We start from the raw sequence: 144,179 nt of genomic DNA, 5'->3' as shown, positions 1-144,179 counted from the left end.
GGCCATACATGTAGTGGAGTGGAGATGAGGAAGAAAAACAGAGCCAAAGCAGGGATGCTCACTAAGTGCTAAGGGATGCACCAATCTGAGGGAAGCAATACAACCCTATGCAATCCATCATAAAGAAAAAATGTTCTTGAGTATTTGAGAAAGGTGTTACAATATACAGCTACTTATACATCGCTGCATGAAGCCAAATGACCTCAGGATTGGATATTTAAATATGGATGTTTTTTCTTAAAAACATGAAGTGAGCTCTGGCCATTCCCAGAGAAAAGAAGTTGGAAAATGTAGAAGTGCTACATACTACACTATACCCATAACCTTTTCTTTATATCTCACTTGATGGGCAGGGAAGAAAAAATAAAAATAAAAATAAAAAACAGAATGAGATAAATACTTCTTTTACTATAACAGCAACATGACCATGCAAATTTCAGCCAACACAATACTTAAGGAGCTGCATTTTCCAACTACTCCTGCAAACTCACGAGGGTGCAATGAGAAGATGTACACTATTTTGCAGGGACAGATCCAGTCACAGGGCTTTGAGGTAACAGCTCTCTCTCAGCAGTGCCAGCAAGGGCTCACACTACACAGGACCAGGGCAGTTCCTCCACCCAGCTCCACCTGCTCACATGCAGCACTCTCCCTCCCGGCCTCCCACACCGGGTGTCAGCCCTGTTTGTGTGCAGTTCCGAGCACAATGACTCACAGCTGCAGGAGGGCTCCAGATCATTCGTCACAAAAGCATTGAGACTCTTGCTGGCATCCTCTGACAGCGTAACTGCCAGCAGTGGTTGTGTTCTCGGATTATAATATTATGACCTTAAGTGTTCATTGCACTATATCTTTCCCCTGTGCTTTGCAAGACTCAGTATAAGTTTTTATAGCTTTCCTTTCCAGTTTCAGTAAGGACTGTGATTATTAGAAAACTTTGCAGAGTCTCTGTCTCCTTTTGTTCTTGCAGTGCTTTTGCAATGGTGTAGCTGCTACAGGCTTCAAGACCTTTGAAACCATTAAATAAGTGTCTCTGATTTTAATCTCTTCTGTATGCAGATTTACAAATTTCATGTTTTTTGGTTAAGTGTTTTGTTTTGTTTTCAAATATTTATTTTGAGTGTTAACTCTTCATAGCTGCTGCCTGGGGAACATGTGTGTTGTGGTTGGACTTGATCTGGGAGGTCTTTTCCAACCTGAGCAATTCTATGATTCTATGATCTTAGTACTTAAGGTGACTTCCAGTACTTAACTGCAAATGAGGAATCCAGGAGAGATGGGAGATAAAAAGCATCTATAAAAGATACCTACTCCAACCTTAAAATCTTCCCCCTCCAAGCATATAATCATCCATGCTATGACCCTGACTTTTCTTCTTTTGTTTCTCTCTTGCACTGATTACAACCAATATCCATTGCTATCTGTTCACATAGTCACCTCATTTTTAAAAGCTTTTATACCATGCCTGTCACCAAGGACCCAATGAGAAGTATTCCTTTCTCAAGGAAACACCGACATTTCTCATGTCCAAAACCCAGCACAGCCCACTTTGTAAAAGAAACCCTCCACAGGATGATCACTATTAACATCTGTCTCATGACCTCACAACATATAACAGCAAATTCCCACAAAACTCTGACTGATTAAATTGGAAGAAGAAAAAAAAATAGCATTTTCCTCAGGTAATGAGAGGATACATTAATACACTGCATTTTGGCAAAAAGATGCAGCCCATGAGAACTTGATCCACCTGCTGTCAAGTGTTTTCAATTTGCAAGCCATTTTTAGGGACAGTGTGTAGAAGGAATGGTTTTAAACTGAGAACAGGGGAGATTTAGGTTAGATATTAGGAGGAAATTTTTCATTCAGAGGGTGGTGATGCACTGGAACAGGTTGCCCAAGGAGGTTGTGGATGCCCCATCCCTGGAGGCATTCAAGGCCAGGCTGGATGTGGCTCTGGGCCACATCTGCTGTTTGGTGACCCTGAACATAGCAGGGGGGTTGAAACTGGATGAGCATTGTGGTCCTTTTCAACCCAGGCCATTCTATGATTCTATGACATCTTTTTAAAACTTTTTGTCTGCTATGCTTTAGCAAGCTCGTGTCTGTGCTTATGATTGAGGGAGACTGGATGCTTTTGATGTGGTGTCACTAATGGGTGTTTCCACTTGGGAAGCTTCCAAGAGAACATTTTTATGCTGTTTTATCATGACCTGATGGAAACCAAGCCATTCCAACAAGATCCATCAGGTATGCCCTGAACTTTTCCCCCTGGCAGGGTGCTGCATTCCTGCATGGGCAGCCCACAGTCCCAGAGCAGCAGCAGCCAGCTGTTCCACCACGCATCAGTAACACTCCCTGGAGAACTCTGAAAATGGGAAACTTATTTGGGGATTTCTGGAATTGAAGGAAAACCTATTTCTGAAGTTTCAAAATTCTCTCTAGAAAGAAGTCATGTTGGTCTTGGGAGACATGTACAGCAAGCCCAGGGTAATTTCCAGATACTCAATCAGATAACGAAATGAAAGTTATAATTCTGGGTATCAGATCCAAACATGGGAGACACATCTCTAAATCTGCTTATTCATCTCTGCCTGCAGTGAAGCTTTAAAGACAGACAGATTTGCCTATAAAGATAGACCAAGTATCACACAGCCTTTTAAAACACTTGATTTCCCAGTTCTGCCTAATTCTGCTGCTTGTTAGAGACATTCTGTTTAATCCATTAGTGACCCTATTTTCTCCTTGCTCTGAACTTCTTTATTCTAGGTTTTTATTCAATGTAACTATTTTTTACAGTGTTTTATGCTGCAGTTTTCAGAACTCCTTAAATGTGAATCCAGCATCACTACTGTAGCTCCCAGTGGCCTCTCTGTCCCTGCTGTTCCTCCTCACATACCGTCTGTGTGAAATAGAAACTGCTCAGAGGTAGAGGCAAATAGAAGCAATGAAATACGTGCACCACTAAATGAGAAAAGGCTGGGGACACAGCTTGACACCAGCTGTCCATACTGCTGTATTTTTAGATTTTTCCACAGCACGCTCCAGCTAGCTCTCTCCCAAGCAAAGTCTGACTATGGATATGAGGCAGTGCAGGGATCCCTCCAAAAGGCAAAATGGAAACCACTATATCAGATTCTTTTCCTGTCCTGCAACTTCCTCAGGTTCTGTACCCTGAAACACAGCACACACACTCCTATGTTCCCTCTCCTCAGGATGTTCAACACATAATTTACGCTACAGATTATGAAAAAAACAATTTTGTAGCCTGCACATGGCCCCTGTGCTATCTCAGATACCATGAACTGAAGTAGACGCACGTGCTTATTGAATCTTTGGATCACCATAGAAGGCCCAGTAAACTCAGGACAAAGAGACATCCAAACACAATGTGGATGGAATGTGTTTCCCAAGTTTGAGTGCAAAATCTATAAAAGTCCAGACAAACCCAACTCTTTCAAGACATAGGTTATAGAGTATAACAGCCAAATCATCCTTCCTTACTAAGAGATAAACTCAACCTCTCTACCATCCTTTTAGTGCTCATTGCTAGTCACAGACATATCATAGAATCATAGAATCATAGAATGGTTTGGTTTAGAAGGGACCTTTAAGACCATCTAGTTCCAACCCCCTGCCATAGGCAGGGACATCTCCCTATAGACCAGGTTGCTCAAAGCCCCATCCAGCCTGGCCTTGAATGCTTCCAGGAAGGGGGCACCCACAGCCTCTCTGGGCAATCTGTTCCAACGTCTCACCACCTCACAGTAAAGAATTTCTGCCTAATATATAGTCTAAATCTACACTCTTGCAGTTTAAGACATTTCCCCATGTCCTGTTGCTATATGTCCTTATTAAAAGTTCCTCCTGTAGGGGGACATTCCTGTAGGACCCCTTCAGAGACTATAAAGTGTCACTGGAGCTTCTCTTCTGTAGTCTGAAGAGCCCCAGCTCTCTCAGCCTGTCCTCATAAGAGAGGTGCTCCAGCTCTCTGATCATTTTCATGATCCTCCTCTGGACCCGCTCCAACAGCTCCATGTCCTTCTTGTGTTGGGGCTCCAGAACTGGACACAGTACTCCAGATGGGATCTCATGGGAACAGAGTAGAGGGGCAGAATCACCTCCCTCGGCTGGCCACACTTCTCTTGATGCAACAGTGGATACGGGTGGCCTCCTGGGCTGCAAGAGCATGCTGCCAGCTTCATCAACTAACATCCCCAAATCCTTCTCCTTAGGGCTGCTTTCAAGCCATTTTCCTGACACTAAGTCCTACTTTCCAGGAGCACGTTCACACAGCAGTAAGAAAGTAGATGCCAGAGACAGATGTCCTTCATCATTTTGGTTTTTTTTTACTTCTTTCAGACTCTCCTTTCCTTAGAGATAGGGCGCTTGACTGCAGCTCATCTCAGTGTTTTGCATGTGACTGCGTTCACCCAACAACTGAACAAAGCTATTGAGCTTTTATGACTGCAGCTCCAGAGGCCTGGTCACTCCCCCAACAGCTCTTGTGCAAGCCTCCTCTCCAGCAGTGTCAGATGGTGCCAGACACGAGGTGTCTCATTATATCACACTCCCAGCACTCAGCTGCAGCTGGCACACCCTGCTGCATTTAAGCCTCCAATGTCAGATGTCACTGCACAGTGGTTCCAGACACATACTGTTAGTCTCGTTCAGTACCTCTGCTTCTTGTGAGACCTTTCCCTACCAATTTTTGTACTTTGCTTGGCAAACACCCTGCGACACTGCTTCATGTCATTTTCCAGTGAATTCTCAGTCCTGTAGTACTTAACTGCTCCAGCTTCTTAAGTGTATGTTTCCAAAGTATTTTTTAAAAGAGGGAAAAGAGAAGGAAATGAAAAGGAAAAAAGCAAAAGGAAAAGCAAAAGAAAAAAGGAAAAAGGAAGAAGGAAAAATAAAAACTAACAAAACAGAAAATATAACCCCCCCCTCCACACACACACACAGGCAAAATATTTCAAGGTACCCTTCTTAGTCTCACTGATGAAATGGGTTGTTTTTTTCCACCTGACCTGGCAATGTAAATGACTGCTTATTGATTCATATTCCCACTGGATTGTCTGCCTGCAGGCTTTTTTCACCTTTAGCTCTCTGAATTTTTCCATATGTTGAAAGTTTCACCTAAGAACCTTGGTTATAAATCTCAGTCTTTATTTAGTGGTGATGCTATTCTTTTGCCACATTGGTGACTATACTTTTACCATGAGCAACAGTTGTTTGGCCAGCTTTCTTCCTTATAGCAACTGACTATGGGCCTGAATGTTGTACCTCAGCTGATTCATAGGTCCCAACACCCACTATGTTACTCTTGCCCATAAGAGGCAAAGGTTTAAATAATAGCTTTGCACCTGGTTATCCATAACAGTACCAGTGCCTTCCAATGTTTAAAAGTAAAGAAGAGACATTACAACGTGGTAATTTTTTCCATTATTATGAGAAAAAAATTCAAATGTGAAGTATCAGCTTGTCTTGCAAGCTCTACATTCTTAAATATTGTTTATTAGTCAATGCAATTTTCTCATAAACTGACCTACAGGATTTTCTATTTGATTAAAATCATCAGTTTCCTTCATTCATTCTGGGCTGAAGTGCAGTAGCTCCACCCACTTTCAGTGCTGGATGTAAAGAAGTAGCATCATCTCATCAAAGTAACTTGAGACTGTGTGGTGCCAGGCAACAGATCACTGATCTGCATCAAAATCTTACTAAAACACAGTAACTATCCCTGTCATGTGGAGAACAGGTTGGGACCTCAAGTAGATGGTTCCACTGAGGTCTGCAATGCTTAGAGGGTATGTTCAAGCCTCCACAGCCCATTATCCACACTGGTGGAATGGAAGGGATGCCATTCAGAGGGACCTCGACAGGCTGGAGGGCTGGGCTCGGGTGAACCTAATGAGGTTCAACACGGCAAAGTGCAAGGTTTTGCATTTGGGCCGGAAGAACTCCAGGCACCCGTACAGGCTGGGAGGAGTGGTCCTTGAGAGCAGCTCGGCAGAGAAGGACCTGGGGTTCCTGATGGACGAGAGACTTAACATGAGCCAGCAGTGCGCTCTGGCAGCTCGAAAGGCAAATGGGATCCTGGGCTCCATCAGGAGAGGGGTGGTCAGCAGGGAAAGGGAGGTGATTGTCCCTCTCTACTCGGCTCTTGTGAGGCCCCATCTGGAGTACTGTGTCCAAGTGTGGAGCCCTCAGTACAAGAAAGACGTAGAGATCTTGGAAAGGGTCCAGAGGAGGGCGACTAAGATGATCAGGGGGCTGGAGCACCTCCCCTATGAGGACAGGCTGAGGGAGTTGGGCTTGTTCAGCCTGGAGAAGAGAAGGCTGCGGGGTGACCTCATTGCGGCTTATCAATACCTGAAGGGAACCTACACCCAGGAGGGGAGTAAACTCTTCAAAAGGGCTGACAATAGCAGGACTAGGGGAATGGATCCAAGTTGAAGGAGGGAAGATTTAGGTTGGATGTTAGGGGGAAGTTCTTTACAAGGAGAGTGGTTAGGCCCTGGAACGGGCTGCCCAGGGAGGTTGTGGATGCCCCGTCCTTGGACGTGTTCAAGGCCAGGTTGGACGGGGTCCTGGGCAACCTGATCTGAATGTGTATGTTTGGTGGCCCTGATAGGCAGGGGGGTTGGAACTACATGATCCTTGAGGTCCCTTCCAACCCGGGTGATTCTGTGATTCTGTGATTCTGTGGTGGAAGCATTCCTGTAGCTCATACATGGAGATGGGGTAGAAAGATGCCCAATGATGTGAGAAGCCAAGTTTGCTGATGACCTCTGCTTACAGCCCAGAGAGCTTAGCTCTCTTAGCGTTGGTTGTCTTATCAGACACGTTCATGGGGGCCTGTGACGTGCTTTACTGCCATTCTCAGCTATATCCTCAGATTTTCATGTACAATAAAAGCATTAATCTCCCTCTAGTAGGAAGGAGTTAATTATTTGAATATTTAAAGAGTTGGAGTTGAAAGGGAGCCTGCTGTGTCAGTGTCTGCAGTGTTTCCATCAGGTCCTCCTGTCCAAGACCTAATCAGGTTCAGCCTCCCAAGAAGAGAGCACTGGGAGAAGTGACTGGAAGGAAGAGCATCTCTCATATAGTGCCTGCTAAGCCAAAACCCTTGGCACAGGGATAATGCAGATGTTTTCATGATGTTTTTAGAATAGAAGAGGTCTGAGAGTTCCTCAGGATACACACACCTTGGGTATTGTAAGAAAATTTCATCAGTGGTCCTATGTGGATCATTAAAATGCATCCAAAAACAAAATAAAATCTGCCTTAACAGTTTCCCACCATATTAGTAAACATCAAGCATAGACAAGATGCACTGGAAAGAATAAACTACTGGTATGCTGCCTCTTTGAGACAGGGAGAAGTTATTTTGCTCTTTGTGTCCTCTCAGATCAAAGCTAAATAAAATGCAAAATCACTTGAAAAAAGGTTGGTAATTCCTTGAGATCTACTTAAATAATCATTTAGATAGAGTTGTATGGAACCAGGATTAAGTATATCTAAAGAACTTTAAAATTATTATTCCATTCCTTACTTCAGTTTTTTTTCCTAATCCCCTGACTCTCATTAGTTGCTTGGCTTCTATGTACTGCTTCCCACAGCAAAACAACTTAATGTGGTGATGATGAGATGGAAATATTGTTCCCTGCAATTGAACTCTGCCAACTGAGCCCATCTTTAGCAAGATGTAGCAGCAGAGCAGAACTCAGAGCTGCAGCTCAGAAACACACATTCCAGTTTTTTTCTTACTCATGCAGGTCAATTATCAGTGAACTGAATTCCAGTCATAATGTATATAGCACTAAAGAACATTTTAATATGGTATATAAATGTCACAAAAAAAAACCCCATACATATTTCACATGTAATTGATGGGCTTGTTCAGCACATGAAAACAAGTATGTTGTTCATAAAAACAAGAGTATTTGCCTTGCACAGAGCTATTCCTCCCTTTGCTCCTGAACAGACCATTTTCCAAAAAAGTGTCACTCCTTTCATCAGATTTTTCTAACACGGGGAATGCCTGAAATACCCAGAACAATAGAGTTCAAAAAGAACGTTGTAAAAGTCTAGAATGTCATTATTTCAGTAAAGCAGATGTAAACCAAAATTAACACATATCTCCCTGATGAGTTGATGCCCACTTAAACAACTGAATAGCAAACGTATTCTAAAATTTTCACTTTTTCCTTCATTCTCTCTTTATCTGAATTAGGGGGGTAGCAACTGCCATTCCAGTGTTACACAGAAATTCTCCAAAGTCCTGCAATAATCATTGCTGAATGCATCACTGTAATCTCTACCTTTACCTTCAGCCATTCAGTTTTGCCATGGAATAACAGCCAAATGAAATGCATTCTTATAGCAAAGAAGACAATTATCACTAGAGATATCAAGAGCAAAAAGGTTGTTAGATATCTCACCAGCTAATGATATATGGGATTGTTCTTCTGATATGAGACCAAAGAAATGCATCCGAACAGCTTTCGTAAGTTTTTGAGTGTTCTTATTCTGAATGTGGAGGGTGACTGGAATGTTGGACAAAAATTGAGAGCAGTGATCAGTGGTCACTGGTCTATCCTTGCCAACATGAACTAGGAACATGCATCATGAAGTAACTAAGTGTTGGATGGAAGAAGTTCAACGAGATGTTGTTTACCTGTGAAAAAGAAATGAAGTTTGGTCTCACTGCTATGTTTGATATCAGAGAACTGCATTAAGTTAACTAGAGCAGCATACGATATGATCGATACTATCAGAGTGAGCCGTCAAAATGAAGACCAGTAGCTCTAGGACTGTCAAACACTTGCTGAGTGTCACAGAGAAGCCATGATTCTGGAATCTGAATATAACTGACTAATGGTACGAATGATTAATGACATCATTGGTAATGATTTGAAGATGAGTGCTCAACTGCTCAGAAGAGCAGAGGAAAATCACCACTTCCCTTGCTGCCCAACAACTCTACTAGACAGACCTGTTGTCTCTCTAATTGTCTCAGGAATGTCTCATGCCTTTGCAGGCCTCTTCACATTACACAGGTGATGCTGAATCAACCATCAGTAATATAGATACATACATGAGACACTGATAGAACACTGTGGAGATAATACCCCACATCACAGAGCAGTACAGCATCACTGACAGTTTTGTACATAAGCTAACAAGGACTTTGATCAATGCATGTCACCTTAACTACTACATTGCACTGACCCAGCTAAGTTCTTTGCATATATATTTGTATATATATATTGTATAACTAGTCCTGACACCATGAACTTAAGCATCTACTGCTTGGTGCACAGTACTTGAAACCGTGTCTCTAGCACAAAGAGTTCTTGCCTCACCATGATGAACTCTGTTAGAAATAAATGTTGGCAAGTGAAATAATGTTAACTGACCCAAGAAAAGTTAATTCTTCTAAGTCTGTAGTGCAATCCACCACAAGTATTTAGGCTATTTCCTCTGTCACACAGTGGCTAAGAGCTAAATTCATCTTCAACTCAATTTTGTTTAGTTATCCATAAGAGCCATATTTATCAACACTTCCTAAGTTTATTATTTCTATGTACTAAGTGTGTAAACAATTCCAGAAATATAATACCCAGCATTCTTCTGAAACTTCTTTGGAGTTACACTGACAGCAGAATTGGGCTATGAAACAGAGAAAAAAAAATTTACTTTTGCTTTCTTGTAAAATGATACAAATAAAACTTAATAACAAAGAGTATCTGTTAATGAGGTGGAGCAATACTATAGTCTGGCACTGGGCAGGGAGGGAAAGAGAGAGCTCCTTTCTTCTCACTACTAAAATAAATTTTGCATGAAGTTATTACAAGATGTAATGTTAAGAAAACCTTGAGAGAACAGACCAAAAACTAAAACTTCGCTCCTAATTCACTGACCCACCAATAAACTACAGACTTTTAATGTATAAGCTCATTCACTTTCTGCACCAAGGAATATGTTTTTGCAGCACTGTTCCCATGTGTGGACAGAGGAGCAACCCATCCACAAGCCCCATGCACTGCTATTTACCTCTATTCAACACGGAAAGCCCAGAGCCTGATGCCTTAAGTACACATAGAGGAGGTAGGGAACACAGATTCAAAGCCCATGAAGATAAGACTAGGTGAAGCAGCAATTTGTGACATGAGAATGCTCAGACACTGGAATGAGCACACTGCCACAAACATGAGCCATGACCTGACATTTGTAAAACATGCCAGGCAATGAACATGGCACCGTACTCCCAACTAGGCATGCTTAGACTGTGCTTAATGGGTGAGTTTTCACATTGATTTTCAGTAAGGTGAGAGCAACGAAAACCTAAATTTTCCATAATCTGCTGTAAAAATACAAAAATTAATATATACATATTAAAGAAAATTGTGGCAGACTTTGCATTCTATAAATAAGACTGTACAGAAGTATGGTAGAATGGACACTATCTTGCATACTGTGGGTTAATGGTAATGATGGGCAACAGAGCCATGTGAGTTTCTTACAGCATAATAATGAATATGACAAAGTAGATTTATATGATAAAACCTTTGGCCCCAGTGTTCAGTTGGAAGAAGCAACATGCACTTCTTTGTTTTCCCACCCACTTCAAACTGAGCACAAGCATGTCAAGGCCTCACTGCTTGGTGTGTGCACTCTGTTCATGAAGCTATGCCATCAGCATTACTACAGGATGCTGAGAGGGAGCAAGATGTGTGACAGACACAAACTGAGGAGGCCAGTGGAGCCAGCAGGATAACAGAAGGAAATCGCACATACAGATGAGAGGCTTAGCAACCTGCCCATTTACAGCAAAACTAAGACTACCTGTGGAAAAGAAAGCTCTCACAGGAAAGAGAATAATCACACAATCAGGACAAGGAATTAACACTTGTTATTCAATCTGTTTATGAAGGCTATGCACATTGCATTTTAAAGAATTCTCATAGTTGCCACCTGCTAGTTTTTACGCAGCTACAACATCTGAGGCATCCAAGATATTTTTTAAATTTAATATTTCCAGTAACAGGCATTTTGCATTTTGTTGGGGAGATCTGACCTTCTCCGTATCGTAACCATGAATCAGTCTTTCATGAGGCATCAATTTGTAGCCAAAAGATATTGCTTATGCTTTCTCATGATTTACGGTCAGGCATTCCTGTAGGCATAAAACATTTCTAACAGTTCAAGCCAAAAGGACAAGCAAAACCATGAGAAAGAACCAACATCAATTAAAACTCTAGATTTTGTTTTATTGTTTTCTTGTTTTCTTTCTTGAGGGAGATTTAGGAAAAATGAAGGAAGGACTTGCATATTACTCACAACTATAATGTACCAATTACAAAGTGGGTCAGTACTAATCCTGTAAAGAAGTAGAAATCATTCCCAGTGGGAGAAGGAACTTGTCTGTCCTACATCGGTCCTGACATCCACTTGACAGTGGAGAGCTATCAAGCCCAGAATAAGTAAGAACTCAAGCCATTCTCAGAAATATTACCAGGAGACAGCTGTGCTGATGCGTGAGATTCCTTGCTCAACCTTTCAGTGCTTTCTCAGAGTCACAGAATTGCTGTGGCTGGGAGACTGGATGGGATCATTGGATGTCATCTGGTATTATACCCAGAGCAGGGTGCCCGGGACCACATCTGGGCGGCTTTTGAAGATTGCCAAAGAGGAGATCCCACAGCCTCCAGGCAGCCTGTGACAATGCTCCATGTGTTCAGAGGGAACCTCCTGTGCACCAGTTTATGCCCATGGCCTCAGGTCCTGGCACTGGGCACAATGACGGAGCCTGGCACTGACTTCTTGGTACTGTACATGAAGCAGCTTTTAATGCAACCTAGGGAGAGCAATCTTTGCAGAGGCAGATGAGATGAATTAAATGTGGAAGAGCTGTTTCGAAGCTGGTCAAACTCAAGGGACAGACTCCAGCAAATGAATCTCTGTATAATTACTTTTTGGGTAATTTTTCCTACAGAAAAACAGATCACATTGCAACTTCTTCCTTGAGGTATAGATTTGTGCTATTTTTACTACAAATAAAGTAATACTAGGAATTCCTCACGTGCAAATCTGTCATTTCAGTATAGTTGATACCTTAATTTACCAAGTTTTCCCCTTTAAAACCAAGCAATTTATTTACAGACCTGCCCTTCCTTATTTGTCCATTTCATATAGACCAAATCAATTAGTGACTACTCACATCAATATTATTTAAATATTATTTTATTCAGACAGCTAATCTGTAGTATTGAAAAAAAAAAAAAAAGAAAGAAAGAAAAAATTGCAACAGCTCATTTTGATTAACCACTGTCTTCCTGTTTATTCCCTGGGAGCCAAGGTCTCTCACAAGAATTCACTCATGGGTAGTCATTACTCTCAAAAATGTGACAGTGATTTCTATAAATAGAAATCTAAACAATCTCCCATCAGTGAAATCTCTTTAATTAACACGTCTCAGAGCATTTTCCCCAAAAGTGAATTCTCTCCAAGTTGGAAATATATGGATTTGACATGTGGACTGTTTGATGGATGAGGAACTAGTTGTGAAGTTGTACCCAGAGAGCAGTGATCAATGGTTCAATGTGTGGATGGAGATCAGTGATGACTGGCATCCCTCAGGGGTCAGTACTGAGTATCTTCATCAATGACATCAACAGTGGGATCGAGTGCACCCTCTGAAAGTTTGTGGATGATATAAGCTTTTTGGTGGTGTCAACTTGCCTGAGGGATAGGATGCCATTCAGAGAGAACTAGACAAGCTCAAGCAGTGGGCCCAGGAGAATTCAACAAATCCAAGTGCAAGGTCTTGCCCCCCAGGTCGTGGCAACCTCCATTATCAGTACAAACTGGGGGATGAAAGTATGGAGCACAACCCTGCTGGAAAGGATCTGGGAGTTCTGGTGGATGGGAAGCTGGACATGAGCCAGAAATGTGCCCAGAGAGCCTATCCTATCCTGGGCTGCACCTAAAGAAGCGTGGCTAGCAGGGTGAGGGAGATGATCCTGCACCTCTGCTCTGCACTGGTGACACTTCACCTGGACTACTGCATCCAGATGTGGAGTCCTCACATCCATACCAGACACCATGCTGGCACTCTGCTTGCTAACTTATCACTGCAGTAAACTGACAGCTTCTGGCAACTCTCCTATTCCTGCTCATCCCAGAACAGAACCAGAGATCATTCTGCTCAAACAGGACTTTCTTGGCTGACAGCTGGCACTGTGGATGCTTCCCACACCTCCCCATGGTTGCACAATTTGACCCTGAGAGACTGACTAGGCTTCGCCAGGGGTCAGCTCTGCATCTCCAGCTGCACATTGCTTTCCCATAATGTGCTGAGACATTACCTGCGTTCATCATCAGCAGCATTCCCAGGAATCTCTGTGATTGCTAGCTGTGAAAATGTCCCTGAGAAGACAAGTCAATGCAGAGAACTGCCAGAACTGCTCTGCTTTGCAATCCAGAAATACTACAGGGCAAATTGTGGAACAGGTGTAGGAAAGAGTGGGTTCATATCCTCAAGATAGGTAAGAGGTATCTCATAACCAATCTTCTCTACTATCTCAGTCATATTTAAGTATTAAAATCAATTTTCTCGTAACTGCTGCCTTTACTTCATCTTACATGGCAAATACAGTCCCTTTATTTGTGTTTTATCTGCACAAACACTTACCAACAACCATCAGCAGATGTCCTCTGCTGAGTGCTCTCCATTATAATACATTCCAAGCTGACAGACACAACATGTGGTTTCCACAGGGACAATTATAATAAATCAAAGGAAAACATCCTCTGAACAACTGTGTAATTTCTGAGGAAGTCTTTCTTACCCCGTTAAAGAGGAGATTACTCACAGTATGACAAATCTGGAAGAACTGTTAAAGGTTTCACTCCCACTTGTCACCAATACTTAAAACCTGACACTCAGCTTCCAAACATATTACAATTTACCTAAAATTTTCTTGTTAGATGAAAGACCTTGCCAAAAATGAAAAACTCATTCCCTTCTCTTAAAACATGAAGAATTCAGCACAGTTTCTCATTAGCAATCTTTTACCCCGGTGTCAAAGGAACAAGGGCCTTGATCCAATAAAGCACTTACGCATATGCACAACTTCAGTGAGATTAATTACCTGTGTAAGATAAACAATTCCCTAAGTACTATTTGCAGATAAGAGCACATTTGTTCAGGTCCATTTATGAAGTTTGTTTAAATACAGTATAATGCCACAGTACAAAGCAGTGATATTCCAGTTGCTGATACCGTAAATAAAAGAAAGAAATGTCTACTCCACATGATCACATTTCTAAAGAATATTCAGAAGCTGTTCACAGAGGAATAAGCCTGGCAGAGAGGAATTAGAAGAAGCAAAATTAGCAGGGTAAAACCCAGCGAGGCTTTCAAAGGAAACGCAACTTCAATGCTTTACATAAAGAAATCTTACCACTGTAGGGCAAATTCACCAAGCCACTGCCTCCATAGGTCTACAAATGGGACAAGAGGACAGCAGATTTCTGACTGCAAAGCATAAAATTAATGAGGCAACAGAAAGCAAATGAGATACAGAAACAGAGCTGGTTGGCTACAGCTTCGTTCCCTCTCTCTGAGAGGCTTTGAATAACAGCTGCGGAAACAAGCTGCTTGATTTCTTCCCCTAAACCTCCTGGCAATTTTGTAATTGCAGTAGAAATGCTCTAGAAGTCAGGATTAACTTTTGTATGCAGCATGCTGCTAATTGTCCCATGTAAGTGGAGGATGCTAGTGGAAAAGAATGGGAATCACAGGCCATGTGCCTGAGAAAGCAAGGAAAAGAGCCAGGCAAACAATCCCCAAACTGTTTTTTTCCTGAGAAGGAAATGATCCACCTTGTCTGTTCTTTATAGCAAAGGGAATCCATTGATTAAACATTTTTAATATTTCTGCCAACATTATTAATGGTAATAATCACAGATTAAGAACTCAGTGTTGTAGTGTCAAACATTTGCTACTTAGGGAAAGATGAGTTTATTGTTTAATAAGTGACAAAATAGAAAGAAATTGAAATAATTCAGTGCTCTTGGGGCAATAACAAAATGGCTCCTGGACAGTTTTCCTTGGGCCTCAGATGAGGAACAGAGCATTCACTCCCTGTTAAAAAACAAAACAAAACAAAACAAAAAAACCCACGATGTGACAGAAAGCACAGAAAGTCAAAGGGTTAACACTAGTATCAATGCAATAATATTTGGTTATTATTTGAGTGCTGCTTCAAAAATAATGCTTCGTATTTTCTTATGTTGGCCCACAGTGTCAGAGGCAGATGGTGCTGGTATGGTAGTAAAAGCTGAACCTTCCCACCAATATCCCATTACATTTTGTTGCTGTGTGGCAGATGGGGCAGAGGGGGCAGTCTGATAGAATGGCACCTGACAGGGAAGTGCATGTGAGGCAAAGGTGTGTCATTGAATTCTTCCATGCAGAAAAAATGGCACCCACTGGCATTCATCAGTGCTTTCTGAATGTTTATGGCGACCAAAAAGGTGGATGTGAGTAGGGTGAGGCAGTGGGTGGTGGCTGCATTTCAGCACTGGTGACAGCAACAGTGGGTCACCTCCGCTGGTACAGATTTTTACGAGCAAAACATGCAGACCCTTGTTCATCGCTGGTGAAAATGAATAGTTAATAATGGCGAGTGTGTTGAAAAACAGTGTTTTGTAGCTGAAAATCTGCTCTATCAAGTAGTGTTATTGTGCTCTTTTTATCTGTTGCAGGTTCCATGGAATAAATAAGAGACATTACTTTTGGAGCTACCTAGATTTATGCCAGTATATAGAATCAGAATCACAGAATATCCTGAGTTGAAAGAGACCCACAAGGGTCATTGAGTCCAGCTCCTGGCTCCACGAAGAACCACCCAAAAATCAAACACTGAGGGCACTGTCCAGACACTTCCTGAATGCCAGCAAGCTTTGTGTCATGACCACTGCAGGGAACCTCTTCCAGTTCCTGACCACCCTCTGGTCTATCCAACCTGATATCCAGCCTGAACCTTCCATGTCACAGATCCATGCCACTCCCTCAAGTTCTACCATCACCATTAGTGCCTAACCCTCTTCTCCCCTCGTGTGAGGAAGCCATGGGAGGTTTCCCCTCAGCCTCCTCTTCTCTGAGCTGAACAAACCAAGGGTGGTCCTTCATACATTTTCCCCTCTAAACTCTTCTCCATCTTTGCAGCCCTCCTTTGTGCATATGTTATATATATTAGTAGAATTCTATGTTATGGTTACTGTGCTGTACTCCGTGCTACACTTTTCTTTAGTAGAGAATAGAGTGTTTAGCTGCTGTGAAATAAGGTTTTTCTCACTTTATCCTTGACCCTAAATGATGTGCCATTTCAGCGGTTTTTAACATTGTGTATATTTCTCCATTGATAGATACACAACATAGGCACTGATCATTGCATGACTGCTTTGTTTAGTACTAAAATATATCTCTGGAGTCCCTTTTAAGCAGTGTATGTCCCACTGACTATCATTTCTTACCATCCCCAAATTAATTTGTCTCAGATTGCTTTGACTTTTTCCATGACCGTATCTTCAAAACCTCATCCCTTCAATCCTGAAGTAAGAGTTTTTTCTAAACCATCTCTCATCCATATATAAAAAGCCCGCACATGACATCAGCAGTAGTCCTACCTCTGGTTCTGTGATTCTGTGATTCTGCACTCTGTCCTACAGCACAGGATAGGGAAGGAGGATCAGGGAGAAGGTTCAGATGCTGAAGTTCAGATGCAACTAACTCATAAATTATGAATACAGAAGAGGAAAAGGAGCATAAGGGTTCTAGTACACAAGCTGACCAGGATTAAGTTATGGCATGTCAGTAAAACACTGCATCTTCCTGAACACTTCAGCATTATGCCTGAAAATAGGGCAGGTGCAGGAGGAAATAATCCCTGACTGCTCAGCCCCTGTCATTTGAAAACCTCTTATTAGCCTAAACCATAAAAATTCCATGGGCTCTCACACCATTTCATGTACTACAAGAGTTAATGTACAGCATACCAAAACTGCAGAAAGACCTCCTGGGAAAAAAAGAAGTAGGGTAATCTTTTACTTGCATAACATGCTTTCCTTTTCCCATCCTAGCAGTTCGTAAGTGCCTCCAGGGAAAGGGTCAGGAAGATGATTACAAAACCCCTAAGAGTTTCCTGTGAGTTTCCCTCCCCTCCCCCTTTTGATGGTGAACAAATGTCTTAAATAAAGAAGAGTTAAGATTTTTCTCCGTTTTGCAAGTACTTCATTTCCATCCTCTTAGCCCACAGTGTATCCAACAGCATGTAATCACAATTTCATTTCTAGTTATGTCTTCAGTATAACTCTTTTAGAGCAGAGATCCCCTGAACCCACAGGAGAATGTTTAACTGACAATTCAGGACTGAGAAGAGGTACATTTTTCTACAGTTTATCATATTCTGCTGCCTGAAGACTGGTAAGTGACCACGATTGTTTCAATATATGGCACTCTTTTATACTGTCATACGTGAACATAAATTAAAGAATGGGAAGGAGAGCAAGACAGAACTCTTAAAGGATGGTGCTCTTTTGAAGAAATTCTCTGGCAGCCACACAGGAAAACTTTGTGCCTGAATCAGTACCTGCACTGCAGCCTCTGACTCAGTCATCAGATCAGAAAATGCCAGAGGTCAAAAGGGGCCAAGATTTGATAGAGCTGGCTGAATAAGGCCATGCCAAACTCAAAGCAAATACATGAAATGGTGAAAAATGACTTAATTAAATAACAGAAAGATACTAAAAACCATACAAAAAATGGAGATTCCATGGTACTTATGGATTTGGAAATGGACTATGACTCCAACTATAAAGTTAAAAATAATAATTTTTGCAATGAAAATGAATTTCTGCAAATTGTTCCCAGCCTGGACACTTGCCATCTACACAAGTTAAAATTGGGAAAGGAAATTTTCTACCTACAAAAAAGGCAGCTGCTGACCAGACTGCAAATTAGAGGTGCATAGAATAGCTCAGGTTAGAAGGGACCATTAAGATCACCCAGTTCCAATCCCCTGCTGCTGCCACCCACTATCTCAGGATACCCAGGGCCCCATCCAACCTGGCCTTCAGTGCTTCCCGGGATGAAGTATCCACAACTCCCCTGGACAATCCATTCCAGTACCTCATCATCCTCTGAATAAAGAGTTTCCACCCAACATCTAACCTAAATAGCCAGGTGTATCACCTTGCACTTGGCCTTGTTAAAACCCATTAGATTCTCTTATGCCCACTTTTCAAGCATGTCCATGTCTCTCCAGATGGCATCCCTCCCTTCTACTGTGTCAGCTGCACCACTCAGCTTAGTGTCATCAGTAAATTTGCTGGGGGTGCAACTCAAACCTACTGTTAGGTTACTGATAAAGATGTTGAAAGATAGAGAGATAGATAGAGGAGGAGAATGTAGGAGAAGGGATAGAAGTAAAATCTAGACTTACAGTATCAGTTTTGCCTAGAGAGAGAAATATAGAAACCATAGGAGGGAGCAAATAGCAAATTGCAATAAATATGATGTGTAATAATATCCCTGAACTGCTAAAAAATGTTTTGCTTTTGTTGTTGTCTAGAGGGAATACCAGGGGTGGAACCAAGATCTTTGAGAAAAACTTGATATCTCTACAAGGTATGGAAGTTCCCAACAGAACACATACTGGAATGGAATAACCCAGTAGCCTCACATAATGACAAGTAGAAAGGCAGACACTAAAAAAGAGTGAAATAAGGTGATTTCTCCAGAAATCATGGGCAAGCAAAATAGCCCATAGTGTTTGCACTCTTACACATTCACAGTAGAAAAGAAATATATGTAAGTTACTATTTAGCATAGACTGTAAAATATTGAAAAATACCAATATTTTCCACTGACGTAGTAAATGTTTGAATATTTTCATTTTTATATTGTTATTGATAGGAAAATTTTCCATGAGTGATAAATTACAAAGATTCAAAAACAGTGATCTTGTGAAGTCAGAATATGCTTTGATATATACTCACTCCTTAGACTGTACCTGGTTAATTAAAAAGTTTCCCTGGAAAATATGACAGGTCTTCTAGAGAAGATAGTAAAGTATAAGTAAATTATGTGAAGAGCAGACAGAAACATGACTGAGTCTCTGTGCTATTTTCAGAGGACATGTGCCTCTTATTTTTTTTAAGGCTATGCGAAAGCAAAATCTATAGCGAAAAAAAAAGGCACAGTGAGTAATGCCGGGCTTGTTGCCCACATTCTATGGATAGGAAACTATTGCTTTAGAGCAATAGGATGTCAGGATCTGAAGTGGTGCATAAGACACAAGAGCAATATGACTAGCCTGTGAAACATGCAAACCAAAGCCTACACATTCTCACCATGCAAAAATGCAAAGTAGAAATGTCTAGTAAATGACCACTAAAAACACATCAGCTGATTGTAAATGAAAACCAGTACACTGTGGGAGATGACCAGCAAGACTGTTTTTAAGAAAAGTTAGGTTACTTCCCATTTAAAAAAAAATAAAATTATGAACACAGCTTTATGTTATTTGAATGCAGTGGAGCAGAGCAAAGTCTCACACTGTATGAGAAACAGCTCAAGTTTAAAATAAAACTTGTTTGAAATTCTGACCATGAAACATGGAGCACATCATTCTGCTTTCAATTTCAGTCCTTGGCCACATCAGCTTCAAAGGACCCTAGAGTTTCTGAAGTGAACAACTGTGAATGTAAAAGATGACAAAAGGATAAGCTGAGAGCCAAGACAGGCCAAGACTGGCTCTAGATGCCTCTGCTCCTCAGAGCTTCACTCTTTGCTGACTTGTTCATGGTTAACATATCTCTCTTCATATGTGTTCTATGATTATAGAATTGGAGGGTATATAAACCACTAAGCATGGTGAATCAACTGATCGTTCCCTTAATAACATAATGTTCAAAACCAATTGCTGACAGCAGTAGGAACAACAGACCTATCTGCTGGATGTCCTTTACACTCATCCGAAAACCAGTCTTCATCTGACACTTCTCCCAGATTTCTGATCTACCCTATATACACATAAATGTATTCCAATGAAGCCATTGGAGAACCTGCAGTAGCATTTTAATTTATTTAGTTGGCTTTTTACCTATATTTTAAGGATAACAAAAGCTTCAAGTAGAAGACACAAGGTTGTGCACAAGGTTTTGTGGTTGGGCCTCTAAATAGCCTACATTTTGAGTCCAGCTGGCCATTTGCACCAATATGCTGTTGTGCCAGACTCACATGAAACCTGAAGACTGAAAGAATAGAAACTGTGACTAAATGAAATTTCCTTTTATTCTGCCTTCCTGTACAAATGAGACTTTAAAAATCAGTAACTTAAGTGTATTATATCACACATCATTCACAGGACATGGCATCAGTTTCTATTTATGAAGCTAATATTATTTATCAGTTCCTAAGACTGTTCCTGAAAAATCTGTACTCTCCAAAAGACAACTAACTTATGCAACCAGCCCATATGGTTACATAAATTGCACAGGGTCCAGCACAATAAATCCAGTCAATATCATGTGCCCAAAAGCTCTTCAAAATCCTTGCTTGTTTTTTTCATAATTTACTGCTGTAACCACAAACAGTTTGGGAAAACAAAACAAAACAAAACAAAACAAAACAAAACAAAACCTGATTTGGAGAAAATAATGATAAAAAATAATAATTACAAAGAAAAAAAAGTAAAAGTACAATCCCACACATAAGCAGTCTATATATCTTTTTTTTTTATTCTGTATTTAAAACCTTGGTATCTAAGTGTCTAAATTTGAGAACAACTATGGGCTAACCATTAGAATAGTGCAGTGAGGTTCAAAAGAGCTGAATGCTGGTGTAACTCAAGCTTCACGACTGACTGCTATGTGAACTTGTCCCAGGCTGTTTGGGGTTTCTATTTCACTTTTCTCCCTTTATTTTCACTTTTTGTTTATTTGTCCATATTTGTACCACCCTTCTGGGATCCAAGAAAATTGGAAAAAATAGAAACACTGTTAAACTTGAGTTGAGTTATATTTCAACAGCCTTTTGGAAAAGACCAGTAAATAGATGCCATGATCCAGGAAAATAATGGATTTTAATTCTAAATATTATTAGGGCAATATTGAAAGTAGCAGTCAGACTACACATTAGTTGGGATAACAAGTGTCCAAATCCTCAGAGTAAAGTTAACTCTTTCCCCTCAGTAATCCCTTTCCTCCTTCAGCTGGATCTCTTGTCCCAGCCTATTCTGGAGCCAGTCTTCATATTCAAAAAAGAATGAAGCATGGTGCTTTAACTGTAATACATCTAAATGAAATGTTTGGAAGTGTCAGTAGACTCCACAGCTCTGTAGTCATGCCTAACCCCAAGGAAGGAGAGAAACAGATGCTTCTCTTCCTGATCTCCCTACAACTCTCCTTTGCACTGATAAGAAACTTGGGCACATTCCCTCAATGTAATTTAAGAGCTGCAAGGTCTTCCAACAGATGAGTGTGAGTGTGAACCTATGTACTCCTCTGCTTAAAATCTCGAGGAGTTATGTGTGCTCTTGCTGCCCTAAGTGGAAAGAAGATAGAGAAAAGTTGAATCTACGTCCAGCTTAGAGGGCAGAAGCTGTTAATAGCAGACTTCAATTGCAAGTCTGAGCTATTTGTGGTTTTTTTTTTAATAATTTCACATTTCCATAAATAAGGTGTCAGAACCGTCAGAATGAAAACAAGTTATCCAATGGCATCTACAGAAGACAGCCAGAAAATTAAATCATCAATTGTCTTTCATTTCATAGGGTGGAACAAAATGATTTTATCCTCTTACTGCTACTAGCAGTATTAGATATTTTTAAACAGTAACAACAAATAAAATAGATTTACAAATAAAGCTATGGAATAGATGCTGATTTTGAAAATACAGAGGAGTACAAGAAGAACAGGTAGCACTCCTGAGGCATGGACAAAGAATTCTGCTGGAGCATGGAAGAAAAATAGTCCACTACACATAGTGACTTGTCTGTATTTTCACAGAACTGGAGCAAGTATTGTGAATCCCATTTAGTATAATACTGACAGAAGAAATAATACATTTCATAAAAACATAATGTAAGCAGTAGAATGACTTGAAATCCACATTTGAAAAGCATTAGTTCAAAGAATTTTTCATAAAAAATAAATATTTGCTATTTTCTTGTCAGAATAATTGACAGAGTCACTTACTTCATACTTTCCATTAGTAAAGCATGAGGTAGAAATGCACCATATTTCCAATGTGCCATTCTAATCCCATTCTATAGCCCTGCCAAGGCTTTAGCTTAAAGTCGGTGAAACAATTTCACACCCACTCTGCTGCTGCAGGAATGTTCTGAATTTTGACAGCACTGATGTGCCTTTCTTTATTCCTTTTTCACAGTGCTCCAGCATCAGGCAACTGAACGGCAATCATTCAGGCAGCTAGAGCTGTACAGACAGAATGCAGTTCAAATGCTTAGGAGGGACTGTAAGAAGAAAAAAAATGCTGATCACTTTTAGGTTCAGCAGAAGGAAGGCACAAGCAGCAAACAGCCTAATCACAGTCTAAGGTTCTGCATGGATGTCAGCATGGATATGCTGGTCCATTAAAAACAGTAGCAATTATGATAAACCTTCAAAGAGCTTTTGAGTTTGTGTGGTGACATCACACATTAGGTGTGTATGGACTACAGATGGGTTGTACTCAAAAACTCCAGGAGCACTTGAAAACTTTTGCCAGATTCCTTTAAATGTATTCCTGCTTCTCTCTTTGTAATACATGGTGGATCACACCTCCAGCTGATCTAAATCAGAGTAGTTTCCCTGAAGAATATTAAGCATAAAACAAATCAATCACACAAGTTCAAAATAGGACATAAAATTTAAGAGAGACTTTCCAAGTTTTTCATGGCCTTTAAACTACTTGACAAGAAGATATTCACTTTCTGATAACACTACTGATGAGTCTTAATCTGCAGTTTTAGTAAGGTCTTGTAAAGCTTTTCCATGGATTTTCTCCCATTAAGAAAAGCCATTTGTTCTATAGAAGACACTTCCAGAATCTACAAGAGTCAAGGAAGAAATGTTTTGTTGAGTGCAAGAACCTTGAGTAGGCTTATGCATATGAACAGGATGCTTTACTAACTGTAGAGCTCCTGTGAAGATCATGGAATCACCTAATCACAGAATGGCTTGGGTTGGAAGGGACCCTGAAGTGCCAGTCCCCCTGCCATGGACAGTGCTACCACCCAGCAGCTCAGGCTGAACAGGATCCCATCCAACTGGGCCTTGAACACCTCCAGGGACATCCACAGCTTCTCTGAGCAGCCTGTGACAGTGCCTCGTTTTAAACTGAGTGTGTACTTTCGTGACAGCTCATGTGAGCTCTCCTGGTCACGTTAACACACAGTCACAAATACAGTGGGAGCCCAAGGAGACAGAGACAGGAGCCAAGTGAGCATGTCTAACCTAAGACAACCTAAGCACATGAGCCTTGGCCAATAGGTACTGTACTGGAATGCCAGCTTTCCACAATTTCCAAAGTCTCTCAGAGGTTCAAAACCTTTACCAGCTTTGCTTATATTAAAAATGAACATGCCTTCTCTGAGCCAAAATCATCAAGATGACAAAACATAAAAGCAAACAGAATGAAAACCAAACCAAAGACCTCTATTAAGTCAACACATTATGAATTAGTTAAAAGGACCATTTGGCACTGTATTTTTCTTTCTCCCTGCAGCTGTTACAAAAATCCATAATGCACATTTTTGGAGAGCTTGCAGTTAGTTCTCCGAGATTGCATGGCTGTAGAATGATAATCAAGGTGGTGGAAGGCATATGTAAGGAAACTGAAAAGCAACTTACTTCACACAGAGGCCTTTTATATGACATTTCATAATCTGTCTGGGTCACTTCTATGAGACACACTCAAATACCGGTCAGCAATAAAAGTAGAACTAGGCATTCATATAGACAACAAGGCTCTTCTTGAAAAGCTAAAATTTAAAGACATAAATTATTCTTACCTTAGGCTTGCTAGCTAATGAAAAATCTGGGAGGAGGAACTTTCTGAAATTCAGGTTTTTCCCATAACTATCAGCCTGACCGTGCATATATCTTTTTTGGATGCTGCTCTGCTGAGAACTGGATACTTAACTAACTAGCAGCCCTTCTTATCTCACAGATAAATAAAGTGTTCCTGCTATTATCTTTGGTGCTTGTAAGTATTTTCCAGAGGGCTCCTGGAAAAATAATATCCTGTGACTTACCCTGTACCATGCCATTCCCCGTGGCTCCTGAAGACATTGTGCCTCCCAGGGCTTCTCAGTCCATCAGCTGACCCTGGAGGCTCCAGTGAAGTGTCCACAACGCAGAGCTACACCAGATGTTATAAACTCAGTCTGCAAGAGCTCAGCCTGTGTCTCACCCAAGCAAGGACTTGGAGAGATGGACCCAGTAGAACTGTGTCTGCAGCCCTGCTCAGCGTAGACAGGACTGAACTTCACAGGTGCTCAGAAGAGCTTCCCAAAATCTGATGGAAACCAAAGCACACTGCAGAGCAGCAGTCTGCCAGAATCATACACACAGGGCCACATCTGTGCTAAGGAAATGGGCCCAAACCAAAGCCCATTTGCAAACTAGCAGTTATGGAAAACTAAGCGTCTGTGCTAATGACCCGTCTCCGTACCTAAGTCTCTGAATTGGGATTTGAATCAAACGCTGTGGGCAGAGTTTATGTTTAAAATTTAGTCATATGGTGCTTACTGTATCAACACTTGAAGGTCAATGTTGCCTTAGAGAGCTGCTTTTTTTCAGTTGTTCCACATCATGCTGTCGGATAGAAAACAATTTCTATAAAATTAGGATCTCTTGATTCCAACATATATGCATATGCACACATGTATTTATCTTTCTTTTTACAAAAAATCAAAGTGATCAAACAATAGGTAAAAAAAATATTTTCAATAAGCAAAAAATCAATGCTCTAAGTTTCTATTTCCTTAAGGAATAAGAGCCTGAAAGCCTGAAAGATGCAGTCATTAGTAACTTAAGCTCCTGTGATCACAGAGAATACAGACAGTCTTCCAGCAAGGGAAGCATGAGGCCTCTCTCTACATGCTTAGGCTCTATCCTCCTGAGGAGCTGAAGCTGAAAATGCCAGCACGACTTTCCCAGAAACACACTGTGCTTCAGAGCAATGTTCCAGCCTGCAGGAGGGATAACACCAGAAGGCCAAAGGAAAATGAGCACAATGGCCAAATAATTTATAACATCCATTGAAGGCAGTGTTGTTAAAAATGAGGAAAATATCTCCACTTTCTCCACTTTCTCCACTTGCTCCATTTTCTCCACTTTCAGCACTCAAGTCAATTGGTGCAATGCAGTTACACCAACACCTTGCACCTTTTTATGCTGCACTGCCTGCTGCTTTCTCTATTGAGCCTCCCCTGACAACTGAAGGATCCTTATCTATAAAAGACATTCATAGTCTGAGGTCTGTGCTGTTCTTTTTCCAGTTTTTAATCGCTTTCAGTACCAACTCAGTAGTTCTGTAATGCTGCATTACGAAGAAACTTTTAAAAATATGTCCCCTGATGAAGGCACTGCAAACATGGATGGGGAGTATGAGAGTTCACCTGTGGAAAAACTGCATTGTGCTTCCAGGTGTGTTCTTCACAGTAATCAGGTGTGAGTGTCAGAGCCCTCCCCTCCTTGTCACCACCCAGCATCCTGCAGATCCAGATTTGTCAAATCTAGACTATGTTCTTCCCCAGCAGGTGTGCCCCAAGGCCAAAGTAAGCGTTTTTTCTTGCATCTGAACAGATGCCCAAATTCTTATGTGTGAGGATCTGTCTGCCTTGACACTCATCAGCAAAAATTCCAGGGTGTCAAACACATCCTTAGTAAAATAATGGTGTATGCATTAAAAAGTGCATTAATCAATTGCAAAGTAAAGATAATTTAACTGCTTTAGTTTGATGTTTAATAAGTAAAAAGAAAGGGATTATCCTATAAAATCAGACTGCTGATCCACCTATCCAGTAAAAATTTGTGGGATAACCCATCCAGAGAAGAGTCTTGCTCACTCCAGACAGACATGTTGAACTATGTTCTGAAGTTCAGGTGCTTATCCAAAACTAACTTAATGTTCCCCCTATAGAAACACACCTCATCTCTTGATGCCTGCCAAATTTTGTTCCAACAGCTAATCCTACTATCATCTAAACTAAGAACTTCTCCATAAATTTAGGTCCTGATGGGTTGTCCAGACTCGTCTCCGGATGAAAAAGTCTACTAATAATTAGCTCCAGAACATGAGTCAGCAGGTTAACTTACATCAACATCATCAGTAAGCCTGGTAAAGAGTCAAGTGAAAATGTATTTTTTTGTAGTGAAAGTGAGTGTGATTGGAGTGCAGAAAGAACAATTCTTGAACTGCTCTTCAATGCCAACAGAAAATGTGTTACTGCAATTACAAAGGTCTTTCAGAGATTTCATGTCACTGATGGAAAATTAAATAATAGGAACTAGAGGGACTCTCAGCTTGCATTTGAAAACCTGCAATACTGAAAAGATTCGTGTAGATGCAGGTTGCTCCAAAAGTAATGCCTTCTACTTTTTTCCATGGAATCCATAACAAATAAAAAGAGCACAATAACACTACATAATAGAGCAAATTCTCAGCTGCAAAACACTATTTTTCAACACAGACACACCTATCAGCTATGCATTTTCACCAGCAATGAACAAGAGCCTGCATGTCACGTTTGTAAAAATCAGCACCAGTGAAGATGACCTACTGTCTCTGTTGACACTGCTGAAATGCACCACCCACCAACCACAGAGCTCACATCCACTCTTTTGTCTCCATAAACATTCAGCAAGTGTCAATGAATGTCAATGGCTGCCATTTTTTCTGCATAGAGGAGTTCAATTCCACCCTTTAGCTTCATGTGCACTTCCACGTCAAACTTCATTCTGTCAGACTGCCCCTCTGCTGCCATCTGTCACACAGCAACAAAATGTACTGGGATTTTGGTGGGAAGGTTCAATCTCTACAGCCATACCACCACCATCTGCCTCTGACATTGTGGGCCAACATAATAAAATGAGAGGCATTACTTTCAGATCAGCTCTCATATATTAATGTATGAATTAAATTATGTATATATAAAATAATAGCAACAAATGCTTCTCACTCCTGAGTCCAACCCCAGCCCAATTGAATTATGATGAAAATGTGGATATTCATGTTCGATATGACAAAGAGAATCAGACACATCAGGTCACCCTGCAAAAGACCCTGCACCCAACACTGTGTATCAGTACTGTGGTAAGCAGAAAGGCCTGTTAAAATGTGCATTTGGCAAATGTGGAAGGACAGCTCAAGTACCAGTGTAGAATAATTGCTTCCTCTGGGTCTCCTGGAAAGCTCCTGCTGAACCTGAGATTTACATGATGAGAAAAGGAAACAGGACCCATTTCAACCTTCCACTGTTTTGCAAAAGGAAGTAGTGCTCCAAGCTTTCCTAGAGATCTCGTATTTACATGAAATCATGTTTTTAAAGAGCAGAAAATGTCAAAGAAGTTCTGTGAGGTGCAAATACACAATCAAAGCCTTCTGTGAGAAGAGATTCCTAGAAAGACATGAAGTCAGCAAGTTCAGTTCCCTGGCTAGCTAACTCCTGCCGATCTACGTTATGTAGATTAGCAAAGGCAGGGTCTGGTTGGTTGGTTTGGATTTTTTTCATGGAGATCAATTTCAACTAACCTTGAGGAAAAAAAAACAAAACAAAAAACAAAACAAAACAAACAACAAAACATGTTTTATGGAGGTGTGGTCCATCCCTTCCTGTGGATATCTCAGGAACATTTTTGCTGGAACATTTTGATTTGATGACAAGAAAATAAAATATCCAACTAGCACTTCCGCTCCAACCCAAAGCAAAGAGGCTAATAAATTAATGATTTTTTATTATTATTTTTTATTATTATTATTTTTTTGTGTGTGTGTGATGAAGATTGTCTGCTTACTGCCTTTTCCAAAAGCACAGCATACAGGAAAACAGAGAGAGTGGTGAGGTGCTGGAACAGGTTGCCTAGAAAGGTTGTGGATACTCCATCCCTAGAATGTTCAAGACCAGATTGGATGGGGCCCTTGGCAACCTGGTGTAGTACCAGATCCAGAGGTTGTGGCAGGGGGTTGGAACTTGATCCTTGGGGTCCCTTCCAACCCAAGCCATTCCATGATTCTATGAAAATAATTAATGGTTTTCTGCTTAGCACCATCTTGTGCTGACTTGTGTATTGCCAAAGAATGCAGCACAAGGGCAAGAAGCACACTCAGTCTCATCAAACAAATGCACATTGTTCTGAATAACATGCTCTGGTGTTTGGGCTGGGTTGTTAGATTGGTTATCTCACAACACTTTCAGAGCATAATCATTCAGAGCAGAGATTACCAGAATATGTTATTCATTAACCAGAACAACAAAAAGCTGTATCAGAAACAGTGCAATTAAGTGCATTTTGATTAGGAATAAGAGGAATAGCAAAAATATTATAATCTGTGGTTACATGTTGACAAAGTAAACAGACTGTTATGTTCACTATTCTACAGTCTGCAAAGCTCTCTCCAGCCTTAGCCTTTGCAGGAAGCAACTACTGAAATTAGAAATGTTGGGAGTGTAAAGCATCTGAGTTTACTTTGATTAGTTGCTTTTGCAAAAATATGAGAGGGTAAAAATTTGTGTTTGAAACCCAGCCACCACAGTGGCTCTGGGGCTCTCTATCTCAGCCCTGTGGAGTGCTATCAGTGATGCCAACAGTCTTGCTCCATATATAGCTCAAAGCCATGTTCATCCTCAGAGCACTTCTTTGCAAGTGTTGCCCCCTCTCCTTACCCCTAAACAGGCAGTATGCTTTACTCCTTGCCCACAGTTGTTATGTAGCACAGGGGTGTGTGCTATTATTCACACCTTTGGGTGGAATGGCCACCACAAGGCATGGGGCTGCATGGCTATGCTTGGACCCACACCTGGGGCTAGATTTCATTTTGGACTGTGCTTCTAACACTGTTTATGTACTCCTAGCTCCCAAAGTAAAGACTGACAAAAACCATAGTCACTTTTTCCATTTGCTTTCCACAGTTCTTGGATTAGATGCTGTGGGAACAGACAAGGTTTCATAAAGAAAAACTCTGCATCCTGCCAAAAGCCCTCTCTCATCAGAAAAAAAAATAAAATAAAATAAAACAAAACAAAATTAAATTAAGAAACACAGAATGAAACCATTTCAATGGCTTCCAAGTGTTCTGATTTTCTAATGACTAATGACATGAATTTTAATGAACAGTTTTCAAAGCCTATGGATAGTCGTGAACTGAAGCAAAGAGCAGCATTTCCCCCTATATTCATGGCAGTCTGAAGCCCAGAGAGAAAGAGACAGATTTCTCCGATAAACCATGGCTCCATCCATAAACAAGTTCCTACAGTGGGTTACACAAAGGGCTGGTGGCCAAGACAGCTTGTGGTTTCTCCAGAGCCGTACCTCCACTGTCTGCCTGGACAAGGTGGTGAGGGATTTCACACCCATCTTTGAAAATGCATTCCTGGAACAGGCAGAGATATATACAAGGAGGGAAAGTATAATGAAATATTCCCCTGGAGAAGCTGTGTTTTCCCGCTGTAGAAGTAAAGTGAGTGCTGCTATGAGAATGCCTGCAGACGGTGTTCAACTTTTGGGGAGAAAATCATTTGCAAATTCTATGAAACAGTCACACAGCAAGAGATCTATTTGAGGATACATCCAGAGAATTTTAGTTACTATAACAACAAAAAAAGGTTTCATGATCAAAAATTATTAAAAGAAATATTTCCTCTGTTTTTTCTACCACTTAAATCCTGTCTAGTAAAATCTGCAATAATCTGAAACAGTCCGTGTCAAACGACAGCTAAATAAAACAAGAAGAAAAAGATAAAGGAAAGATAGATTAGCCTAAAATCAGTTTAAATCAATACCTCTCTATTAGTTACCAGGCAATGAGTTTGATATGCCACTGTAAGTCTGAGGAAACACCTGAAGGTAAAACGTGAGTTTACTAATTGAGGTGGAACTGGGAAGAATTGTGTAACTTCTAACACACATAAGCCTCCTTAAAGGTAGCTTTGTGAAAACATTCCTTTAAGGACCTTTATTAATCTTGAGTGTAATTCACAGCACACAAATTTGTTGTCCTTTTTACACTTTCAATTCCCTTGATGTTCAGTGGCATCTTCTGGGAAATGAGTCAGACCTCCTAAAATTAGCACCAGATTACACTGGAATGTCAGTGCAAAGAAGCAACGCCTCAAGAACTCTGGAGGGATATCCTGCTTCCCTGCTCTATTTTCACGAAATTGATACCTACGTCCACTTTGAATCCAACCTACCTTCCTTCCACATGGGAGAAAGGATTTGGTAGCCACATCTCTTACCTTCTGCAGATGAAAATGGGAGATGCTTTCTTCATCCAGAAGAGGCTCAAGCGTTTTATTAACTGGCCCAATTTTCAGGACTGAAGGTCACTGAGGAAAAATTTATTAGTAGTATCAAATGATTTTCTGCCTGGATGTTTGAATAAAGAGGCTTGTATTCTTAAAACAGCAATTCCCAGCAGATTTACCTTCCAGTAATTTTCCTACAGCCCACCCAGACTTATTTATCAGTGCTGCTCATTTAAGAGTCACCACAGATTTAAGTATAGTACTTCAGTGAAAAATCTACAATTTTCTGAAAGCTAAGAATTTACATGACAATTTTCTCTGTTACCTGGTACCAGAAATTTTCACGTTTTGGAGAAGAGTTTTTTCGACAGCAGTGTAAAACAAGCCACATTTTGGACAGCCATGCAGATTTTTCTGAGCACAGCATGCGGTTCATTACTGGCAAAACATAAGCATGTGATGACTACACCGAAAAACAGTGAGGATTTGCTCTATCAAACAGTATTACTGTTGCCTTTGTTTGTCACCCGCACAGCCGTGTAAACTCCCCTATCTGAGGACACAGCTGGATGAGAGCTATTGATTCAGCATCCTTCCTGCCACACCTAGGTAGATTTCAAGCTGTCTTTCATTAGCCAAAAACTAGTACTTCTCCTTAGATCATGTCTAGACATAGTCTAGACCAGGCCCAGTCCCCACAGACAGGTACTCACCCCAGTCCTCAAGCCCACATGTCCATATGCAATCCTCTCATCCAGATGGGTATGCGCCCACCTACACCCCTTTTCCACCCACATGCCTTCTTATTCTCATAGAAGAAACCTGAATTCCCTGGGTGGAAGACTTACCACCAACAACAGTTGAAGATATATGACTGAGGGAGAGGCCAAGACTCAAGAGAGCTGATCTGTCCAAGATCAAGGTTACCAAACCAGATTAATGAGATACAAGGGAAAAGCAAGCCAAGCTGATTTAGTTCCCTGGTATCTACTGTCATTTTTGATTAGTTAAAGACACAGGACTGACAGACAGAACAAGAAGCTATGGATGACCTAAGGTCTCTGACACCACACTACACACCTAAACTAAGGCATTTAAAGACATATCATAAATGGAGCAAGGTGAATTGTCATCATTTTTTTCCTTTTGAAAACTAGTTAAAAATTTTGCAGAACGGAATTTCCTGCATGATGGAAAAAAAGTGTAAAGTAAATTATTTCCCCTAATGTAAGGACTTCTGTTGCTTGCTCTTGATTCCTCTGACAAACATGCCCCAAACTTGTCAATAACATTTTCAACCATGATTTATGTATGTGCAACACATACATTTTTATTCTTTTTCATTCAGTACTCCAATGGAGTCAGGATCACTTGCACTTACTTCCAATCAAAACTGCAAAATATCAATGCCCAGCTAAAGTGCTGTAAGATGCGTAAAGTACAGCACCTATGATACATAAAATTCAAACTTGTTTCTCTCGTCTGGACCAAGACAGCCTTATCATTTTTCAGAGTAATGTGCAGAATTAGGGCTGAAAGCCCTAGGTGCTTTCTGCTACTCTATTAATGTAAAGAATGCACAAAGTTGTCTTAGCTGTCCATTATCTGCATGAGATCAGGTCAGATCAGACCAGTGCTATTAATCAGAGCATGGTAGATTCTGGGACAGAATACACAGTGAAGTTACAGACATTTAGCAGCAGAATTCTGCCTGAGTTAGACACTAGTCTTCAGTCTTTGCTGATGATGATGATCTATGTCTTGGGAGCATGTAACACCTTAGCATATTATATATATCACAGAAATCACAGAATCACCAAGGTTGGAAAAGACCTTCAAGGTCACCCAGTCCAACCATCCACACATCACCAATAGCTCTCACTAAACCATGTCCCTCAACACAAAATCCAAACCTTCCTTGAACACCTCCAGGGTCGGTGACTCCACCACCTCCCTGGGCATCCCGTTCCAGTGCCTGACCACTCTTTCAGAAAAGCAGTATTTCCTAATCTCCAGCCTAAATCTCCCCTGGCACAGCTTGAAGCCATTCCCTCTCATCCTATCACCAGTTACACGAGAGAAGAAGCCAACCCCCAGCTCACTACAGCCTCCCTCCAGGCGGTTGTGGAGAGCAATGGGGCCTCCCCTGAGCCTCCTCTTCTCCAGACTGAACAATCCCAGCTCCTTCAGCTGCTCCTCATAAGCCCTGTGCTCCGGACCCCTCACTGGCCTTGTTGCCCTTCTTTGAACCCACTCCAGGACCTCAATGTCTTTCTTGCAGTGAGGGGCCCAAAACTGGACACAGTATTCAAGGTGCAGCCTCACCAGAGCTGAGTACAGGAGGACAATCACTTCCCTGTTCCTGCTGGCAACACAGTTTCTGATGCCAGCCAGGATGCCATTGGTCTTCTTGGCCACACCTGGGCACACCACTGGCTCATGTTCAGCCATCAGTCAGTACCCCCAGGTCCATTTCCTCTACACAGTCTTCCAGCCACTCTGTCCCAAGCCTGTAGCATTGCCTGGGGTTGTTGTGGCCAAAGTGCAGGACCTGGCAATTGGCCATTTTGAAAAATCTCTTGTTAAGACTGGCATTTGAAATGATAATCTCAACAAGATGTTATGCTGCAGATATTTGGAGAAGGGTGCTGTTTACTTTATTCAACTGTATCTCAGTTTTTTTTTAGAATTCAAGAATTTATAAAATATAAACTATGGGCTTTATTTTATTAATGATTTTTTTTTTTTTTTTTTTTTTAAGAAATGTTTTTTATCCAAACAACATACATAGGAGCAAACAGCAGAACTCTTCAGCTAAAATAAATGCTTCAAAGTTACATCTCATCAACATTTTACAATGAAATTTTTACTAGTTGCTTATAGAAAATGAAAGCCCGAGAGATGCCAACGGAGAAGTTACAGAAATACTGCTTAATATTTCAGCATAAGTAGTTTCTGTTGCAAATGATGCAGGAGTTAGTAGGATGCAAGGTGTCAAATGAGCTCCAGCTGAGAATTTACTTTTCTAAAAATGTGACTATCCTCTATGAAAGTCTGCTGTAAAGCAGTGTCACGTGGTTCAGTGCTTACTAGATCAAACACGTTGAATGTTTACTGAATATGTACGTGTTTTAGGTTTGGGTTGTCTTTTTGTTGTTGTTGCTGTTGTTCCCTAGCACAAATGGGAAAAAAAAAAAAAACATGCAATGGTTAGCCAGGCTGGATTGATTCAAGTTCCAATGGTGAAGCTAGAAATTATGATCAAAAAGGAACATAGAAGTATAGCTTTTTCTTGAGCCTCTACAGACTACAGTTCTTCCTCCAAGAGAAATCACAGGTGCATTGCTGGAGATGTAAGATTAAGGAAAATACATCCTCAGAGGAAGTTGATATGATGCAAATTTCATACGTATATCTTCAGATTATTTTAGTTCACTATCTAACCTGATAACAGTAAGACCATTCCATCTATAAATAAAATTAGAAGAATGAAACAGATTTTGGAAGAGTAAAATAGAAACTTGAGAGATATACTCATGAACAACATTGTAAGAATGTAAAAATGGACCATGAGTAGAAGTTAAAGGACATAGAGAACTACCGCATATGCATTTTGGGTCTGCCAAATCTCTCTACTTATTCTTCCTTAGAAGGGAAGGAAGAAAAAAAATGGTTATCAATGTTTCACTGATTGAAAGTAGTGTAAAGACTTGTTTTGGCATAAACCATGGCATCTGTCCAGTTTTATTCTTGCTCTCCTATGTGATTACTGCAGTACAATCTGAGCTCCTTTCACTTGGACAGAAAGGGCAGTGCACTGTTTTATATTTTTCTCATCAGCTCTCCAGGAGCATAAAAGAGCAAAGCCAGAAACAGGTCAGTTTTGTCCTATTTGAATTTGGGTTTTACTTAGTTTGACGTTTGAATTTTCTTTGGGGATTGTTTATTTTCGTGTTGTATTAGGTTATTCTTTAAAATACATGGCAATGTGTTTATCTTAGAAAAAGCTCATAGAAAGAACAAAATATACAGAGATTGGTAATGATCCTTAGTTCCCCGTTGACTTCTTTCCAAATCCTCAGACTGCCAGGAAAAGTTCATGAGTGTTGCATTGTGCAGAGAAGCACATCATCAACCTAGAGATTTAGGACAGCTTTTAGCTATCCCAGGCCTGAGTCACTAAGTATTTCAATGAGCTCTTGAAACCAGCGACAAATGCCATTAGGAAGCCAGGGTTTGTCTGAAGGACAAGTTTGGCCTCTCTACAATTGAAGAGACAAGCAGCAGTAAACTTTATTATTTCAGACATCCTAACAGCTAAAAAGACTCATGTCCAGATAAGTAACATAGTGAATAAAAAATACAATAAAATCATGATTAACTGCCTTAACATTCAAACTGCTTGAACATTATTGCACCATGTAACAAATATGCTTGATTCAGAGACAATTTTTTTTCCCTGGCATAGCCTCCCAGCTGCTAATCAACAACGGTTTAGGATGTCACTGAGCCAAATATCATACTTTGATTATGAATTTTATTTGCTATCTGAAGATTTATCCTCCACAAGCTAGTTGAACTATTTTTTTACTATGTCTAACAGCCTTCTGTCATTTCAAACATTTCATGATTTACTTGTTCATTATATAAAAAGTGACTTCCTTCTGTTTATCTTGCAGCTACTGCCTATTAAGAAAAAATTAAAAAAGGAAGATATTGGGGCTGCCAAGCTGTACAGAGGAAAAGGATCTGGGGTGTTGGTCGACACTCAGCTAAACATGAGCCAGCAGTGTGCCCAGGTGGCCAAGAAGACCAATGGCATCTTGGCTTGTATCAGAAATAGCACAGCCAACAGGAGGTGATCGTCCTCCTGTACTCTCAGTCTGGTGAGGCCACATCTCAAATACTGTGTTCAGTTTTGGTCCCCTCACTACAACAAAGATATCAAGGCCCTGGCGTGTGTCCAAAGAAGGGCAACAAAGCTGTGAAGGTCTGGAGCACAAGATTGATGGGGAGTGGCTGAGGGAACTGGGACTGTTCCATCTAGAGGAAGCTTAGGAGAGATGTTATTGCTCTCTGTAATCACTTGAAAGGAGGTTATGGCAAGGTGGGGGTCTTCTTTTCTGTAATTTTTCCTGTTACGGTTCTTAGGATGACCTGCCTTACCATGAAAGAAGGAGACAAAGTTATTTTTAAACTACAGATTGAATTGACCAACAAAGCCTAGATATCTTCCAAGTAAAAGCAGAAAAAAAAAAAACGAACCACAAAAACAGTGTCAGAGTCACTGGATTTTTCAGCATTCTTGGTCTTCCATCCATCTCTGACTTGCTTTTGCTCAGCTTCAAGCTCCTGTATGTCCCAGTATACCCTGTACTTTTCCTCCTGCAGTGCTTTGGCTGCAGGTGCTCACAGATAGTTCTGATACAGTGTGGATGTAACCTTGGGTCCAGAGCTATGTGAGAAAGTTGAGAATACCCTTGTCAAGCACCTCTCTCCAGGCTTGGGAGCTGAATTTGGGCTTAGACACAGCACACAGTCCTTGCCCACAATGCACTGTAGGGATGCTGTGCTTGGCCCTGTGTTGTCCTGACCTCATCCCTGATCTGCTCACCTGCCTTCCCAGTTTGGCTTCAGCTTAAGTATATCACCATGAACTTGTCTGGCATTCAAAGCCATTCTATACCCAGTTACTATTCCCCGACTTGCTCTGCTCCTCTTACTTGGATACCATGGGATGGAGCTCTTTCTCTCTGCTCCAGGCTCACCTTTTGCAGAGCAGCCAAACTCCTGTTCCCTGATAGGCATGAAAATGTTGAAATAGGTAAGATGACTGGGTAAGATAAATAGATAAGTAACAGTGAACACCACAAGAGCAAGACCAAATGCCAGAGCAGCGGGCCTCTTTCACTACTCAGAATATAAGTCTTTCAAAGAATACTTCTTAAAGTAAGATACCTCATAGTTACAACTGTCAAAAACCTTCAGATAGACCTGACAGATTAGCATGAATATCAATCCTCTGCTCACTGTTAGGAAAATTTATCTCTTTCATTCCACACAGATAGAATCATTTCCATGAGACAAACCGACAAGGAGCTAAAATATAAGCAAATATTGCATGAATATGAAAGCGGTGCTCTGCCAGCTACCCTATAAAATTGTTGTAGAACAAAGTATGTTATAAAGATTGTCAGATAGCTAGAAATTACAAAACTAAGATAGGTTTCCATAGTGGTTTTAGGTGATTCATAGTCCTGTCACTTTTTAATCTTTTGGCAGGCAAACCTTACTAGTTAAAAGAGCTTTTGAAGGAGTCTTTATACACAGTTCAAGGAAAACCTCTTGCTGGAGTGGCTAAATCATTATAAATTCAAGGCCTTTCTTCCTCATGTGGAATCTTAACTAAGTGAATAGTCCCCAGATAGTATAAACATCCAGCGTAAGACTAGGAGAACCATCTTTCTTTTCTAATAACTCATCTGCAATCCAGGTGGAATATAGCAGATAGAAAACAAGGCCTAAACCTTTTCTCAAGAATCAGTTTAAAGAGATACTGTTTGTCACATAAGAAAGGACTACTTTCAAATTGAAATCTGTTGTCTCAGAGCCCTAAGCTCCACATTCCACAGTACTCCATGAAAAGTTGAGGGGAGGTTCCCTGTCTTTTTTGACAGCAAGTTTCCATTATTCTTAACAGCACAGAAGTTTAAAAGAGCATTGAGGAAGGGAAGATAAGAACAAAGGGAAAAATAACTCGAAAATATTCCATTCTCATTAGCTTAGATGTCTAGAAAGAAAAGATAATAAGTTATCAGCAGCACATTAACTTAGCACATGGCCTTTAAAGATCCATGTGCATGCAATGAAGTTATTTTGCATTCGTCCCACTCGCTGCCATTTTAAGTCAATGCCTATAGAATAGCATCAGGTTTGCAAATATCTTTGATGTTTTTATTTCACTTTTATAGTTTCTGTGCATTTTACACAGCTTCTTTCTGTAAGAATTCTTTTATGCTGAGGAAATTGAGAACTTTCTGCATGACTTCTTGCCTTAATTCTGAAGCCACTACAATTAGAGAAGCTACTGACTACACATTTCAGGTTAGATTTACTAGAGAATGTACAGCTCCTGGGAATCTGAAATAATAGAAAGCTTACCTAAATTTGGCTTTGGAGATTTTCTGTTGTAAAGCTGACCGTTGGACAGGATTTATGTTTTCATAACTTTCCTGGATCCAGAAGAGGAATAAGTGACCCAGAAGGAATTTTATGTGCGAATAAGACAGAGTATGCTGAGGTGGAAATAGTTGTCATGTTGATATGTGTTGAGTACAGCAAGGCAGACTCTTTCCATTTCACAAACGTACACAATGCATATGGCTATGTGAACAAATAGGGAGGGAGGTCCATCATAATAACGCTAGAGCTTTACACAGAAAAATACAAAGGAGACAAATCCCTGTGCCTAGAGTATGAGAAAGGACATCAAAGTTTCTGCTGACTTCAAGACTTGATACTTAAATCCATACATAGAGACTTACATATGTGCTTTCATTTTCAAATAAACTGAAATGTGTCTGTACATTTAAGGACTTACCAAAATTTCAGCACCCAAACTTGTTCTTCATTTCCCCTTATCTCAATTACTCATGCAATAAATTCTTAAAAACTTATACACCTAAACTAAATGTTTACTTTAAATTAAAGACTATTACATTTTTCTATTATTGATTCTCTCTGTATTTTTTCTAAGGCTTTACAGACAACTAACTTAACAGTGTTTTAAATGCCTTAAGTAAAGTGGTAGCCCTGATGCCTTAGTAAAAGGTTAATGTTAGCTTCACAGTAATGTTTGCTTATTGTCTGGCCAAGCCCCAAAGTAGTTTGTGTAATGCTGAAGGAGACAGGCAATAACTTTATAATTAGGAATCAAATTTCTTAGTAAGAATTTTTTGTTTTTCTGGAAAATGTGGTTTTCTGCGCATAAGAACTGGCATCTGCATTTCTTCTGACATTTAGCTTACAATGACCAATTCTTGTATGAAAAGGTTTACTCCCACCTCATTCCCCACCTCACCACTTTTTCTTTTGCCTGTCCAGACCACCACAAGTAAGCAAAGTTTTTTAGAATAACTGAAATCATGAGGGCTGTTGTGTTGGGTTGTTTTGCTTGTTTTGTCTTTTAATACCTAGGCAGATAAGCATTTTAAGAATGCAGACGTATGCTTTCACTAGCTGGAATTATTTTCAAGGTCATACAATGCAAAAGAAATCATGCAAGAAAAAATAATACATAATGATGATGAGTCACATTACTTTGGAACGGTCTAGAAAGCCATCAAACCTCATTACTTCCCACTGGTAAATGTTTTGTAGTATACTTCATATTTGTCTGCCACAGTAAATTCAGTGTATTAGGCACAATAACTTCTTAATTGTAACTTACTTAGCCTGCAATTAGTCTGAATTTGAGAACAATTACTTGCTGCAAATGCCCCTTAAGTTTATATAAAACTAATATTTTCCTCTCTTTCTAGTGAATAAACATAAATCTTTCAAACACAGGCTATTAGTCTGTCAGAAAAACAAAACAACACATCACAGCATGTACATCTTCTGCTCACGTGATAAAAGCAAACTAGAAAAGGAGGCACATCAGTTAAATCTCTTGTTATGTACAGATCAGTAACTCAATATATGGCTTCTGCTGCATGATTCATATACATGGACATATACTCTTTGCATCTGTAATTTTTCCCACAAAAAGTAAGTTAGCACCTCCCAGTGGGTCTTCTAGAAAGGACCGAAACTGGATCAAAATAAGTGTCCAAAGTCCATGCTGTTGGTTACCACAAAGAACCGGAAGACCAGCATTTGGAAGACATCCTATCCTTAGGGCATACAATCAACCCAAATTTTACTGTTGAAAGTAGTCATAAGTCAGCTCCACAGAGCAGGGACACTCCCAAGCCCCACATTTTGGCTTGTTCTGAAAATAGATTAATGGAATCTCTTCACGATAACCCTGTTACGTAGTGCCTTTCTGTAATCATGTACAGATGTTCATTAGCTTGTTATTATCTGTATTATCATAGTGATTGAAAGTCCCAGGCAACATGAAGGGCCTCTTATGGGACATAATATATTAATTATCATTATGAGAGAAAAATCCAACTCTGAAGGTCTGAATTAGAATTAAAGCACTCTGATTCCTGAAGGGATACATCACAAAACAGTATCACTGTCACAACTTCCACCCCAGAATTCTACTTTGTCTCTGGCAGAGGGAAAAAGCAGTGCTAAACTCACAAATCTCCCTCTGAGCTGCTCCAGTAAAGGCTGTAGTATTTCAGGCAGACCAAAGCTAGTGATGCTTTACTTTAAAACATGACTCTGCAAATTTTGCCACTTCAGCAGCTATTAAATAAGAAGTCCAGCTCTCCTCGCTTTGGAGAGGGTGTAAGAAACAGAGGGCAACCTCATAACCCATTTTGCTTTCTGTTCCTTTCTTTCTGAACTCAAAGTAGAACAGTAGAGGCTCAAAGTAGAACAGACTGACAAGCAGTGGGAGGGAAAAAAGCTTTCCTGCAGACACAGCTGGACAGCATCAGTTGTTGGAGGCAACATTTAGAATCCAGATTTTTAGACTGACGTCTCAATTTTGAATCAGAGCATCCTTCTAGAGCACATGGGTTCCTCGTGAATTAGTTGGTGGTAATTTAAGTTCTGCTCTGTTTAGAATTATGAATTATGAACACTGATGAATGATGATCTCATTTAACTCTATCTCCCTAGGTAAGTAAGTACATTAGTAGCGTGAGTTCCTGCTACAGGCAGTATAATTCCCTTCATGCATTGTTAAGTGTGGCTAAACAGGTGCTTTCATGCAATTGAAACCTGAACAGCCACCAAAAGCAGTTCCTGCATACCTCTATGGGGACACAAAGGATGCTGGACCCTGACCAGCATTTCAGTGTTCATTTCAATGTCTGCTAAATTGACACAAAAGGAGCAATGGAGTAAATGAAGCATGACAGGTCACCTCCTTCAGCAGTAGACAAAAGGTATATTAGCTTAAAGCAGGATTCTACCATGACCTCCACCACCTCTCTCCACTGATTGCCAAGGAAATTAAGTAACTAATTCATACTAAGTTGTCTGCGAGGCAGAAATTAATCCCTTCTGCTGTAATTAAATGCATTTCATATTAAATCTGATCAATCCAGCTGTGCTTCATCCAGTGGCAAAACCCTGCAAACTTCAGTGGTTTTAAATCATAAATAAATGACTGTTTACAAGGGTGAATAGTGATAGGACAAGGAGGAATGGTTTTAAACTGAGATAGGAGAGATTCAGATTAGATATTAGGAGGAAGTTTTTCACACAGAGGGTGGTGAGGCACTGGAACAGGTTGCCCAAGGAGGTTGTGGATGCCCCATCCCTGGAAGCATTCAAGGCCAGGCGGATGTGGCTCTGGGCAGCCTGGTCTGGTGGTTGACAGCCCTGCACGTAGAAGGGGGATTGAAACTAGATGATCATTGTGGTCCTTTTCAACCCAGGCCATTCTATGATTCTGTGATTCTGTGATCAAGTTTTGTGTACCTGCACTTAGTCCCATTGGTGAACATGTACACAAAGAAAAGGTAGAATTAAATTTTTTTACTTTGGTTAGATATTGTGGCATAGAAAAACGTCTTAACACATAGCATAAGAATAACAAAGAATGTGCAAATTATCAAGAACTATACTAAAACAGTTACACGCTGTGTTTATGACAATAATATGAGTCACAAAAACTCTCATATAAGGTATAAGAACAGATTCAATTCATTTTTAATATGGTCATTTTTCATCTGTTCATTGCTCTAATCACTTCATCTTTACAGGTACAAGTGTACCTGTAATTGCATATAAGATTTACATATTTAACTCATTGGACATCTGTCAGTTTCTTTCAGTTTAGCTTGTCTGATACACTCATCTAAATGTTTCCATATGTCAATGACTTCATTCTAGTAAACATAGAAAAGGAATGACAGTGCCAATGAATATTGCTAAGCTTCTTCCATAACAAAATTTCTGTAGCACAAAAAATCAAATACTATAAAAGAATTACTTGGAATCAGTCATCAGAAACAGCTGCACAGTTCCATAGAGCAGATTAAAGCAACATAGCTAATGCTGGAACAACTCGGGCTATGACTCAATGGAGAAGCAGACTGTTTGTGAATGTTCAGACTACTTCTCAGCCTCTGCTTTCAGTATTACACATAGTAGGGTTTATAGCAGCAGCCTGCCATCCTCCTGCTCAAAGCAGTTACCTACTGTTGTACATCCAGAAACCCTAGAGAAATTCATACACACAACCTACTGCAAGGGACACAGGAAACCAGCAAGCATCTCCACACTCCAAAGTTCATTTCTGTTCAAATGGAAGGCTTAAAACAATCCTGCCAGAATTTTTACCACTTTCTTTTTACCATGCCAGAAATATAAACATCTGCACTCACAAAAGTGAAGAGAGCTGAAGAAGTATGCAATATCTTCTCAAATACTCAAATCGCTGATTCACCTCAATATTTGGCCATGCCTCAGCCTCTGTCACTATAGACTTTGATATCAGTATGTCAATATGATGTCAACTCTAGCTTACTTTATGGAATGTTGATTTTGTGTTGAAAAAAAAGATACTTGTACAGCATGGCTTATCTATCATCTTCGATGAACAATCCAAGATGACTGGGTTTTTTAGGACTGATTTTTTCATACCATTGAGTAGAGATGCATCTCATTGTCTTCCACCTACTCAAAAATGTAATTTGAACTAATCTGAACAGCCAGGTGCCCTCAACAGTCAGAGGGGAAAGACTGTATTGGGGCCTGATCCATGTCAAGTAATCCATTGTAACAGTGTTCAGAAAGATCACTCTTATGGGTGCAATCAGATTCCTCTTCAAAAACCTCTCAGTCCCAGAAATGCCTACAGATCCAAACCACGAACACCCCATAGCTTTCACAGGTGGGCCCAGAAGGCCCAGTACTTGTTATTGCTTTTATGCAATGATCAGAGAGAGGCAAATCACAGCCAGTCTCTGAAATACCAAAGGGTAAAAAAATGGAAATTATATGCATATCTTTGTTTTTTGCTTAAATGTTACAAGCTCATCCATTATCAGTGTGTCTCACTGCCTGGAGAAAATAATGGATGAAAAGAAGCTGAATATTAACCACGAAAAAACATTTGATGGTGTGATTCAAATAATTATTTCTAATACATTGTGGTATTGAAATGCCAGTCTCAACATCAATCATGGTTCTATAATTTCTGTTAAGTAAAGCAGCAGAAAAGCCAACGCTCATATAGATCCTTTACAGCTACACAATCTGTATATCAACAAGGAATGTCTCTTGATTCTGTAGCTCATCAAAGAAACTCATCAATTTACATGCAAGAAGTCTGTGACAGTGACTTGCTTTGCAGCCTTGCTTACATGTCATGCTGCTTCAAGCCACTGAACCAACAGCTGTGTGTGGCTGCTGTGTGAACAACCCATTCAAGGAGCTAGAATCAGCTTAATTAATGACAAAGCTAAGTATTGATGCACCACATCCATGAAGTCAGCTCCACTGCTTTCCTGTCTAGTACTGTATCAAGCCATGATAGTAACTCTAATTTAAGGCACTTATAGAACTAGAACCTGATAGACTCAGACTGAAATGCAAATACACAGTCTGCACAGCAAATGGAAAAATGCCTTTGGGTAGACTGCAGAAAAGAGGATTCTTGATAGTGGATTGCATATATTAAAACAAGCCCCGGTTTTTGAACACTTCACTAAAAATACAAAGCCTGTCAATTTACTGAAACTTTCACAAGAATGTAAAAAGAAAGAAAAGTAGAACTCAAGTACTGAAGTGGAAAAACTAATCATGAAAGGAAGAGGGTATGCATTGGTGTATAAATCAGCAACACAGACATAAAGAGACTAAGTATGCTCCCACCAAGAGAAAACCAGGTCTTAGTTTTGAATCTACACAATCTTTTATTAATTATTAGTCTGCACATTCATTATTTATATATTAGTATTTGTATTAATTAGTTGTTTAGTTGGTAGATTTGTTGCAAGCAGTTCTGAACATACAGGGATTGGAAAACTGCAAGTTCAGGAATGGCAGCTCATTTTATACTTCATAAATCAACAGAAAGAGCATGGGATCTTCCCGTCCAAACTACAACCTACGGATTGTCTTCTACATGCTGGCATCTGCAACAGAAACATATGCCCTGCCAATGGTAAGAAGACTAGTTGACAGCTTTAGAATGTTAGAATCATAAAGGTTGGAAAAGATCTATAAGATCATCTAGTCCAACCGTCTGCCTACTATCAACATTGCTCACTAAACCATGTCCCTCAGTGTCTCATCTACACGTTACTTAGACATTTCCAGGGACAGTGATTCCACCACCTCCCTGGGCAGCCTGTTCCAGTGCATCACCACTCTTTCAGAGGACAAGCTTTTTCTAATATCCAATCTGAACTTCCTCCAGTGCAACTTAAAGCCATTCCCTGTTGTCCTATTGCTGTCACCTGGAAGAAGAGATTGACCCCCACTTCATCACAACCTCCCTTCAGGCACTTGTAGAGAGCAATAATGTCTCCCCTGAGCCTCCTCTTCTCCAGGCGAAACAATACCAGCTCCCTCAGCCTCTCCCTGTAAGACCTGTGCTCCAAACTCTTCACAGCTTTGTTGCCCTTCTCTCCAGGGCCTTAATATCTTTCTTGTAGTGAGTGCCCAAAACTGGACACAGTACTCAAGGTGTAGTCCCACCAGAGCTGAGTACAGGGGTATGATCACCTCCCTGTTCTTGCTGGCTATGCTATTTCTTATGCAAGCCAGGATGTTCTTGGCCTTTTTGGCCACCTGGGCACAGCACTGGCTCATGTTCAGCCAAGTGCTGACCAACATCCCCAGGACCTTTTGCCCTAGGCAGCTTTCCAGCCACTCTGCCCCAAGTCTGTATTGTTGCATGCGATTGTTGTGACTGAAGTGCAGGAATGACCTGTGTTGTTGAGAAATGATTTTCTTGTGATCATCCCTCGTCTGTTTTTCCTAGTTTTTCACATTGTGTTTCTTCATCATACACAGTACACAGAACTATGTATGATGTAGTTTGGCCTGCAGCCAAAATAACTTCCCACTCAAGCATGAAATCACTAGAGGATGAAAAGACAGTGAGAAAGCCATACAGTGATTCAGCAGGAAACACACGATACACAAATGAACATTAGTCAGACACAGAGGCTTTAGTGACAGGGTTGACTTCTCCCCATCTCTCTGGGACAGATAAGTCAAAGATTGTGCTCAGATGCATCCTATTCTCACACTGAGAACATAAAATGAAGAATGACGTTTCATTCATAAGACGATATGCATGGAATTAAAAGTGCAATCTTAGTTAAAGCTGGTGCTAACACATTAAATACCTTAAAAATGAGAACAGTGTAGGCACCAAAGATCATAAGATCTGCCATTCTATGAAAGCAACTTCATAAAGCCTTCTAACCTCTTTCCAGCTTTTCCATCAGCATTTAATCCACCTCTTGCTGGGTTTACAAGATAATTCTACTTGGAAAATGTATCTGTTCAAAGCATATCTACTGCAGTGAATTAGCAGAGAATTTAAGGAAAACAAAGCTTAAGTATAGAGGGATCTTCTTTTAATAATATTTTCTTTGTTCCCGCAATAATCAGTCCAGGGATAAGCTGGACCAAAGCTTATGTTTAGACCACCATTTCTAACAGTTACACAGGACATCTTTTATCCTTTTTACTTATGAGGACTGTTCATTTTAACTCTTTTTGTGTAATGTTAAACTGTGTGAAGTCATTCTCTACTCAACCTCTCTACCAAGTGGTATTCAGAAAGCATGGCAGTTAACAACTGGGAATGTCTTTTCCTCTTTTCAGCACTGCATACAACTGACTTAGTAAAGTTCAGAAGTTTCCCTCCGTGTACAGACATATTTTATTTCTTCTTCTCACTTCTTTTTTGCCATTTTATCATTTTTCCAATGAAAATGTTTTAAAACTTATGGAGGAGGAGAAGGAAAATAAAAAATGTATGAAAAAAATGGTTGTTCTCAAACCAAAAGGAACAAAGAAAAAAATAGTTCTGAATAAAAGAGCTCTAAAGTATTCGATCCACCTCTTGCTGAGTCTGCAAGATAATTCCAGATGGAAAATTTATCTGTCCAAAGCATATCTACTGCATCTGTTATGCAAGCCATACATTATTTGCACAGTGCTGTTTTCTGGGAGCCAGGAAAGGAAAATTTGTCAATGGCAAATCAGATATATAATGAGAGAAAAACTTAACCTGCTTTATACTGAAATCTCTTCCCTGCTTTATTAACTTTTGGGCTTTTCATTTAAGTGCTTGCCTAACTTTAATCTTTCTCCACATTTACAGTGTGATTATTGTTCTTAAAGTGGGATTGATTGGAAAGTGATTTTTTTTTTTCTAAAATATCTGCTAGAAATATGAAACAACTGTTCCTTACTGGGTACATTTTGAATTGCTTTTTCTTTTAATTAGAAACTCCAAAGCAATGATATTAACAGATAAACGTTACCACTTGATTCAAGTCAATTGTATATTGTATGTACAATCAACCAGCTGCAGTAATCATATCTCTTTTACCTTGTATTTCAGTGTAGTCATTTCAGCCTGCTTAGCTTTAAAAATAAAATGCCTTAAAAAAAAAAAAAAAAAAAAAAAAAAAACACACACAAAAAAACCTGCTAATAGATCAAGAAGTATTAATTTTAGCTAAACAACTTTTTCTCATTCAGTTATAGGGCAATTTTTCTTAACTCTAGTAATAATAGTAATAAAATTAGTAAATTACAAAGTTAGTGAAAATTTGAGAAAATACAGAAATAGCAAATCAAATATTCACCAAACAATACAGTAAGGAATATTTTTTAAAGCTTCTGCAGATAAATGCTGTGAAAAAAAATTGCATTTTACACACAACAGAAACCTGGCACAATGTGGTGCTGTCTGGCTACCACGTGGACAGTGGGCTTTTCTCAGCCATAGCTGCAGGAAAATACTTTGAGATAAATACTCCAGTTAGTATAGCAGTGAAAGTGACCTCAGCTACAACATGATTTCTGATTTAGCAGATCGTGTCACCATTCATTTTCTGTCAAATTCTTTGTTGCTCACTCTGCGCAAGACTTCTGTGTCAGTGTCCAGCTGTTCAGTGTTTGGTTTACTCCATGTTCACTCTCATACATTATTTATTGTAGGCTATTCAACACCATTCTGAAAACATCACTGAATTTTTTGGGGTACTTTTTCATGGCTATTTCAGGTAACTGAAATTGTGTCTGTCTCCTGGGTGTAGTAAGCATTAAGTGCCTTTGATTTCCATCCAGCTATGAGTCCTTAGCACTTCTACAAATTTATCCATAAGATCTCAATCTGGGCAGCAGTATATTGACCACTTATTGGTCACCAGAAAATGATTTGGCCAGTGGCATAGCACAGCCATGACAGATACACAGGACTCTCTATGACTGCAGTCATATATGCAATCAATAAAAACCTCTTCCTTCTTGGTAATATTTATTGAGAAACCTTCCAATTTCAGTAGCAAGTTATGGGTCCTTCACGCTCCTGCAGATAAACTAATTTATTTCCTACATAAGATGGTGAACCATTGCAAAAATAGTGGTATATAGCATGAATAGCCTGTCCCACTAGATCTTGACAGCTAGTTAAATAGAGACTATTGGGACAGAAGTGGGACAGCTAGTGAATAAACCTTTACTCCTTATGACATAGCCACAAGATGGCTTTCACTGTAGGAGTGTTTTCTCTTCAGACTTCTTGTTTGTCCTGTCAACAGTCTTCTTTCAACACCTTGGACTGTGAGTGATTCAGCACTGAGACACTATTTGAGTGTTACCAGATATAGGTCAATCAGCAGTGAACTAAATCTTCAGCAGAATGATATTAAAAAAAAAAATCATCTATAAAGGTGGCTTTTTTTGTCAAGAATCATAATCCTAGGTTTAGTCTCTGAAGCCCAGGAAGGCAGCCCTAATACCCAGATAAGCACCAACTGAGGCATTTCTGTTAGTTCCTTATGTGGCTTTCTCTTCATTATTGTCATAAAATGCATACTTCTTCATATATTCCACAGTAAACTCTGCATTTGAAAGAGGTAACTGATTGAAATGACATAAAGCTTATTTACTGTAAAAAGCACTGGTTTCATACAGAAATAAGAGTGCCAAAGACTTTTCCAGCTTACACCTGGACCAACTTCAACAACTGATTTTTTGTCTAGCAATTCAGAATATTCTTTGCTGAGGAGAAGAGTGAGGTAATATAATTAAGACTGTTCATAGTGTCTGCAGGAGTCTCTAGTTCCTGTCTACATCAGAATTGTTCAAGTTGCTTAAATGGTGAGAGTCAAATGAAAGGACATCCAGTATTTATAACTCCATCAGACAAATTGCATTGGTGGTAGAATCCTTCTTGAAAGCAAGTAACAATGACATTAATTACACAAGTTTAGAAAGATCCCAAAATTGCAAATAAGAATCACTTCACAAACAACTGAAATACAACACAGAGTGATACTTTGGATAAGTTATGTTATACTGTTCATAATGCATTTTGAAAAGAAGAACACAGAGTTACAGAATATACAATTCAACTTTCTAACTAGAAATTTTATGTTTAACATTATATCATCTGAATACGATCATTAACGTAAAATAGAATTGTTTGTACAACATAGAGTTTAAAAGGCTGCGCAGGACCAGTGCCCACTTTTTGGGCACGACACAAAAATCTGAAGTGGATTAACAGAGAGGTGATCAGCAGGACAGTGAAGGGTAAAGGCTGCAATCAATTTCACTACATTTTGGTGCTCCTGCACCAGGTCTAGGGTAAGATTTAGTGGCCTAAGGAGATTTGCATTGTGATGGAGTATCAGAAACATTCACACAGTCCTATCAGCTATGTCAAGAAACTAGCAAGAAAGTTGCTGAACAGCAGCTGAAGTCTGGGAACAAACCTCTCCCAACAAAATGGACACTAAAGTCATATGCTTAGACAACTAAATCCTCCTCCAGCCTGTACAATTAAGAGAGCAATGCAGCTCATTATAAAAGAAGCATCTACAAGTGATCAGCTTAAAAACCTTTTAAGACTGATGGGCTGTACTTGGGCAAATGAATCCCACTCCATTCACTATTAATTAGATATCTGTTTTTTGTATGAGCACCTGAAACACATCAAGTGTATGTGGAAATTTCTTTTGAGACACAGAAACCTAAGTGTCTATAGTCTAAACAAGATTCCAATCTTGAAGGTACAAATAGAAAAATGATACATGAAAATACGTAAGATTTTCAAACACAAATAGCACAAGTGGTCTGGAGCTGCATAGATATTACAAATGCAGTGAAAGACAGCAACTGAAGTAGTGTTCTCTTGTATCACTTCCATGCAGTCAAAGGCCAACAGGTTCTAAGCAAGAAACATCCATTCCTTACACTTATATACACTGGAAGCCATAACACACTTCTTATTTTCCATATCAAACATGATACTATTAGTACAGAAGACAAAAACCACAAAAAAAAAAACAAAAAAAAATCAAATGTGCATCATGACATATCAAGGGCTTAGACTATAATTAAACATACCAGCCAGTTGAGAAAATACAAATGTATATGGCATGCAGAGGCAAAAATATGCTACTCCTTGGGCAGCATTTTGTCCTACATATAGTAATTAGCATTTCTTGTGAAATATAACAGAGACCTCAAATTGTGGAGAAGACCGAGTCAGTGAAAGGTGCATGGTGCTTCTTTCAGGGCCACAGACCTCGGGCTGTCTGGTTTCTTCAGTTAGCCTGCCTGGTCACACAGCATTCCAAGACTTGAGCTGAACTCACTATGAAAAAGTCCTTAGAATCATGAAGAGTGTGTGTGAGTATTGATAAGACATTTATTTTAAAATGTGAAAGGAAATTACAGATCAACCACAATGGAACAAATTGGCTTTGTTCATGTAAGAAAGGGCCAAATACTCGTGATTTCAGAATCAGCTCAAGGCTTTGGTGTCTTTATCATTTGCAGCATACTGTAAACCAATAATAACAAATGAATGGGAGAAGACAAAAAGCCAAATTGAGCAGGAAGCAAATTCCCATAAGAAAGCTTTCTGGATTATCTACACAAAAAGATGCAGTGATTGTTTTTAGCTGGGACACAACAAAACGAAAATGGCTTTGAATCAATTTTCTTCTTAATAGACACACTTGAGGCTCATAAAACTGAAAAGCAGAAGCTTCCAATGGCTGGAAATAATTCTCAATCAAAATTATGACCTGGTATATAAGACTAAGTTACATCAGAAGGATACTTGGCTTTCTCAACAGGTGATTTTTTCCATGCTATGTCAGTGTAGCAATATTTAATCTGATTTCTTTTCAGAACTACTTAAAAAAAAAACAATGCTCACCAATATTAATCTTACTGAATGAAGTTTTAAATTGACTTAAAACAGAAGCATTTTGAAAAAAATAGCATTCAGAGGGACACAAAAATAAAATACTGGTTCTTTCTGAGCTTGAGAAAACAAAAGGGTCCTGCTTTCAAGTATTAATTTCATTGATCATTGATTAATTTTACTGCACTTAATATTAATTAATAATAAAAATCCGGATTTTCCTTAAGGGCCTGAGTCTTCTTATGGATGTGTCCCAACTGCTTTTCTAGATGTGTTAATTGGAAGTGAAGCCCAGCAAAATCACCATTCAGTATCTATTCAGTCTGGAGGAGAAAATGTACAGCAGGCCAACTTTTTGATACCAGAGTTCATCTAATGCCTAGAATGCTCCATCTGGGAATCCTCAGAAGAAAAGCAATCCTGACAGCTCTGAGAAGCTCAGCACCTATTTCATGTCTAAGCCAGATAGGTGTTTCTCCAATTTCTAGTCTCTCTTCTGTTTTGATACAAGGGCTCCAACTTCAAAACAATTTATAGGAAGTAATTCTGCTGCACAGAAAGTGGGAAGAGTTACAATTAACGGAATTATTGTTTTCAGTATTTTCAACAGCAGAGCAAATGTGATTTCCCAATCAGCATATCAGCATTCAGGAAACATCCTTTAGCTACTCAGTAACTCAAATACTTAGCTCTGTTCAATTTGGACTTAACAGTATGTTTATACTAGTAAAATGAATATGCCAAATCACTTGCTCTGTCTCTCCAACAAGCTGGCACAGGATGATAGACTCACCATCTTCTTAAACAGGATGGTCTCATGACAAATACAAAGGAGGTGACAGAAACCCTAGCGCACAACGTAACTCACAGAGCTCTGAAGTTGCCTACAAATCTTTCTAGCATGTCCTATAGGACACACACCTCTTCATTTGCTGCACACTGCAGACAGCTTCACTACAGCTGCTCTCCCATGGGCAGTTATTAAGCAAGCACAGTGTGTCTTAACATACTGCCTTTGGCAGCTTTCATTAAGCCTTCAGATACATGTGTTCCCAAAGCTCCGACTGCTTTGAGTTCTTGTTACTTATACTCATACTAGACAGCCTCTTATGCTTTCTCAGGCTGTTTGAAGATTGCCTTCTTGACTGAGGCCAATAGAAGTGTTACTCAGCATAGGCTCCGTAACACCAGCCTCTCATATCTGGCTCTGGGGTTGGCAGTGCCCAAAACAAAATGGATATTGAGGTCCAAGCCTCCCTGTTAAGGCCAATAGCAACAAAGATGGTCCAAGGCTGCTACATTTACCAATTATCAGGAGATCTAAGGTCTGAAAGACTAACATCTAAGGTCACATTATGTAGTGATTGGGATGACCGGCATTGGGTGAAGTACTTCCTCATAGAGAGGACCATCTCTCTGCAGCTGTCTGCAGAAAATCAGCTCTGGATGGCCTGACACCATCACAACGCATTAGCCCATCCTGGTGGAGAAAAAGATTGTCATTCTTCCCTCTTTGCAGCATTGTTAACCCAACTCTTGGCAACTATTGGATAACAACAGTACCACCCTTACTGTAAAAGTATTTTTTCTTACATCTAATCTAAATCTCCTCTCTTTCAGTTTGAAATCATTTCCCCTTGCCCCATCACAACAGCATGCTAAAGAGTCTGTTCCCCTTCTTTCTTATAGCTCCCCTTTAGATAAAGAAAGACTGCTCTCATGCAGCCTTCTCTTATCCTGGCTGAACACCCTGACTGCATAGCAGAGGTGTTCCATCTCTTGGATCATTTCTGTGACCCTCCTCTGGATGCGCTCCGACAGGTCTCTCCTGTCCTGAGGACTCCACATCTGGATGCAGTTCTCTAAGTGGGGTCTCACAGCACAAGAACAGAGGGGCAGGATCACCTCTCTCACCCTGCTGGCCACGCTTCTTTAGATGCAGTCCAGTATATAGTTGTCTTTCCAGGCTGCAAAGGCACATTGCTGGCTCGTATCCAGCTTCCCATCCACCAGTACCCTCAGGTTCTTTTTGGCAGGGCTGTGATCTGTACTTTAATCCCCTAGTTTGTACTGATAATTGGGGTTGCCATGACTCTGGTGCTGTACCTTATGAGGTTCTCCTGGGTGCACTGCTCAAGCCTGTCTAGGTCTCCCTGAAATGCATCCTATCCCTCAGGTGTGTTGACCCCACCGCACAGCTTGTTGTTATCAGCAGACTTGCTAAGGGTGCACTTGATTCCACCATTGATGTCATTGATGAAGATGTTAAAGAGCACCAGATCGAGTACTGACACCTGAGAGACACCACTTGTCAGTGATCTCCATCCAGGCACTGAACCACTGGCGCTGCTCTCTGGATACAATCTTGCAACCAATTCTTCTTCCAAATAACAGTCCACCCACCAAATCCATGTTTCCAGTTTGTGAGAAGGATGTTATGTGGACCATGTCAAAGGCCTTAGTAAAGTCAGATAGATTACATCAGTGGCTCTTCTCTCATCCACCATCATAGAAGGCCACTAGGCTGATAAAGTAGCACTTGCCCTTGGTGAAGTCATGCTGGATCTCTTGCATCATCTCTCTGTCTTCGTCCCAGTGCCTTAGCACAGCTTTCAGGGGGATCTGTTCCAGGATTCTCTGTTCCAGGAGAGTAGTTATGTGGTCATTATAATTAACCATTTGTATAAAGTTGCTCTCCTTCACACGAACAAGTATGAATTCTACCAAAAAGACAATATTAGAGAGCAGAAGAAAATAATATTAGCAAAGTGATCATGTGCTATGTTATCTTCATTTATACTAACACGAGGTAGGTTCTTATAACCAGACTGGAGGCCAAACCAAAATGTCATTTCAAAAACCCAGCCTATTCTTTGGATTACAGATCATTACTATTAGAACCCATTCCTTCAAAACATCACTAAGGTTATATTCCTGGATCTAGTCCTTGATCTAAAAAATATTCGTTATATCTGTCTCAGATCTTCTTTAAGCCTATGCTTTCATAATCAGTGTATAGAACACAAACACAGAGCTAGAAATTAAAATTCAACTACATTTAAATAAAATTTTGGGGATATATAGGTTACAAAATATATTATTAATATCATGTAATTGCAAAATCAGCCTATGTAACTTCACATTAATGATAGATCCGCTGAAGAAACCTACTTTGCCCTTATTAAATATGAGAGATTATTTAACATTAACTGAATAATATATATAACATTATAAATATCCAAAATGCAGAAACCACTGACAGCGTTTTCTTCTGGAAACATCTTGTGAGATTTCTTGCTAGCTGACTTTTTAACTATTCACCTTAGCAGTACAGCTCTGACCTCTAGTGGGTTGAGTGAAACAGTTATTGCAGGCAGGATAAATTGTTAATTGGGTTTCATATTAATTTTAATTTAAAGCTAGAATATGTAGAAGTTCCAGCAAAGCCATACAAGCTGCCAAGGGCTATTATTTTATTAAACAGATGAAAATTAAGCACAGGCCAACAGCAGTATTGTGTTTGCTTTATGGCAAAATCCATCTGATTGATGAAGTGTTTATGAGACTCAGCAGATGAATGTTGATGCCTGCTGGGAGCTCTGTGTTAAATAAAGACCGATATTAGCCTCTTAGCTATCTGCATAGTTTGGTTGACTTATCTTTTTTGACCAAGAGATATCTATCATTGTATTCAGAAAAAAAAAAAAAAAAGAAAAAAGAAAAAAAGAAACAGACAAGTTTGGGATAACTAAATTGCAATTTTTTTACAATCTAAGCATATCTTAGATTGCTAAGAAGTATCATCAACTATGACATTCGGTAAAAACTGATGGCCCTTAACACTTCCATGATACACAGCAGATTGGGGATCTTAGATCTTTGATTTCCTGCTATTTCTGTCCCGCAGTGAAAATTAAATCCAGGGCTCAAAATGACTGCTGCAATGATTTTCCAGTGGAACATGGGAGGCTTCCATGTGAAGACAGAAAATGTGCAAGATATGCTATTTTCATAAATAAAGCCAAATGAAAAGCAATGCTGTAGGAATGAGGGCAGCCTCTTTGAAATTCTTTATACATGGACTTTCTTAACAGGATAGCTACAGTTACTAAACTATGCTCCACGGTCTATATTCTTCAGTCTCCATTACAGTAATGCTAATGAAAGTATCCATACAGTTAATTCTCTTAGTCACATATCCAGATTAATGTAATGTTGCTCTGATTTATCATGAACTAAGCAGAAGTGAATCAGACTAAACTAGTCAGTGAACAAGTGCATCATGTATGAAAAATTTAAAAAAACCCTCTTCCCAAGGGTTACTTAGTGCTACACTTTCACATCTGCATGTGATCAAAATCTAAATATGCAGATATGTTTTCCAGATTCTGACTACTTCCAGAGAAGACCAACAAATGTATTGCTTATGAATTCTAGAAAACTCAGCCAAAGCACTTCATCTAAAAGTTAGTTATGTAGGAATAGTACGTTTCTTTGCTTATTTACTACAGAAGCAGTTCAATAAATAATGCATTTTTTAATCTTTGAAGGAAAACGTTAGCTTTCTATCATTGTTATCAATTAATTATCTCAATATTCGTACTAAGTTTGTTCATTACAGAAGCACATATATATATGTATTGACAAATGAGGACTAATTTGTTAAAAAATTCAAGGGATTCCTGAGTTTCCTCTACATTTTGTGACATTGACAATCTTGTATTCAGACACCATAGCCTTAATTAGAGTTTCATTTTATTCTCCCAGTGCAGTTTTATCATGGCAAACTCACCGCTTAGTAAATCCAAGCTGACCACTATGATCTGTTATGATGCACCAACTGGTACTGCCCCCTGAAATAGACAAAGTGTAAGAGGTGGCTTAAATGTATTCTTCCTTTCATGTACTAGAATGCCACAGTCTATTACATAACGTTGACATCACATACTTAACCATTTGGCTGTATCTCCATTGCCCTAAGTTCTCTTCAAAGTGCCCTCAATGCCAAACTCTGCATCTCTCCACAAGGCTCTTTCTACAGTACAAGCAGGCTCAGTCCTACAGTGCATTATTGGCACTGTAGTGCTTTGCAGCACAACTTCTAAAGCACCACACATCTCCACCCCAGTGAATGGCTTTTGGACGGAGAAAGACAGCGATCCAACAGCAAACAAAGTGCTGCCAGGTAGCACATTTTGACCTAGAATGCAGACAGAATCCTGGAACAACTATCAAAAGCACACTTTGTCAGTCGTAACTGTTTCTAGGTAAGCATAAAGAGGAAAAAAGCTAATGAAGTGGCTTTTTTATATAAAATGTAATCTGAACTGCATAACTTCCTTACTTTGGCCCCAATTAGCTGTGCCTGCCTAACTGCAAATGATCAGGGGGCTGACCTACTCTGACTGTTCTCCAAATCTCCATTTTCCACTGCTTTCACCTTCTTTTTCTTAAAAAAAAAAAAAAAAAAAAAAAAAAAAAAGGAAAAAAAAAAAAAAAGGAAAAATAAGAATAGTATTAGCTCCTAAATTCAGACTCTACTATTCACCCTCCTGTGCACAGAAATCCCAGCAGGTCCTTACATATTTCTTTAACAGAGATTGTAGTGATAGAATGAGGTGTAACAGTTTTAAATTAAAAGAAGGGAGATTTAGATTTGATATTAGGAAGAAATTCAGAGCGTGGAACTGTTTTTCCAGAGAAGCTGTGGATGCTCCATCCCTGGAGGCGTTCAAGACTAGACTGGATGAGGCTTTGAGCAGCTTTGGCTAGCAGGAGGTGTCTCTGGCCGTGGCAGAGAGGTGGAACTATTTGATCTTAGAGATTCCTTCCAACCCAACCTATTCTGTGATTCTATGATTCTATGATTTCAACTCCTATCAAAGTTTGTGCTGTGTCCTGTGAGAGCCACCAAGTTCAAGTAAAGGGAAAGCAATGAAGAAGAGACAGTAATTAGATATTCTGGAACAGGACTGATTGTCTTCTATGAGACACTGCTAGGAATGAGACAGTCTTTTGCATAGGACTGTAAAGTAAAATATTAGAGATGCAAATAACTCAAGGCAAGAATAGAGCAGAGCGATGACGTTGGAGAATTTGAAATGATTGGTGTAATAAAGGTTGCCTACAAGAGACCCAATACATCTGCAGCATGAACATCCCATTTTTACATGTCCATTGACCTGCAACGTAGACGAAGTAATCTAGCTTTAAGTAGCCTTACTGCTGCTGCCATCAAAAGAGCCAATTCAAAATAACACATGTAGCTGGAACTGATTGACATCAGCTGTTATATTTTCTTCTGATATAAATCATAAATAAATCTTCTTTAGCTATGAAGTTTGAGATCCAACAAAAATGCTTAATTAATTGAGTATAAGTTAAAACATTCTGAAAATCAGGGCTGTTTTGAATGTGTCTCTGGCTGAGCTTCCCAGAACTGAGGCACCAGAGCTTGGAGAAAGAATCAGTCTGAGACAGACCACAATTTCAGGTGTCTATATATGTTGATGCTCACATGGTCAGTGGAGCAGTCCAAGAATGTGACTCAGCTGACAGCTACAGATGAACTAGATATTTGTAATCAAGCAACTAAAGCTTACTCAAGATACCTTCTTTAGAGTGAGCTGTACTAACTTCTAGGCTTTACTGAGTATGAAAAACCCTACATTCCTGATACTTTATGTGTATTAATTTTGTACTTTGCTCCTATCAATAGTCAACTCAAAATTTATTTCAAAGCATTTCATGTTTTCTTCACCTATGTAGTTGGAACTGATTGACATCAGCTGTTATATTTTCTTCTGATATAAATCATAAATAAATCTTCTTTATCTATCAAGTTTGAGATCCAACAAAAATGCTTAATTAATTGAGTATAAGTTAAAATATTCTGAAAATCAGGGTTGTTCATATTTTTTTTCCAACTATAAAATTCTGTTTCAATGATCAAATTAGAAATGTGTGCCAACAAAAGATAATAGATTATTGTACTTGAAAAGGTGTATCTGACCTTAAAAATAAATAGAAACTGTGGGTCTTCAGCATGTCTGCAAATCATTTGAGGCCTAAATATGGATGTACATACTCAGGATAGGAAATATTAGCCATGGAGATTTACGAGAGCTCACACAGAAAGTCAGAGTGACATAACTGATTTACAATTCAGGAGTTCATGACTCTTTGCCCTAAGTGTAACTCGCATGCCACAGTCTGGCTGACTTGAATAAGAGTTTTCTACGCATGAGCATGCTGTCATTTCTCTTTTCATCTGTACTCAAATGAGACGGGCCATACTTGAATCACTGTCTCAGCTCTGTCTCAGGGCACATAAATCTGTCTCAGATTGGTATGCCTGCATGTCATTTCATTTTGAAACAGCACAGGGAAATGAAAAACAGGTTTGCAATTTTGTGCTGAGACAAAAGCATCACCATGGCTACAGAAGTCTGAGACTCCATTCCCATGAATGCATAAAACACGGCAAACAAGCAAATCTGTTTGTGGACAGATAAACATTATTAATGAAAGCTTATTTTTATTGCTATTAAAGAATAATCCAGTTAAGACAGATGAATAATGAGACTGACTTCTCAGCTACATATACATGTTTAAAGCTCTTGCTCCAGGAAGGAATCTGAAGTTGCATGTGCAGAAAAGTACCTTTCTGAGTAAATGGATTACCTTTCCTTCAGACTCAGAAGGCAGCAAAAGGTGCATTGCAAATACCTCTTTTAAAGTTCACTCTCCAATACAACCTTGCAGCAGCACGGTCATTCCCTACTCCTTCTGGGGGTTACAGGTATAGGACCAGTTGATTTCAAAGCAAAATTCAGCAAAGAAGGCAATGCTAAGAGAATTTAGAAGTGTTGAGCATCAAGTGTTAGGTGTCAAATGTCAAGTTCTGTCAGTAGAACAGAACAAAACTCATTTTGCAGACCCAAAGCAGAAAATCCATACTACACTACAGTAGAAAGGGATGTGGGAGGAATAGACCTTAAAGGGAAGTCTGTTTAAATATGGAAACTAAAAAGCAACAATAACAAACCTGTATTATCTTTCTGAATTCCAGAAGTCAATTTGGGTGATGGATCTGCACTTCAGTCTTTTATGTAACAAAGCAAATTGGCCTGTAGCAGCACAAAGCAGATGAAGCCAAATCAGTTCATCTTTTCTGTTACTCCAGACAGAATATTTGACTCAAACAAATGAAAGTCTGAGGTCTGAAAGGGAGGTGTTGCCGTAAGATGAAGGAAACTGGGAGACCAAGTTTTGGATGGATAACAACTCTCATTATGTTGGGTGATAGAATTCAAGTTGCTGCGTTGTCTAGAGGCTAGGAGTAAATGATGAGCTTGTAGAAGCTGCATTTGCTGAGGCCCATCCACAGATTCAAAGATAGACTGCTTTAACATGGACTTTTAAGAGTAAATAAGAATCAAAAGGAAGAAATGAATAGCCAGTTTCCACAGTGAACCAGTAGGGATCTACACAAATATGTGTTGTTCAATACATTGCTAGGAATGTTGGCAAAAAATTCTGTAATATCAGATTGTTCAGTGTAGTAAGGATGAACTCACTCTCAAAAGCAGCTGAGAAGTAAAACAATAGGTGAAATCCAATATAAATAAAGGTCACTTTAAATCCCAACTTGCAGAATCTGAATCTGGAGGAGAATCTTGCCATGGTTTTTCAGAAGCTGAAGATGTCACACATGAATACTCTGGGAAATCTGGCTTTTAATTTCAGCTGCTGTCTATTAACTTCCAAAATTTTAATATGGGCCTTGTTAGTGCTAAGAAGCCAGCAATATACTAAATGGTGGGATGCAAGTGTGAGAATACAGACAAATCAGTGCTAAAACAGTTTATAGGAAAGAAAATGTAGAATGTTTGTTTTCCTCAAGGCCTTCCATATAAAGTGTGAAAACAGCAAAGCGAAGCCAGAAGCAAATCTGCAAACAATATGCATTTCAAATTGCATTTGAAATGACCCATTCTGAAATACAGTATTGGATCTGTTCTCAGTTAACAGGTTCCAGAGAAAAATTACACAAAAACACATATTTAAAAAAATGGGAGTGAGAGAGCTGAATTTAAGCACAAAAGGGATGCAGAGAACTTTTAATTATACGCATTCCCTATTCTGAAGGAGAAAGAAAACTCATTATTTGGTAGCAAGAATCTTTGATGATGGCCAGGTTGGATGTGGCTCTGGGCATCCTGGTCTAGGTGACCCTGTTGGTGACCCTGCTTGTGGCAGGGGGTCTGAAACTAGATGATCATTATGGTCCTTTCCAACTCAGGCCATTCTATGATTCTATGATGAAACTCAGTAAACCATAATATAACTCATAACATAATTTCTTAGATAGCATCTGTCGTCAAATGCTCTGGATGAGTAAGAGAAATGGCAATTGAGGAGTTCTAAATGATGACTTTTAAAGTGACACATGGTTCAAAAAAGTAAATAAGATGAATAAATTTAAAGACAGATAGACCATCAACCCCCAGGACTGATTTTCCAGTTTTCTCACAGAAAAGCAGATTGATTCTATACTTCCAGCTTTCTTTGAACACCTAGGTTCAAGATCTTTAGGCTTTTCAACATAGATTGTAGAAAGCACAGAGAGAACACAAATACAAGTGGAATAAGCTGAATGAAAAGATGAAAGAAAATATGATTTGCTGTAAGGCATCTTACTCCATGATTTCCAAAAGAGTGAGTAATTGGGGAGAACAGGCTTCATCGCAAAGCTGACAAGAAAAAGATTATTCAGAAGTTTGTACTTCACATTATCTCAGTCTGATATTCAGAATGGTTCAGAATAAAAGATGATGGTGAGGGTTTTCAACAACAAATGGCTAAATGACAAGGAAAGCAAGTCTGGTGCTTCAGCGTTATCAGTGAACTCTGCAAAAGATTTCAAAATGTAAAATTTCTTATAGAAACAAGTATAACAAATGCCAGAAACATACAGCAGGATTTGTACATACATCACCAAGCCCTTTCCTCTCCCCAGACTACCTTCACAAATCCTGTAACATTTCCAAGAGGATTGTAACGTAGATAGAATCTCTCAAGGGATTCTCGCTACGTAATTACAACACTCTAACATTATTACCACTGTACAACACTTGCACATATGCTCATTTATTTTCTGGCAATGTTCTTAAGTCCAGATATAAACTAACTTGGAGGCAGTGCTGAGCTTTGTCCTTGCAAACAGTTGTTCACAACAGTACGTACTGCTGAAAAGTACTGACACGAATAAGATGTGATTGTGAAGGCAGGTATATGTTTCTCTGGCCAAGAGACACATCTTTTCTGCGAGGTGAATATCTCATTGGAACCGTACACATTCCATTTGAACATCTGCAGGACATATATTTACGTCAACTTAAAATGGAGTCGCAAATATACAGAAAAAAAAAAAAAAAAAAAGGATGGTCTTTTCTGCAATCTTGAAAGCTATGCTTAAATTGTTTTATAAAAATGTGCTTAAATTGTTTTATAAAAATGGAAAGCACGGCTGCATATTTTTCGCCGTACACAGAGGCGGGGCTCATAAGTTCCGCCCTGCCGTCTCCACGGCGACAGTCTGTTCCCGCCCACTGCCGAACCCCGTCGTCGCCATGGTGACTGCGCCCGCCCCTTCCGGCAGCGAGCGGAAGTGGCGGGGCGGAAGTGGCTGCGAGCGCCGCGGTGGGCAGAGGAGGGGGCGGATGAGCGGGCGGCGGGGTCCGCAGTGTGGGGGGCAGGGCCCTGCGGGAGGCCGGCAGGTAATGGAGCGCGGTGCTGCTGGGCTGTCTGCGCCGGGAGGGAGGTGGCTGATGTGGGAGGCGATGTCGCGGCGGACCCCTGCGCCCTGAAGGGAGGGGCGGGGCGGAATAGGGTGTGTCTTGGGAGCGAAGGGCCCGGCCTGGCAGCTGAGCTCGGCCTGGCTGCTGCGGTCTTCGGCTCCGTGCTGTTTCTGCCCACCCCTCGGATTTAGGCCCTTTTCTGCGGAGTCGGCGGTGCCGTCGAGCGATAAGCGTGGCTGGGCTGCCCACGGCCATCCTCTATGGACCGCTCCTTGCCCACTGCTTGCCAGCAGCTTTCAGTCTGGTGTGAGGCTCTGTATGTTTCCTGTGGAAGTTGGTAACACGTTGGAATTGCTGAGCAAAGCTGTGTGTGGTAGCTAACAGATGCCTGTTGAAGTCTGGGAAAGCATTCACCCAAAACAGTACGCTTACAGAATTCATACAATGGTTTGGGTTGGAAGGGACCTTTAAGATCATCTAGTTTCAATCCCCTGCTATAGGCAGGGACACCTCCCTCTACAACAGGTTGCTGAAAGCCCCATCCAGCCTGGTCTTGAATGCCTACAAGAAGGGGGCATCCACAGACTCTCTGGGCAACCTGTTCCAGTGTCTCACCACCCTGACAATAAAGAATTTCATTATCATATCTAGTCTAAATCTACCCTCTTCTGGTATAAAACTGTTTCCACTTGTCCTGTCACTGCATGCCCTTATAAGAAGTCTCTCCCCAGCTTTTTTGTAGGCCTCCTTCAGGTACCAGAGAGCTACTATAAGGTTCCCCCAAAGCCTTCTCTTCTCCAGGCTGAAAAGCCCCAAATCTCTCAGCTTATCTTCATAGGGGAGGTGCTCCAGTCCTCCGATCATCTTTGTGGCCCTTCTTTGGACTCACTCGAATAGCATAGTGTTGTTGGTTTGGGGAATCTAGAATTAGATGCAGTACTCCAAGTGGGGTCTCACAAGAGCAGAGTTGAGGGGCAGAATCACCTCCTTCACCTTCTGGTCATGCCACTCGTGATGCAACTCAGGATACAGTTGGCCTTCTGGGCTATAAGTCCACATTGCCACCTCAAATTGAGTCTTCCATCAGCCAACACTCCCAAATCCTTCCCCTCAGGGCTGCTCTCAATTCTCCACCCAACCTGTGTTTGTGCTTGGGATTTCCCCAACCCAGGTGCAGGACCTTGTACTTGTCCACGTTGAACTTCATGGGGTTGGCATGGGCCCACTTCTGAAGCCTGTCTAGGTCCCTGTGGATGGCATCCCTTCCCTCTAGTGTGTCAATGCAGCTTGGTGTTGTCTGCAAACTTGCTGAGGTTACACTCAATCCCACTGTCCATGTTGCTTACAAATATGTTAAATAGAACCTATCCCAGCATGAGTCCCTGAGGAATGCCGCTTGTCACTGATCACCCCTTGGATATTGAGCTGTTGACTGCAATTCTCTGAATGCAAACATCCAGGCAATTCCTTATCCAACGTGCAGTCCATCCATTAAATCTGTTTTTCTCCAAGCTGGTGATGAGGATGTCATGCAGGACAGCATCAAATGCTTTGCCCAAGTCCAGGTAGATGATGTTAATTGCTCTTCCTTTATCTACTGACTCTGTAACTCCACCATAAAAGCCCACCAGGTTTGTCAGGTATGACTTACCCAAGGTGAAGCCATATTGGTTACCACCAATCAGCTTATTTTTGTTTTCCATGTGCCTTAGTAGGGACTTAAGAGGATCTCCTCTGTGATCTTATCAGGCGCAGAAGTGAGGCTGACTGGCCTGTAGGTCCCTGAATGATCTTCTGTTCCCGTCCTGAAAGTGAAGGTAATGTTCCCCCTTTTCCAATCAGCGGGAACTTCACCAGACTTCCATGATCTGTCAAATATGTTGGATAGTGGTTTGGCATCTTCATCCACTGGGTCCCTCAGAAGCTGTGGATGGATCTCATTGGGTTCTGTAGCCTTGTGTACCTTCAGGTTCTTTAGATGGTCTTGAACCTGATCTTCACTTACTGTGGTCAGGTCTTCCTTCTCCCAGTTCTTACTTTTCTCACTGCAGCTTGGGCGGTGCAACTAGAGCCCTTGCAAGCGAAGGCTGAGGCAAAGAAGTCACTGAGCATTTCAGCTTCCTCTGTATCCCTCATGACCAGACCTCGTTTTTCATTTTGGAAGGGACCCGCATCTTCCCTGACTTTCTTTTTATTGCTGCTATACCTGTAGAATTTCTTCTTGTTCCCTTTTATGTGCATGGCTAGATGCAATTCTATCTGGGTTTTAGCTTTCCTAACCTGGTTGTCCTCTGAGGTAACCTGTTCATCCTTACACTTCCTGTAGACTTTCTTTTTGTGCAAAAGTAATTCCAGGACCATCTTGTTGAGCCATAGAGGCCTCCTGGCAAATTCTTACCAGCCTTCCTCTTCCTCAAGATACACTGCTTCTGAGCTTGGAGGAAATGGTCCATGGCCATTTTCATGACCTTCTTTTGGTCCTGCTCCAACAGCTCAATGTCCTTCTTGTGTTGGGCGCCCCAGAACTGGACACAGTTCTCCAAGTGGGGTCTGGAATAGAGTAGAGGAGTGGAATCACCTTTCTCAGCTTACTGGTCACACTCCTCTTGATGCAACCCAGGATAGGGTTAGCCTTCTAGGTTGCAGGCACACATTGTCCACTCACATTGGGTCTTTCATGAGCTAACACCCCTAAATCCTTCTTCTCAAGCCATTCTCTGCCCAAATTGTATTTGTGCTTGGAATTGCCCTGACTCAGGTGCATGACTTTGCACTTGGCCTTGTTACACTTCATGAGACAAAAACAAAACACATAATTGGGTATGCTAAATATTCTGGCTAGTTGTAATTAAATATAGGAACCTTTTGTGCTTCTCTCATTTTGGTGGTTGGGGTGCCTATGATAGAACACAATACTTGGCTGTTTAATTTCAATTGTATAGTTATTCTATTTTTTAGAAGTAATATGATTGTGTGAAGTCATTAGAATATGAACTTCTGCACTTAAACTAACAGAATGTGGTGCTTTTTTTTCCCCACTTTTGAAAGAAAGGATACAAAGGAAACAACTGTTTTTATTAACTGTTTTTCAGGTTGCTCAGTGATGTTGAACAGCAGTCTTGGAGGTGTTCAAGGTCTGGTTGGGTGGAGCCCAGAATCCCAGAATGGATGGGCAGCTTGAATGGGTGCCTGATTTAGAGGTTGGCAGCCCTGCCTGGGGCTGGGGGGTTGAGCTAGATGATCTTTGAGGTCCCTTCCATGCTGAGCCATTCTGTGCTTTAAAACATTGTATCTGAAAAGAATGCTTATTTAGTCATGTAGTGATTATTTTTTTTTCTCCTTGGTCTTTCAGTACCCCAGGTGTGACCATAAAATATGATTCTTTGCCTGCTGCACCAAACTTTGTAACTAATTATCTCACAACTTGGTCACCTGGCTTCAACTATAATGGTAAGTTATAATAATATATTTAGATAATTTATTTTCAGATCTTTTTATTAGAGTCTGCTAGCTCTGACTGACGAGGATAGAGTGATTAATATTTGATTTCCTTAAAAAATTTGATCTTGCTTATTGCTCCTAAGTTCTTTTTATTTTTCCCCTCTTTTTCTTTTTTTCAGTTTTCCTTTATAACTTATCCTAAATGCTTAGTCATTGCCCAGCACATCCCAGGAGAATCACATAAAGACTGCAGTATGTTTTGAGTCATGTATGACATTAGACAGCTAGTACAAAGTGCAAGTACTTTTTCCACTCTACCTTTTTGTATGATGTTGTATAGAATACAAAGAAGTTAGGCTACTAAGATTATCACGTTTGGAAAGATAATCAGAGTTAAATGGAAAGTGCTCACTGGTGTTGTAGGTTCACAGGAAACTCCATGAGAAGCAATATCTACGGAGAGATCCTTCCTCAGTGACAGTCAGCCCTTAAATGGTGTCTAGGAGAGGTGAAGCCAGGCTCCACCCCTTCTGGTCACACAGGTGAATTGCCTTGACCTGTGCTCCCATGGCTGACTCAGTGCTTGCCTCAGGTGATCAATCAGAGGTTCAGGCTGTGATTCTACAGTTCCCATACACTTTTTTAATGTTCCTCTTTTTTCATTTTGCAATGGATTTTATCTGCTGTTAAGCAGATTAGAAGGTTAGAATTGTTAAGGTTGGAAAACACCTCTAAGATTATCTAGTCCAATCATCTACCTACCAGTGATATTGCCCACTAAACCATGTCCCTTAGTACCACATCTACATGCCTCTTGAGCACCTCCAGGAACGGTGATTCAGCCACCTAACTGGTGATCCTGTGCCTGACCACTCTTTTAAAGAAGAGAATGCAATCTGAACCTCCCTGGTGTAGTTTAAGGTCATTCCTTCCTGTCCTATCACTTCCTGTCCTTCCTGTCCTATCACTTCCTATCACAACCAGGGTGTTGTTGGCTTTCTTGGCCACCTGGGTACACTGGAGGCTCATGTTCAGTCAAGCACTGACCAACACCCCCAGATTCCTCTACACTTAAAAGTGTGTCATAAGAAACTTCCATATTTTCTTATGTACAGAAATAATGTTCTGAGTGCAGGATCAACGTTCCCTTTTTATTAAAAAATTACCATTCTTTGACATTTGTGCCTGAACATTAAATGTTTTCTGTGTAGGCTGTGCTGTTCAGAAAGACTTAGGCTTAATATTGAGTTAGTAGCCAGCTTAAAGGAGTACAGATTTTCTACTCTGTCTGTAATGGTTTTTATTAATATTTGTAATTACCTTTCTGAAGTATAATTTCTGTTCCCACTTTTAACTCTAACTGCCTTTCATTGTTCTTTGTAATGTAGCCAGAACTTGGCAAATGTTGACACTTGGTAGCAGGATTAATTGTTGTTAATGTAATTACTTGAGGTTTCACTTACTAAGTTTGGGGGGGGAGCAAAGAATATTTGAGACCAAATTCCATTAATTCATATCAGCAGTAATTGAAGGTTTTTTATGGTGGCTTTTATGTACAAGGTTTTCAAACAATTAACATGTTTTCTAAAAAAAGTGTCTTTATAATCTTGCAGCAGCAAGCTTTAGAACAGGCACTGGATCGAGCAGAGGTAAGCAATAATTACTTGCTGGAGCATGGTATATTTTAAGTACAATCCCAGTATAAGAAATGCAATTGTGGAAAGTAGTGGGAGGCAGAGAGTGTGTTCATGTAAGTGTGTGTGTGTATAAATAATGATCCATACATTTAGCAGTGGATTTGTAAAATTCTAAAGTTGCTAGGCCAGCCATCTGTCTCTTATCTATTGTACTGAGAATATCATCTGATGCAATGATTATAGACTTTGCAACATTTAAGTTTTTCCCCTTTTAAAAGCAACTAATCTGTGAGCAGTGAAATAAAGTTTTAAAATCATGATTGTGGATAGAAGAAACATATGGCAAAATTGTGTTTAACAATAGCCCAGTTGGAATGAAAAGGCAAGTGCCCTTATATTCATGCTATTTCATGATGGTATAATGGTTTCCAACATTGCTCATGGCAATAGGTTTTCCCACAGAGACACGTTTTTGCTGAAATACTGTTAATCTAAACTCTTTGGAGAAGTACTTCGGAGAAACATACAGACATTTGGGTAAAGTTTGTTAGAATACTGGTGACATTTGGTGCGATGGTAGTTCTATTCATACTCTTTTCTAATTTAAACCTAATGTAAATGCAAGAGACAAGGGTATAATTACATTTCTGTAAATTGGCTATGTTGGAGAATGCATGATTTATAAAACACTGTTGAGCCAATACACATCAAATTGATTATCTGAGAAAGTTATCTTAGTATGCGAGTATGTTAACTTAAGCAAATATTTATTACTGTAATTATAAAGCATGGATGTAAAATTAAGTCTTTGCATGCAACTCATGCCATAGCTGTGTAATGCTGTATTTCACTGCTAAAATGAGATGGCTCCTTGTTGATGAATATAGCATACAGTAGACAACTTTTAGTACATTTTTAACCATTTATTCTGTTAGTAACTTACTGTATACGTAGAAAAAAGTCCATTAATGACTAAAATCACATGTAAACTAGAATTCTATTTCCTTGTAGGATATGTACTATTTGATTTATTTTTCTCTTCCAGTACATCATTGAAAGTGCTCGTCAGAGACCTCCCAAAAGAAAATATTTATCCAGCGGAAGGTAGTGAGAGTTTCAGTCTTAGTATCTTTTAAATAGCATTTCTTTGATTTAATTTTGGTTACATTTTAAGGTGTTGTTGTTTTTTTTTTTAATTTCAGAAAATCTGTATTTCAAAAACTCTATGATTTATATATAGAAGAATGTGAAAAAGAGCCTGAGATAAAGGTAAGTGAAAACTTCTCAGCAGATTTCCAGTGCTGTCTGAACTGGCAAGTTCAGAATAGATTATTTTGTGTTTCATTCTTTTATCGAAAAAAGAGTAAGGACTGGTGGCTGTAGTAGTTACTAAAGGTTAAGACTTCAGTAGAAACAATGACTTGCATGGATTAAACCGACTGTGTAACCTTACAGAATTTTCTTAATTCAATTTGAAAAGCAAGATGAGTGCCACTGACTATGTGATAACCCCAAATCTGTTTTTAAAGGTAAAGAACTTGAATGCTACCAGAGGGTTGTGAAGATTTTTACTTCTGAGATGCTTTTCTGTATATGGAAACAAGATGAATCTGCAGTAGTTAGTTTTATGTAGTGTATGATGCTGATTTATATCACAAATGCAAGTAAAAATGTTAAGCAAAATACAGAGATGAAAAGATTAAGCCAGCAGTAGCAAATGGATAAGAAGATATTTGAGCAGCAAGGAGAAGGCTGGGATTGCTGAACTAGAAGATTTGATAAAATTAGGGTTTACATGCAGTAGTTGTAGCTAAATCTGGACTAAGATGTGGAGAGTTAACTGATATCTTGGTCTTGTGCTGTGGATTCTAATTGCTGAAAATGAGAAGCTTGAAGATTAAGGTGTGATGTTCAGAGCACAATGTTTTTTTTTGAGACTTCATCCATCAACACAGGACTGCTATTGGTCTCAGTTGACTACAACAAGAAGGAAACAGTATTCTGACTAGAGATTGACCAATGACTTCAGAGATTTTGATGTGTAGAACTGTCAAAATTTCTGTTGCTGTACTGCATCCTTTTAGTGATGTAAGCTGTAAACACGTTGGCCATTCAGAAGCAAATGGTCTGAAAGTGAGGAACCAGTTGCCTGTGATAGCTGTGGTAGTCTACTTTAAGTTAAAAGCATTTCATTAAGTGATTAGAAAACATTAGATCAAAAGCTTTTTCCCATGCAACTACTTATATTTGATCTTCCTTTGTGTGTAACAGTGGCTATATAATTTCCCTTGATAATTCTTACTTTGAGACTGTTGACATGTGGTTAGCTACACTGTTGTCATACCTTAGGAAGTCTTAAAACTAATGCAACCAGGTGGGACATCATATGAGATGTTTTCTTTTTTTTTTTTCCCTTGAGGAATAATTACTCATTTTGGTGTATGAATTATTCTAATTGTTTTGGGCGTGTTGAGTAATTAAAACTGGTTGACTGTGGAATGAGTATTTCAGAACATACTCACCTCTGCCCTTTTTGTAGTTTAAAAAAGGAATAAGTATGAAGAATTGTATCTGAAAATTAATTCTTAACTGTTTACCCTACAGGAAGTATTCTGGAAAAAAATTTACCGTAAGATCTATGATTTCACTTTGAATAGATCTTGGCCTTTCAAAATTCCTTCCTAAGTTATCTAACAGAAGAAGACACTGAAAAAGGCAGTGGCTTACTGAAAATAGGAGATGCTGACTGTTCACTTTTTTTTTTTTAAAGCAATCAAAAATCCAGGTCTTTTGTCTCTTTTTCCATGCTGCAGTTGAAAGGAGTGGAATAAGACAGGATTCGTACAGTGAGATCAGTTAACCTTCAAGATTTCAAGAAAGTGATGTCACTGAAATTATGATGGCTGTTAAGAAAAATTTCCTGAAACCAGTGAGATTATGCAGTAGAAATAAAATGATACCAAAAAAAACTTAAACTTTGTTTCTTCTAATAACTTAAAATTAGAAAATACTATTAACTATGTGCAGATTGTGACGGTGAGCACAGACAAACTGTTCTTTATTTACAACTTATTTCGTTGTCAGGACCTGCAAAGAATTAGTGATGTTGTCCAATCTGTGATTGTGCACCTTCTCTGCATTTGTACAGTGATGTTGGAATTAATGAAATATGTGTAAAGGCAAGGGAAGAACTCTGTTAAGGACTCACCTGCATCTAGGCATAGGGCCCCCAGCACAGTAAAGATGCAGAGCTGTTGGAATGCGTCCAGAGGCAATCATGAAGGTGCTCAGAGGTTGGAGTACCTCTCCTGTGAAGAAAGGAGAGGGAAGGAGGGAGCTGGGCTTGTTCAGCCTGGAGAAGAGAAGGCTCCAGGGAGACCTCATTGTGGCCTTCTAGTGCTTGAAGGGAGCTGATAAACAGAAAGGATATTAACTCTTTACGTGGTTTAGTGGTGACAGGGCAAGGGAATACGCTTTTAAACTAAGAGAGGAGAGAATTATAGTAGATGTTATGAGAAAATTCTATACTCAGAAGGTAGTGAGGCTTTGGCACAGGGTGCCCAAAAATATGGGTGCCTCATCTCTGAAGGCATTTGAGGTCAGGGTGGATGGGACCCTGGGCACCCTGAACTGCTGGGTGGAAACCTTGCCCATGGCAGGGGAGTTGGTGCTGGGTCATCTTTTAAAGTCCCTTCCAATGCAAGCCATTTTGTCATTCTTTTCTTAGATTTTCATTTCACAGATAGTAAATAGCTACAAGACCTTTTTTTTTAATTTACTTTTATGTAGATATTCTCTTTATTTTATTTTATTTTATTTTTCAGTTGTAAAATTGGGAAAATTGATTTAAGGTGTTATAGGAGGGGCAAGAAAAGCAATCATAGTAATGATAAAATCAATTTTTGTTCAACAGTGATGCATTGTGGGGAAGACTAAGATATTAAAGTTAACATTTTAATTATAGCTGAGAATGAAGAAGTAACAAACATAGCATAGAGCCAACATGTAAGTCTTGTTAGGCAGGAATATTCAGTATTTGTGTGCTCAGGGTGTTTTCAGGGAGACAAGGGTGCCACTTTTCTGCAGGTGATGTCAGAGAGAGTTGGGAGGTTTAGCTGGTATAACAGCAGTATAACTGACTTGGTTGCTTTGTGTCTGAATTCTTGTGTTATACTGTGATGAACATTTGAGAAACGTAATCCACCTCAATCCACTTGTTAATCTTTGAAATGTGTCCATACATCCGAGCTTAATATCAGTTCAAAGCTACCACCTGCAATAGCCAGCTCAAAGGAGAAAGCTGATTCTGTGGTTACAGACATTTTCATCTTAGTGAAAGGTAACTATCTGCTTACTGAAACTTCTGTGCTTAAATGCCAGTTTACTCCAAGGACTTGGGAAGGTTTTTTATTTTAAAATGTACTTAGCATCCATCTGATGAAATTTAGCTCATATGGATGGAAGTGCCAGAAAGTTCCCAGGTGTGTTTGTTTGTTTGCTGTCTGCTCTTGCCTTTGCATCCTTTCTCATATTCCTCAAAAACAAACAAAAATACCTGCTGAGCTGTAATTGGTTAACAATTATTGAATAGAAAATAAAAACTGAAAGGTAAACCTAATGTCTTTCCCTGAATAAATTTGTCAGAGTAATGTGATTAACTCAATTTAATTACTTTTACAATTGAATTGCCACTGTATATGTTACTTGTCAGATGTTTGAAGAGCATAGTCCCCTTATAAAAATAAATCTTGTATGCATGGACAAATTTCTGGGGTAGGAAAAAAAAAAAAAAAAAAAAGGACCTGTTTATTTAGAATTTTTTTGTGATTACTGGTCAGTTAAAATTATTCTGTGCTTACAATTTTCATGAAATAATGTGCATAGTTGAATAGTAGTTTTTCTTAAGCTCATGAAAATAAAAGGTTGAACTAGACTTTTTTTTAATTTTACATATAACTTTAGTAAATCATTTTCTTCTTAAAACTGTCTTGCATATTCTGATCTTATTTTCGTTTTTTGGTAATTCACATATTCCTTTCTATCTTCCTAATGCCGTTTTACAACTGAATATGAAAATGTTGATGTAGAGAGTGGGTGGCAGGGTCTTTTTGGTGGTGCCCAGTGACAGGACAAGAGACAGCAAGTACAAACTGGAACACAGGAATGTTCTCACATTCACCTGAATGTGAGAAAGAGCACCTTTTAAGGGTGGCAGAGCACTGCAGCAGGCTGCCCAGAGAGGTGGTGCAGTTGTCGTCTTTAGATATATTTAAGACCCACCTGAGCCCTTCCTGTGCAACCTACTGTAGGCAACCTGCTTTAGCAGAGGCTTGGACTTGATGATCTCCACAGGTCCTTCCTTTAGGACTGGGGGGAATGGTGTCAAGTTGCTCCAGGCAGATTCAGGTTGGACGATAGGAAAAATTTCTTCTGCAAAAAAGTGGTCAGGCAGTGGAATGGGCTGCCCAGGTTGGTGATGGAGTCACCGACCATGGAGGTGTTCAAGGAACGTTTAGATGTTGTTCTGAGGGATGTGGTGATTGGGGAGATATTAGTGACAGGTGGGCTGTTGGATGGGGTGTTGGAGGTCTTTTCCAATCTTCAAGATTCTGTAATTCCAACCCCCCTCTTCTGTGAAAAAATGTTAAAAGATGTCAGAGCAGTTGAGTGCTGACCTTCTTTTCAAATGGTAATTACTGTACCCCTGAGTACTTCATTCTGTGTCTAAGTGAAGGTGATGGCTGGCAGACAATACACAGTGATGTGTTGGCAATTGAAGCTGTGTATGTGCAGTCTCTTCTTTTGGGTAGATGTCTTCCAGGAGTCTAATAGGAATCTTAATTGAAGATTTTACCTAATGAGCTACACCTCCAGAACAATGGCATTCTTTATCTGTCTTACTTGTTGCCAAGATGTATTTTCTCTTCTTCTGTTCCATTCCTCCAGTTCTGTACACATCTGTTTTTCAGAACTTGTGAGACTTCATTCTTTCCTTTGTGTTAGCTTCCACAATTTCTAAACTGTAAAAGGAAGTAGAATGAAGCCACCATCATTCATGATGCATGGAGGGAGTTAACTTTGTGCTGTTATTCCAAAACTACTTAGAAAGAGATGAAAGATTTTGCTTCTCTTTTTCTTTATATATACTTGTTAAATGGTCTGTTGGATTACGTTGCTGTGCTTACTTATGTTTGTTGCTTTTTTGTTGTTATTTTAATTGTTTTCTCTTAGGAATGGTTTCTGTAGAAGTAATAATTCTGTTTTCTGTCTCCTCATTATCTGGAAAACAAAATCTGTTCAAAAGGAGCCATCCCACTACTATTTAGTGGGTGTATACGAAATAAGCAGTTGGGCAGACTTACCAGAGCACTAAGATTACCCTTCAGTGAATACCTTCACCTGCTACTAGTATTCAGCTATGACTTCTAGCCTCCCATCACAAGACATAAAATGACTTCAAGTTTAGAGATCACAGTTTTAATTTTTAAACAGCTGTTAAATATGTTTACATTTAAGATACACCTGGGGTCTTTGAAATATCCATTCATTTATATGTACAGATATATATATATATATGTATATATATAAAATACAGTTTTTCAGAAAAAAGATCTTTCTTACTCTTAATGGGGGAATAGTCTCTGTAGCTGTTACATCAGATTTCAGCAAATACAGGCAAGTCAATGCAATTAACAAAGATTCCAAATGCTGTAATTCAGTATTTTAATCGGGAAATGTATGTTCTTTCACATTAGTAAATACTTCATTGTTGGTATCAAACAGTGTAAATTGTATTTTAAAAGTGCACACAGTAATGTTACCAAAGAAAGGCATGCCACAGATTTAAGACATAGTAAGTTGTAGCCTAAGGCCATTCTTGCTAACTGTGGACTTGAGATTGTTGTTATTTTTGTTTTGTTATTGAAATGAGTGATTAAAAAATATGTGTGCAAGTATGTAAAATAATACATAATGAATATAATCTCCTGAATACATTCAAATTAAATTTAACTGGGCTTATTTAGATTAATGTTGAAGCATGTATCTTAATAGTATTCTGATTCTGGCAATTGTTTTTAATGCTTCTAATTACTTGATAGTATTATGTTCATGAGCAATGTTTACTTTTAAAGCAGAAGCTGAGGCGAAATGTGAATTTACTTGAGAAGCTGGTTATGCAGGAGACATTGTCATGTCTGGTAGTGAACCTCTATCCGGGAAATGAGGGTTATTCACTTATGCTCAGGGGAAAAAATGGTTCAGGTAATATTTTTGCTACTTAATCTTTAAAACTATTCAGAGTGCTCTATAAATAGTTAGAATGTGTTTCTATTGCTTATATTTAACTGTTTTGCTTCTAACATAAAAAAAAACACCTGTATTTCAAATCTTTCATTTTCTAGCATAACGTGAATCAGTAGATAATGATCTTTCAACAGCCTTTCACTCTCTTATTTCCCCGCGGCTTCATAACTGTTCCCTTTCCTTCCTGGTTCCCTTATTTAAGTTTTCTCACTTTGGGTTCCTTCTCCTAAATAATTTGTTTCACTAGCTCCTATATCTGCACTTGCTAAAAGTCAGCTGCTTTCCATTTGGATCTCACCTTCGTGCCACCTGGCACTGTGACATGCAGTAAGAACATGCAGTGTCCAGTGAAATATAAAGGAACATTGTTTTCTAGCACAGTAAGAATAAAATCATGCTCTGGGAACAGAAATACATATAAAAATTAACATTTTTATATTAAAAAAAAAAATGGTGATTTTGATAAGCTTCCACCAACTCTGTTTTAGATTTCACTTTGTTAAAGTCTGAACATGAAAGGCAAAATAAAAGCAATGTTCTGTTTAAATTCAGATTCTGAGACCATTCGACTGCCTTATGAGGAAGGAGAGCTGCTTGAATATTTGGATGCAGAGGAGTTACCGCCTATTTTGGTTGATCTCTTAGAAAAATCTCAGGTTTGAAAGTTTTGTTTTCAAAAATAAATTGCTTTGTACCTACATAGACTTTGAATTGTGAATGCTTCACATAGGTGATTCCAAAAAGGTGTAAAATGCTTGTGCATTTGAAGCCAAAATACTGAATGCCTCAAATAATTTGTTGATAACTAAAAAAAAAAATTCATAGCAATGAGGGAGAATGGGATAGAAGGCTTTGCTGTTATTTAGGATGACAGGCAACTTAGACTGTGCTCAGCAAAACGTTCTCTGTTTTTTATTGTAATGAAATATTTAACATGAGAATTCCTTGAATCTACATTGTTCACATGTGAAATAAAACATTTGAAGCTCATACATGACTCTTTTGGTAACATCAATGATTTTGACAAAATTGGTATTTTTATCTGTAGTATCAGTGATACTGATTTTTGAGGCTGGGGTTGAGGTACATAAGCAAATATTTGGATATTTACAAGTTGCTCTTTGTTTCTACCAGGTTAATATTTTTCACTGTGGATGTGTCATAGCGGAAATACGTGACTATAGGCAGTCTGGTAACATGAAATCTCCAACATACCAAAGCAAGCACATTCTTTTGCGTCCTACAATGCAGGTAAGAAGTGTTTCATCTATTTCTCACTGTTAAAGTAGTTACAGCTCTTACTGAACGTATATTAATAACTCACAAAGCTAACTATAATTATGCCTTTCCCATCAGACCTTAATTTGTGATGTTCACTCTATAACAAGTGACAACCACAAATGGACACAGGTAAGTCAGCAGTTATTTTAAAACTTTGCAGTGATGTGGTGAATATGCTTAGCTTAAAAAAATCTGATAAGCATAACTCACAAAATTGTGGATTTACTCAAACTGATTATGATGTGCATAGTGATGCATGCTATGTGCTCCTGAGAGCTGTTGAATTAACTTGTTCATAGTATCTTCCCCTAAGATGTCACAGAAAATGGTAGGAATTGCTAATAGAAACAGATCTTGTCTTTTGATAATGCAAAATGACATTATTGGAATTACTCTAACTAGTTTACCTTACTTCAGTAATCTTCAACATACAACTCTGGAGCAGTAATTATAGTCTTTTAATACAATTTCTCCTTCAGCAGCACATTGTTATTGATGCTATTACAGTAAAGAGAATCTTAAATAATTCTGATTGTACAGTTAAAGTTAGTTAAACGTTGTGAAGCAAGCAATCACTCACCTGTTTTTTAGGACCGCAATCTTGCTAAACTACATTTCAAACTGTAATCCGAAGTCCCATGCAGTCCAGTGTGGTTGTGGATGCCCCCTCCCTGGAAGCCTTCAAGTCCAGGCTGGATGGGGCTCTGAGCAACCTCATCTAGAGGGAAGTGTCCCTGCCAATAGCAGGGGGTTGGAACTAGATGACCTTAAAGGTCCCTTCCAACCCAAAACATTCTGTGATTCTGTAATCTTTATGTCACTGATTGCCTGTCCATCAAGATAAGGGAAAGTTGATTTTATTCCCACTACTGTGATGTAAAAATAAAAAGGGAAAGAAAAGAAACCACGCTACATTTTACAGTGGATTCTCTTTTCCTTTTAGAAACCCTAACCAAAGCTCTGTAACTCTTAATGACTGCTGACTTAAATGTTAGGTATTTTCTCTCCTTGAGTATAGGTCTGTATTGACTTGATGTGAAAGTCTTCATTTTTACGTTTATTAATACTGTGTGTATTACAGGAGGACAAACTCCTACTTGAGAGCCAACTTATTTTGGCTACAGCCGAGCCTTTGTGTCTTGATCCGTCAATAGCAGTGACCTGTACTACAAACAGACTCCTGTACAACAAGCAGAAAATGAATACTCGCCCCATGAAACGGTATATTTTCATTGTGAAGCATGTTTCAAGTTTTTATGGGGTGTTTGAAAGAAACACAAGCTGTGCTTTGCACAAAAACTTGGCCTTCTGTTATGCGGTGCTCAAATTAATATCTACTTAAAAATCTGGAGTATAGAGAACAGTTGTGAAATTGAATCTTATTTTGAACTGTTCAATTTTGTAGTGTGTTTCAGTAATAGGTACTGCAATATGCTTTTTTTGTACCTGAAAACAAGTGTTACACTATTTTGACATAGCTCATTGTAAATAATGTCCACTGTATACAAAATCTTGATATTGTTTCACTTTTGTGCTGGTGATTTGCTGCTTTCCACAAAAGCTTGAAATAATTTGTTATTTTTTAGTAAAAGAGAAGTATTCACTTTGTAGAACTAAAAACTACTAACGATCATTTCAGTTTGCTGAAGTATATTAAAAACAACCAGTGGTGCTGATTAAGTGTAAACAGAGAAATCAGCCAGGCTGCTGTTAAAATTAGAGCATGATGGTCAACAAGCCTCCCATCAGAAGAGTACACAGGTGTTAAATGAGTGTCCAGGATACCTGAATATGTGCTGAAAGATTGGGTGTGACACAAAGAATGAAGAATAGTTCCTGTGCCTATAAATTTCTGAATGCACAAGCTGCACATAAATATTTTGGCAAAATTGAAATCTTTGATAATGTACTAATCTTGTAAGTTTGATACTCGTTTTGACATTGTAATTATGTGTTTCAAAAATAACCCCATTCTTAGCTCCAAATTACATGAACAGAACACTGGCATTCTTAAGAATTTGAGATTGAGTTTGCATTATGCTGTATAATTAACCAAATGAGTATTTCAAAACCTGTTTTCTAGTCTCAATTAGCATTTCACTGCATGTTTTTGTGCTCATACATCGACAGTGGGGAATTTCACATGATGGATTTACAGACTTATCTGTCGTCTTACCATAGGTGTTTCAAAAGGTACTCAAAGTCATCTCTGAATAGGCAGCAGGAAGTAGCTCACTACTCAACTCCACCTCAGCTCAGATTAGTTGACTACTTACAGAAAAAGAAGGAGAAGAAAGGAACCCAGCAGTATGACCTCAAAATTTCTAAAGCTGGAAACGTGAGTGTTTTAAGACATAGATGGGTGAACTTCTTAGCTATTTATTTTAAGGATTAGCATACTAATACCATTTTGCTCATCTTCTAGTGTGTAGATATGTGGAAACAGAACCCTTGCTATTTGACTGCACCTTCTGAAGTGGATGTAAGTTTGGTTGTTACCTTTTGCACTTACTAGCAATTGTAGTCAGTTGTATTATATGAGGAGAAGGAAGTGACTAAATATTATCCAATATCGAATTTTAAAAGAAATTGAGAATTCAAGTGGAATTTTCTTTAGTTTAGGATAGAAACAAGCTACATTGGAATACATTACAACTGCAGTGTGATAGTTTGGATAAGATCAACAGTGCAAACTGATCTTTAATATTGTTCATCTGAGAGATTGTCTTCAAGTGTCTATTTTAAGTTGTCTTATGTTAAAAAAATAAGGAAAATATTTTAAAATGAGTTGCCTCTCAGCCTGGTAGAATTTTTCTTTGTAATGTATACTTTAGGAAGTAGAACTATCTGTTACAAAAAAATTGAAAATGATATTGAAAATATTCATTGGAAATTCTTCTCATAAGTCTGTATGCATTCTGATCTCGAGGACATGCCTATTCTTGGCTTTTGGCACTGTATACTACTGGCATACAGAAGGGGTTGGTAGAGTAGCCAGGATTGTAGCTTTTAGTAAGGATGGCAATGCATGTCACTCCTCATGTGATGCTACAGTTTTAAGCCACTCTTTTGTTAAGTTTAACATAACAACTATGGTATAACAATAAATGTAAGGATCTCCAATTTAACTTTTCAGAATGCAAAATACAGAGGATTGTACTCACTTTTTTTGAAGGGTATAGCATTATCCACTTCAAAAGAAGAAGCTGTGCTAGGCTGACATTAACTCGGACCAATATGATCATTAGCTTGGGGATTTCTTTTGTTTCTGTTTTTTTTTTTCCTATCTCCATTTTTAGGTGGAAAAATATGCCAAAGTGGAGAGTTCTATCAAGCCTGATGACTCACAACCAACTGTTTGGCCAGCACATGTGAGTAATTCAGACCTTTGACCAAGCTGTTCTGTCCCTAGTTAAAATATCTCTTATTTCAATAAAATCTAAACCAGTGTGGGAATAATCTTCCCTTTTCCAATGTAATTAACCTTACATGTGCTACATGTGTTTGGAAACATTATTACAGAAACTTTTAATTTCATACATAACCTCATACATATGATTAGTGTTGTAATTTCCTCAGGTTTGCCAGAAACACAACAGAAAGCAATTTCAGTCTCCAATGTAAGTGCTGTTACTGTATAGTAAGTAAATATAAGAATTTACAGGGAACAGTACTCAGATCAACAAATTGCTTTCTTCATGCAGACTCTGCTTCAAAAGAGATTATGTAATGTTAAATGCCTCTTACAGAAAGCCCTTTTTGTGGTGTTGAAGCGAAGCCTTAAGATTTGATGCAAATTGCATGATTTGACAAAGAAAGGTCGTTTTAACATAATTAGACATAAATCAGTTCATTAATTCTTTCTAATTTCTGAAGCATTGTTAACAGCATCTTTATTAGCAGCATCTATCAAGTGTCTTTTCAGCCTCACATTAGGTTAAAAGTAAAACTTCCCTATAGAGCATTGTTTTCATGTCTGGCATTTTATTTAGAATTTTTTTTTTTCTTTTGCACTGCCACTATTTTTATAACACTTTGTACATATGTTTAGCTGGACTTCCTTTTGACATCTAACATCATTGCTTTAAGATTTGCAATGTTATGGTATTTATTAAGAGATGGAAAGGTTTTTTTTCCCCCTTTTCCTCCTAGTTTTTGTAGTAGCAACTACATCCCTTCTTACAATGTCTTGTTTTGCATAGGACTGGCTTATTTTACCAGCTCTTTTTTGCTACTGTTTTTGTAAGATTTATTTGATCATTTTTTTTCTGTCTTCCAGGAAGTAAAAGATGATTATGTGTTTGAATGTGAAGTTGGTAATCAGCTGCAAAAAACAAAGCTGACCATTTTTCAGTCTCTTGGCAATCCGCTGTACTACGGTAAAATTCAGACATTCAAAGGTGATGATGAGAGTGACAGCTTGTTAGTTCCACCACAGTAAGTTGTGTTCCTTTAATCTTTGCTATGATCCAACAAATGAAAGGCAACAAACACTACTTAACATTTTCTGGCATGAGAGCATTCAGGAGCTGGAAATCTGATTCAAGAGGTTTTTTTGTTTTGAAAATTTCAGCTAATAAACCTCATTAAAATAATTCTGATGAGAAAAGATATATTGAAGATATGATGTTGGTAGAGCGTGTTGTTTTATACAAAATCTGAATGCTCTTGTATGTTAAAACTACATTTTAAGAAAAAATCTCCAGTTGTGAAAATGTTATGCCTCATCCTGCCAGTCATGATTAGCATGTGTTTCACAATGGTTCTCACAACTGTAATCATTCTGATGAAATCTGCCAGATGCTGTGAAAACATAAGACTTGATTATATCACATTTACCTTTATATAGAGAATTTAAGGCTAAACAAATGAAGGCAGTAAACATGAGCTCCCAAAGAAGTTTAGTCCTGTTTGTAATACTGGTTTAAGTCTGCTATTGTTAGCTTCAGTTTTTACAAAAGTTCTCAATTCTTAGCTCTTCTTGTTGTATGTGACACTGCTTTGCATGGAGAAACCTGTGCAGCAGAGCAGGCAGGGAGCAGTTAGGTTGAGCAAATTTTAGGTCAATTAAAAAAAAAAAAAGAATTTTTATCATTGTTTGGCATATAATTGCTGTATACTGCTTTTTTTTTGCTAAATCTAAGGCTCTTCTCTTTCTGTACTTAATACTGATCTACTTAGAACAACAGATCTAGTTTACAGTTGTGTAATAACACTAGGAGTGAGGAAGAGTTGTTTTTTTTTCTTAAATTAAAACATTAAGAGAAGTAATCAGATAGTTTGCAAACCAGGAGTATTAAACAAAACAAAAATGCTTGATTTTGGAAAATGGTGGGAAACTGGAATTTGGACATGTGAAATCCAACAGTGGAAACAAACGTTGAAGTCCTACAGATAGAGCTGGTTTTGACACACATGCATAAGTGCTATATGGGTATTTCTGTGTTTCTGGGTTGGTATGTTGATTTATTCTTTTAGCAGAAGCCATGCTATAGTAGTTACTTGCTTCCATTTCTTTTAAAGAAAAAGAATTCCATATTCTACCTTTTACTGTGTAATTTAAAGGCACCTGTATTAGACAACATGCGTGCGTTGTACCCATGGTATTGAAGCTAAGTTGTTACTTCAGGTACTAAATAATACCCAGTCCATCAAACGAGTAAAAGTATCTCTTGTCTCTGAGAGAGTCTAAGAGAATAGCACTGATATTTATTTTTTCAAGGTTCATAATTATAAAGATCATACTATTTTAATGCAGTTCATCACTGAAGATGTTTTTTACTGTTTTACATTTCAGGTTCCTCATTGGTTCCAAGACTGATGCTGAAAGGTAAATTGTATATGCAACAGATATTGTGTATAAGGCCAGCTGTCTTGATGCTTAATTTTGTTCCTTTTTGCTATTGTGACTGTTTATGTTGTATTTCTGGAAATGTGCAGAGCAGATAAGCAAAATAAGAGGAATAAATTGCTATTATAGTAGGTAGGAGACAGCCTGCAGTTCCCACATTTAATGAGTAAGGAAATACAGAGGAAAACAAGTGTGTAATATGGCTTGTTCCAAAACCTAAATTCCAAGCATGTTGTTCACTGTTTGCATGGTTATTCTCGATCATACAAGTAATGATACAATTCTGAGAGCTCCTACAAGGAATTTTGTCTTGAGATTTTATGTGGCAAGTTAGCAGTCATGGAAGTTGTTAATTTCAGCTCAAAGAGTGGTATAGGACTTCATTTATTTGTGTTTTTTTAATGCTGCTCATTGTTTTTTTCAGCTTTCTTAGAGAAGCAAATACCAAAACAGCTCTCCAGTATACTTAGGTTGTAGAATGGTTGGCGTAGCAATGCTGTCTGTCATAACTGTGTGGTAGCAAAATAAGGATTTCTTTGAATATTTATCAGCATGCCTGATGTTATTGGATGTGTGTGTTGTACCTTCTTGCATATGAAAGCAGAGCCTTTAAAAAGCAGTTTCTCACAATGCTGATTGCACATTTGTGCATTCTTAGGAGACTTTGATGTGGTGCATGTGCCCTAACTGTTCCCCATTCTTGTATGCCTGGCAGGAGATGAAACCCAGAGTTCATAAAAAATCATAAATAATACTCTTTGTTTTAGTAATTTATTGATCAAAAATACCTATTTGCTTTCCTAGTTCCTTGTGCTGATAGAGGCTTTCATTGCTGGTGCTGCAAGCTGAATTGAGGAATTGTTGGCTGAAAACCAGCACAATAGTAATAATACAGGGGTTTAGTTTTGATCAGTCTTATGATTGATTTCCTGATCACATTTACTGCTCTGTCCAAATCCTTCTATCAGAATAAGCAGTTGAGTTTAAGAGTAGAACAGGAAATATTAGAGGTGGAAGAGGGCAGGGCCAGTGTTTGGGTACATAGCTTTTTATTACTTGTCCCACTTCAATTTTGAATTGTCTAGGTTCTAATTGCAGAAAAGGTACTCTATCTCCTTTTCTATGTTGTTAAGCCTTGGGCCACTGCTTATGGCAGGATATTACATCAATATTATACCAAATTAAAATGCAGTTCATGTGTGTCCAACCTTTTGGCTTTCCTTGGCTGCTCTGAGTGAAAAGAAATTGTCTTGGGGGCCCATAAACACAGGTTGCTCTGAAGGTAATGCCTCCTGTTTATTTTCATGGAAACTACAAGAGATACAGAGAGCAATGTAACAGTATTTAACAAAGCAAATTATCAGCTACAAAACACATTCTGTTTTTCAGCAGAATCACCACCACTAGCTGTGCATTTTGCCAGCCTTGAACAAGAGCCTGCTTGTAAACATGTATGAAAATCTGTACCAGTGGAGATGACCTGCTATTGCCACTGCTGAAACACACCACCCATCATCTCATTGTGTTCACATCCACTGTTTGGTCTCCATAAACGCTCAGCAAACACTGATGAATGTTAATGGCTGAAGTTGTTTTTTGCATGGAAGCATTCAGTTCCACAACTTTGCTTCATATGTACTTCCATGTCAGACACCATTCAGTCAGACTTGCCCTTCTTCTGCCATCTGTCACACAGCAACAAAATGTAATGGAATATTGATGAGAAGGTTCAGCCTCTGCTGCCATACCACCAACATCTGCCTCTGATGTCATGGGCTAACAGTAGAAGAGTTACTTTCAGAGCAGCCCTTGTAAAATTTATAAGATAGTTAACGTACGTAAGCAGCAAAACCTATTTTAATGTTTATATATATATATAACATTACAGAAAGAGCAAGAAGAACAAAACTAGTGGGATATTTGTGAAAATAATGTGTCAGTCTGGTTCATTGTAAGCAGTTGCCATTCTTAGTGAGTTCTCAAGGTGTTCATCAGAGACCTTTGAAATTTTCCTCTGCTTCATCCTTGAAAACAGTTGTTTACAAATGTCCGTACTGCCAAAACGCAGTGAATAAGTGAATAAGGCATGATTGAGAAGGGTGGGATATGTTTCTCTGGTAAGATGGGTCTTACAGAAACTCAAGTTTCGTGTGGGAAACTGCTTTATCTGAGGAGCTGTAGTTGGCATTAGGAAGAAGAATAAGAACAGAAGCCAGGAGCATATGTCTTTATGTATATGTATTTTACATGGATATGTATTTAAAGTGCCTTTTATGCGTAGTTATATGTTCAGGTATCATGTGTGTTTGTATCATCTTCAAATTATTAGTCTTTTAAAATGTTTTTATGTATTTGTTTGTTTCAGAGTGGTGAACCAGTATCACGAGTTGGTAAAAAGTGAAGCTAAATGTCCTGTGAAAATGTTTCATAATTCAGGTGGATCAATCAATCTTAGTCATCTTTCTCCAGGGAAGGAAATGGAAGTGAGTTCATTGAGCTGAATATTTTTTACTCATGCTTGATTACTGAATTATGAGAATTCTCATCTTTCACATTTGTAAGTGAAATCATGTAAAAATTCAAGCTGAATTAATTTTAAATGCATTGCCATAATCATTTATGGTGAATATATTGAGCAAGTTAGAGAAAAGTACTTTTGTTTCTACTATTCAGTAATTGTGTATTTTAGGCATGACTTTTTTTTACAGTAATCTGTATTAGTGTTAGCTCCAGTGGTTTAATGCAGCTTTTTTCTCTATTCAACTTTTCCCAGAGCAGTATGGTACAGTGCACCTGTATGTTATATAAAATGCATCAGTAAACATAAAAGTAGATACAGTCTCTGAACTTTTCTTTTTCCTTTAAAACTTATTTTCCTCTTAATTTAAAGAGAATAATTTTCAAATAAAACTGGACGTGCATATATTCATATGTATGCAGCTGTTAGAAATTTCCTACATTCCTGAACTTTCATTCTTGTTGACATTGCTCTGTGCCTTACTTATGCTGGCTTTCTTGGTGAGATTCAGTAGTGTAACTTCGGCTAGTAAATGAATTTGTGTCTCATGTGGCTATTTGTGTTGCTACATCTTTCTACTAAATAACTCCTCTGAAGTGCCATAACCATGCTCTGGGAGTTCTTTCTGTCAGCCAGAAAAGCTGCAGCAGTTACAGAAAAGAATATGAGTGTGTTTTAATTTGTATATGCACATCTACACGTGAGTGTGTGTGTGTGTGTACACATCTACACACAGCTCACACGTGCAAAGTCATAGAAAAACTTAGGTTGGAAGAGTCCAGCTGTACAAGCCTCCACTGAAGGGTGGACCAGAGTTACTTATTTTGCTTTATTTGATTATCTGTTTTATTTTGAATGGAGCTTTAGTCTTTATTTTCAAAATGGAGAAAGGAGTCTTTGATAGCAGAAGAGAAACTAATGCTCAGAATTTCCCTCAAAGTTCTCTTTTTGTTAGCAGTTAGAAATGGGGCAGTGTCTCTTTTTGCTGCAAGTGTGTGTTTTCTCCAGAAAAGTTAATTCTGCACAGCAGTGGTTGCTCTGATTTCTTAGCCGGTGTTAATCTAAGTTAGGCCTCCAGCACTGAAATATTCTGTTTGCTTTACTGAGAGCTTGATTTTTCTAGTTGCAGATTGTTTGTGGATAGTAGGCTTGTTTAGACACCATTTTCATTTATTGGATACATGTTTTATATGTAGTCTATATATGTAAATGTGTTTCACTGAGTCTTTTGATGATGTCAGCTATTGAAATTATGGATTTATGGTCTCTTGTGGGTGGCTAAGAACTATAGATTTGATTTGCTGAAGTTGAATTGTTTTAAACACAAATTGTTTTAAGCACATTTAATATAAACAGGCTAGAGAAATTCTGATCCCACTGAAGTCAGTGAGAAAAAGTATTGATTTGTACGCATTCAGGATTTTCCTGAATGTATTCAGATTCCTATTCCTAGGAACAGAGATCTTCATTGATTGGAATAGCAGATGTTTGCAGCTGGTGAATGAATGAAATAACGTAATTTTTCAAGTAAGAGTAAACTGTCTTTTTTATTCAAGTGCATCTGTCACTTGCATTTGTAAAAAGTTGCAAAGAAAGAATTGAGAAAAACAAAGACCTTAATTTTTTTTTTTCTCAGTTTAATTTTTTCTAGAAGTACAGAGTTTCTTCTTGATGGTAAGCACTTTATCTAAAAAGCATTTTTAGTAGCTTATTTTCTGAATAACTACAATCCTGAAATGTTTTAGGGATATCCTGTCATCATTTTGAGAATTCTAATGCCAGTTAATTGATTTATGTTATCTCTCAAATACATGAAAGCTCACGTTATTGCTCTGGTAGTGTTAATTTCTCTTTCCCTCCTAGCAGCCCGAAAGTATATCAGGCTCTGTTCAGTCTTCAGTATTGGGGAAAGGTGTAAAACACCGACCTCCTCCCATCAAATTACCTTCAAGTTCAGGAAGTAGCTCTTCAGGTAATTATTTATCCACTTGAGCATTTCCTTTCCATGCGTTCTGCTTATTGTAAAGTGATATGCTGACCCTTTAGTAAAGTTTTGCATTGTAGAAGTCAGTATCTTCTCTGTGAAACGAGATTTTTGTGTAGCACTTTGTTAATTTCTGATTGTGTCATTCACAAACACATATCCTAAAAGATACTTGAGTTATTTTGTACTTGTAGAACAAAAAGGCATCTTAACTTTGTTTGTTCGCTTGTTTTCAGGTAATATCTTTAGTCCACAGCAGTCAAGTGGCCATCTAAAATCCCCAACTCCTCCACCTCCTCCACCTTCTTCTAAGCCACCTGGTCTTTCTCGGAAACAATCCATGGATCTTAACCAAGTTAGCATGCTCTCTCCAGCTGCCATGTCTCCTGCGAGCTCTTCACAAAGTGAGTCACGACCTAAATTCTCCATTAAATCTTAGGCTTTTGCATAAATGCTTCCTGGGATAAAACTTCTTAACCTGTGGAATGATGAAAGTTAAGTGTACAGTGTACCCTAAATTGTATAAGTTATGCAGCCTTAGGCAGGTCTCTTGTTCACTGTATGTATTTTTATGTTTATTGTAACTGTGTTTGTTTTTTCTGTATATATGTATGCACCCTTTGTGTATACGTTTTAATACCTTTTATGCAATTAGTATGATCTCCTCTTCTATGAAAGGCTGGTAGATGATGTGATGAGATGAAATTCCAAAGTGTAGATTTTTCCTCCAGTGTAAAAACAGTATGTTAGATCAGTTTGCCTTGACATAATTTAAGCATCTGATTTTTTAAATGTTACAGGAGCTGATGCAGTTGTATCTCTGTGTATGTATATAATCTGATCAGTCCCAAGGTGGTGATACAATAAACTATAAGATGATTTTTTAAAACACTCCTACACTGTTTTACAAATCATTGCTGATTGCAAGTGTGGTGGTGATGCTGATGATGATAGCACCGTATTCTCAGGTGTTAAAATGTAAATTTCAGTAATAAATGACATCCTAGCTTAATTATTTTCATTAACACTGACAGGATCGTTGTAATCATAGCAATAGATCAAACTCCATTTTTAAGATATGTATGTGTCTTGAGACATTTTGTGAAAAGATCTGTACAAAGAAACCATAGCTGCAGTTTCAGTTTTAATGAATAATCGTGTACTGCACATTCCAGTATCCTGCACAGTGTTATAATATGCATTTTTTTCATTAAATAATTTAAAATCTCTGTAGCTCAAAAGGTGTAACTTTTCTGCCTTCTTGTTTTGCACAAAGAAAAACTAGAAAACTTAGACAAGTTTTCTTCTACCAGATTTACTCAGTGCTTATTTTAGTGCTATGGATTGTGTAAATCTACTGCTCACAGTTGTTACTTTAAGAAGTAAGGCCCTGATCACAACAGCTGGACATTCACACTCCTTTCTTTCTGCAGGACATGAAAGCTTTTTTTTTTTTAAAGGGAGAGAGAGAAAAACACTGAGCTTTTTGGTTGTTTTTTTTTTGTTTCATTTTTCTATTCATAAATTATGCTAACAGCATCCACAACAAATATTGCTACGTACAAACTACATTCAAGTAAAGACATCAAACAGTAACTTGTAAAGATGCAGTATTATCATCTGGTTCCTGTTTTAAAAGAAGTTGTTCATTTTATTTGATCAGAAGTTGGCAAATGGGAGTTTGGCTATCTGATGAAATTCAGAGTGACCCCCATGATGAGTTAGTGGCAGTATCTGTTCTTTGTTGAATCTGTTGTTTTCCATGGTACGTTCTTAGCATGGTGCTATTGTGCAGGCAGCGCATACAGGCTGTGTGTTTAACATTTTAGGACAGAGAACATTAATTAGGTTAAGCCGGTCGCTAAGAAATTGTTTTGGTTTGGTTCAAGTATTTCTAAATAGAGTTATGACTTAATGTATGGTAAACTATGGAAGGTTCTTAATGCAGGATAAAAAACAGTGTTTGGCTTAAAGGACGGAGATTGGGCTTTCTGTGTGATTATACTGCATCCTTAACACTGAGTGCGTGCTGCAACACTCGTGTCATGTAGAAATTAACACTTGCCATTTGAAAAATGGGACAAATTTCAGTGCTAAATAAGAGTCCATTAACCTTATTATACAAAAAAAAAAAAGAAAACCAGCAGGCCTTTTATAACAAACTAGCACTTTTTATTTTTCTCAATGAGCAGGGTCTGGAACTCCTAAACCATCTACTCCTACTCCAACCAACACCCCTTCATCGACCCCACACCCTTCTGATGCTCAGAGCTCAACTCCTATTACCCCTTCTGCCACCCCTACTCCCCAAGAATCAGGCTTCACCCCTCAGCCCACTTTGTTAACCCCGTTTGCTCAGCAGCAGATGTCTCTGAGCCAGGCACTGCCTGTAATGACCATTCCTCTTTCCACCATGGTAACATCCATTACTACAGGAACAGCCTCCACCCAGGTCATGGCAAACCCTGCAGGACTTAACTTCATCAATGTAGTGGGCTCTGTGTGGTAAGTTCTTTGTTACGATGATTTCTTAGTTTGTCCTGGGTGGGTTGGTTGGTGGTGGATGGGGTTGGGTTTTTTTTTTTCATTTTTCTTTGTTTCATTTTTGGTTTTTTGTCCTTTTGCACAAAGCTGTTCAGCATCCTTTAGGAGGATAGGTGTTTCTCAATAGCTGTGATACAAAAAGATCATTGACTTTGTAATTTTGAAGTGAAAACCCCCTAGAAACTATTTATATTTCTGAAATTTAAGGCCTATACTATCAAAATATTGAAAGAATTCCATTAGAAATATTTTACTTCCAGCTTTTCCAGATGCATATAATTGAATTCCATAAGCTGTGCCATAAGTTTAAGACCTCTCTACATGAGAAATGGAAAGATTTTCATTTTTAACATGTCTATGAATGAAAAGTGTGTAAAACTTAAGGAAAGAGCGAGTACGTTTTCTGACAGTTTAATCAAATACTGAGGTAAAAAGTCCTTTAATCTGTAAAGCTCATTTTGCAGTATTAGGAAATAATGCTGCTGGTGAGAGAAGGTTATATGGTATAAAGTGAACTGCTTTTAGACTGGATGGAAATACCACGGTCAGTATAGGATGGACTGTGTAAGATACACGATGCTCTTCAGTGCAGTTATCAGGCACTGGAGTTTCTTATCTGAGGTGCTGGCAGTTGATCAGTGCTGATTAGCTGAGGAGACTTCAATATGGTCCTAGAGGAAAACATGAGCTGTTCCTCAGCTTTTTGGTGCAGTACTCCAACCACTCTGAGGACTGATCTTTTCAGTTTTTCTACAATAAAAGAACCACTTACTTTTTCTATGGATTAAACTAAATAGAAAATTGTTTGCTGGAATATGGATTTACATGTTTGTTATACCCTAGGCATAATGATTTTTTTTTACGCTGCTTTGATGCTTTATCCATAATCTTATTTCTGGCAAACAATTGAATTAATTTCCACAAGACAGAGGGCAAAACCTCAGTTACTTGGCTTTGCTTGTACCACTTGGATTTGATGTGTTGTCTTTCCTCTTCTACAGTGGAGCACAGACATTGATGAGTGGTTCAAACCCTATGTTGGGGTGCAACACTGGTGCCATAGCCCCTGCAGGTATAAATCTGAGTGGCATTTTACCATCAGGAGGTCTGGTACCAAGTGCACTGCCCGCTGCAATGCAGTCTGCCTCTCAAGCAGGTTAGTGTGAATAACATGGAAAGCCACCCTTCAGAGAGGGACAGTGTGAGAACACCTTGTGAGAACAGTGGGCCAAAGTGGCTGTTTGTGGATGGATGGTTATCTGATGACTTCAGCTCTGCATCTCAGAACAGCATAAGTATTTTTCACATTCTAAGTGTAGGCAAATACAGATTGACTATTAAAAGCTAGGCTGGGGAAATATACTCTACATCCAGATTATACTTGACATGCCCAGCAGGATCTTTAAGGTCGAATCCAAATTCAGGTACTGGTAATAACTGTGTGGAAATAGACATGACTGAATGTAGAAAGAGGCCTCCCTTTTTAAATGTGCAGGGTATTTTATTCTGTTCTGTCTGTCTATCTACTTAATTCTAGATGGACAATTAATTTGTTTCTTATCGCTTTCAAATATGACTATATAAATAAATCAGTATGCTTCAATATTTATTAAAGCAGTATTTATTGTTTTCAAAAAAATAAACTAAGACAAAGAACCTGAAAGTATGATTACTGAATCGAGAGGATAGAAGGGACATCAAAATATGCATCTCTTACACTGACAATGTTGGGTCTGTCTAAGCTCGTACTGAGCTGTCTGTATCTAAACTCTCCATAAATACTTTTGCTGACAAAGATTCCAGTCTCCTTCAGTAGCTGTTAAGAATAGTTCATGATCTGTATAAACTGTTTTCTTCTAACCACAGCTCATCTCCTTAATTGCAAGTTGAATTACTTTTTCTCCTATTCCGTGCAGACGTAGGATATAGTTGTTCACCATTTCTCTTTACCTTCTGTCAGAAACATGCTGTTGTGTCCCACATTTGTCTTGTCTTTCTGATAGGTTGTATTTTTCAAACCTTTCATAATCCTGTCACTCTTTTCTAGACTGTCCAATTTGCTCAGATCCTTAAAATGTGATACCCAAAACTGGACACAAGCTTGAGCTTGGCTGATTTACCACTGTGGAGCACAGCAGAATAACTGCATCTCATCTCTTCCACAACATTCCTGTTAACATTTCCCCAAGTGAGGTCTGCCTGTTTTTATTTGCATTTCTTTTTTTTGCATTAACCTACGATTGGCTGTAGTGGCTTAGGCCAAAAATCCACCCAGTTTATGTTCTCACTGGCTCTGACAGTGGCCATTAGAGGATGCTTAGGGAAGAGTTTAAGTTGAGGCAGATGTAAAGCGATGCATCCTTTGGTCTATACTGTACATCTTCTGGCAGTCTCCAGCTGAGGGGCTTTCTCAGCTGCAGATTGCTTAATAACCAGTGGCAGATTTAATTCTGGGATCTTACTTGATTGGTTTTTGAAACCCATTCATAATTTTGTTACCTGCAGCATTTTGTGACAGTTTTATAAATGTAAACTGTGTGAAGAAGTTCTTTTCTTCTTTGTGTTCTATAATTTGTGATATGGATTATTCAGATATACCTGTAACTTCTGTAATTTCTCATTTCTTTGTGTATAGATGCAAAGCTGGTTACTCAGTTTTGTACTTGTTCGTTTGTCCTTTTTGAATTCAATGTCACTGATTTTGGACTTTATTTTCCAGCTCATTAGGATCACTTCTAATTCTAATCCTGTCCTTTTAGGCATCGTCAACCCTTGCCAGTTTTGTCACAGATTTTTACACTCTACACTGTCATTCACATAACAAATGACAGTAGAGGTTATCTAAGTCCATGGCAGACCTCAGTGGGGATTCTGTTTGACAGCTACTGTTTTACTGGAGCATTCAGATCAGTTTGGTACCCACCTCAGATAACTACATATAAACCTTTTTAGCACAGCTTGGAAGAGTTCCATGGGGAGTGATGCCAAAAGCCCTATGAGTCAGTTGCATCTTCACAAGGGCATTAGGAGGGGAGGGCAGCTGCTAAGGTTTTGATCAGGGTTTTGTGGTTTTAATGATTGAGAACCAGCAGACTTGCTACTTCATTCAGTTCCTGGCCATTACTTTATTGTGCAAACAGTAAAATGTTTCAAAGCCAGAAGGAGAATCACTGAAAAAGAACTGCTATAATATTCACATTCATCTTTGTCCTAAAAGCATACAGAGGTTGCAGGTTACGGTGTACAATGTTCAGTAGTTTTTCTGTACAGCCAATTGTCTTTAAATCTGGATAACTGTGAACATTTCAACTTAAAGGAAAATGTAGCATTCATGTTTAAAAACAAAATTTAAGTTTGCCAGTTTTCCAGCTTCAAAATGTTTACAAATAATCCCATTGGAAGGGTGTATTGATTGCAATACACATGTATAAATAAGTAAAGACTTTCTACTAATAAAAAGATGTTTTCTTCAACAGGCAGCCCTTTTGGTTTGAAAAATGCATCAAATCTTCGGCCCTTAAATCTTCTACAGGTAATTGATACACGTGGACACAATCCTTTCTTACATTGCTATAGACCCATGCTTAGTGCTGTTTACTATATTTAGCCCACACGAATCTTTGAAGCCAGTTGATTGGATAAAGCATCTCCTGCAATTGTTAATTGATTTCTTTTTTTTTAATACATTCAAAATGGGAGGAAAAAGTTATTTCCATAAAGATGTCAGGTGAAAATTACGTTCTCAACTCACAACAAAGCAGCTAATTTTCAGTGTCAGTGTAGAAATGCTGACATTTGAATTCAAGGGATTCATCCAAAAATACTGTGTTTGAGTTTTTATTGCAAATCATTTTTTCTTTAAACTAATGTTATGTTTACATGAGAAGCAAAAAACAGTACAGTAAAATCAGCCTGTAGGGCCTAAAAGTGGACATGAACATGCACAGGTAGGTGCAGTGTTGACTTCAAATTGCTGCTGGCAATGAAAGTAAGATTTGATGTGGGATAGGCTGTTCGAAAGGTCTGTAAATATTTTATTTCCTTTAAGCATACGTACAGGTAGAAACATGAGCAAAAGGTGCTTATTATGTCTCCACTCCATTTCAGGGCAGAACAGGGTGTAATTTCTAGATATTCTAATTACTGCAGAGGTGGCAGCTCCAAAATGCCACAAAGGCTGGATGTGGCTCTGGGCAGCCTGGTCTGATGGTTGGCAGGCCTGCACACACAGCAGGGGGTTGAAACTGGATGATCATTGTGGACTTTTTCAACCCAGGCTGTTCTATGATTCTGTGAAATGTTGCACCATGCTTCAAAAAATGGATCCCAGCAGGAGATCATGGGCAGCTTCATTACCTACTTCATTCTGCCACTCCCATACACACTCCAGAGCTGTGGGAAGGGGACAGCACAGGAGGCAGATATGCCAGAGTAAAGTACTTGTATAAAATTGAGTGCTTCTATTTATGTGATTCCAAATTGAAGTATCCCCTTTCACACTACGTCTGTTGCTGGTATGCCAAAAATAATCTGGCTGAAAATCAGTGCATTTAAAATGGGTTAAGGAAGTGGAATCAAGATTGTTTTAACAGTTTTTGCATCAGACTTTGCAGGTTCTTAGAGGAATATGCTAAAATTCAGTGGAATATTTAGAATGTGAAATTAATTTACAGTGCTTTTGAAGACTTTCTGAGTTACTAAAACATTTTTGATATTGGTGTAATCTACTACATTAAGTAGAATACATTAAAATGTATTTTAATGATCTTAAAATTATCTGGCTACAGTGAGAGCAGGGTTGATCTCTCCTCACTGGTGACAGGATGAGGGCAAATGGCCTCAAGTTGCACCAGGGAAGTTTAGGTTGAATATCAGGAAAAACTGGGTTGTGAAGCACTGGAATAGGCTCCCCATGTTTTTAAACACATCCTTGAATGTGTTTAAAAACCGTTTGGATGTGGTGCTCAGGGACATGATTTAGCAGAGCGTTATTGGAGTTAGGGTAGGATGGTTAGGTTGTGGTTGGACTCGATGATCTTTAAGGTCTTTTCCAACCTAGTGGTTCTATGATTCTATGAGACTTCCTCACAAACAACAATTGTAAACCAGTCAATTTTAAAGGATTATTACTTTTTTAATTCTCCAGGGAGTACATCATCATCAACGTCGTGTCCATCCTAGGAGAGAGGGGGAAACTCAGCAGTTTGGTTGAATTGTGTAGGTCTAAAATTGCAGTGGAAATCTGATCTGTCTTCAAAGTGACAGATTTTGAGTGGTTGGTACTGCCTGTGTAAAACTCTTACAAGCACCCGTACAGCAATTTAGGAAAACTAGCTGCTCTGCTTTTATGCTTCTACATTTGTCTTTCCAGATATGCAGGACTTCTGCACGCAGAATTCGCTATGGTTTCACAGTGTACAACCCCAAGGGATTTATTCTTAGAATCCAAACGTCAGTTACTTTTTGAGTTACTAAAAAATGATGCAAGCTCGTTCTCTTGGGTTTTATTTTCTAAATATTTATCATTAAGGGCATTCATACAAAGGCTGGTTTGAGCCTAGACCTTCCTATGACAGAAAGTTCTTTTGGAGAAAATCCATCTCTCTGCATTGGCTAACTTGCCCCGAGGAACTGGTTTTTTTTACTGCTCCTTACAGTTTAGGGCTAGTGGTCATAAAGCTAGAATGAGCTTTGTATACTAAATCCCATAGTTTTTACTAAGGGCAGGAAAGTATGTGTTCACAGGGCTGTGAAGCAATTGCTTAGTGCAAAAAAAACTTTGGCCCAAAAAGACCAAAAATGTCCTGTGCTGCCAACAGAATACATAGGTACTTCTTACTTAAGCTTTTTCTTCCTGGTGTTGGTTCTGTGACTTTGTAAGTCTTCTCTGTGGTCTTCAGTGAGATGATGATGCGTGTCTGAGTGTTCAGTCTTTTAGTCCAATTTGCCTGAATCTTACTGGCATTATTTCATACGGTCATTCAAAAGAAGTGTTGCAATTGCTGGAAAGGTACCAGCTCAAAAACTGGTGGGGTTTTTTTCCTCCTTAAGACACTAGCCATGCTGTTTCTGGAAGTCATATGTGTAATACATACTTTATTTTCCTACCTCTTGAATAAATGCATAATTCAAGTTCTAGAAAAGTGCGTGATGCAGCACCATTTCACATCAGTAGACACTGGATCAGGTTCCAGTAAGTCCATGTGTGTGATTAAGGTCAGAGCTACTTTGTTTAGAAAACAAAACTTTAAAAGCAGTATTTGTATTTATCACTGAGGCACATGTCACACAGTTTAATGTTTTTATGCTTACCGTTTTGATTCTGGTTAGGATTTTTTGCATATAGATGGCTTCAGGTGTCACCTGAAGGCTTTGGGCTAGAGAAAAGACATGATGCCATTACAACCATAAGCTGTCATCTCTGCTGCCTGACAGCAGGGAAGCTGCTATCTGCATGGGACTTCTGCTGGGCAATGAACATAATACCATTTCTCCCACACAGCTGTTTGGGGGCATTAGCATCTGTTTGTTATGCTTCAGTAGCAACTCCAGAATAGTTTGTATGTAAATGCACTGTGATGGGTAGAATTAAATGTTTTTAAATAGCACTTTAAAAGATTGTCTTCACACTGGCTTTATTTACTTACCTGTACTAAAGTTTGGTAATAAGGATCAAGCTTTTCATTTTTGCTAGGGGTCTGACCAAGGTCCATCAAATCAAGATCAGGCATTGTCTGCCCAGCAAGCTGCTGTCATTAACCTGACCGGAGTAGGGAATTTCATGCAACCTCAGGCCACAGGTACGTGCTTGCTGAGCCTCCCTTTGTATCTGTGTACGTTGATAAACTCACACTGAAATGAAGTTTGGTCTTTCTGATTTAAGACGATCAGAACAACCCACTATGTATTATCAGCATATGAACTGTACAAGAAATATTTCACTTTCCAAGCATGCACTTCTCTGCTTTGTTTGGCAGTTAAGTGTAATCAGTTTATTATTTTGCTGTCACATCCAATCTGAAAACAAAATACAGGAAAATTCCATGCCAGACTTCATTGAGGAATGCTCAACTGTGTGCTGAACCTCTAGTATAATAAATCTTTGTGTCTCCACAAGCACTTCATAATCTAATTATGTTCTAACTAACCAAGTATGTATATCACGTATATTTTATTCTGTACTGTTTCCAGTTTTACTCAGACTAATTCTGTGACTCTCCTTTTCTGTTACGTTCTTCCTATGCCTTCCTTTCCCTACCCTGATAAACTTGACCTGACCTCTTTGACCTGCCTGCTTTCCCCTTCTCCTTTCTTAGTGTTGTCTCAGCTTGGCTCTGCCATGAACAGACCTGGGCAAAGCCTTCCTCAGCAGAGACTCCAGCTCTCTTCTGCCTTACAACAGCAACAACAACAAGCCTTGCAGCAGCAGCAGCAACAGATACAAGTAATCCAGCAACTTCACTCCGTTTAAAAAAAGAACACAGTAATACAGTTCTTAGCTCCAAATTCGAAAATCTTGTTTTCTGTTTTTTTTTAAACTGTCATATGGTCTTACAAAGAAACAAACCTCTGACTTTTGGCAAATGATTGTGATAAGACTTGAAATCTGTGATTCTCTCAGCTTGGAGCACTGAATTTATTTTTATTCATTTAAGCCATCCACCTTCCCAATTTGGTAACATTCAAGGAGTGCTTGTGGCACATTACTAAATAAACTGCCAGGTGCCATTAGGATTCCAAAACAACAAAACTGTAAGCACCTGCAAGTTCAAATGTAGTGCAGCTACAGGCAGCATGCAGAAACAGCTCTGGCAAAGCATTCCTTCAGCATCGTCTTTCATGTGGTCGATGAAAATATTAAAATACTTCTGCAGAGTCTCCTTGTGAGGTACATAGAAAATAATACATGCGTGGAAAATGCATCATGCTAAAAGAGCGTCACCAAATGTTTCCTGAAGTTGCTGAGTTACTGCAATGGACAGAAAGGGCGAAGAAGTAGCTGTTAGAGAATGTGTGCAAAACACGAGACGCCCTCAGGCTTCTGTGCCACTGGTGCTGCTTGACTGTACTCATTGCCCCCCTGCACATGATATGTTTCTTTTGTTCACCTAGCACTTCCATTTTTGTTTCCCCCACCACCACCACCTTACTGTCGTTCTTTCTGACGTGAGCCATAGTTTTGTAGCTAACACTAACAAGCTTTTTCTCCTCCTCCTTTGTGGCAGCAGTTGCGATTCTTGCAGCATCAAATGGCTATGGCAGCAGCAGCAGCAGCACAAGCAGCTCATCTACGACATCAGCAGCATTCAGGCAGCCACTCAAAAAGTAAAAGGAAAAGAGGCACACCTGCCCCTCCAAAATCCTGAGACTTTCTCTTTTTTTTTTCCTTAGTATAAAAATGATTTAAAGGCGTGGGTTGTTTTTTTTTTTCCCTGTTTAAAAAGGATAAAGCTTAAAAACAAATCAGTATTTTATAGTGTTGTTGGGAAGCTGAACTTTTGACATGACACTGAAAAAAGATGAACTCCTTGGAAGCCATTCCTACGTAATGTAATGACTTCATCAATAAAGCAGCTGGGGTCTGGCTTCCGTAAGTCACTTAATTTTTTAACAGAATGTTTTATCTTGTATTTTTTACCATTCAGCAGCATTGTACATAGTAAAAGGGTGAAAAACGTTTTAGAAGAAAATGAACTTTGTAAATGTAGTATTAGTATTTGTTTATTTAGTATAAAAAGGTTTGTGAACACCGTAACAAATACAATTTTTATAAATCCACTTTTGAAAAGATCTTTTTGTTCACTTGGGCTTTATACTTTTTATTACTTTGTCTATCAGCTTCTTTACTTCTTTGTGTCTCGTAATGGCTCTGCTGATACAGTCCTGAAGCTTGGCTCCTGTCAGAGGACTTCCACCTAAGAATTGGGAGGAAAAAAAAGGAAAATGGTTTTCCAGTTGTACTTCAGTTACGTATCCCTAATTGTATTTTCCAAATCAAAGTATTGATACAGTAATTCTCCCAAGCAGCAGTTTTCACCTGGGAAGTTATACAGCTTCCCCAGCTATAACCTCAAGCACAGGAAAGAAACATTAGGGCTAAAATGCAGACATGCTCAAAATCTGCCTTTTGCTATACAAAGGACCAGTTATGACTTTTTAACAGTCATGCTGCCTCCTTCAAGATGGATTTTAACAGTAAGTGGTTTAATCAGTACTTAAGCAATCTGTCATCATAAAGGGCCCACATTTTACAAAGAAATGCAGGTACATAACATATAGGTCAAGAAAAGACCATCCTCTTCCTTAGCTCTTGTGTGGTAAGCATGGAAGTACCTGGTTTGTGGACAGAACAAAGTCTGTCATCTTCATCTGTGACAACAGTCACTGTTCCAGTTGCTAAGTCTTCTTCTTCAGCAGTTGGGTCCACAATGAGTAATGTGCTTTTGAAAGAGAAACATATGCAGCCATTAGTTTGTGATGTACCATAAATATCACCAAGTTATCAGATGTGATTACCCTGAACTCTCAGATTCCCTACCTACAGAAACAAGGACGTAGGAGTGCTGGTCATATTTCAAGTTGGGTAAATATGTTTCCATTATCAAGAGATTTTATTCTAACTGGACCGATATTTTTTATTTCCTCTGTTGACAAATACTTGATATAAGCTGTTCAAAAATTACCATCTTTTATATCAGTTATGTATACACACTTTTAAAAGATTATCTGTTCTTAGCATTCTTTTGTCTCAAAAATACTGCATAAACACACAATACCTATTCCAGAAACTTCAATCCTAGACTACTTTTCAAGCTTGTCTTAGGCAGGGGAAACCATTCTGCTTTAAGTCACAGGAAGAAGTTGGACAGACTTTGTTTCATTCTGCTGCATACTCTTTCATAACAGAACTACAGATCAGCAGGACAGGCCTTGGTAGCAAGGGCAAGAGGAACAGGCCTTCACTAGGTTCTTCACTAGAAGTGGATGAGACATGCAGAATTGTCATCCTAAGCACCTTCTGGTTTTCGCTACTTCTTTTAAGACAGAGCTGTTGGAGAGGGTCCAGAGGAAGGCCACAAAGGTAATAGGGGACTGGAGCACCTCCCCTGTGAAGACAGGCTGAAGGAGCTGGGCTTGTTCAGCCTGGAGAAAAGAAGGCTGCAGGGTAACTGACAAACAGGAGAGGAATCAACTCTTTGAAAGGGCAGATAACAGCAGAACAAGGGGAAATGGTTTTAAGTTGAGGGAGGGAGGATTTAGGTTGGATTTCAGGGGGAAGTTCTTTACAGAACGGTGAGGTGCTGGAACAGGCTGCCCAGAGAGGTTGCGGATGCCCCATCCCTGGAAGTGTTCAAGGCCAGATTGGATGGGGCCCTGGGCAGCCTGGTCTAGCATTAGATGGGGAGATTGGTGGCCCTGCACGTGGGCTGGAGATTCAAGATCCTTGAGGTCCCTTCCAACCCTGGCCATTCTGTGGTTCTGTGATTTTACACACTCAGCAGTTTTTTAAGTACAAAACAGTTACAGACTTACTCATCAAATATAGCAAACGACGTGGCAACTGGATGCTTTCTGATAACCAAGGGATTCTTCTGCTTGAAATCAACTTCGGACAAACCAGTTTCTTCATTTATAGTCACAGACGGCAGCTGCACTGAAGAAACGAAAGCACTGCATTGGTACGATATTAAGCATTGCTGTTCTCAGTAGGCACAGAGATATCCAAGGCTATTGAAACAGTTCAGCTGTTCTACTACCATATTGATAAGCCACTGAAAACAGATGAGAATAGAGTCGTGGCTACATTACTGGTGCTCCTGTACACAGCATTTTTTAAATTCAAGGAAAGTGTTTAACTTAGAAGTACCTGTTCAAGTAAGTATATAACATTCTTCCTTACACAGAAGCATTTTCTGCTTCCAAAATACCATACACTTACAATATCTTTAACAAAACGCATTTTTCCCACCCAAAAAGCCTACAGGACATATAGATGTTTCATAAATCTAGAAAAAAAACAAAATCTGATCATCAGATAACTCTTTGTCAACCCATACAGTATTGGAGACAGGGAAATCAAGAGCAAAGTAGCCACGGGAATTTAAAGGCATGCAGGTCACACTAAGAAAGGAAGCCTTACTGTAAGCTTCTCCTTAAGCTTTCCTACATGTGTGTTTAACCCACATCTTGTGGAGATCGATCAATGTATTGCATGCATAAAAACACTTATTTCAGACTACAATACATTAAGAGCCTGGAATATTCTGTTCTGCCAAACAAGAAAGCCCCCAACTTATTCTGCCTACACAAGATCAATAAGCAAGGGAAGATGAACAAGGTAAGATATTTAAGTTAGTGGCCATTTCTGCCAGCAGCAGTAGTCAGTGTGTTTTACGCCACAAAAGACTTACCATTTTTCAGTGCTGCTAACAAAGCAAAGGTACTGGCATCCAAGATGTTCCCATCGTAGTCCAGACATATGATATCACAGTATAACACCCAAGCAAGCTACCAAAAAAGGTTTGCACATGTGATGTATTACAGCAGCTAAATAAATAGTGCAATATCTAAGCAAACACGGGCCACATGAATAAATATACTTATTTCTCACATGAGAAAGAAATTTTTACACTTCAAACATAAATAAATCTATGCTGACTAAAAAACAAACTCAACAAAATCTATAACCCCCCCCTTATTTTCTTTAAAATTGTAACACTCTGATCTTGCTACTATGACCCTCTTCATTTGGAGACAGAACTTACCTTGCCATCAGCAATACACAGATCTTCTTTTGCTATTATCTGTGAACTAAAATAAAATGAGTGTAAACCAGGGAACAGAAACCCATCCCGCAGTTTTTTTGCATTTTACATGCAGCACAATGGCTCTTACTTTTCAATCACATCTGCAATGAACTGGCTTGCTGCTTGAGCCTCTTCACCAGGAGGTCCGGAGCGAAACCTCGTTGAGCAGAGAGATGGCAATTCTACATTTGGAACTGGGGAGCAAAGGTTGTTAGTTATAAACTAATGGGAACTCAGAAATAGAAATAGGACAATATGTACTTCTAATACCACTTTATATACTTGAAACAAAAGGTAAAACCAAGACTTTTTCAATCAAGCCTTTCTACCTCTCCCCTCAAAAAAGAAATCCAATGTGACTTTGTAGTAAAGGACTTCTACAAGTCTGTAGTTGGAAATACATATTCCACTGGAAAGCCAACACTGATATGTAGCATTTTCCATTTGTATTCCTGCTATGAATATCATGACCACATACAAACTCTTCCATAAGTGTTCTTCATAAGTGTTCATAAGTGTTTGTAAACATTCTTGGTTAAATCATGAAACAACACCACATTCATCCCACTGCCTGGCTTTACTGGTACGCTCTCTGCTCTTCTTCAACTGTCAAAACTTGATGCTTTCAACTGAAAGCAAAAACATGCATAAACATTCATGGGGGGTAGAAGAAAATCTGAGACCAGTATCAAGTTCACTGCAAACAATATATTTTGCAGAAGATCTCAGTTCCACTGAGTTAAAAATCACACAGGAATGCAGATGTACTTCAATTTCTACAGTTCCCTGAGAAATAAGTAGATTTTAGTTCACTCTTTTCACAAAAAGCATTTTTTGTCTGTTCAGACTTCAATAAAGATGCACAGCCTTTCACAGCGCTGTATTTCAGAGATGAACTACCTTCCTCCTCCTAACATACACACTTACCCCTCAGAGGAGGTTTATTTTCAACCTGGGCTGGAACCAGGAATGAAAAAGAACATCTTTGCATGGAAAACTCACAGCAGAGCAGGGAAGTTCTGAAATTTCTGAAGCACCACTACCTGAATGCCAATTTGGAAACTGATTTCAAGGAAGATAATACAGTGCTAACCATTTTCTTTCTTTTAAGAGGCCTTCACAGCACACTCAACCTGTCCCATGATTACAGCCCTTTAGCTGAAGGGAAAAGATCTGCATAAGAACAATACCAAAAATCTTACCAATATATCCCTTATTAGCAGAATCTACTGCAGGTGCAGCAAGCTCCTGGAATAAAAAAGGTAAAAATGAAGAGCTGAGTTCTGTTCAAAATGATTTTCCTGCTATTTCGTTTATGAAGTATCATTTTCTTGCCAGTTACTATTACAGTTAGAGTTAAAAGAGCTATTTTTAATGAGTTGATTGCAAGTTAATAGATAGCAAACTGTCTCTACTTTATCTATGGGACAACTTCTTGCTGCAGGGGTGTGAAGTGATTTGTCTCACGGTTCATGGCAGGCCACCAGAGCTGAGCTAACAAGGCACTCAACAGCTCAGCCAGCTCTTCACCAACCCACTTATGGATCAATCTGAAGGAACTCATCAATTACTCTGTTTGTTATTTCTGGAGAAAAGCTCTTACATCCTTGTGCACATCCTCCCCTACGCACAGCACACATCACAGACACACACATTCTCTGAATGTACAAGTTGCACTGGACAACTAAATAATTCAAGTGAAAGACTGTAATTCTGTCTGACTGGTATCTTATTGGTATCTTATTTGTGGGAGAGGCATTCTACAAATGAATGTACAAACTCAGCTAACAGACAGGTTAAAATCAAAACCAACCATACCGCTTTCACTCCACAAATTACTGTAGTATTTCCCAACTTCACCAAGGCAGAACCATCTGCAGTTGTAATTGAACCTGAAGAGAGAAAGTGCTGTTTAGTAAAATCTGTTCTCTTTCATCCTTAACATCCTTAACACCCACCTTTACAGTGTTTATTCTCCATTATTCTAAACCAGTCTCAGCAAAGTCTTGATGACCCAAGATGGGAGCTGAGCTTCCCTTTCTAGCAAACAGTCAAAATACTGGATTACTAGCAATCCTAAAATTGAAGCTGAGAATCGCTGAATCCATTACCCAAAATGTATTTCTACTGTTTTCCCCCAGAATGTTACCAAATAAGTCCGCTTCATTATCTTGATCCAGCTTTCCCATGATCACCATATTATTTTTGGCTCATTAATACAAATCTGAACTAAAAATATCCCTTAAATTAAAAGCACTCAGTGTTCTACTACAAGAAAATGCTATCACACAAAGCAAAAAACCCAGCTACTAGTGGGAAACTTACAAACTACTAATCAAGGATGGCAATGACAACATCACCTTCTGACTGGCTTACAGCAAGACCTCATGAAAAGGCAACATTAGACAAAGGAAAAAACCTGCAGTGTCAGTTTGAGCCATGATCAGCAGCCATTCCATGGCAGTTTAATGCTAACCTGCACAGTGCTTTTAGAAAGTGATGGCCAAGAAAGGCAGGTAAGGTCTCTGCTCACTGCCTAGAGTTATCTTGCCTCTGCTTGAGACAGTTGCTCATTAGACTTTGAATAAAACAGGAGCAGGGAGAGCCCAACTCTTTCAAGGTGACAGGCACTGACTGTTCACTGGTCAGTGCTGACACAGATGCTGCTTTCAGCATCTACAGTGTGAGCTGCTCATCTTTGAAACAGACAAGCTTCCAAGACCTCCTAAATAATGCTTTGCACACCAGCCCAGGAGAAGCACTGAATAGATGTGAGCATGCTGTTATCTTTAATGCTTGTTGGAACTACAAATAAAAATGCTCTCTTGTTTCAAAATGTGAGCACTAGGAATACTGACAAATCAAAGCAAATCATTAACGAGCTATTAAGAGATTAATACTACTCCCATTATTATTATGCATACAATCGTTAAAAGTTGGAGAAGATGACTAAGATCATCTACTCCAACTGTCAACTCATCACCACTAAGCCATGTTCCTAAATAGAACTGTAGAATCATTAAAGACATTCCAAAAAAGTACTTACCTATGTTGACAGTGGTTGCTCGGAATTCACCCAACTCCCTCCCATCAGGTCGACAGTTCTCTTTCTAAACAAAATTTACAGAGGTAATCAAGTAAACACTTGATTAAAGAACACACCAAACATAGCATATTATATCAAACAGAACAATGTGTTTATTAAAGGAAAAAATAAAGCATTGTTTTTCTTCTAGTAGGAATATAGTTACAAAATTGCTAGGGCAAGGTCAATCTTATTCCAACTTGTTTTTCTATCAGGTGATACCCAGTTTAGGCTTGTAGATCACAATTTTTTTTTTATTTAACTTATTTAGAAGATTAATATAACAGACTGACTGTCTCAAAGATAAGTACCACAGGCTAGATTCAGAAAACCACCCAGAAATGGATACTCATTGATGACTTAAAATGACAGTTTTTACCCGTCTACAGCTCCCTTACTCTCACCCAGCAGAACTCTGACAATGAAGGTCAGCGTGAATCAGACCAAACATAACACCTCTAAATACTGCCAAGTCAGACACTGTACAACAAAACCTGAATCTTAAATTTAAAGCAGCATCAATTCATTTCCATGTTAGAGCTGGACTACTATTCATCACAAGTTCAAGCTTCTCACAAATCAGAGACTTTTGGTTCAATTACAAGAACTGCAGTAATACTGTACTCATTTCCAAGTCGAGGCTGTTTCAGTAACGTGCAGATTGCATGACAGAAAGTTAGCAGATTTCCTTCACAGTTATGATGTGCAGTCAGTAGCAATATTTTCTATTAGCATTTAGCAGCATCTGACAGCCCCGCCTTTATAAAAGAGACACAAAGCCAATGAAAGTATTTACTCACCTGCAGTTAAATAGGAACACAACCTGTGGTGGTACCAATGCCACAAGCAGGAGAAAAAACAACTTCTGAAAGATTTATGACCATTTTTCCCCAATTTGACAAGGTTTATGCTTTTCCCTCACAGCTTCAGGTTTCCACATGGACAAGAAAGACACTGAGGCCAGAGAAGGGCAACAAAGCTATGAAGGGTTGGAGCACAAGTCTGGTGGGGTGCAGCTGAAGCAGCTGGGATTGTTCAGTATGGAAAGAGAAGGCTCAGGGGAGACCTTATCGCTCCCCACAGCTGCCTGAAAGGAGGTTGTGGCGAGGTGGGGGTCAGCATCTTCTTATGGATAGCAGTGATAGGATGAGAAGGGATGGCCTTACACTGTTCCAGAGGAGGTTCAGGTTGGGTAGCAGGAAATCTTTTCTCAGAGTGCTGCAGTCACCGTCCCCAGAGGTGCTCAAGAAATGCACGGAGACATTCAGGGCACTGAGGGAGGTGGCGCAGTGGGCAGCGTTGGTGGCAGGTGGGCAGTTGGACTGGATGACCTTAGAGGTCTTCCTAACCTTAATGACTGTATGATTCCAAGTTTAAAAACCGTATGCACGCAAAAGAAAGCTGCAAACATCGAGGTATGCACGCACACCATCTTTTACTCACCAAAAATCTCCTGTAATATTCCAGCGGTTCCACTGTTCTAAAACAGACAGAAAAGGGGGGGGTTCACGTGCAAGCTCCCACCGAGAGCACAGGAGGGAAAAGCGAGCTGGGAGCCTTCGGCAACGCAGCACCTGAGAGCGAAAGCGGGCAGCGAAACCGCTCAGCAGCGCGGTCCCTGAAGGACCCGGGAGCTCCCGGTCCCACGGAGCGCTACTGCTTTTAACGCAGCCACCCACGGACCCTCGCGAAGCCCCGTCACCGAGTAACCCCGCAACGGCGGCTTCCAGACGAGAAGCCCCGCCCTCGCCACGTCGCATCCCCAAAGCGGCGCGGCCCGAACGGACCCGCTCCCTTACGGCGCGGGGATCGCAGGGGCCGCGGCGCCCCAACTCACTTGAAAGCCGTCGCCATGGCGGCACCGCCGTCCTTTGCGGCCGCAGTTCCGGACCTGCGCAGCGGCCCGGCCCGGAAGCCCGAGCTGGCGGCACGGTACGGCGGGGCGGGGAAACGGCGGCTTCCGCATCGCTGGAGCAGCGGCTCCTTGCCGCCCCCCCGGGTATGGCGTTGCCGCTGCCCCTGTCCCTGCCCGAGCTCGGCGCGGTGCTGGCGGTCCTGGCCGCCCTCCTCCTGCTCCTGGTGAGAGCTGTGGGCATCCCGCGTGGGGGCGAGGGCCGCTCGGGGCTGGGGCTCCCGCTGGCTGGGGCTCCCGCTGGCTGGGGCTCCCGCTGGCTGTATTCGTCCGGGGTGCGTTGGAGAAAAGGGGTTCTCACCGCGCCTGTGGGAAAACCCGCCTCTGTGGCCAGGACTGGTGAACCGTGCAATGTAGTGGCAGCCACTACACGAGAGGGTTCTGGCCCTCTGTTGCAGGCTGTGCACTGGAACAGGATACCAGAGAGGTGGTGGATTCCTATTCTTGGAAGCATCCTTGCTCGGGCTGGTGCAAACTCTGAGCACCTTGACCTGGCTGGTCGTTGCAGGAGGTTGGCCTGGATTCAACCCAAGCACTCTACAGCTCAGTGATAAAATGCACTACTGTTGCTCTGTCTTGTTATGTCTTTGGTTGCCCCTTGTAGTGCATTCAGCAGTTAGATAAATCTTTAACAGGGTGCTGGTAGGTAAACTTAGGAGGAAGTTTTTCACCCAGAGGGTGGTGACGCACTGGAACAGGTTGCCCAAGGAGGCTGTGGATGCCCCATCCCTGGAGGCATTCAAGGCCAGGCTGGATGTGGCTCTGGGCAGCCTGGTCTGGTGGTTGGCAACCCTGCACATAGCAGGGGGTTGAAACTGGATGATCATTGTGGTCCTTTTCAACCCAGGACGTTCTATGATTCTATTCTATGATTCTATAAACAGAGCTCAAAGGTTTTCTCTTCTTTTTCATTACAGGTCTGTATAATTGCTCACGTAACCGCAGTAAAAATGCCAACCCTCCACCGACACGCTGAAGAAAAATTCTTCATCTGTGCTGAAGGCAGGAAAGAACCTGTACCGAGTATCCATGACCCCCCTACAAAGGAACTCTCTGTAGTTGTGCCTTCTTACAACGAGGAAGACCGGTGTAAGATTTGTCTTGTTTTGAGGAAAAAAAAAAAAAAAAAAGTGAAGTCTGTTGTGACTGTGATAATGCAGAGGTTTTCTTTCTGGTGGTGGTAGTCTTTAATGGGCCTGTATGTAGTTTCCAGAAAACTGACCAACTAGGTTGAGTTTCAAAATTAAAACATTGTGTAATTTGATTTCTTATGCTAAAAATAGCATGGGGCACTTGTAGCAATCTGCTTTATTTTAATAAATTGCAGCAGAAGGCTGCTTACTGCCCCAGTAGTTGCTATAAGGCAAGATGCAGAAACAGACTTCTGAAATTAGAGAGCTTCCTACTCTGTAAGCAACAGCTGCAGTCTCAGACAAGCAAGGAAAAGGGTGATCTCTTGTCTCTCATTCTGCTGTTTGGTGTGGCCTTATTTATGAGGACAAAATACTAAAAAGTGAGTGCTTTCCTATCTGATAGAAATCATTAAGCTCTAGAGCTGTACTTGTTGATGTGTGGTAGCTGACGTTATTCCTGTTCTTGGTGAGTGAAAGTAGTGAGCTGTTCAGGATTCCACTGAGAGAGACATGGGCAGGAGGTACACCTGACCCTTTCACAGAGTCACAGAATGGCCAGGATTGGAAGGGACCTCAAGGATCATGAATCTCCAACCCCCCTGCCACAGGCAGGGCCACCAACCTCCCCATTCAATACTAGACCAGGCTGCCCAGGGCCCCATCCAACTTGGCCTCAAACACCTCTGGGGACAGGGCATCCACAACTTCTTTGGGCAACCTGTTCCAGTACCTCACTACTTTCATAGTAAAGAACTTGACCCTTTCTAGAGAAGAGTGCATTCCTCAGTCCTGCTTCTCCATACATACTTCCAATAAGCAAAGACTTCACATGTTCCCTGTGCTTTTCACTTAGTTATCTCTCTCTTTGGAGGCAGAATAATCACTTGAACCAAAGGCAGCCATGAGGCTGAATATTTTTCTAACATGCAGATAAATCAGTGCCTACTCTTTGGCATCATCGTGGCTAACAGCCTTAGTAAGAGAGGACATAATACTGACTGTCATTGGGAACTTCTCTTGATCTTTGTCGCTTTGCTCGAACAGGAGAAATCAGTGCTGATTTATAGGATCTGTCTTGGAGAATTTCTTTTATTTATTTATTTTTTTAGTACTTGATATCATTACCTAATTCAAAATGGAATGTTGGTTCTTATCTTTAAAAGAAATGATTTTATGTTGTCCTGCATGTATGATTTTTTTCATTGCCTTTTCTGCATTCAGAAAGGACAGGGCTTTGAATCGCAGGTCCTGAACTTGTTCACTAGTGTTGTATGGTTGAGGCAATTCACTCATGTTCCCCTTCTGGTTGTGGTCAGCTTGGTTGTGCTGATGCTTTTTGGTGCCTTTGTTGTTCAGCCTGTTATAATCTACTGATTTTTTTTTTTTTTTCCCCTCTAGTGCCTCTTATGATGGATGAAGCTTTGGATTATCTAGAAAAAAGACAGGTATTTTAATTTTGCATTCAAAAAATGCTGTCTTTCTATGTGTTATGTATAAGAAGGATGTGATCTATTAACTTTGTTATTTTGGTGTATGTCAAAGCAGTATAACAGCCTCTTGGAAGTGAAACATGTCTTATCAGTTCACTTTCTTTTGAATAGTATGCTGTAAGACTATTTTCTTTATTTAATTAAATTGAATGTGCTACTGTATGATGTATGATTTCTCCAAGACAGAGATGAGGATAAACAATACATTTAACATTCTAAACTACATATTGGTTGGTCCCAACCAGTTTTTAAACATTTGTTCTTCTTCAGGGTTGCTTATTTGAGTTAAGAAGGTGTTTGGTTTTGTTTATCTGTTTTAGCAGTAATGTTGCTTTGGGCTTTCGTGTTTTATGAATTTGATTGATTTTTCAGTTCTAAATAGTAGTTGAGGAAAAATATGGCAACCAATGTAATGGAAGAGGCATCAAATATGGCAAAATTATTTCAATAAAGTAACTATGTTAGCAGATTTACTGCATAATATTGGAGCCTGTCTGCACATGGAAATGAGCTGAAAACTGCCAGACACAAAGAATGCTGATGCTTAAAAGGCCTGCTGTGAACTTCAGAAATGGCATGCAGTGCACTATTTGTGTTCTTCTTTTTAAGAAACGAGACCCTTCCTTCACTTATGAAGTAATAGTGGTTGATGATGGTAGTAAAGATCGGACCACAGAGGTAAGGAAACAATCAGAGGTATGAGTTTTGATATTGCAGTTGTGAAATATAATAATGATGTATTTTGGCACTTGAAGTAATTGATTCAAATTCATATTTCTGAACGTTTTCTGTTATGGTCCTACATGCAGTATGAATATCACATATACATAAACATACACATATAATTATTTTTCAAATGCTTATTACTCTTAATTGTCTTTCCTGCAGCTGGAACTCTAGAAGTTCTAATCCTAGCTTCAGTTAACAGCTTCTAACGTATTCTTCACCTGCAAAGTGATGTGCATGTGATCTTGAGGAAGCACAAGACGCCTTTTAAAGTACCTGGTTCATGCTGTGATTGACAGGAGAGCTGACATTTTGTCTGTCTCTTTGCCTTATCTTTCATGATGTTGTTCATTTAAAAACCCCAATGGCAGTAGAAGTGTTTCCCACCCAGTTCTGTGTTCTTGTGCTTCGATGAATGTTGACTTGCAACAACTCTTAGAGAAGATGAGAGGGAAAAGCTCATGCTTTCTTTCCCCCGTAGCATGGAACAAAACCTGCACATCTCTGCAGTGTGAATGGGATTTTACATCACTGAATTTTTGTTTAAGACCACAGAGAGCAGCAAGACAAGTGAGAAGTAGGTAGTAGTAGTAGAAAATTATTTTACTTTTGAATGTTTGTGTTAGTATAAAAGTCTGAAACAGTGTGCTATAAATTATATTAGGACTGGGAGTCTCCTGGTCTTCAGTGAATGGGGTTTAGAATTGCTTGGAGGAATATCCTGTGCTTCCTGAATATGAATACCTCCTTCACTCTTCTTGTGTTGACTGTGAACTACTTATTTTCCCAAACAGACTCCAGCAAACACTGGCAGTGTATTTGTTGAGACTGAAGTGATTATAGCTCTGTGCTATTAAATGAAAAAAAGGAAAGGGTGAGCAATGGTAAACTTCTACCTTGAGTCTTTTTTCTGTTTTATGCTGTTCTTTTTGTATGTCTCTCAGGTTGCAATGAAATACTGCGAGAAATACGGAAGCGACAAAGTGCGAGTGCTTTCTTTGGTAAAAAATCGAGGGAAAGGAGGAGCAGTCAGGATGGTAATTGATACTTTCATCTCCTTCTCTGTCTGAACTTCCTGTACCCAAATATGCAGGAAATACAGCCGTGCTGATACACGTTTTGAATTCAGTATAGTAACAAAATGACTCCTAGAAAGCTGAATACAAATTCCATGAACTGAAGCAAAAACTCTTTACAAAATTAACTTATTTTAGATTCTGGGAATGTAATGTTCATATTCTTGTTCTGTTCAGAAATGACTTTGCAGTGTGAGGAGAAAAAGAAAACAACAACAAAAATACCCTCACAGATTTTATAGAGGAAATACAAAGTTTGCAAGTATTGTTTTCTGGGTTGCTCATGGAGGCTGTGGATGCCCCATCCCTGGAGGCACTCAAGGCCAGGCTGGATGGGGCTCTGGGCAGCCTGGTCTGGTGGTTGGTGACACTGCACATAGCAGGAGGGTTGAAACGAGATGATCATTGTGGTCCTTTTCAACCCAGGCCATTCTATGATTCTATGATCATTCTTTTTATTTTTTTTTAAAAAAAAGCACAGTGAAGTTTGTACTTTAAGCCCACTGCTTATCACCTGTATTTCATAGTAGAAGAGGAAGAATTTGTGCTTCCACATACTAATACTTGCACATAGATCTTGTCATAAAATCACCCTATCCTTAAACATAAAATAGCTGCTACACATTTGGGGGAACACTTTTTTCCTAGGATAAATGACACTGTACTCATATGGAAAAGGATGGTATCATTTGTGAGCCATCAGAGCCTTTATTAGCCTAATGAGAAACTGTAAAATGTCAAGTTAGTTATGATTCAACAAACACTTTTACTCATGCATACCATGTATGCAAATTTTAAGCTGTATCTTTATCACGTCCAGTTTGGGGTATTTTTGTTTTTTAGGGAACATTAGTATTTTATATATAGCAAATGGAGAAATCATGATGTTGAGTCATTGAGTTATTTTTTTAGTTATTCCAGAAGGAGGCTGATTGTGTATGTGATACAGTTTTGCTGTTCAGAGTGTTGAGTGGGGTCCTTTCATTATTTAAGTCCCACATGCACGTTTGTGACAATACATTTGGCAAACCCTCTCCTGTTTTTCTTGCCCTTCAATAAGCATCAAAGATCTCATTGTCAAGGATGTGTCAAAATAGGCTACAAAACCTGCTGCATCATGGATATTTTGCAGTGACACTTCTCAGAACTAATTTGAGATTATCTCTTGAATTCTTTTGAAAGTAAGTTAGAAGAACATATAGCACTGCATCCTCCTTTCCATAGCTCAGATGACAAAGGAAAGCTGTCCAGTGCACTGGTAACCACTAATTACTGCTCTGTGTTCCCCTGTTGTAGCTGACTGTAGCAATGTGTCTCACGATTTTAGTTGTAAAGCTTTTAGCCTGTAACCTTCTGTAGATAAGAGGGATCCTTAAGGTCCCATTTTCATGCATTGTCTGTCGTTACGGGATGGTGTGCAGTACGTGAAGTTTCTAGATGTTACTGCAACATAAATGCAAACACTGAATTGGGAGGTGTAGACTTTTCTTGACTGTTTTGATTGCAGGGTGTTCTTAGTTCTCGGGGGAAGAAAATTCTTATGGCTGATGCAGATGGAGCTACAAAATTTGCAGATATTGAAAAAGTGGAAGAAGGTCTTACAAATCTCCAACCGTGGCCTGTGAGTATAAATTCTGTTTTTTCAGTTTAATACATACACATACAGGTGGATTCTTGTAATTCACTTTGAGTTGTTTGGAGTCCAGCTGAATGAAGTTCTAGCTGTAAGTCTGAATGTTATGCTTTGAAGTTGTGAGAATGGGCTGTCAGGAGGTAGCTTGCATGGGGCTCCTTTGCATTCCCTGTGCCTATGAAATATGCAGCACGTTGTGTTCTACTCATCATTCTTGGTGTGAAGTTGTTACAGTCACTATAAAAAGCATGTGTTCCTACTCACTTAAATAACCTTTATTTTGCTTAGTAATTGTAGTATTTTATTCTTATCTGATGTCATCTTGTATAGCTAAGGACGCATCTTAATTTCACCCTATTTTTTAACTCTTTTTCAGAGTTATTAGTTTAATGAAGGCATTTGGAATGCCTTTTATTATAAATATAAATTCAAAAACTGTGAAACAAGATCTCCTCCCTGGATAGCCATTGTCTTGCCGTGACCTGAAAGAACTGAGGTTTTAGCCCAGTGCTTAACCCAAAACAGAGGTATATATGTCTGGTGAGGTTCCCAAAAAGCAAGAAGTGGTGCTCAGCTTGCCAGTGGGAGCTCTTCTGGCTGCATCTGTGCGACAGGTGGCAGCTCCCACTGTCCATCTGTGGGTGTAAGCATGCAGGGGCCGCCGGGTGGCAGTGTTTCTCTCATGCTGCTCACTACCACGGCTGCTGCTGGGTCTCCAGCGTCAATCCCATGATCAAATACAGCAGGTTTGGGAGTTTTATAGGAGTCGTCTGAGAATAAATGTAAAAATTCTGTTTTGATTGCCTCTTTTGGTTTAGTTTGAGATTATATTTGTGAGTGATACCATGGTAATTAATTTATTTGAAGGTGCTTCCATGGAACAAGTATTGTTATCCTTTTCACAATGCAAATTAAAGGGAAAACATATAACTTGAGGTGCCTTGTGATGCTAAATGTTTATCAGTGCTGCTCACTACATTTCATAGAATGGTTTGAGTTAGAAGGGACCTTTAAGATCATCTAGTTCCAAACCCCTGCTGTTGGCTGGGACACCTCCCTCTAGACCAGGTTGCTAAAAGCCCCATCCAGCCTGGCCTTGAATGCTTCCAGGGAGGAGGCATCCACAGCTTTGCTGGGGAACTGTGCCAGTGTCTCACCATCCTCACAATAAATAATTTCTTCCTAATATCTAGTTTCAATCTGCCCTCTTCCAGTTTAAAACTATTTCCCCTTGTCCTGTTGCTACATGCTCTTATTTAAAGTCCCTCCCCAGCTTTCCTGTAGGCTCCTTTCAGGTACTGGAAAGCCACTATAAGGTTTCCTCAGTGCCTTCTCTTCTCTAGGCTGAAGAGCCTCAGCTCTTAGCCTGTCCTCATAAGAGGTGCTCCAGCCCTCTGATCATCTTTGCAGCCCTCTAGACCCACTCCAACAGCTCCATGTCCTTCTTGTGCTGGCAGCCCCAGAGCTGGATGCAGTACTCCAGCCGGGGTCTCACAAGAGTGGAATAGAGGAACAGAATCACCTCCCTCGACCTACTGGTCATGCTTCTCTTGATGTAACCCAGAATATGATTGATCTTCTGAGCTGCAAGATCACACTGCTGGCTCATGTTGAGTCTTCCATCAACCAGTACTCCCAAATCCTTCTCCTCAGGGCTGCTCTCAAGCCATTCTCCACCCAAATTGTGTCTGTGCTTGGGATTACCCCCACCCAGGTGCAGTACCTTGCACTTTTATTGTATTTGTACTTGAGAGGAACAATGTAAACTAAATTGTTTATAGTTGATAGGTATGAATAAACTGCAGCAACTTGTATGCACTATATATGAAGTGTATTAGCCTTTAGATCATCTGTTAACTGTAGAAGAGATTTATTTTAACCTTGGAAACCAACAGTAGATAAAGTGTAGCTACAGAAAGCAGAAAAGTGTATGGCTTTGAAGTTTTTATCGTGTGGTCCTTATCACTCTTAAAGGTTTCATATAGAGTCAGGAGATTCCAGTGACTCGGAAAATGATAGTTTAACTAATAAGTCTTTAATGTGTATTCTTGTGCAGAACCAGATGGCTATTTCCTGTGGTTCTAGAGCTCATCTGGAAAAGGACTCAATAGCAAAGGTTTGTTTCCCATTCCTCCTGTATACTGTTACTCAAAATATTGCCTTTATTTGATCCTGTTATACAGATTTTACAGTTAAATAAACATCTGTAAGAGAGTGGGAGCTTAAAAAATAAGAAATGCTGTGAATGGATCTTGTGCTCCATCACATTACAAAGGATGCGTTCTGCGTGTCAGGCACCACCAATTTGGAACTGGTTTCAGTTAGTGTTCCAGTTGAAGGATTTCATTTTCCTAGTTGAGAGCATCTTAGAAGCAGAATTTAAATTCCTGACAATTAATAGCTAGAGACCATTTAAGTTTGCTGTTATTAGGAGCTGAAGTTTTAGAGGCAAGTCTGTAGAAGGCAACGTTTTGTGACTGATGAGTTAAAGCTTCTACAGGAGTAGTCTGTGTGAATGTACATCTTCTGCCAGTACTGGTGCTGGAGTGCAGGGCGACTGATGAGCTCATTTTTATTGATTCTCTTCCAGTGCAGGATCTTATTGATCTACAAATCTTGAGATCTGCTCAAAATGAGTTAGGGATAATTAGCACTAAGCTGTTTGAAGGGTGTCTTAATCAGTGGGAAAGTACTGTAATTTTTCTGTATTACTCATAGTGAAATTTTTGAGTTTTGAACACACAGATGGGTACTGTTCAGTCCGTGGCTCTTGTGGAATAAACAGTGCTGCATAGGCACGGTCTTATCTTGCATCTGGTTTTCTGATGTCTTGGCAGTCAGTAGTTGACAAAATGCAGGCATTGAACTTGTATTGCAACAGACATGTTGCTGGACTAATTTTTCCAGCATCGTTGGATGTGTTCATCATTTTGAATGTTCTCAAGAATGAGCTTTTTTAATACTGATGTTAAATATGTTGAATGATGTTGAAAATATTCTCATATATAATATATGAGTATGTGAATTATCAAATAGTTACGGAAGACCAAAAGAAGTTGTGTTGGTAATGCTCAGCCTCTGGTAGACATTCAGGTGTTTTTTTTTTTCTGGTTTATCAGATGGTATTTGAACAGCTCTCTGGGAAGAATTCCTGTAAATACTTGTGGGTATATGTTAATATCCTCAAACAAACAAAAAGAAAGCTCACATAATGTTCAGAAATGGGGATAAATCTTTGACGTTGAATTCACGTGCTGGTGTGACTGAGTACCATTTGCTGGTACTTGTTAACTGTACAGCCAATGAGTCCTGGGGCTTTTGTAACAACGTTGTCTCCATAGGGCTGGGTGTAGGCCATGTAGCTGATAAACTGTAGGCCACAAAAATCCTTCATGCTGTGTGGAAACACAGAGTATACCTGCGTTTTCTTCAGTGCATTCATATTTCTTATCATCTTTGAGGGATCTTACTAAGTGACTGGGTGCAAACTGCAGAAATACAGTTTGCAGATGAGAGTATTCCTTCTTTGTTTTCAGTTTCTCCCCCTTTCTTACTTTTGATGGTGTGTGGTGTTAATGAATGACAGTCATGCACAAGTAGCCTTGTGTTCCCTGTCACACAGTAGCTCACCTTCACCGGAATACTGAAGAATCCACACCAGATCCACCATTAACCTGGGGCTAGAGCACTTTTTTAGAGCTGTGAATTTCCTTAAGCCAAAGGCTGTTATATAGTAAGCTGAACATCATCTCATTTTGCAATTAAGGTTTGAAATTATTTGCTTTCAAGGCATCTCTTATCACCCGGAGATGTTTAACAGTTAAATTGCTGTCTCCTTTTTGCGTGGTATTTAGCTCATGGTCTTAGATACAATCATCTTAAATTCAACTTAATTCACCAAATTCAGGATTGAGTTCAGAAGTGATGGATCTGAGCTGCAGTTGTTTAGGAGCTGCCTCAAATACAAGACTGGCAGTGATTCTGCAAACACAGAATCAGCCTCTGGATTCCACTGACAAACATATCCACATGACATGATGTCAAGAGCACAAATGTAACCAAAGAGTAGACTGGGAGAATCACAGACTCGCAATCTTGAGTTGAAATCCAGGTTTGGGCTTCTGCTGCATGTAATATGGTACAGTCCAGAAAAGCTGCCACGGATTAGGGAAAACAGCAACAAGAACATAGAGATGTTAAAAGTCTGTGAGTATCCTAATCATGGACTTGACTGGCAAGTCTCTCCTTTTCTGCTATAATTTTGTTTCATTGTAACAACTGGAAAGTTCTGGTTTGTTTCCTGCACTGATGAAAATAGTTTATGAACTTTGAAAACTGTCTTGAAATAGGGCTCTTGTCCTGAGAGCCAGCTCTGTTTAAACGCTGCGCTCATCATCTAAAGGAAACCATCTAACTTCTTCCCTTTTGTTCACAGCGCTCTTACTTTCGAACTCTCCTGATGTACGGCTTCCATTTCCTTGTGTGGTTTCTCTGTGTCAAAAAGATCAGGGATACACAGTGTGGATTTAAACTTCTAACCAGAGAAGCTGCATTGCGGACATTCTCAACCCTCCACGTAGAACGCTGGTAAATTTTCTTTGTTGTTGTTGCTTTTCTTTCTTGATTAGCATGATTTTGGAAAAGTAATTTCAGCATTGCAACCACTGTGAAACAGTGTGTTCAAGACCAGGTTGGATGGGTCCCTGGGCAGCCTGGTCTAGTACCAGATCTGGAAGTTGGTGGCCCTGCCTGTGGCAGGGGGTTTGGAACTGGATGATCCTTGAGGTCCCTTCCAGTCCAAGGCATTCTATGATAATATTTAAACTAAACACCAACATACATTTACTCTTGATGTTAATATAAAATGCCTATAAAATCAGTTGTCTGATAATCCCTGCCCTGAATTCATAAGCTTTTTATTCAGAATATAAATATGCACATGCAAAGATTTCCTTCCATAACATCTAGAATGTTTCTGCTTGTCCTCTTGGGTGACAGAAGAAGGGATAATTTCAGGATGTAATTAATTTCATCCTAATGCAGGGCTCTAAAGTATGCCAAGTGAAGCATGGCCAACAAGTCTCATTTCCTGCCATCAACTACAGAAAGACCCTGGACAACTAGTACAGGAGTTATCTCTACTGTAGGTGGCTGAAGTTCAGCAGGGTACATTCTGCTCAGTGTAGTAATATGTAGGAACAAACTGTGTCAGAGGCCTGTGCCTGAATTGCATCCGAAGGATAAAACCATTCAGTAAAAGCCATTTGGACTACTAACCCAAACTTGTATCTAAGGCAGCTCAGTTTCTGGTCCATATAGGCAATGTCAGTGGTCTTAATAGACTAAAAGCCAAGACAATTCTTCCCTTTTGCTAAATGAATCCAAAAATGTCTGTACAGCAGACAGCACAAGTGTTAAATTAGCGCTGAGTAGTCGGAGGCTGCACTGAAGTGCTGGATGTTATCAAACGCAGAGCAGTACTTACCCAGTAAATAATACAGGTTTTGTCTGTGTGTCTCTCAGCAGGATGATAACATACCTCACTTAAGCAGCGTTAGGAGCACAGTTGCATTCTTGGAAGCTGAACGTCTCATGTTCTGGCAATAGATATGTCCATGTAAGCAACATAGCTATCCAGCTGCTAGGTCAGAGAGAACAAAAGACTGTTAAGTAAGTTTCCATACTTGTATTATTATCAGAAAGACCACAATTAAATACTTACGGTGCTTTTAATATTTCATTAACACCATCTATACCGTGCAGCCTTGCGTTTCCATATTCACTTTCTGTAGACGAAAGTGGGAGTGGGGAGCAATGAGGCACTGCATCAAGATCTTCCTTTATATGATCCTCTGTCTGGTTTTGGCAGTTTCTAAGATTACTTTAAAGAGAGGGAAATAACTCAATTTCAGCTGTAGTGGAAATAAAGCAGTAGTTGCTGAGAAGTCCAGGGTTTTTTTTTGGTTTTATCATGCTTCTCTTCCAGCCTACACTGACTTAAATATCATCTCTTTAATGTTGAAAACCCTAGAAAACTGAAATCCCAGTTATCATCTTGCTGTGCAGAGTTTGATTTATAGATGCTTATTTTTATGAAATCTTAAAAGCAAACTGAAATATACAGAGAAAGATAATGTTTTTATCTTCAGGGGGATGAGAATCATACAACAGTTTTTTAAGAGAGGCTGAGAGACTTCCCAGAATATTTTATTATGCTGAAGTTTAGAAAGCATAAAATTAATAGATACTGGATATTGTTTATATTTTTGATACTAAAAAGTCACGCTCAGATCCTAAGCAAGTTTTTCTTTTCCCGTTAATGTTCTTATTTACTTTTTGGTGTAACTGTTCCTCAGAGAGCTGGCTGTATATACACGAACAAAACCCAAACATTCTTGAAATTTACTTTCTACATAGCAAAGCTTTGACATTAGTTTGAAATAAGAGCAACCTTTTGAACAGAGAGCATATGCTTCGTGTTTTAGGTTCTGAATCTGATTACAGCACTAATCTATTTTTCAGAAATGGATGGAGCACATTTTTTAAATTAAGACTTAAAAGAAAATTAAAAGAGGTATTTTAAAAACAAAATGATGACAGTTGGAATTACTCACTTTCAGACCCCAAAAGAAGCTCCGTTTCTGCATCCAGTCTGTGCTGGGGAAGTGTAATTTTTATGTGAAATTGTAATGCACAGGAAGAAAACTGGAAAATTAGATTGCCTAACTGACAGAATTTTTCTGTGCAAAATTTGATCATTGATTTTTTTTCTTTTTCTTCTGACTACAGAAAAATCATAACAATTGTTCCAGGCAGAATATTTGTTTCCTCACCCAGAAGAACTAGACGTGGCAGCAGTTACTTTTCTACCTGGCATATTGATAAAATGAGTGGAAATTCAGAGCGTAGTTCATGCCCTGGCTTGATTGACATTTTGTAAAGCAGCAATTTGTAATGATATTAAGCAACTTAGCAGATCACTGGTTAGATAGATTGGTTAGCTTAAAATGTTTGTAGAGTAAAATTGATAGAACAAATTGTATTATTTTAGTCTATAAAAATTGCTGTGTGCACTGAACAAGCCACTTTTTTTCACATTTAAAACTCACATGTTCAGCTTAAAAGACATCCCATGATTGTTTCTTCTATCACTAAGTTGTAAATGTGAATTTCTAAAAATTACAGGAAAATAAGTAAGTATTGCTTAGAAAAACATATAAATATTTGTTACAGGGATATTTTTCCACTGCTTTGGCATCATAGGCCAACACAAGCAGTGGAATGAATTGTTTTTTCCTGTTTTTGTGCAGGACAAGTAGAATTGTTTATGAATGTCTAATCATAGAATGGCCTGGATTGAAAAGGACCACAATGCTCATCCAGTTTCAACCCCCTGCTATGTGCAGGGTCACCAACCAGCAGACCAGGCTGCCCAGAGCCACATCCAGCCTGGCCTTGAATGCCTGCAGGGATGGGGCATCCACAGCCTCCTTGGGCAACCTGTTCCAGTGCATCACCACCCTCTGGGTGAAAAACTTCCTCCTAATCTAATCTAAACCTCCCGTGTCTCAGTTTAAAACCATTCCCCCTATCACTATCCAGCCTTGTAAGTGGCTGTTCCCTCTCCTGTTTATGTGCTCCCTTCAAGTACTGGAAGGCCACAATGAGGTCTTCTCAGAGCCTTCTCATCTCCAAAATCAACACAAAAATATTTTGCTGTTAAAACTATCTCTGTTTTGTCTTGTAGAATTAAAATATTCTGATCCTGGCAGGTGCACACGGGCTTTCAAAAGCCTCGTTACAGCTGGAGCTTGTCACCATATTTCATTCTTTGGCCACTGAAAGTTGCATCTGCCCTGTTAAGAGTTCACTAGAACAACATGATATCAAAGAAAAGTTATAAATTTCAGTCATAATGATATAACAGAAGGCCAAATGTTGGATATTTGATATATTTAATATTAGACAAGCAAAAAAGAGCCTAATGGCAATTTCAAAATAACTATTAAATTCTCAGGATATGTCAGTTGCTCCAAAAGTCATGTCTCATTTATTTTCATGGAAACTGTAACAGATAGAAAGAGTACAAGAATGCTGTTTGATAGAGAAAATTCTCAGCTACAAAACACTATTTTTCAATATAGTCACCCCTGTTAGCAATGCATTTTCACCTGCAGTGAACAAGAGCCTGCATGTGACCTGCTGAAGCACACCACCCACTGCCTCCCTGTGCTCACATCCACTGTTTTGTCTCCATGGGAGTTCAGCAAGTGTTACTGAATGTCAAATGGGTGCCATGTTTTCCACATGGAGGAATTCAAAACACCTTTGCTTCAGGCACAGTTCCACTTTAGAAGCCAGACTGCCCCTCTGCTTCTGTCTGTTACACAGCAACAAAATATAATGTGGTTATTGGTGGAAAGGTTCTACTGCTATACCACCACCATCCACCTCTGAAATTGTGGGATGACATAATAAAGCAGAAGGCATTACTTTTGGAGCAGCCCTCATAGTACTTTACAAGCTGAAACAAGTTCAGTTTAAAAGGGATTTAATTTCAGTTGGGCACCCAGCAGCTTTGTGTTACATCAAGTTTAAGCCAGCATCGTCGTAACTTAGACAAAAGCATGTAGTGTAAGTAGAGCCACATGGAAAAGTTGTCCAGTATTTTGTACTTCATGTTTGTGTTAATTAACACATAATGGAGCCACTATTAGAAATAGGTAGGCAAGCTTCACACCATATATTTTTGGATGTCTAACTTGAGGTACTTAAATTAGAGGCTGAAGTTCCTATGTGATCAAGGCAGTGTTAAGCTTTTCTAGGAACTTATTCAAGCTAGAGCCACACTCAGGTACCCTGTGTTCCCCTGCCCAGAGGCTCTTACTTCCACTCTCTGCAGCAGGATCCTCTGAAGTGTATGATGTGAATAATACCCTGCAATTCCTAGCAGTGCTTCTGTCACGCAGTAGCTAATTGCAAATGGCTGACGTGCTGCTTCATGTCAAAACACATGTATTGCATTCACCAACTCATCCACTGGCACTGCTTTGATCTCTGGAGTTGGCTCCAGCTAAAATACCCACACTTACGTCCTAAAACTGTGTACCACCTGGATTTGGTGCTCTGCAGTGTGAGGGTCATATTATCACGTATGGAATATACTGCAAGCTATGTTCCCTCATTAATTATTGTAGCATGCATCTGTACTCAGCACTGGTGGGGCCTCTTCTCCCAGGCAGCAAACAGGACCTGAGGAAATGGCCGCAAGTTGTACCAGAGGAGGTTTAGGTTAGACATAAGGAAGAACAATTTCTCTCAGAGTGGTCAGGCACCGGAATGGCTGCCCAGGGAGGTGGTGGAGTCATGGTAGCATTGGTGATGGGAGGATGGTTGGACTAGATGATCTTGCAGGTCGTTTCCAACCTTGTGATTCCCTGATTCTATGAAAAGGTCGTGGGGAGCAGAGGAAGAATTGTACGCAGGCAGTGTACGACAGAAGTCGTTCTCCTTCCAGACTTGAATTGCATTTTGTATATTTCAGGATATGTTCACTGCTGCACTAATGGCAACCACATGTAACAATGTTAGTGTTCAACCTGATTAATTCCCATCCTTTTAGTCTTTTACTTTGAGCACAGTAGTTCTCCAAACTATTTAATGTTGCTGTGCTCTGATGTATATTGCTGACATTCGGGTAATTGGTTGTCCATAGGAATTGTTGCAAATCACCATTAGTTTGCTGGGCTAATACTTTATGGAGTAATATTTTTAGAACAGTTCATATGGTATAATTCATCAGACAATTATTCTGTCTCTTAAGTTTTTTAGTCAGTTAAGTAGTAAATATTACAAAATTAGATTTACTGTTAATACACATGACTCATAAACATCCAGAGGTGAATACATGTTTTTTTTTGGCTTACAAATGTAAAATGTCAGCAAAATGCCAAATAATACGATTTCAGTAAGAGACTATGGTATAATTAATAAAATAATATTCAACCCTAATTTAAAAAAAAAACAACAGTAAAGTGTCAAGGCTGCTTGGCTCAGATTAAGTTGACAGGAGGAAAAAACATCAATTTATTCCTGTAACTGTTTTCATGGCAATTAAAAGGCCTGTGTTCTAATCAAAATCAGATTTACAGACCGTTTCTAAAGCCTCTCAACAGAATAACTGTAGTCTCTGTTGATAACTTCTGTTTATACCACCTCTGCATGTTTTACTGCTGTGCTGTGTCAGTGGTTGCTTCACACACACGTACAGAGCAAGTCCAGGTTGATGTGTGTGTGAGAATGACCTCAGCTTCAGGCAGCGTGCTGCGGTCTGTACTTCAATGGAGCATACACATGTGTCACACCTGAGAACATGTTTTAAAGTCACTCCTATTGTTGCATTCATTAATAGTACAAGGAAGTGATGCCTGAATGTGGCTGGCCAACACCTTCAATATGCCTTTTTGCTTGCTTGCATCTTTCTGTCCCACAGCTGTAGTGTCAAATGAGGTTACTAATACCTTGAATTCAAACAACACCAGAAGCCTTGATTCAGAGGTCCTACCTAAGCATTCACTTGCAAGAAAGAAATGCACAATTTTCTACGCAGAGAACAAAGAGGATTAAAGCATGTTTTGAACAAACTGGGTGGAGGGCAACTGAATTAGGGTAGGATCTCCTCCCAGATTCATTCTGTTGCACAGCCTGCAGACAATCTTGCCAGCAAAGAAAAAGACCAGTCTCAAGAGGGTTTTGGAGGTGCACATTAAATGGTCACTGGGCTCTGCTATTGCAGATTGACATTGCCCGTTCGACTCCTTGGTCTTCAAAATTTTCTAAATCATGATTGTGACAGAATGGAAAGTGAGCAGTGGTGTGGACACAGCATGAAATACACCTTCAGAAACAGAGTGCAGTGAAGTGTTGTTATCTGTATGTTGGCTGTTTTCTTAGTCATTCAGTCAGGAAATTTGTTTTCCTTTCATGTACATTGGATCTGTAGAGAATTGGTATCAATTTTGTAACTGAATACCAACCTCTTTTAAATTTACAATGCCACCATATTCCTCCTGGAAATAAATATCACTGAATTTGCTATTTGCTGTTCTATTGCAGGGCGTTTGATGTGGAGCTCCTTTATATAGCTCAGCACTTGAGAATACCTATAGCAGAAGTTGCTGTCAACTGGACTGAAATTGAAGGTAAGGAAGCACTTTCTTTTTTGTTAAGATTCCTTAAGTATCAATCCAGAATAAAATAGCTGAGGATTTGCTCAAAGTGAATCATATTTTATCCAATTTTGATAGCGCGCAGCCTTCTTTCCATACAAATTCAGAATCCTTGCAGATTCTGTCATGGCAGGGTAATACAGACACAGGAAGAACAGGTGAACAGAGGGCAAGGGAGAGAAACTCTCACTGGAGACAAAGCAGGTAATTATACTGCTAGGGCTACCGAAGTAGTGGTGAAGCACTACTTCAGCACATCCTCTTGCTATAATGTGATAATAAAAATGTTGCTCTTGTAAAATGCTATGCAGAAAGCCTAACTGTCATTTTTTATTTATTCAGCTCTGTTCTTCTGTGTCTTTTCTTCCAAAATTCTCATCCTACCTATCAAGACCTTCTTTAGAGCACCCTCTGTTAAGATTTGGTTTGACTCTTTCAGATATGTACAGAGGTCTCTCTTATTGGGGTGCTAGGAGTAGCTCCATATATGTACCAAGAGGTACTGCTTGTTTCCACTTCCTTGCTTTCCTCCTATCAAACACATTTCCTTCCTTTCTTTTGCTCTGATGTTTTTTTGTTTTTTAACCTGAATCTTTTCTCCTTGGCACAACCCTGAACAACAAAAAGAGTGATGAGTTGTGATGGTGATAAAGGATGCAGGCAAGCAGAGAACATCCTGAGCCAACTTCACTGTTAAAAGAGAATGTTTTCTTTCAGTGCAGTTTCAGGTGTATTGCATCTACTATAAATGTTAGCAGAGATGGAAGAGGAGCTATGATGTGCATTCCTTACATTGCCTGGACATTGGCACGCTCGTACTGCTTTAAGGGAGCAGGAGATGATCATCTTGTACAAAGTCACTCAGAAATCCTTTACTTAACTGTTGGTGTTCAGGTTCCTATTTACTTGAACAAAGCCCTACTGCAAAGCAGTCTGTGTATCCTGTGGCACATGGTGAACTACTGTGCTGCTTCCAAACTGTATCTCCCTGCTTATGGTATAATGTAATGGCTGTAAGGCAATACATTTTAATACATATTTTTACAGTATTTGTAAGATTCCTTAATTAAAATTAAAGTCTGTGTACTAAGGCTGAACGTGCTGAGAATGCAGAGGTTCACAACTAGTAAAACTATGCTTGGCTATTCCTCATTTTTTCTAACAATGTCCTTCTGATTTTCTTCTTCATTAATCACAGGTTCTAAGTTAGTTCCCTTTTGGAGCTGGCTGCAGATGGGCAGGGATCTTCTTTTTATACGACTGCGATATATGACTGGTGCCTGGCAGCTTGAAACAAGAAAATGTAATTAGGTTATTTACATTTTTCAAATGTATTATTATACTTAATGGAACATGAGAACAGTTTCAATCAAGTGAAATGGTGTTGAAAGCTGAGGTAATTCTTTATTGCTCCTGCTGTATGTTTCATTTTTGCAGCATGTGTGTGTTTTGTAAGATTCTCAACAAGGAATTTGTACAATGTTTTGTAAAGAGAAAGCATTTCCAAAGAACATTTTCTTGTCTGGTTGTTGGGTCTTCCTTGTATGAAATAGTTGCGTGACCATGTCATGTAAACTCACTCACATAAATATATCTGCCTTTGTCTCGTCGTACATTCAGAATTTACACTAGTAAAATTTATACAAATTAAAGGAGGCACTCTTTTCTACAAGGTGCAATATTGGGCTGTGAATGGCCACAACCACTTTTCTCTGTAATACCTGGAAATATATGGCCATATTACAACTTGAATGATCAAAATTGATTCACACTAATGTGTGTTTAGATTCAGTGTTATGGGAAACAGTGCGTTTTACTGATTTAGGAAAGCAATGTTCATAAGGCTATTCTAAGAACTTTCAGTAGTCTCTTGACATTCCAAATGTTCTAAAGCTGTCTGAAGCTCAAACAGTTCGTCTGAGATCAAACTGCAGATCGCCTCCAAGCTGCAGAAGTTCCAAGAGAAAGCACATTTCATTTCAAAATGTTGTCACTGATAAATGTTTTGTTCATGCATACTAATTAATACTGTGGGCTCAAGGCTAGTAGTCCTTGGCATCTCTGAGTCTGTAGTAAAAAGGGTATGGAAAACTAATGCAGAAATGAGACCCAGTCCACACTTGGGGGCCTGTGCATTAGCCATGCCAATATGAAGTTCTCACTCTTTGAATGTGATCAGAGGAGAGTGGAAGGACCTTGAGTCTTTCTTACAAAGCCACACCTTATTACAGTACGCAGCTTTAGTGTTGTCAGAACAGTTGTGGACTGCCAACAAACAAAGCCAAATACAGATATAAACACATTTCAAGAATGAAGGGTATATGATCTGTGCTTTCACATACTTTTCAACTGATGATTTTTCTTATTCCTTCTGCAGTGCTATACTGCAATACTGAGTTTTGCTTCTGTAAGGGTTACCTCAGTTTTCTGTATAATAAACTGCTGGAATAAATTCTCAGAAATATCTTTGATTTTGCAGATTTCATTCTCCTGTTGATTTCACATACATCTCTCATTTCTGCAAAACCGATCACATGATTGACTGCTGACACTACTTAAGTAAAAAGCCAGCTTCCCAGTTTTGGTGAGAGAGATTGCCCTGATCAAACCTGGATCATTGTAACTCTGGCTGTGATTAATTAAGCTTGCTAGCCCACCCTCAAATGTAGATTCCTAAAATGTTCCTCGTGTCTTACCTTAAAAGGGAATTTCTTTTAAATCTAACCAACATAGTTCATCTTTTTCAAGCGATGAGACTTAGGTCATGCGTTGTTCTCTGCAAGATCTGTAAAAATCTGGTGACCTCTTCTTCAAGAAATTCTTCTGTATTGGATGTCAACGCTTGGAAAGAGGGGTGCTGCTTATGAGTTTATATATATATATTATTTTTTAATTTTCTACAAAGATCTTTTAAAACCTTGCAGATAAGACTCTCCAGTAAGTCTCACTATTGAGCTGTCTCCTTTAACAACTGTGCATAGGTCATTCCAACAAAAATAACTTTATCTTCCACCTCAGAGGTGCAGAGGTAAGGCTGGATTTACCATTTTTGAGCTTCTGGGGATTGGACAATGGGACTTGTTGGCAGAAATTTCTCTTCTGGGAGGAATGGAGATTTTCTCAGAAAATTTGAGCCCTGGATAAAGGTCACTTCATATCTAAATGGTCCAGAATCTGTTCAGTGTCTCTGAGGTCTGTAGGCATGCACAGGTCACAGCCAAACATCTGTGTCCTTCTCAGCTGCCTTTCAGAGCAGGTTTGCCATATCCACGCACTGTTGGAGGTAGTCCTGAGCCTCCACTCATTGCCAAAGTGGGCCTGAAAAATATTTTAAGAGCATGTGACAGACGTAGGCAGCTGTGGGACACCTGGCACAGTTTAGGTTACTTGTGTAGGTGTAGCCTGACACATTCCCTTGCAGAGAGGATAAAGTTGAACTGGGATGAAAAAAAAGAAGAGTAAACTGGGACAAAAAGAGCATGGGGAGAAGCTGAAAAGGAGGCTGATCTGGGACTGAGATTGGAGGGCAGTGAGTGAAATGGGAGACAGAGCACTGAGACTGCATGAGGAATGGGGTGGAACAGCATTGGACTCAGCAAAAAAATACAAGATCAAGGGAATGGCTAAGAAGACAGATCAATTAAGGACAGAAAAAGAAACTTTGCTAATGAGGGAAGGGGAAGCTGAAGTGGTTCGCTAAGCCAAGTCCTCCACAAGAATAAGGTTAGGACAGAAATTTCACGGTTTAAAGCAAGTTGGGACTGTGGATAGGATACGGCAATATTCAGAGTCTGGGCTGGAACCCAGGATCCTTTTCTAAGTGTTTCTCTGTTGTTATTTAACCTTCACAAAATCCTTTGGCAAATTATATCTCATCTTTGTGTGCCAGTCCTTAACTGGCTGCCAGTATCAGTTATTCTTCCAGCCCTGGTCACTGCAGTCTGCTCCAGTTCTGAACAGCATTAAGGAGCAATGGAATCTTTAACAAAGATGCAGGAGACTATACAAACCAAACTTCAGTAAAAGATGGCTTTTCCGAACTAGAAACCCAGGTATGAAGAACGCAGAAAACAAAAGTAGCCTTTCTGACATTTTCCCACATTGTTTTTTATGTGCTGTGAGAGGAAATGTTTGCTTTAGGAAAGCTTTTCATGTAGTCGTATTTCTAGTAGTTTGGACTGATTTGAGAATTATAACTTGTATGGCAAAGGCATCTGGATTGATTGACTTGTTTATAAATTGGAAGCTTGGATAGAGTGTTCATGAGACAAGGATGAAAGAGGGGCAGTGCACTCTCCTTCATCAGCCGAAGGTCACAGTAAGACAGGCAGATGGTTCTTATTCCCTCTTGGTGAAATGTTCAACACACTCAAAGGGATGTTTAAGAGAATCCGAGCCCACATTTTAAGAAATGGTGAAAGGATTCCCAAACCATTCATTTCAAGGGGGTATGTGGACTGTTCAGTGATATAGATGAGGCAATATCTCTATCTTTATAGAGAGCAGCACTCAGTAGTGCAACGGGGCTGTCATACTTAGTGCTCAAAAGTCTCCTGGGCAGCATCTTCAACTTCTTCTTGTATTTGCAGATTATGAAAGAAGCATAGGCTCACAGGTGAGCAGGGCTCCATCGGGCACAGGCTCTAACAGAAGGTTAAGCTCGTGCTTGGCTTGAGGCTTTTACTCAGTCACCAGTGTTCTTCTAACTGTATGTTGGGCAGCCGTACATAAACATCACAGTCTGGAGGCAAAGGTGTGCTTACTTTATAGAACCCAACAAGGAGAACAAGGATTAGCAGAAAGTGACTTTATGCTATGAAAACTAAAGTGCAAAGGAGCTTGTCCACAGTGAAATATAATGTGTATGAGGAACTTCAAAAGATTCCACAGATCATGGCTTATCCAGATCCATCCAGTGCAGAGCAAACATTCTGAACACCGATAAATTCCAGATTTGGGTCAGAAGTCTTAAATGCATTTGTGTCTTGAGCCCCACATCAGTACAATGTATTAATAACTTAATCCATGTATTTACTGAACAGAGAGAAAAAGAAGCACGCTGGCAAGTACAGACTGAAAACTATTAAGCAAATATAAAGGATAAGAAGATGTTTTGAGGCACACAGTGGCTATGAATTTCTTACATGAGATGACTTTGTGGAAGAAACCCAAATTACAGCATCTAACAGTTCTGATGCCCAAGCAAGCAGTAGTCTCTGATACCAAAACATTTTACACAAACCAAAGAATTATATAGAAATGTCAGAGGCAAACTGAAGGGAAACATAATTAATTTGTTTGAAACTGTCAGAATTCAGATCCTTTAGAAGTTGATGACGTCTTATAAAAATCTGGAGCAGTCAGAGATGCTGTGTCTTTGCATGAAATACATGTACTAAGTCATCCATAGCCTGATCGTCTCCAAGCTTTTACCTTAAAAGGAGGAGCTTTTCTTGTGAAATCTGTACATTTTTAGATACTAACTGATGACTCAGCTTAGTGTACTTCCAATATCTGTATGCAACTATCATCTGAGCCAATGGGAAGTTTGGAATCATGTATCTTGATCTTCCCATGAAGATCACATCAGATGACAGCTTTTGGACCGGATGCAGTACGTGACTTCAGAAGTTAACCATCAGGTTCCTGGGTGCCTGACCTTGTGCTTATTGGAATCCAGAATCCTGAACGAGGCACCTTTTACCCGTGTGAAGCACTACTTGTCCCAGACCACTTTGTTGGCTTCAGTCAGTGCTGTGTGACATCAGCCCCTTCACAGGCAGAGAGGTCTGCTCACTGCACAGTCCAGAATAGGAACCTTTCAGAAAAACAGGTCTGAGCTTTCCCTCAACAGAGCAGGAGTCTGCTTACAATTCAGACCGGTACCTAAGAAATGGGAGACCAAGAGCAAACTCCCACACTGGAAGGAGATCAAACCCACCTGTCCCATGAGATGTTCTCTAAATACCTCATTTATCATAGCACTTAGCTGAGGGTGAGGAAACTTAGATGCCTTCTCTTTGGGGTATTTACTTTTTTGCATCAAAATCAAGGATAGATTTCTTCAAAGTACTACTCTCCTTTGTGTTCTTTCCAGTATAACATAGTTGGAATTGTTGCACAGCAATCCCAGAAGTGGCAGAGGATGCTCCTAAGTACCATTTCAGAAGCAGCTGTGCTGGTTTAATTGCACACAACCATAACAAGGAGCATTCCCTCTACACCTGTTCTCAGGCTGCTTGGAGTTTCTTCACCAGTTCTGCTTAATACAGTGGCAGGATGCCATTTTCCATTTTTGTTTTTTCTTCTGAGATAATTTTCTGTCCTTTCAGCGATTTTAAATTACTCACTGAATGCTCCAACAAGCATGCATTAAAAAGCAGCAAAAGTAGGACTTCCCCTTTTGACAGTCATGAACTCACCACAAGCTCATGGAATGGCTTCTCATCTATGGACTGAGCCGCTTTCCGACAGTAGGAAATGCAAATTTAAATTTTTTCTTTCCTCTTTCAAGCTGAGACAGGAGACAGGAGCTGAAGGTACAGACTTCCAGCAGGTAAGTCCTGGTGCTGTCTCTTTATGTATTCCAAAGCCAACACTCAGTTTTATGCAGTTCCACAACACAGAATGGGAGGCTCTAGCGGGCGAAACACTGATTGATTCGAGTTAGATGTAGTCCTACTTAACTGCAGAGATTCTACAGGGAGCTGAATTGTAAGTAGATTGCTTCCCTGATCACAAAGCCTCTTGTCCAAACAAGGACTATGCCTAGCTTTTCTTCATTCCTCTCCGTAGGGGAAGTTTAAGATAGATATTAAGAGAAAGGTTTTCACCCAGAGGGTGGTGACGCACTGGAACAGGTTGCCCAAGGAGGCTGTGGATGCCCCATCCCTGGAGGCATTCAAGGCCAGGCTGGATGTGGCTCTGGGCAGCCTGGTCTGGTGATTGACAGCCCCACACATAGCAGGGGGGTTGAAACTAGATGATCATTGTGGTCTTTTTCAACCCAGGCCATTCTATGATTCTATGATCAACCAAGCAAAGTGCAAGGTTTTACACTTGAATCACAATAATCTCATATATGTATACAGACTGGAAGAAGAATTACTTGAGAGTAGCCCTGCTGAGAAGGACTTAGGTATCCTGGTAGATGAAAAACTTAACATGAGCCAGCAGTGTGTGTGCTTGCAGCACAGAAAGCCAACAATATCCTTGGCTACATGAGAAGAGGGGCAGCCAGCCGGGAGAGGGAAGGGATCATCCCTCTCTACTCTGCCTTCGTGAGGCCCCATGTGGAGTACTGTGTCCAGGTCTGGAGCCCCCATCACAAGAGTGATGTTGAGCTTTTGGAGAGGATCCAGAGGAGGGCCATGAAGATGCACAGAGGGCTGGAGTGCCTCTCTAGGCTGAGGGAGCTGGGCTTATTCAGTCTGAGGAAGACAAGGCCGTGAGGAGACCTCATTGTAGCCTTCCAATACTTAAAGGCAGATTATGATGACTTTTAAAGGCCCCATCCAACTTTAAGGATTCCGTGACTATGATCATAAACAGGAGGGAAGTTAACTTTTTACACGGGTGATAGGACAAGAGTTTTAACTAAAGGAGGGAAGATTTACATTAGATGTCAGAGGGAAGTTTTTCACTGTGAAGACAGTGAGACACTGAGACAGTCTGCCCACAGAGATTGTGGATGCCCATTCCTGGAAGTGTTCAAGGCCAGGATGGATGGGGGCCTGGGCAACATGATCAACTACTTGATACAGCAGTTGGCAACCCTGCCTGTGGCAGGGAGGTTGGAACTTGATGATCCTTGAGGTCCTTTCCAACCCAAGCCATTCTATGATTCTATGATTAACTAGATTTGGTAACTCTCCAGCATTATCACAAAGCAGGGTAACTGTGAAATGAATACTAATGCAGCTGTGAGCAGTTTTCAGCCATATAAAGTAATCAGAAATCTCTACTGTGAAGCATAAGCAGCCAAGTGCAAAAGACAGCTCCAGTTCATTCCGTGTCAATAGCAGTGTATCAGTTTACAACTCTCAGAGCTCCTGTGCAGACCTTTCAACCACCAGTAACGCAGAGAAGTCCAGGTAAGTGTTTCACCACAGAGAGTGAAGTTGTATTCATATGTATAAACATACATAGCAGTAACTACAAGGCACTGGATAGTCCCAGCCAGTACATAACTTGAATCCCTCCGCCACTGTTCATGACTCTGGAGACCTATCCATAATTATTTATGTACCTATTGTCCAAGTGTTCTTTAGGTTCACAGCCATCATGCTGACTGCAAACTAAAAATAGTCTAAATGAAGAGACAGGCAAAGCTAGGATGCTGCAATGAAGTTTCTGTATCTCAATGTTTATTACTCAAAATAGCATCTAACCTTATTTATGATCCATGTACGTTTCTTAGGGATGCAGTGGCACGTCTGTTATAGCTCAAGGGGCATGAATTAAAGTAGTGTTCAAGCACTGTCGAAGACTGCACCCTGCCAGCTGAACCATAAGTTATCTACCTCTTCGGGATAGGGATTCAGAGGTTAGGAATTGGAGGCTGCTATGTCGTGCCTGTTGCGTTAGCCAACAGCACATAAGGGAGTCTCAACCACAGTAGCCCACGGGGTCACCAAGACTCAGGGGAGAAGCTACAGACAAACCTTTTGTTTCTTGCTGGAGAAAGAGATGGTATTTTTATATGACTGTGCTTAAATGATAGTTGTGAGATCATAGCTGGGAGGAGTGGGTTAAATATGATTTCATTTGAAAGATCTGTCAGTAGAGAAAGAGCTAACTACCCTCCATTTTCCTGGATAATTGTTAAGATTTTCATAGGTCCATCCATTTCACAAATCTGTTCAACTGCTCTAACTGCTTAAATAGGTATTTCCCTGGCCTAAAGAAAACAAAGAACATTTTTTCCAGTTCCCTCATGTTTGGAGAAGTCTTCCAGGTACCAGCACACTTTTGCAGGTAACAGTCAATCAATTTGTAAGTTGTCTATCTGCCAGATTCTTATACTAGATACATAATACACGTGCAGCCTTAGTATGTGCAAATTCATTAGTGCCATGGATAAAGCTCATTTTGCAAAAGCAATATGTTCCACGTCTCCCTTTCTGCAGAAGGAGGTGAACTCTTGCTGGATGTAATCCACTGGTAGGAGCACTCCATAGCTGGCAAACATGGGACACCCATTTTAGAAGAAAGAAGCAGTCAGGCCATTTCAAATCAGCAGCCTGGTCAGCACAGAAGCTCTGTGAATGCACGATGGCAGTCATTAGAAATAATTTGATGTACTTCAGGCAAATGGGAGCAGCCAAGCTGCAGCAGCACAGGGTTTGCAGTAGTACAGTATGTTGCCAACTGCAGTGTAAGCACTCCTACAGCAGGCCCACAGGGAACCCTTCAAACTGCCCATGAGGAAAGCCACTAATTGGGGGTGCTCCTCCTGGGACTCCTTGCAGCTGCCAGGTATTGCATCAGACCCTCCTCGCTCGTACCTTTTCCGAGGACACGTTTTAGCATCACTGAACAGTAACTCAGTCATCATCTCTCTAACAGGCTGCCAGTGGTTATCTTCATCTACACGCACTCTGCCACACTTCCCAGCACTGCCACACAAGCAGCAAATTACACAAACAACTTCCTCAAGCTCACATCCTCTTTCCATGTGTTTGTTCAGTACGAAGGAACAGCAGCAGACCGGACAAACATCTTCCAGAAACAAACACCTTCCAGAAAAAGGTGGTCCTTCTTACCTGCTCGGCCTTAAGTCCCTCTCAGGTCCATGGTTCACCAGCCAGGCTCTGCTTTCCTTGTGTCTTCATGTTCTGCTATTGAGATCACTGCCCTCCTTTGAACTATCAATAGTTTATTGTTTTAGTAGAGTGAGCTTCAAAATCTAGATTAAATCCAAGCATTTGCTGCTGGCGTGTTCTATGCAATATTCTTTAAGAATGAGGTGACATTAACTCTGGAATTCCCATCTGTTTTTTGCCATGTTCTAATGTTTCATCTGGGTTTTTCTGAATCCGTATAAGGATCCCGCTACAAAACAAAGAGAAATACTGAGTGTCAGCTTTTGGACTGGAGATCAGAAGAGCCGTTTGAACCACAGAATGATGAAGAGTCATTCAGTTCTGCAAACAGTTTTGGCAAATCCACTTTGCATGGTCTCTGGAAAGCAGCCTTCCACATGTGGGACAAATCTTTATCTTCCTATCTTTGTTAAGCAGTGAGAGGTTTAGCTGTGGAAGTCATTCAATTATGTCAAGGACAGGCTTCATCCTGTAGCCACATTGCAAACTCAGTTGCACGGACTGTCATGAGCTATCCTGCTGCATACTCTAAATCATCTGCTGTCAAACCAGGAACTAGGTCAAAACCACAAGGAATTTCCAACTCTTTTTGGTTGACTGTGTCTGATGCCATTTGAGGTCTCAACAACAGAACTGCTGATAACTTTTCTATCTTGTTGCCAAAAAAAACAAGAAACCAACACCATATCCATGGCCATCTTCCAATCTTTAAGCCAAGTCATAAGTTTTGGAAGTGCTAATCTACTGTGTCAGCTCTTCCTTTGGTAGTTTTACAAGTCTGGCTAGATTCTGCCTGGTAGAAGCTTTCGTGATAATGAAAGCTGAAGAACAGATGAGGCCCGGACAGACTTTACTGTTTTTTAATCAAACAATAAAATTCTGGTCTCAGAAAAAAAAAAAAAAAAAAAAAACACATTCTATCTAATTCTATTGCTCTCAATGATTTATTTTCTCAATAAAATGCTTCATAAGAATAGGGACAGAATTAAAAATCACCAGTTTTCAGCAGAAGTGCTGCAATGGGAGTACAAAAAGTACCAGTTACTCTCATAAGGGAGACAGCGAGTAATTTCATTCAAGTATTTGCAAGAAGCTACAGAAGGAATGGTTGACTACACAGGAATATATTAGATTTAAGTAACTTTAGTGTGCACTATTCATCTATTCATGTATTTCCTGAACTTCTATGATACATCTGAAATTCCTTTACTCACACCTCTGCCTGCATGCAGGGCAAGCGATCCCATGGCAAAAAAATATGGACCTTTTCATTTAATTTATCAAAGGAATCAATTACTGGGAAATTGTTTACCAGAATTAGTATATACAGCTAGACTACATATTACAGCCACTCATCTATAGGCTTTACTATTACTTGCTATAGCCATTACTTACTGTTTTACTAGCCATTACTTACTATAACCATTCCTTCCCTTCCCTTCCCTTCCCTTCCCTTCCCTTCCCTTCCCTTCCCTTCCCTTCCCTTCCCTTCCCTTCCCTTCCCTTCCCTTCCCTTCCCTTCCCTTCCCTTCCCTTCCCTTCCCTTCCCTTCCCTTCCCTTCCCTTCCCTTCCCTTCCCTTCCCTTCCCTTCCCTTCCCTTTCCCTTTCCCTTTCCCTTTCCCTTTCCCTTTCCCTTTCCCTTTCCCTTTCCCTTTCCCTTTCCCTTTCCCTTTCCCTTTCCTTTCCCTTTCCTTTCTATTCTCTAGTGGTAAACAAAAAATATGCAATACTATGACCTATCAGACCCCACACAAATAATGCAGAATGGAGATGTAACCCAGCATTTTGCCTGTGCGTGATGTCTTTCACCAGTGCCATTCTAAGCTTCATGCTAACCAAGGAAGAGCTAACTTCATATCCTGTACACTGCCTTCTCTAGATAAGTGAAGAGGATCATGATAAAATCCCAAATACAGGGTCACTGCTCAGGTATCCTAGGGATGAGTTACACCTGAAGAGCTATTCAAAGGAGAGTGAACATGGCTGCATCTTACATTCAGAAAACTGGAAAGACTGGAAGGAAGAAAAATCCAGTACAAGGACCACTCCATTCCCCAAAATCATGGATGTTGCACCTCCAATTCTGAAGGAGTTTCAGATAACATAGTGAGAGAAGGTTGATCTTGCTGCATCACCCTCCCTATGAAGGAATTGTTTCAGGAGTGGCTTGAACAGACCTGCAGGTTTAAATGAATCTAATTTTACATGTACTGATTTCTCTGGGTTCTAAAATAATGAAGAATTCTTTCTATTCCTGGCAACTTGTGATTTATGTAAGATTATACAGTACATCCGTCTATCCCTAATCTGGAAGATGGGCATGATAATTTATTTACACTCCAAAAAAAACCACCCAACTACTAAATTTTCCATTGTGAGGGCAAAAGATTTTAATATGTTGGAATAAAAGCTCCTCACAGTGAATATCAAGCATTACAGGGGGATGTGAAGTGATTTCATTGACCCTGTTTACCCTTTCAGCAGGCTGCACTAAAAATCCTGGGGGTTTAGCTCCTTTCTTCTCTATTAATATAAGCATTATGCATATAGTGCTGTACGTGTACAGTCAACATCAATCAATTATATTCCCCACTTTAAGGACATATTATTATGTGGTAATTACTTTGGGGAGAATACTTCTGCTACTAAGTGCAAATCTAATGCATACTAAAGTTGTACTTGAATGAGCAATGAGCAAGAGCTTTTATTTTTTCCATCAAGCAAGATGTTTTGGGAAAACATTTGCAGAGTGATCATTCATAAAGCTATCTCACTCAATCCGATAACCTCAGATTTAGGAAAAGTTAGCAAGCACGCAGATTGGCATTCTCAGCTGTACCTAGACAGTGATGTCCAAGGAACCAAAAAGTTTCTCAGGAACCACACATTCCTAGCTCTGCAAAAGCTTCTTTTTTTTCATATAATACTCCATGTTCTGCTGCGGACCTGTAAACATTTTGCCCATAATTTGATCTGCATTTATATTCACTTACAGTGAATATAATTCATACAATCCCATACAATCCTTCCAGGTAAGACCATATCCAGTATAAATGAATTCTTCATTCTCAAGGAAGAGATCAGATCAAGATGAGCAATGCACCTATGGTCGTTGTTACCTCTGCAGACAGTAAGACAGTTAAGAACTAAATAAACTGGCTCACAGTTCTGAGGGCTTTGCTTTGCACAGCAAAAATGCTTATAGGAAACATTCACTGGATGTAAAGTCAGTGGCAAGCATTATCTTTCATAGCCAACAAATAAATAAATAATAGGGGAAAAAATGGAAGATGTAATCATTATTTTAATAAGACACAAACCTGACATCAAAACATTATGTGACAACACAGCACTGTGTTTGCTGATTGCCACTAAATCAGAGTGTACAGATCTTCACCTGCATGAAAGTCTCCAAATGCCAGAACAGGTACTGCCACGAGTATTTTGGTTTCTGTTGTGAAGCATTATACATGCACACTACACTTCAGATACAGACATCATTTAGCAGATTGATTGTATTAGTGTAAGGCTTCTCAAGTTTTATGATGCCATGGATTTTTCAACAGCAGGGAACAGTCAGTCTTACAGATCTACTACATTTTTGCCAGAAAGTAAAAGGCTAATGACGTGAAATATGAATGCCACAGTAAGGCATATGATTAATAGCCACTGAGTAATAAAATCATTGCTGACAAAATATGTCCAATGAAAAGTTTAAATCTTTTCCAATGAAAAGTTTAAATATCCTCTTGGGAAGGAGTCCTGGGTCTTGTTTCCAGTGCCGCAGATTCATTTTATTCAATGACTTGACAGGCAAGAGTTGTGAAGCAGTTCCCAGCACATGGACGAGAACCAAGAATTCCCATTCTCAGACACGTCCCTCTGTAAAAAAGGAGCTGTGTACTTCTCCAGTTAGACTGTGTCCTCAAGAGTCTTGAACCCTTTGCTGGACAACAGCCCAATTTCAACAAGAGTTCAGGGGCCAGATGCTATAGCTTCCCATAGCTTTCCATAGTGTTTTAAGAACAAAGTACCACGGTTTAAAATTTTAAGCTAAAGAGGACCCAGAGCCCCTCTGCTTCATTTTGCTACAATCATTATATTACTGTGCTAACACAGCCCTCACTTCCTACCTTCCTCCTTAGATAGCGTGGTACTCACTCTCCAAAAGAGAGCTGCAAGTCCTTTGTGAAGCCCTCTTGTCAAATGCCTTTTACAACACACCTCTTTATGTTGATTTCTAGCAGCTGATTCCAAATGGCTTTGCTCCCCCGATATAAAAATGGAAACAGAAATTGCCATACAAAAGTGTACAGAACTTCTCTACCATCAATACAAACACATCACTGTAAGACTGCCCTAGTCTAAAAGGTGTGATCTTGATCTTCTTGTACATCCTCATGTCTTCCCTCATGTCACTAATGAACAACCACACATATATCAGCATGTTATCCAGATGAACACTAATGCATCTGAAGAGTGCTGTGTTTTCAGCTGTTCCTGTTATCCATCAACCTCCCCACATTCAGACCCAGTTATAAATGCCTGCACAAGGATAGGCATAGCCACGGAAGGTAGGACGGTCCCTGCTGATAGCAGCCCTGTTTTGATCAGCTAAAGGCCATCATGGAACTGCACACACATCACACTAACTCCATTATGGGAGCACCCTGTCATCTTCATTGCGAAGAGCCCAGCCACCTACCTCAAGCTGTGAATCATAGAATCCAAATTGCTCAGGTTGGAAAAGACCTTCAAGATCATCAAGTCCAACTACAAACTAATCATATTACCTTAACTCTTACAACCCTCCACTAAATCATGGCCTCAAGCATCACATCCAAATGGCGAAATTGCCCTATCTGTGACCACAGTCAACAGCTCTCATCAGAAGGGCTAGGGCATGCAGGAAAAATTATGTTAGCTGCCATCAAAACTTTACCAGAAGCGGATCATACATTCTTGTTGTAGAGATGAGCCCCATTCCCAAACTCTTCATTAAGGTATAATTAATTGGGAAACCACTGTTTTGTAAGCAACAGACCATTCAGTTATTTCTGCTAGAGAAAACTAGATTAGAAGGTTCAAGAAAAAAGCAAACAAGTTGATTGGGGAAATTTTTCCCAAACATGATCTCATTTCTACATCCCCTGAAGAACCACTGTGGGGCAGTTTTTATCAGTCAGTAATACACGCTGTTAGGTCTTGCCTTAGCAAGACACACAATGCGATACCCCAGGGACATGATGCCAGTCCATTGGAACTACCAAATAACACTGAGGCAACCTGAAGTGAGGAATGGCATCAGCCAAGGGCTGGGTGGCAGATTCCAGCTCACGGGGTGGCTGACTCCACTCCACAGTATCAGTCTCCTGATACTGTCAGTGAGCCAGAACACAGTCTCCTAAGGCAAAGATCTCATCTGACACCTAGTTACAGGGGTATCTCCAACACTGCCTGGCCCCTGCCCTCACTTCTTTTGTGCCCCAGCATCCCTGGCCTGGTGCCACTCCAGATTAAGCACAGCTAACTATTGGAGGGAAGGGCAGCATCCAGCTCCTTTCCCAAGGCTGCTACCTTTTGACCTGTTCTCTTTATTTATATGGTTTGGCCTCTCGGACCTGATATGAGGGCAGGAAGAGCACTAAGTGCCTTCCTTTCACCTTCCCTACCCACCTCTCTCTCCAGCAAAACCCCACAAATCCACACCTGCCCCACAGCTGTCACTCAGTTCAAACAATCCAAATATGAAGTACTTCTGGCTCTGCATTGCTTTCAGTGGATCTGTAACTCTCATTTCTGGTCCAAAACTCACAGCTGTTGCTCTTCCACTACCAGGATCTCCAAGTCCTTATTCCCCTAGAATGAAGGCTGAGAGGCTGCTAGGCAAGACAGTGAATACCTCACACATGCTGGTGCAGAAACACTTCATTTTATCCCGTCACTACTCAAATACCAACAGTAGCACAGCAGGCCTTTGACCCATCCATAACAGAAATGCCAAATGCAACAAAACTCACTCACTTCCAGCTAGCATATAAATTCCCATGGTGATTCCTCAACACTTGCAACTTAGCTTCTTGCAACTTAGCTTTCCTACACAGCTGGGCTGATGGTGATGTAGATCATTAGATGCCCTATGGCAGGCCCGTGTCCACGCAGGCTAACATGCAAACGGACTTAGCCATGCAGCCATTAGCACAGCAAAGGGTAACAGAGTTGTGGCACTGCTGTAGCCCTATTAAGCACGAGGCATTTGCCTGAGACCTGATGTTTTCACACAGAGCTGTGATTTGTTATCCACACCTAGGCAGAGATGCCCAGGCCGCACCACATTTACTTTCTCTTAAGAGCTCTTAAGAACGCTGCCTTTCCCAAATGTAAATGGAGAGTCTGAGGAAACACAAGCCTTTGATGTGTGTGGGGGGAGATGTCATGCATTTAGGCAGAATATTTTAATTATGTGAATTACAACAGGGCAGCCTGCTTTTTTCTTTTTTTTTTTTTTTTCATGCTGAGTCATTTCCACTTGGACTGCAAACATGGAACCATGCACTGAGTGTTTAAGCTTTTTGAATGAACTCTAGCTTTGGCAAGCCTTAAGCAGAGGAAAAGAAGTCAGTCCTATTCTTCTTTATTTCCCCCAGCTGATTAGTAGCTCCTTTGGGAAAGACTGGAGCTAGTTGACTCTACCCATTGGAGATAGGCAGTGCCACGCATGCCGACACCATCTCACCCCATTCCCAGGAATGACTTCTGAAATGTCTCTGAGGCCATGAGCTGCCATTCAGTCTTATTTGAATACAAAATATGGAGAGATGAACGAGGGTAATTTCTTGTCCTTTATGAGAAAAACCTGATACCCTGTGCATAGTTGTGGTATTTCTATACAGTTTACATACTCGCCACCAACCTTTTTTATTTTTAAACCTTTTGATTTTCTTCATAAAGCAGTTGTCCAGCTAAATTAAGTGTTTATTCAGCATCTGTTCTCTCTAAATATTTACTAATGAAGGACTTTTAAAAAACTTTTCCCCTCAGCCTGCTCTCTAGGCAGCCTAACTTTTTCCATTTCTTTGATCCTGAAGTCCCCCCTTATTTTTAATTATTCTTCCCTTGGCAGCTGAAGGAAAATGTAGCAATATACACCAAGCCCTTCCCCACCCTTGCAGCTAACAAAGATACTGGTTGTAGATCAAAGAATCCATCAGAACGCACTGCTTCCTATGCAATAAGCCCTCTGTCTCTGGAATACGCGAGTTTATCTTCATTGTGCATTCCGATAAGATGTTATTATAGTAGTGACTTTAATTACATTTCTCATTATTGCATTAGTGTGCAGTAACATGGGGTTTCACTGCATCTAAATGTGATAGTTTGTAGAACATGGTGCCTTTAAGTCTTGGGAGGGAGGGAAGTAAAACTTCAAAAGCCACAAAACAAACAAAAGAGAAACCTTCATTTTACACACATTTGAGCAAAAGTCCCTGTGGAAGGAGTGAGAAAATGTTCTAGAATGCAGACCGGGAGATGGAAAAAGATGAAAAAACATAAAAAGGCAACATTGTACACACCTCTGTGCATCTGTGTGATACAAAAACAGTAAGATTCCAGAGAACAACTGTTCCACAAATTGACAGATGGATACCTTTTGTCCTGCCTTCATACAGTGATATACGTGGAAGTTTATTTCAGTGGAGCATCTTTAAATGCTGATCTCTTTTTCTACATAGGAGAACCATTTATTCGATAGTAAGATCAAAAGTCTTAGAGCAGTGAGACTAATGAGCTATCTCAAAGTATTTTGTCTTAGGAAATGAGTGGGTTAAAAAACCTTTGTAAGTGTAAAATATTCATTATGATTCGTATATTTTGGATGTCTAACAAATATCAGCTGAACTGATATTCAGTAAAACAGATTTTCATATAACTCAGCTTCTCTGATAACTTGATTAAATATGAGGCTTGCTATTTGGTGCCAGGTGATTCCCAGAGGATTGAATTTATCACATGCTTAGTCTTGCAATCTTTACTTAATAACTGCTTAATCTATAACTTATTGGAGAATGGTGATAGTTCCCATAAACAGCAGTCAACTTTAAATCAGAGTATAAATTATCAAATGCATTTCCCTTTGAGAGGCATAGACCTCAAAACAGACCTTTGCTACTGGTCCTATGGAATTAGAAATAATTTTGTGATCTCCAACTGAATTGCTGTTGATGTATTTTCAAGGGGCGGGTTGCAGCTCAACAGTTTTCTTCTTGAAGCCTCTAGCCAAAATATTCAGTCGGTCCCCAGCTTGTTTTAAAGCAACTACGCTGTAAAATGGTGCATTGCTTGACCCCGTTGCCTGAAGCAACAGTAAGTTTATGAGTTTCGTTTTTTTTACTTCTGCCAGATAGTGAAAATACAGATAGGTCTGATCCATATAAATCAAGTTTTTAATTAAAATACAGTGGGTTTGCTAACACAAATGGCATTTTTCCTTCTATTCACTGTATCCTGCTTTAATGCCAACACTGAACAAATAAGCTGTGCTTATCAGTGCAATGTTTTTGTCTGTCAAATATCACTAAGTTTTTATTTTTTTCCTCTCATTATATTTTGAGTTTCAAATAGTCTTGTTTGTAGAGATGTCTTCTTCCCCTCTGGAAGGCATATATTCTATCTTTGTTTAAAATGTGGGAGTGTTTTACAATAAAGCATTATTAAGGAGATGTTTGCCATCAACATTAATTGTGAACATCTTTTCATGTTTTCATCTGGAGAGGGAAATCTGAGGACACAGTTCAGTGAGGAGAGTTTCAAATAACAATTCCAAGATGGTCTTTCATAGAAAATGTAGCATGTCTGCACAGAGATTATCCTTTCTATTTTGAGACATTTTTTAATGAGGTAGTAAGTCCATGAAAAAGGAAGACAGGAAAAAAAGAAGAATGTCACCAACCTGTTGACTTGACTGTTGTTTTTCCGTTTCTACAGCAAGAATATTAAGAAACCACATGAGCTTCTGAGGATCCAAATAACCTCACCTTCTAAGTAAACACAACACGCAAGGACTTTTTAGGGATCACTGCTCCACTATGCTGGTTTATGAAGACAGAATATGGTGAGATCTATCAGGAAGTTCACAGGCTACTGAGGTAATATTTCCATTTGTCTTTCTCTCATAATTTTAAAGACAAAAGTATTTCACATCTATTTTGTAGCAAAGCTATGTAGGTAGAACTGGTCCAGATGAGTTTCAAATGAAAACAAAACAAAACAGAAAACAAAAACAAACAAACAAAAAAACAAGAAGAGGAATTGGTAGATTATGCTGATCACACTCTTAAAATATCTTTCAAAATATGTTGACAGTCTTCATAACTAATCTTCATTAAAATGTGGCTAAATGCCATGCATTAAAAATGCCTCTACAGCCTCACTTTTAAATGTAATTCCAGGAGGAGTTGGGAAGGATATACTCTAACGTCAATAATTTCTTTCAAAAGTTCTGCTAACTAAAGATGACACTTCTAGCCCCAAAATCTTTGCATCTAACATGACAAGAGTATGATTAGACTTAGTCTTGACTATTAGAGAAATCTGTCGTTAAGCTGAAGAAATTGCTGAAGTGCAAGGTGTCATGACTTGGTTGTGTTTGTGATGTGTAACCGTAAGACAGTCCAGGCAGCTATACATGTACTTAGTAATTTAACAAAGACACACACACACACACACAAAAAAAAAAAAAAAAAAAGCAAAAAGCCAGTCTGGAACAAATCTGAAAGCAGTTAAAAGCTAAATCAGCTGAAAAGAAAGAACATAAATAGAAAATGGAATAATAATTAGGAACTGCTTAAAACATTCTAAAAGTTGCTTTGAAAACTACCGTCCAGCTGAGAATGGAGGCAGTTCTAGTTAAAAGAGAACAGACTCAGAAGGGGTATGAATGCAAATGCATTCTATAAAACACAGGAGGCGAAAAAGAAGTAGATATTAAAAACCAAACAAGGAGGAACAAAAGAAAAGACATCCATGGCTATTTGAATTAGAAGTAAGAAAGGAGCTAAGCATCCCATAAATTAGAGTACTTTAAGCAACAATTCGTATCACTGGTGGAAATTACATTGCTAGGTGGAAATGATAGAGCTGTGAGCAATGAAGCAGACTCTTCAAAAAGTATCTGGAAGAAAAGTGCAATGATACATTACCTATGCTACAAGCTAGAAACATATTTTCTATTTTAACAGTATTGAAGATGATGTTAAAAGGCAAAGTACGACTTAAGACACTGTGAAATCATCAGGTCCTGATACCTTGATCTCAGGAATTTTAAAGGTGTGTGCTGAGGAGCTCTCTGACCCGTGCACGTTGTTTCAGTGGATTTTGGAAGGCTGCTAACATTAAATCAGAAGACAGCAAATACAATGTCAGCGTATAAAGGAAGATATATAGCATGAATGGTGTAATTAGCAGCCTCTCAGAGCTAAAAACAATTTCAGGTAGAACAGTGGACAGACCATACAGGTCTTAGTCAATAAAGAATTAAGGGAGGACTATGTGGGTTAACACCAGTCAGCAAAAAATATCTGCTGAAATTAAAACTGAATTAAAAGTTTGGCTGGTAAAGGAAGTGGGTCTGGTATTACAGACTTTTTAGAGGTATTCAGCTTCGTACTACCTGACATTTTAATTAGGAAATTAATGTAAGCTGTATTGAATTTGTATTATTCTAAATTGATTAAAAACTGGCTAGTTCCTATATCTGAAAATGTCATCGTAAATGGGGAAAATTTTATCAAGCTGATGGGTTTTTAATGAGGGCCCAAAGAGATCATTCCTTGACCTTACAGTATTTAACTATGGTTTTAACAATGACCCAGAACAAACTATGAAGTTGTTTCTGAGAATTTTGCCAATGACATAAATCATGGCACTGGCAAAAAGGGAAGAGAAAAAAATTCAGGACAATACAGTCAGATTGCAAATAGGGCAGGTGAGGACTTCAGGACCACTTCATCTTCAAGGAAGGCCCAGATGACAGTTAGCTAATACGCTTGTCAGTGAGAGGAATTCTGCCCATCGATAGGGAATTTATTCCAATACCTGCTTGTGAGCCTAGAAAACGACGCGTGTGTCTACATGCTTGAAAGTAAGCTGACGTACAGAAACAAGGAATGTTGGCAGAAACGTGAGAAAATGGAGACTCTGACTAACCTCCAAAGAGGTCTTGAGCATCTGTCTCCAAGATAAATTCTGTGATTTTGTGGTAGCCATTTTACTTTACAGGAAGGATAAACCTAACCATGGAACAGTTGTACGACAGCAAGGTCTGTAATGAATTTTCCATCACCAAAGGCTTCAAAATCTTCACGTTTTCCAGAAGAATTGCTCTAGCTCAACCACTGCTATTGGCTTTGAAACCAAAATTCTAGAACTTCTGGATGTGAATGGACAGTGGTTCACTCTGCCTCTGAATGTCTGTGAATCTTTACATGCTGTTTCTTTTCATCCAAGCAAATTTTCAACAAGAAAATTGTTCAGACTAATAGGATAAAGAATGGAATCAGCCAGAATGGCTGAAATTCATCCGATCCTTCCTAACGTCAGGCATAAAGTTCAGAAGGTGAAGAAAAGGCAAGGAATAACACTGGTTCTTGAACCAGCAGAGACTGAGACACATAAATATTTCAGCCAGGACAGACAAATTGCAGGGAAGTGACACATTTCAGCCAGTGCTGGCTAAATGGAAACAGAATGGAAACAAAACCCTTCTGTAGTTTAACTTCTAAGGTCTAGTCAGTCATCAATATTGTTATTCAGAAAGTACAACAGATGCAAAAGTAGGTTGTCTCTGTCCATCTGATCTCCTAGTTTTGAGGAGGAAGAAGAAATCTGCCGACAGGATGATCCTGTACTTCCAAGTACTGTCAGCTAGTGGGGTCTACCCACATCTTTTGGAATAAAAAGGTATCCCAATGATCACATTTTTCTAGGCATCTCAGAGTTGTACTCTCTGCAGCAGAGAACAAATTCAGCACAAATAGCAAGACAGATAGCTGGATCTAAATTCATTAAAAACTTTGGTGGTCTAAAGTCAGGATTTATTAAAAAAAAAAAAAGAAGGAAAAAAAGAAAAAAATGAGAGAATATATGGTGCTTTGATACAATAAGATGATGACGACTTTCACTGGAGTTACTTCAAATTTATGTTCTTGTAGATCAGGGTAGAATTTGCCCCTGAAATCTTTAATCGTAGATAATATGACTTCATTCTTATGCAGCTGTTTCAGCAGGTACTTACATACACACAGGAACAAATATCTTTAGCTCAGTTACAACACTGGCTGGAAAAATCATTCTTCCTAGCTGTAAAAATTGTAGTAAGTTTAGTTGCAACCATTTTAAACACTTTTCTGAGATATTTTTGTTTGGCAACTGAAAGTTAATATTCATTCTTCACCATCATTGTGCTCATTTGCCTCTTGACACCTTGCTTTAACCTGAATGAAAAATGCCATGAAGATAAATGATAAATTTTGGATCTTACTAGCTGTCTCACCCCAAAAGTGACAGAATCCACATCGTGGTGGCAGTACTTGAAACACTCAGCATGCTCAACTCTGTCTCCTAGCATTTCTGTACTACCGTTACACTGTTTTCTCAGGTGCTTCTTGTTTCATGCTCACTCTACTGAAGATACCCTTTTCCCCATCTCTCCCTTTAGTCATGCATCCCCATACCTCTCTGCTGCCTCCATCTTCTGCTTCTATGATTCTCTGAATTTATAGCTTTACTTCTAGAGTCTGAAGCAAAGAG

At 39.5% G+C, this 144,179-nt stretch overlaps 3 protein-coding genes across 12 annotated transcripts; 2 read left to right on the top strand and 1 right to left on the bottom strand.

Moving 5' to 3' along the window:
* Positions 1-60,759: 60,759 nt before the first annotated feature.
* Positions 60,760-96,235, top strand: SUPT20H (SPT20 homolog, SAGA complex component). Of its 10 annotated transcripts, none has more exons than XM_052671015.1 (23): positions 60,760-60,875; positions 64,249-64,346; positions 65,954-65,986; positions 67,020-67,078; positions 67,177-67,243; positions 73,108-73,237; positions 73,832-73,935; positions 74,414-74,530; positions 74,636-74,689; positions 75,642-75,781; positions 76,742-76,898; positions 76,986-77,042; positions 77,860-77,931; positions 78,840-78,997; positions 80,358-80,390; positions 82,777-82,894; positions 84,793-84,901; positions 85,150-85,317; positions 87,106-87,418; positions 88,459-88,613; positions 90,934-90,989; positions 94,152-94,257; positions 95,683-96,235. In XM_052671015.1, the coding sequence occupies exons 2-23, from the start codon at positions 64,344-64,346 to the stop codon at positions 95,784-95,786; spliced, it is 2,313 nt and encodes a 770-aa protein (XP_052526975.1). In that variant the 5' UTR covers positions 60,760-60,875; positions 64,249-64,343; the 3' UTR covers positions 95,787-96,235. The 10 variants fall into 10 exon arrangements, 9 of the variants coding, with proteins under 9 accessions (XP_052526975.1, XP_052526977.1, XP_052526971.1 ...); XM_052671017.1 differs by having other exon boundaries at positions 65,951-65,986; positions 73,111-73,237; positions 84,796-84,901; positions 87,349-87,418; XM_052671011.1 differs by having other exon boundaries at positions 65,951-65,986; positions 73,111-73,237.
* EXOSC8 (exosome component 8) lies at positions 96,161-104,255 on the bottom strand. The gene is made up of 11 exons (XM_052671040.1): positions 104,187-104,255; positions 103,793-103,829; positions 102,311-102,374; positions 101,083-101,156; positions 100,467-100,512; positions 99,353-99,458; positions 99,223-99,268; positions 98,869-98,965; positions 97,991-98,111; positions 96,791-96,897; positions 96,161-96,372 (listed from the first exon to the last, which is right to left on the bottom strand). Exons 1-11 carry the CDS (start codon positions 104,201-104,203, stop codon positions 96,257-96,259), a joined length of 831 nt encoding a protein of 276 aa, XP_052527000.1. The 5' UTR covers positions 104,204-104,255; the 3' UTR covers positions 96,161-96,256.
* A 57-nt stretch (positions 104,256-104,312) lies between these two features.
* ALG5 (ALG5 dolichyl-phosphate beta-glucosyltransferase) lies at positions 104,313-124,018 on the top strand. The gene is made up of 10 exons (XM_052671034.1): positions 104,313-104,428; positions 105,179-105,350; positions 106,793-106,839; positions 107,494-107,562; positions 108,555-108,647; positions 110,194-110,307; positions 112,376-112,435; positions 114,755-114,906; positions 121,435-121,520; positions 122,746-124,018. Exons 1-10 carry the CDS (start codon positions 104,351-104,353, stop codon positions 122,856-122,858), a joined length of 984 nt encoding a protein of 327 aa, XP_052526994.1. The 5' UTR covers positions 104,313-104,350; the 3' UTR covers positions 122,859-124,018.
* Positions 124,019-144,179: the final 20,161 nt, after the last annotated feature.

Source organism: Tympanuchus pallidicinctus, unplaced genomic scaffold (genome assembly GCF_026119805.1).
Source record: "Tympanuchus pallidicinctus isolate F22 unplaced genomic scaffold, pur_lepc_1.0 scaffold11, whole genome shotgun sequence".
Lineage (NCBI taxonomy): Eukaryota > Metazoa > Chordata > Aves > Galliformes > Phasianidae > Tympanuchus > Tympanuchus pallidicinctus.
This window is presented reverse-complemented; position numbering and strand designations above follow the sequence as displayed.

Excerpts from the sequence above, each read along its gene's own strand:
- SUPT20H (XM_052671009.1), top strand. Across the intron at positions 73,238-73,831 it reads CAGGGGAAAAAATGGTTCAG|ATTCTGAGACCATTCGACTG; the intron begins GTAATATTTTTG and ends GTTTAAATTCAG. Across the intron at positions 80,391-82,776 it reads TCCAAGACTGATGCTGAAAG|AGTGGTGAACCAGTATCACG; the intron begins GTAAATTGTATA and ends TGTTTGTTTCAG.
- ALG5 (XM_052671034.1), top strand. The coding sequence starts at position 104,351 with ATGGCGTTGCCGCTGCCCCTGTCCCTGCCCGAGCTCGGCGCGGTGCTG. Across the intron at positions 105,351-106,792 it reads TTACAACGAGGAAGACCGGT|TGCCTCTTATGATGGATGAA; the intron begins GTAAGATTTGTC and ends TTTCCCCTCTAG. Across the intron at positions 112,436-114,754 it reads AAAAGGACTCAATAGCAAAG|CGCTCTTACTTTCGAACTCT; the intron begins GTTTGTTTCCCA and ends TTTTGTTCACAG.
- EXOSC8 (XM_052671040.1), bottom strand. Across the intron at positions 99,459-100,466 it reads TGCTAATAAGGGATATATTG|TTCCAAATGTAGAATTGCCA; the intron begins GTAAGATTTTTG and ends TTTGCTCCCCAG. Across the intron at positions 96,373-96,790 it reads TTGTTCTGTCCACAAACCAG|GTGGAAGTCCTCTGACAGGA; the intron begins GTACTTCCATGC and ends CCCAATTCTTAG.